Source organism: Necator americanus, chromosome I (genome assembly GCF_031761385.1).
Source record: "Necator americanus strain Aroian chromosome I, whole genome shotgun sequence".
NCBI lineage: Eukaryota > Metazoa > Nematoda > Chromadorea > Rhabditida > Ancylostomatidae > Necator > Necator americanus.
In genome coordinates this window covers 6068021-6192109 of record NC_087371.1, presented here as the reverse complement: position 1 = coordinate 6192109, position 124089 = coordinate 6068021, and the positions used below count along the sequence as shown (strand labels likewise).

At 39.3% G+C, this 124089-nt stretch overlaps 14 protein-coding genes across 23 annotated transcripts; 6 read left to right on the top strand and 8 right to left on the bottom strand.

Moving 5' to 3' along the window:
- Window positions 1–4931: 4931 nt before the first annotated feature.
- Window positions 4932–6809, top strand: RB195_004693 (uncharacterized protein; the record flags this gene model as incomplete). The annotated part of the gene is made up of 7 exons (XM_064182650.1): window positions 4932–4955; window positions 5021–5072; window positions 5135–5277; window positions 5423–5517; window positions 6384–6477; window positions 6537–6637; window positions 6698–6809. The coding sequence occupies 7 exons, from the start codon at window positions 4932–4934 to the stop codon at window positions 6807–6809; spliced, it is 621 nt and encodes a 206-aa protein (XP_064033917.1).
- A 10219-nt stretch (window positions 6810–17028) lies between these two features.
- RB195_004692 (uncharacterized protein) lies at window positions 17029–23892 on the top strand (the record flags this gene model as incomplete). Of its 2 annotated transcripts, XM_013434939.2 has the most annotated exons (10): window positions 17029–17154; window positions 18496–18646; window positions 18731–18828; window positions 18990–19103; window positions 19205–19251; window positions 20027–20208; window positions 20276–20457; window positions 21478–21648; window positions 22428–22519; window positions 23802–23892. In XM_013434939.2, 10 exons carry the CDS (start codon window positions 17029–17031, stop codon window positions 23890–23892), a joined length of 1254 nt encoding a protein of 417 aa, XP_013290393.1. The 2 variants fall into 2 exon arrangements, with proteins under 2 accessions (XP_013290393.1, XP_064033916.1); XM_064182649.1 differs by lacking the exons at window positions 18731–18828; window positions 18990–19103; window positions 19205–19251; ... (2 more) ...; window positions 21478–21648; window positions 22428–22519 and adding an exon at window positions 23178–23327 and having other exon boundaries at window positions 18496–18650.
- A 3592-nt stretch (window positions 23893–27484) lies between these two features.
- Window positions 27485–33566, bottom strand: RB195_004691 (uncharacterized protein; the record flags this gene model as incomplete). 2 transcript variants are annotated; one of them, XM_013434940.2, is made up of 11 exons in its annotated part: window positions 27485–27528; window positions 27765–27890; window positions 27978–28028; window positions 28085–28157; window positions 28347–28476; window positions 28945–29033; window positions 29105–29144; window positions 29202–29283; window positions 29333–29416; window positions 29632–29810; window positions 33538–33566. In XM_013434940.2, 11 exons carry the CDS (start codon window positions 33564–33566, stop codon window positions 27485–27487), a joined length of 927 nt encoding a protein of 308 aa, XP_013290394.2. The 2 variants fall into 2 exon arrangements, with proteins under 2 accessions (XP_013290394.2, XP_064033915.1); XM_064182648.1 differs by lacking the exons at window positions 27485–27528; window positions 33538–33566 and adding an exon at window positions 30862–30929 and having other exon boundaries at window positions 27742–27890.
- A 1953-nt stretch (window positions 33567–35519) lies between these two features.
- RB195_004690 (uncharacterized protein) lies at window positions 35520–47847 on the top strand (the record flags this gene model as incomplete). 2 transcript variants are annotated; one of them, XM_064182646.1, is made up of 12 exons in its annotated part: window positions 35520–35591; window positions 40982–41090; window positions 41998–42231; window positions 44326–44405; window positions 44910–44997; window positions 45092–45180; window positions 45269–45414; window positions 45518–45631; window positions 45722–45811; window positions 47060–47132; window positions 47524–47676; window positions 47749–47847. In XM_064182646.1, the coding sequence occupies 12 exons, from the start codon at window positions 35520–35522 to the stop codon at window positions 47845–47847; spliced, it is 1347 nt and encodes a 448-aa protein (XP_064033913.1). The 2 variants fall into 2 exon arrangements, with proteins under 2 accessions (XP_064033913.1, XP_064033914.1); XM_064182647.1 differs by lacking the exons at window positions 35520–35591; window positions 45722–45811 and adding an exon at window positions 38132–38155.
- Window positions 47848–49052: 1205 nt separating this feature from the next.
- RB195_004689 (uncharacterized protein) lies at window positions 49053–54046 on the bottom strand (the record flags this gene model as incomplete). Of its 2 annotated transcripts, XM_064182644.1 has the most annotated exons (13): window positions 49053–49190; window positions 49265–49339; window positions 49435–49491; window positions 49569–49647; window positions 50350–50526; window positions 50601–50692; window positions 50823–50894; window positions 50955–51072; window positions 51132–51269; window positions 51328–51413; window positions 53054–53169; window positions 53268–53405; window positions 54010–54046. In XM_064182644.1, 13 exons carry the CDS (start codon window positions 54044–54046, stop codon window positions 49053–49055), a joined length of 1323 nt encoding a protein of 440 aa, XP_064033911.1. The 2 variants fall into 2 exon arrangements, with proteins under 2 accessions (XP_064033911.1, XP_064033912.1); XM_064182645.1 differs by lacking the exon at window positions 54010–54046 and having other exon boundaries at window positions 53268–53403.
- Window positions 54047–57848: 3802 nt separating this feature from the next.
- On the top strand, window positions 57849–60805 carry RB195_004688 (uncharacterized protein; the record flags this gene model as incomplete). Of its 2 annotated transcripts, XM_064182643.1 has the most annotated exons (10): window positions 57849–57851; window positions 57921–57988; window positions 58098–58200; window positions 58279–58350; window positions 58405–58497; window positions 58737–58850; window positions 58907–58990; window positions 59054–59218; window positions 60588–60707; window positions 60767–60805. In XM_064182643.1, the coding sequence occupies 10 exons, from the start codon at window positions 57849–57851 to the stop codon at window positions 60803–60805; spliced, it is 861 nt and encodes a 286-aa protein (XP_064033909.1). The 2 variants fall into 2 exon arrangements, with proteins under 2 accessions (XP_064033909.1, XP_064033910.1); XM_064182642.1 differs by lacking the exons at window positions 60588–60707; window positions 60767–60805 and adding an exon at window positions 60119–60196.
- Window positions 60806–61432: 627 nt separating this feature from the next.
- RB195_004687 (uncharacterized protein) lies at window positions 61433–72270 on the bottom strand (the record flags this gene model as incomplete). Of its 2 annotated transcripts, XM_064182640.1 has the most annotated exons (8): window positions 61433–61525; window positions 61587–61744; window positions 61809–61913; window positions 61976–62119; window positions 63715–63898; window positions 68922–69050; window positions 69367–69707; window positions 72231–72270. In XM_064182640.1, the coding sequence occupies 8 exons, from the start codon at window positions 72268–72270 to the stop codon at window positions 61433–61435; spliced, it is 1194 nt and encodes a 397-aa protein (XP_064033907.1). The 2 variants fall into 2 exon arrangements, with proteins under 2 accessions (XP_064033907.1, XP_064033908.1); XM_064182641.1 differs by lacking the exon at window positions 72231–72270 and having other exon boundaries at window positions 63790–63898; window positions 69367–69453.
- Window positions 72271–74600: 2330 nt separating this feature from the next.
- Window positions 74601–85591, bottom strand: RB195_004686 (uncharacterized protein; the record flags this gene model as incomplete). 2 transcript variants are annotated; one of them, XM_064182638.1, is made up of 15 exons in its annotated part: window positions 74601–74761; window positions 77008–77043; window positions 77106–77229; window positions 78828–78900; window positions 79167–79270; window positions 79341–79462; window positions 79766–79850; window positions 81270–81366; window positions 81418–81514; window positions 81599–81655; window positions 82044–82140; window positions 83433–83518; window positions 85047–85134; window positions 85200–85314; window positions 85497–85591. In XM_064182638.1, 15 exons carry the CDS (start codon window positions 85589–85591, stop codon window positions 74601–74603), a joined length of 1437 nt encoding a protein of 478 aa, XP_064033905.1. The 2 variants fall into 2 exon arrangements, with proteins under 2 accessions (XP_064033905.1, XP_064033906.1); XM_064182639.1 differs by lacking the exons at window positions 79167–79270; window positions 79341–79462; window positions 79766–79850; ... (2 more) ...; window positions 83433–83518; window positions 85497–85591 and having other exon boundaries at window positions 85200–85313.
- Window positions 85592–95253: 9662 nt separating this feature from the next.
- RB195_004685 (uncharacterized protein) lies at window positions 95254–101254 on the bottom strand (the record flags this gene model as incomplete). 2 transcript variants are annotated; one of them, XM_064182636.1, is made up of 8 exons in its annotated part: window positions 95254–95355; window positions 95456–95604; window positions 99404–99522; window positions 99584–99652; window positions 99936–100056; window positions 100120–100229; window positions 100287–100351; window positions 101189–101254. In XM_064182636.1, 8 exons carry the CDS (start codon window positions 101252–101254, stop codon window positions 95254–95256), a joined length of 801 nt encoding a protein of 266 aa, XP_064033903.1. The 2 variants fall into 2 exon arrangements, with proteins under 2 accessions (XP_064033903.1, XP_064033904.1); XM_064182637.1 differs by lacking the exon at window positions 99584–99652.
- A 2847-nt stretch (window positions 101255–104101) lies between these two features.
- Window positions 104102–107614, bottom strand: RB195_004684 (uncharacterized protein; the record flags this gene model as incomplete). The annotated part of the gene is made up of 8 exons (XM_064182635.1): window positions 104102–104203; window positions 104308–104456; window positions 106162–106280; window positions 106344–106412; window positions 106695–106815; window positions 106879–106994; window positions 107052–107116; window positions 107561–107614. 8 exons carry the CDS (start codon window positions 107612–107614, stop codon window positions 104102–104104), a joined length of 795 nt encoding a protein of 264 aa, XP_064033902.1.
- A 63-nt stretch (window positions 107615–107677) lies between these two features.
- RB195_004683 (uncharacterized protein) lies at window positions 107678–110029 on the top strand (the record flags this gene model as incomplete). 2 transcript variants are annotated; one of them, XM_064182633.1, is made up of 4 exons in its annotated part: window positions 107678–107745; window positions 107827–107914; window positions 108071–109811; window positions 109906–109994. In XM_064182633.1, 4 exons carry the CDS (start codon window positions 107678–107680, stop codon window positions 109992–109994), a joined length of 1986 nt encoding a protein of 661 aa, XP_064033901.1. The 2 variants fall into 2 exon arrangements, with proteins under 2 accessions (XP_064033901.1, XP_064033900.1); XM_064182634.1 differs by having other exon boundaries at window positions 108071–110029.
- Window positions 110030–110041: 12 nt separating this feature from the next.
- On the top strand, window positions 110042–110737 carry RB195_004682 (uncharacterized protein; the record flags this gene model as incomplete). The annotated part of the gene is made up of 1 exon (XM_064182632.1): window positions 110042–110737. One exon carries the CDS (start codon window positions 110042–110044, stop codon window positions 110735–110737), a length of 696 nt encoding a protein of 231 aa, XP_064033899.1.
- A 47-nt stretch (window positions 110738–110784) lies between these two features.
- RB195_004681 (uncharacterized protein) lies at window positions 110785–111643 on the bottom strand (the record flags this gene model as incomplete). The annotated part of the gene is made up of 2 exons (XM_064182631.1): window positions 110785–111108; window positions 111578–111643. The coding sequence occupies 2 exons, from the start codon at window positions 111641–111643 to the stop codon at window positions 110785–110787; spliced, it is 390 nt and encodes a 129-aa protein (XP_064033898.1).
- Window positions 111644–115495: 3852 nt separating this feature from the next.
- On the bottom strand, window positions 115496–119638 carry RB195_004680 (uncharacterized protein; the record flags this gene model as incomplete). The annotated part of the gene is made up of 8 exons (XM_064182630.1): window positions 115496–115597; window positions 115705–115853; window positions 117590–117708; window positions 117771–117839; window positions 118120–118240; window positions 118304–118419; window positions 118478–118542; window positions 119573–119638. The coding sequence occupies 8 exons, from the start codon at window positions 119636–119638 to the stop codon at window positions 115496–115498; spliced, it is 807 nt and encodes a 268-aa protein (XP_064033897.1).
- Window positions 119639–124089: the final 4451 nt, after the last annotated feature.

The following is a 124089-nucleotide window of genomic DNA, read 5'->3' as shown; positions in this document are numbered from 1 at the left end:
TGGCTGTCCTTCTTGAAGAAAATCAATCAATTTGCCGAGCAATAAAAGGGGTTTTTTTTCCCCTTTTTTTATGAAAATTAAGCTCTGTGCCCACATCCCTGGGAAGACAAGATGGTGGAAACCTAACCCGTCGGCAACTTTTTCCAATCTTGTTGTTGAATATCATTTAGTCAGTTTACCGACGCAAACTCGGGCAGCGACACTTCGTTTTGGGAGCCAACCATTTGTTACAAAACATTTCAAGCGCTAAAACGACTGGAAACGTATTTCCGCAACTCGATGCTCTTGTGTGCGAGCTACTTTTTATTGGGTACCGGTATTTGACCAAGGCAACTGTTTCTGCTGGTAGGCATTTGTCCAACTGGAAGAATTTTACTGTATACGAGCCTTGTTCATTGCATCTTTTTATTGCAGTACGTCGTGAACATAAAACCACTCTTTGCACCTATTGCGAGTAATCTCGTTCGCATCCACAATATTTCGAAATAGTTGTTTTGGTGAAACATGTTCATTAGAGAAAGAGGTGCAGTGGATAATCCACTCCTAAAATTAACCACACGATAACTTGTTGTTTGATTTTATGGGCGAATAATCCTCGCACCATTCGTTCACAGTTCGTACTAGTTTGTTTGACTCTCGCTCTTAGCACCCAATAATGTGTAACAGCTGGCCCATCTCGTCGGAATCTCCCTAGAGGGCATTTAGAATCTTTTGGACCCACTCTAGCGTTTTTTTATACTCCATCTATCGTCGATCCTTCTCATGTGACCGGCCCATTCATGCTTTGCTTTCGATATGTATTCCGCTGGGTAGCGAAGACGGGATATTGCTCGTAAGTCGGAGCTGCAAAGACCGGCTAAATGTTGTGTGCGCCGGTTGAACTTCAGGGGACATCTCTCAAGGGTTCTGTTGGTAGTAAGTATCTTCCTAAACGTGGCAGAGGTGTCTGCTCACGTCTCGATGCGTATCAGTGCGGTGGAAGAACAGTCGACTCAAACAGATGGACACGGAGATATTGCTCCGTCGGTTGGTCCTTAGCTTCCGTGACGGGCATCGCATGCTGCCCACACGGCTTTCATCCTCTTCCTCAGTTCTCCTTTCAAGCCGTTTTCCATATTCATAGAACGTTCTAGGTATACATATGACCAAGTTTCCATAATTTGGGACCCTTCAAGTTGTACTCCTCCGTCCTCGCAGTGGGCGTTCTTCATGATCTGTGTCTTCCTTATGTTTATTCTCAGTTCTATTCTCTTCCCTGCTTCGTTCAATTACTTGAGCATCGTTCCTGTTTCATTGGTACTTCTCGAAAAGAAAACGATGTCGTCCACAAGACGAAGGATTAAGGGTAAAGTTTCTGGCGTTGATCAATCCGCTTGGGATGCGCCCCCACGTTCACTTCAATTCAGAATCGTTTGAGATTTACGAACGTGTATCTGGCCTATACAATGACTTGCGGTGGTTAGCCGATGTGTCAAGTCAGCGCTTTTACCCTCCCAGACAAGTCTGGTACCAATTTATGGACCCCGGAGGGATGAAAGGCTTGGCGAGCGCTAGGACGGATTCGAACCTCCGATCGATCGTGCAGGAAGCGGAACCTGTAACCGCTACACCACACCCGCCCCACGAGACTAAGGATGGAGAGAAATCTTCCATCAACACGTACGCCACTTTCTTCCCGAGAAAGTGATTTCATTATCCATTGCAGTGCAGCCGTAAACAGTTTCGGCGATATAGTATCGCCTTGTCGTACCTCCTTTTCAATGGTTATGGTGAGGGGGCGGTGGAAAATATATTCTACCCTAGGGGTGTATCGATCGCAGCAATTGCGTAATGTTCTCACATAAGACGCGTCCACACCTTGATCAAACAGCGCTGATAGTATTGGCTTCGTTTCTACGGTGTCGAGGGCTTTCTCATAGTCGACAAAGGTTAGAATGAGTGAAAGGCGGTATTCCCGGCAGACTTCTAAGACCCACGCCACGGTCTGGATGTGGCCCAAGCAAGTGAACCTCTAACGAGGTCCAGCTTTTCTTGTGGCTGGGCTTCATCCAGCGTCCTAGATATGCGCCTGAGGATTTTAGTAAATACTTTGTATAGCACACTCAGCAAGGATATCGGATGGTAGTTCCGAAGGTCCTTTAGGTCACCTTTCTTATGGATAAGAACGGTTCGTGGGGTCTTCCACTGGTCTGGGATCCTTTTTTTTCTGAAGGTGGGAGGTCATGTGCGCTGCTAAGATTACATGAAGTGGATGGCCACCTGCTCGAAGAAAGTCTGCTGATATAAAATCAGGTCCGGGGATTGTGTCAGGTTTCATGCACTTGATAGCGAGTCGTACTTCAGAAGGGAGAATCCGTGGGTGGAGCTTCACCAGAGGGAGTGAAGGAGGGACCAGAGGGAGGAGAAAGCAAAGCATGAATGGGCCGGTCACATGAGAAGGATCGACGATAGATGGAGTAAAAAAAACGCTAGAGTGGGTCCAAAAGATTCTAAATGCCCTCTAGGGAGATTCCGACGAGATGGGCCAGCTGTTACACATTATTGGGTGCTAAGAGCGAGAGTCAAACAAACTAGTACGAACTGTGAACGAATGGTGCGAGGATTATTCGCCCATAAAATCAAACAACAAGTTATCGTGTGGTTAATTTTAAGAGTGGATTATCCACTGCACCTCTTTCTCTAATGAACATGTTTCACCAAAACAACTATTTCGAAATATTGTGGAGGCGAACGAGATTACTCGCAATAGGTGCAAAGAGTGGTTTTATGTTCACGACGTACTGCAATAAAAAGATGCAATGAACAAGGCTCGTATACAGTAAAATTCTTCCAGTTGGACAAATGCCTACCAGCAGAAACAGTTGCCTTGGTCAAATACCGGTACCCAATAAAAAGTAGCTCGCACACAAGAGCATCGAGTTGCGGAAATACGTTTCCAGTCGTTTTAGCGCTTGAAATGTTTTGTAACAAATGGTTGGCTCCCAAAACGAAGTGTCGCTGCCCGAGTTTGCGTCGGTAAACTGATTGTTGCGGATAAGACGATGGAATGACGATGCAAGAAACGGATTCAATGTCTTTAAAAATGCATCTTTTCATGAAATATTCTCGATATATTTATTTTCTCTGCACACATATTTTACGTAATCTCGTCCGCCCCATCGACATTTCACAACGATTATTTTGGTGAAACATATTCATTATAGAAGGAACAGGTAGAGTGCGGTTATCCACCACCACAGTTCAAATTAACAACATTTGTCATTTCATTTTATGGTCGGATAATCCTATCCTCCTTTGTTAACAGATCAACTTTGTTTGCACTCGCCACATTCACTTATGGGTACTGCCAATAGAAGGACAAAGGATAAAGTTTCCCAAAATAGCCAGAATTTCCCAGAAATAAAAAAACCCAAAATGTCGAACAAATATAGAATTTAAAAGGATAAAAAAGGATAAAGTCACTGGCGTATCAATCCACTTGTTATGCGCCAACGCGTTTTACTGGAATTCGTAATCGTTGAGGTTCTGGAACGCGTGTTGGCCTATACAATGACCTGCAGGGGCCAGCCAATGATCAAGTCAGTGCATTTATCCTCCCAGACAAGTCTGGTACCAATTTATCGACCCCGGGGGGATGAAAGGCTTGGTGAGCACTAGGGCGGATTCGAACCCTCGACCGTGTGGCTACAACGGACCTCTAACCGACTGAGCCACGCCCGCCCATATAGAATTTAAGTCGTTTTCAACAACGATTTGGTAGTGTTAAACAACTATTTCTTGATGAAGAAATAGTTGTTTAACACTACCAAATCGTTGTTGAAAACGACTAGTGATTTATAGGTACGGTATTCATATCCTGAAAAGACCCAATAATTCGATCACCTCTCTGAATTGCTGTGGATTTTAAGGCTGAAGCACATCTATTGTTAAATCAGTGGGAAGATAACCACTTCATCAGAAAGCTTTCAAATGATCTGCTAAGATGCCTCATGCAAGGAAAATAATAAACAAGATGTTCACACCTGATTTATATTGCAACTGACGGAAAAATGAGTGCTAATATCCTACACAAAGGGTACACTCACTAGTTTTAAGAAATATTCATTTTTTTTCATTCTCATTTTTCCGTCAATTGCAATATAGATCAGGTGTGAACATCTTGTTTATTATTTCCTCTTCCCTCCTGCGAGACGGTTTCATTTTCCAGGTTACAGTACAGGTGTTTGAAATGAGTTGTGCAACTCACTGTGTACAACAGACTTGTAGACCCGTTCAATGCTATCGGAGGGGTCTGTTATCCATGTACAATTCCTCTTCGTTTCTCAACAAGACAGTGACAATATGCTTCGATTCGAAATGTGTTCAAAGCAATGCGGCGTTACCATGAACAAGATTAGCAGTTCCAGTGTTTCCGTTTCTAGTTGTACCGTGGTACGAAAGTTCGGAAATGATCGCTAATAATTCATGGAAATGAAAAACATATTTGAAATGGACCGAAATTTCGTGAACAGCTAGAAAACCGAGCCACTCGGTTATGATTTCATTGATATCATGCTGTGTGACTCATTGTTGAAATGCTTTCGCATGTTTTCTCAAAATTCTCGAGTCCTCCAATTCATAGCGAAATGAAAGTGCATAGGAAACGGATTTAGTTTGCAGCTCGTTGGAATGTGCAGTGCCACCAAAAAAAATGGTAAAGGACTAAACCAGCTCACACAGTAACTAGTCTTACACCATTATTTGTCATATCCTTTGTCGATTCACCTGGAAATTAGGGATATCGCCTAATATTGCGGATATTCTGTGCAGATTACGACAAACGACAAATTGAAACGGTTGGAGTGATACAGCTCGAAAAAAATGCAGTAATACCTCCGACAAATCGTATATAGGTTACGTCGAATCGATGGAATTCATTCGTCACCTTCGACATGAAAGCGCTACTCCTCGGCATCGTTAGTTACATTTCCAGTAATTTTGAGCGCCAGATTCCGTTTCTTCTCAGTTTTTCTTTTTATAGATAGCCAATCTGGCACTTCTAAACTCCGCTCAAGAAGCTTCCACCTCCAGTGGTCAGCAAGGAACAGCAGCAGAAAATTAGCTACGAATGACGATTTTTATGTGATTATTTTAGGAAAGTGTCGGATACCGGAATTCCCCGCCGAGCACATATCGGCGATAGATACATTCTTCTTACAAATTCGTACTTTGGCTGCGAAAGGTGAAAATTATTCGCCAGAAATATCGCTGGGCCCGGGAGGACAAATGTTCGGACTTGTAAGCCACTTCACTCCATTTTCTAAAGAGTAAAATAAATAAGCGCTGAAACGTACGTCTTGGGTTCGCAGCTCAGGGAGAGATCCGGCACCTCTGCAAGTTTCGTGGAATAATTTTTTTGGGGTAAATGTTAATTGTTTTTCAGAGGTTCAGTCATAATCTCTACCGCAAAGCTATGAGTGAGGTTGAAACTTTCGGCACCTTGAACCCAACCGATTACGGTCTGTTCAGAGTTAACCGGTATGCTGTTCTTACTTCTCATTTGAATAAATTTCCGTAGTCCTCTCATCTATAGGGCCCACATGAAGTGCGACGGAAAAAATTACTCATAACTTTCCATCAATCAGTCCAAATGGGAAGTATTTTTTTTTCTATTGAATAGCCACAACATTCTATTCTGAGTCCACACAACGCCCACAGAATAACTTTCGCTGCAAGCAACCAATCTCTTTCGGGAATTTTTGAGGATACGCCGCAATCATTTCCCTTGTCCCATCCCCAATTCAGGGCTCTTTTCAGCAAATCCACCGACTTATGCTCAAAAGAACGGGCTCTTTGCTCTAGAATCGACAATCAGAAATTAATATCCAAAGGATTGAGATCGTGTGAATTTGACGGGGGAAACACCTTCACCCAGAAATCCGAAAAATCAGTCCCACACCTCTCCAGTGTCCTCTTTCGCAGAGGACTGGCGCACATTCTCGCAGGAAGGTCCAGTCAGTGCCCTTACCGGTTTCTTTGGCCCAGAAAATCTCCGAATTTCCCATAGCTAGCCACACTTCATGTTCATGTGGACCACCCTATACTTGCATAGCGGTATTTTCGGGGCGTCGATAACAAAGAAAACAGTCAGACAGATAGTCTTTGAGCGAATATCTTTCCTTGTGCCGCTGGCTTTGTAGATGTGTTTGTTGGATGACAGATAATTTGTACGCAAAAGTTTTTGATCTCCTTAATCAATGAGATAATAAGGATTGTGCAAGTCAGCGCTACTACTCTATAGCTCAGCTTTCCTATTACTTAATTCTTTTCGTCCCTTCTCCTTTTACCACGTGAAAGAGAGAAATAAAGGGAAAAATTACATCAAACAAACTTTGAACATTCAGAACATTCAACTATGGCGATGCCTATGAAGGTAAATATACTGCTGTGGACGGCCTAGCAAACCTCTTGGAAACTATCGAGCCAGTCAAGAATCAGGTGGTGCTATTAATCACTTTTTCACTGCAAAATAGTAAATTCCGTCTAAATCCCTTCAGATGATATATCCAAATGCAACAGCATACGGATGTGGAATGACAGTTTTCCCGAAGGAAAATAACGAATGTGAAATGTATGTTGTATGCATCTTTGACAAAAGGTATGCGCTTCTGTTATGCAGGTCGTGGGTTTCATGTCGTAAATGGTTGGTATATTCCAGTGCTCCGGAAAATTATACAATGCAAGGCGACCCTTGTAAGGAGGACAAGGATTGCCCCCAAGGATCGACACCTGCGAAATGTATCGTTCCTTTGTGTCACAGTCAAGAGTGAAAAACGGTCATTCCATGCGAAGTTTCTCTGTTTCATTCCGTTCGTCATTGTGGAATTTTTACGAATGAAGAAATGCATGTTATTTGAATACGTTTTAAATCATCTAAGATTTCAAGCTCAACAACACAATTCATTTCAGGAGTTGGAAAAAATCGTCCGAAAAAAAATAAACAAATAAATTGCAAGAGTACTAAATACCACAATAAATGAATTAATGTAACAAGAAATTAGATTTTTACCTAATTCTCCAGGAAATTTGAGAAGAATCCCGAAGTTCTAGACCCGTATCGGGTCTACTGTAGCTACCATGGAAATTTTGAGACGAATTTAAATTTAGCGTAAGTTGTACTCACATTGAATATGTGTATATTGAATTGGAGCTAGAAAGACAGACAGCAAAGCAATTTTGAAAACCATCTGATTAAATGAGAATGGTAATTTTTGATTTGATGATTATTTCGTAGATGATCATCATTCATGGCTGTCCTCAACACTCTTCTTCGTGAAAATCCATGTTCGTGTGGTGTGTTCGTTGAAAAGCAAATTTGCACAAGTCCTCCCAGCGCCTATAGAATCCGTAGGGTACAACCATTATGCTCAATCCGGTCTGTCGGAGAAAAATGCGGGAGAATTTCATTTCATTCGTTTCAATTCCATTCATAAGATTTTTTCTTCTATACATTCAAATTACAATATTATTAGTCGTATAATTGTTTCATTTATATATTTCTATATTTATAATAAGTCTTCCTTTTTTCTTTTTATCCTTGGAATTTACTTGAATCTTACGACCGCTCATGAGTTTTTTCTTCTATACATTCAAATTAAGCTTTTCTGAAACTATGAAATTTACTTGAAATTTCGCTTATCTATAAAAATGATCTCTGTGGAATTTTGTGTGGGCTCATTGCACTCAACACATAGGATTGGAATCACCTCAGATCACTTTTTTGTTTGGCAAAATCAAGAGGTGGAGTTTAAAAGGAAGAAATGATGGAATAAAGGCAGTAAAGTAGTTCAGAAATTGTTCGCGTTCCATTTTGAGAGTCAGATTAGAGAAATTTTCAGTCTTTTTAGAATCAAACTCACTCTTTCTCTCTTCATCACTTCAGATAACCTCTTAAACACGTCGATGAAATAATTCATCCTTGCAGTTGTGCTGCTCATATCTTGCTAGTTTTTTTTTTAAATCGTACATCAGTTTTTTAACGTGAGAAAAAATATAAATTAAATAAATATAAATTAAAAATTCCTGGAATCATGGTGTCTATTATTACGAGTGCACATAAGTTGTATAATAAGTTTTGTTAAGTTATTTTGATAAGTTTAGGCGCACTATTGTTGCGCACTTTATTGCGGAACGAAAATTTAAAAGAAAGAAAAAGAAAATGTTCTGTCTTTAAAAGGAGGACAAAAAAAAACCAATCACAATCGCATACGCATTTTCTATGGAATCAGTTGAGTGTGGAAAAACTTATGGATAAGAAGTGGTGTAACATGGACTTTTTTTTACAAATTGCGATTCGTTTCAGAAAAAAAACTTAAAAACTGATTATATGGAAAGCACAAACGAGAAGTTGCTGATACAGAATCAGCTAAAATCGGCGGTGGTTATCACACTGATAACCGGAACAATCGTTGCAAAACTTTGGATTAGCTGCACTTGATTGCTACCAGACGACACCTGTGTTCTTTCACACCGTTCCGAAAAATTCCCCCATTTTTCACTTTGGAAATATTGTATCTATGTCATAAAACTACTTAAAAACTGCTTTCTTCATCGAAGTTGTTCGGCTACCATCGTCCGAATTAGATATCGATCACTTTACTTGCAAATTGATATGACCTTAACATCTGCTCTGACGGCCGTGACCTAGGATACTTGTGTAGTTCTATTATCCACACAGGAGCATCTCAGGTAAAAATCTCCACTAATGTATTTATGTGGTTTTTTTCTGTACTTGCCTTACAGATTTCTGCTCCCTTAGCTTTGGTTTTTGCTGTTCAGTTCCCCTGTCCTTATCAGTTCTCAATTTTATCACCTCTTAATCTACACAGTTCAACAATGCTTGTATCAAAAGTCTAAGTTTCACCGGATTTTTCCACCTTTTTATCTTTCTGAACACAGCACAAGATTCCTCCAGTTCTAAAAAAGTTATCTTAACCCGTCACTTAAGTAAAATCCATGTTTTCGAGTCTGAGTCTAGCGATTTTCACGTCTGCAGTAGGCGGAAGTAAACGATGAAGATTTTAGTGATTCAAAATTTCCATCAAATCTCAATTTCCAGATCAGAAAAATCAGTTAGCTCAACATTTCTCGAAAGGAAACTTTTTCCATGTCAAGTGAACCTGATCATGTTATTTTTAACAAGGTTTTCTTCGGATCTCTATATTGCAAGGTTCGAATGGCCAATAAAAAATCGTTTTTAGTTCAGCTGTTTTAGTTATGGGACTATTAACAAAATTTTGAAGCAGGAATTGATTAAATTTACGTAAAAACGTGATGAATTACATATCCAGGAAAGTGTTTTGAAGAAAAAAAATTCCACGTAACGAACTGCGTGACATACCGGAATTGTTATTTCATAATACCTTCGTACATTCTTTGAATTATTCGTCCTTTATTCTTTTAGAATTAAAAAAAAACATCTCACGTTTTTTCTAGCGCTACTTCTGTGTATTCCAAAATTTTGTCTTTGTCTTCGTCGAATATTTGTTCTTTGTTCTATTTTCTATGGAATAGAATTCAATTTAAACGTTAGTTCTTTCATTATTGTGATTATGACCATTCTTTGAATTTTCTTAATTTCAAAACACGAATGCAGCAGAATTTTCATAATGTATAAGACATCGCTATGAAAAGTTTAATTTTAATCATAACACCTTCGTACATTCTTTGAATTATTCGTCCTTTATTTCATTTTTTTTAAATCTATTTAATTTTTAGGATAATTGGACCACTCTAATTGTTTGTGTAATTAATTGCTTCTAAACCTTAAGTTTTTTAATCTTAAATCATTATTTAATGTGACTAGTTGTAACTAAAATATATTTAAAACTATGAAGCTATATTTTATTTTTTATTCTTTTAAATTTTTTAAATTCTATTTTCAATTTTAGAGCTATATTTGATAGGAAATACAATAAGAAAATTTTCTATCACTATCAAATCGTTCTTAGTTGATGTGATTATTAATTTAATTGATAGTATTTAATTTAGTCGATAATTTTAAATCTAATTTATGATTTTATAATTAATCTGATCATGTATGTGCGCGGTTTTTAGTTCGATTTTTTTGTGGATGTTTGGTTTTTTTTCACTGGTTCTCACGCTGTGTTATTAGTGTTTGTCTGAATACCACCATGGGTACACGAATGAATGAATGAATAAATGAATGCTATTTTGGAATCATTATTAATAATCAATTAATTAACTCCTATATATCCATTTTCGTCTTTTCGCTCTATTTTTTTTTCAAAAATAAATTGTTTGGTTCGTAATTGTTTAGTTTTGTAAAAGTTGCATAGTTTTTTGCTGCGTAATTCATTTATTACTAGAGATAACGACAAGATCGACTCATCACGATTTTTTCACTTTTTCTTTTCTGTCATTTATATTGAAGTGGTATTCTTTTGCGTACAAAATGCAAACGACGCTGCTCATAAATTTTACATTTATTTCATTCTTAGAATCCTTGGACCACTCTTGTTGTTTGTATAATTAATTGTTTCTAAATATTAATTTTTTTTAAAAATTTAATCTTAAATCATTTTTTAATGTAAATAGTTGTAAGTGAGATAAATTTAAAACTATGAAGCTATATTTTAATTTTTAATTTTTTTAGATTTTTAAATTCTTTGAATATTGCCCATGTTCGACTGTCTTTGAATGTTGAAACGTAGTTTTTAATTGATTTTTTTGAGCTGTATTAAACATTAAATTCTTTATAATTTTTAATTAATTTTTTAGCTTCTATGAGGAGAAAAAGCCTTCTATTTTTTGGAAAATGTAATTTCGAAGATTCTGATTCCATTCCGACGCAAAATTTTTCATTTTTTTACGATTACCTTATATATATACATATATATATATGAGTAAATATAGTAAATAAATATAATAAAGTGAAAATTTTGAGAGTTTCAAAAACGACTCTGACTCATCGCTGGCTTTGCATTCAATGTTATCTGCAGCAAATGTCATCTGATAAGCTTCTCACTTCCATAATCGATGCTACCACTGTTGCAATGTCTCATTCCAGGACAGCATAGCACAAAAACGATGATTTTAGGATCTCTACACTAGTAATAGCAATAGAATTAGGAGTGTACTGATACGAGAATTTCATTCACACGTTACCTTAGTCTACCACGAAATCCTTCAATTTCCCACATCATTTGTCGTTTCTAGAAGATCCTCGACTTTCTAGAAATTCTATGGAACTTTTTATTCGGAAAATCTTTCAAATATTGTTATTCGCTCTAATAATCTATAATTTTGCGCAGATCATTGAAAATCAATGTGGCATAATAGTTTATAGATATAATGTCAGGGAAAAACCTCAGCGCGTATTCAAGTTGTTTCAGAAATTTAAAAAAAATTCTGCGAAATTCCAGTAAACTCTATTCCATCTTGTTTTTGTTTCATTGCACTGTTTCATTGCAGTTGTATGTGTTTTTAAGTAAATAAATAAATGAATAAACACAATATCCTTCTTGTGAACAAGGAGCGCCATTGTCCGTAGAATGTAGTGAAATTTCGAAAAAAACTTGACATTCTCCTAATTTCTTCAATTTCTCCTAGAAATCCAGAAAGCGAGTGAATAGTAGCTGGGCGTGATTTCGCTTCTCTAACGATGCAACTCATTACGGGAAAGGGAACGAACCCCATCTTCAAGGCGCCAGCTGCGACTGTGCACCAGGGCAGTGTTTGCTGTTTATTTGAGTTGTATTAGGTGGATCGCGGGTTTTCGATGACGACTGGATGGGAAAAAATTGCGTTATTGGGAAGTTCAGATCAAAAAGTGCTGTTTCACACGCCTTTTCCTGGATTACTAAGAGGAACTAACCGTAATTATGGTCCAATTCTGCTTTCGTGATCTACTCAACCTTACCCGTATCCCTACCGATAAGAAGTGCTAACATCGTAAACTCCATGCTAGACTCCCTTCAACACAAGAAAAATTTTCACTTTTATTTGCTATTTTATGTTTTATTTATTATTAATATTTTATTTTACTTTTAAATTTTAACGGCATTAACCTAGTTGTTTTCCCTTGATAATGTTTCTGCCGTAAATGTTGTTAGTGGACACGCAGAATTCTTTTTTTTTTCTTCTGTTTAAGAACCATCACCAATCACGAGACATTAAAAACGATAGTACAGTTTATGATTGATTTCTTCCAATCTCATTCTTTTGCACGAAATCTCATTCTTTTGCACGTTTTCAACCGGTTTTCTCATATATCTGTGTTTTCGAAGTTTGAAATTTGTTGTAGTACACTATTCTTTAGCACCTAATACACTTTACTCGGTATTGTTCGGTACTATCTTATTTTTCATATTTTTACCGCGTTATGGATGGGTTTAATTCGCGAAATTGGATTTCTGTGTGCAAAGAATACTATTCGATGCTTCTTCACTGTTCCAAATATCTATCGTAGTTGCGTCTGTCTGGGACAAATCGGGTCTTTATCGCTCCGGAGTCCACAAGTGTGCAAAAAATTTATTTAAGAGCATAAAAAGACTTTCTTCACAGACTGATCTTGACTGCATACAATGCTGATTGAGCGTCTACTCTTCGGATTTGACGACGAACGCATTTTCGCATCCTGAAAAGACAACTCAACTCCAAAACACTCGATTTTTCTCTTACTAACCTACAGTTCGCACGGATTCACATTCCCCAAATCATAGAAATTCCTTCAAATTCTTTTCTATTTCGAATTAGTCACGGTCAGTTAGTCACCATTATGTTATCTCGTTTCTGTAGAGGAAGGAAAAGAGAGAAAAACTTGTCTTAGCTTGAAGTTACATATATGTAAGATTTATAAGCAATTTTATCCTGGAGCACATCATCTTTTGTAGATAATGTTCCAGGAAGCGATATTGGGATCTCTTTAGTACGAAATAGAGTTAGTTCACGAATATGGGCGTGAACACACTCAATTTCAATTAGTAATCAAGAAAACGGCGTGTGAAATAGCTTCATGTGATCCTTTTTCCCAACGATGCAACTCACAATGCGGGTTACTCCATTGTCGCTCAATCTCGCAATCCAACTGATATAACATAGTGCAAAAGAAAAACACCATGTGAAGCTGCACCATCCAGATGGACGCGTTGCAGAATGCTCTCGTTTTGTCACCCGTAATAAGGTGCATCGTTAGCGATATGAGATTCACTTCCTTTAAAAGAACTGAACATCATCTTTTCACTTTTCTGTTCACTCAAACTCAGAACTAGACGCTCTCTAGAAACTCATCTCTATAGAATAGTAACTTTTGTAATTTTGAATTTAAAAAATCCTATATGTATATTCCATAGGGATCCTTCCACCATAAAATCTGCGGTGGCAACATGAGTTAATGTTTTTTCTTGACCAGGTATTATCCCAAATTTCGATAAAAAAAATCCCAATAAACTATTGGACTGGAAGTTGTTGCTGTTGTGTTTGCCATCACGCATTTACCGCAAGTACATCTTTATTTTGGGTGGATGTAGTGTAGCGGCTAGAGGTTCCGCTGCCTGCACGATCGATCGGAGGTTCGAATCCGCCCTAGTGCTCACCAAGCCTTTCATCCCTCCGGGGTCGATAAATTGGTACCAGACTTGTCTGGGGGGATACAAGCACTGATTTGACACATCGGCTAGCCTCCGTAAGTCATTGCTAAGGCCAGTTACACATTCGTAAACCCTCAAACGATTCTGAATTGAGGTGAACGTGGTGACGGGTTCGAAGCGGATTCATTAACGCTAGAAACTTTATTATCCTTACATATTTTTGGTTACATATGTATATTCATTTGAATTGACTTAACTGTCATATTAATATTTATATTTCACAGTTAATTCTGCTTTTTTGTTGGAACGGCAGTAATGGTTTTCGAACAACCCAATATCATCGAAGAGAAGTTTATTGATCAGATTTATTGATTGAATAATAACTACATTGCAGCGATTGCTGGACGCTTTTTTGAGTCCAGGGAATATGATTTAGGACTAGTTACATCGTACACTTTATGGTTTATGGGTGTGTAATAGAGGTTGCCAAAACAGTGTTTTATTAGCGTTATGTGGCTACCACGTTACATTTCAGTTTATTAAGGTTACTGTAGTTGTAGGACGTCACTTCTTAATTTTTGTCAATAACTTTCAGAGAAAAAATTAGTTCATTTGTTAGAAACGAAGAATCTCTTTCCTAGAGGAAATAAATTTGTATTTATTTTTTGCTACAGTACTGCTCCTTGGTACAGTTTTTCCATCTGGCAAAAGATTATACGGTATCGAAAAAATGTTTCTACGGGTATCGCAGTAACATCGACTGGTTTCGAAAAATAATTTTGAAAGCAAATAAGATTGTAAAATGTAGCCTTTGCCATAGTTTTTTTTTTCTCGTTATTCGTAGTATTACACGTTTAAACGACTTAATTGTCATAGTTAATTAAAGTTGTTGTATTATAGTTAATTGCAGTTATAATCGTTTCATAGTTAATTAGTTATAGTAGGTGACCACGGTTCGCATCGTTTACTATCCCAATTCTTCCCATGGATCTGATCGAAAGAATTGCGCTGGTTACAGTGGCATCTTTTCTTGAGGAGAGATTACAACAAGACATTAATAAATCCTATTATATGCCATAGATCCTTCCAACATAATCGCGGATTCAAGTTACTTCACCAGAAGCAGAAGAACATGTGAAAGATTTGCCGGTCCTCACCTTCAGTGGAACCTCCACCGCAATTGTTTTGCGCTGGTTCTCCGGTCCTTTCGCAGCCATGCTCCTATTCTCCTGCTAGTCCCCCCCTCCATATTTTTTTTTTTTTTTTTTTACTTTTTTTTAAAAAAATTTTTTTTAAATGTTTTACTCTAAAATTTTTGGTTTTTTTTTTTTTTATTTGGTTTTTTTTTTTAGGGGTTGTTGATTAAGGACGGGTGATTCCGTCGATTTCTTCCTAATTGCCGTAAAAAACGGCCCGGAAGATACGGCTTCGACTGTGTTCCGGCGCGCTTTTTTCTACAACGAGTTCGATTGGAGCGCGCCGGCCGTGTGCACGCACCGCATCTTCCGGGCTGTTTTTTACGGCAATCAGCAAGAAATGGACGGAATCACCCACCTTTCCATAATCTACGATCCCGTATACGAATACTCCATCTGAAATCCGTACCACCTCAGATTCGTGAGGTGATGCCTTTAACACTGACATTATTTTTATGTAAGACCTCAATAGATAATATTTTATGGATCATTTGAAATCTTGTAATGAGTTCTGGAGGTTTACAACTTTTTAGTAAAATTTTAGCAACTACCGTACGTTAGGACAGTCTACTACATTTGCCCACCATATCTCACTCCTCGTTGCTTTTTCCTTCTTGCTCCTTTTATGCCTCTTCTTTTCCATTCCTCTCAACTCCGTTCTACCAACGCCTTTCGCATCCTGAGAAATGTCTGGACGTCTTTCTGCTCCCATCTTCTTGCGTTGATTTTTGTTCGAGAAACCGAAACCAAAACGTTGATGAATGGTAATTCGAAATCCTGAGAAGAAGAATGGAACGCTGCTTACTCACTTATCGCCATAATGAACGATGATGACCAAGAATGACTAAGAAGTTGTTCCTTGGAAAAAGTTCAATTTTCTTTTGTTTTGGTATCCAAACATTTGCGCCGCATCCACCACCGGAATCTGCCTAACAATCAGGTATAACTGCGCTCCAAGAGTATATTTAAGGAGTATCGTAGGTGTTTTTCCCTCATTAAGGTTCAGTAACAACAATTAATTCTACTTACTTCTAAAATAATGCATTTCAAAACTATATCAGAAAAATAGTAGGATTGATATACATATGTAAATCCGCTGTAGCCGTTTGAATGAGTTAAGGCTGTACTGGTACAAGTATAGTTTGATTTCTAAATTTAAACCAACAGTTAGTTTTAATTCAATTTTTTAAACTCTAATCGTTTAATTTAATTTAATTTAAAGTCGAGAATTGGTAGATTTCTACAATCTGCCGAAAAGAAGCTCCTTTTTCTAGGGTTATATCCAAGCCACCACTAACCTAATCTCTAAGGAACTCACTGTTATCTAAACTGGAATGGTCGGAAATTTTCGTGAACCGACTACGAATTTGTACTTAAGGGCAGCGTATCACAAAATTTCAAAAATTTTAACACGAGAAGATAGGAGTAGGAATGTGAGTAATTATGAGAGATCAATTCCAAATCCAGAAAATATGGCGACAGGACATGGTTTATCGCCATGTTTTCTGGAACTCTATTGTAGTCCGACTCTCATGATCCGAACAAACCAAATTATTACCCAAATATGTAGGCAGCAATAGATGTCTGACACGCACAGTAGCGGACATATTGCGAACTGCCTGCGTTCTATCACCCGTAAAAAGTTGCATCGTTGGAAAAGACAGTGAGCTGGTATACCTTTACTGATTTGATGGGGGGGGGGGGAGGGTAATTTGAACGTGATCATAATACCCGTAATCTAATCTACGTACCTACTTCTACCTATTTTTTTTGGAAAAATTCCAACATCGTCAATTCCCTGATATGCAGGTTTAAAATCATTTTCTTTCCTTACAGTTTCAGAAGCATCATTTCAAATACCTATCCCCTACCGTTCTAATTTTTTAAACAATTTTTCAAGCATATTTTACAAAATATCGAATAATTCTATATTTTCCGAAACCCACGATGTTTCCTTTTAACAATGTCAAGAATGCGGTCATCCGGGGCCTCATTTGACTTTTCTTAAATCGAGTGATCGTGGAAAGTGCTGCATTTTGCAGAGATTTCATCTCATGAATCTGCCTCTCCTAAGAGCAGTTTTCTTGTTTTCAAATCTAGCAGTGACCTCCCTTTTGAATCATTTTCTATGATCTTTTACATCCTCCCTTTTGAATCATTTTCTATGATCTTTTACGTACGTAGAAGTGCCTATCCCTTGTCTTCTTTCTCCTTATTTTCTAAAAACGTTTTTCACATTTCAGATGACCATCCTCATGATTGTATTGGCAATTATCCTGGTAGTTTTGTGTGCCATATATTATGCGTTACGACCGTGCAATCGAATCAAGAAACTTGGAGATCTTGGGTTGTTTCTTGGTGATCCTGAGGTTGGATTTTTGCATTTGTTAGATTTTTTGCAACATATATTTCTAGCTTTTTTTGCTCCGAATCAAAATTTTTGACATTCTAATCATATCACCCATTGATTCAAGATCGAGGTTGAGGTAGTAATCATTTTAAAGGTGTTCCCCCTTCTGAGATACCGACGAAATAATCGAGAAGTTGAGTGGAGCAGGCATTATTCCAGGATTTCTTTTTAGTGGAGCCAGCGTACCACGAAATAGACAAAATGTTAGGGTCTTTCCAGGATAATATATTATTAAAAATGTAGATCACGAGTATGCGCGTACTCACGCACAAATCCCCTTAATAGCATTGAAAGTGGTGGGAAACGACGCTACCTGTACGAATCTCCCTACGAGGCACCTTATAACACGCCACCCTCGTACACACGCCGCGTCTGCACAGACGATGATCGTTTCTTCAGTGACGTATTCAAGTAAAACTAAGAGAAAGATGGCTGAGGGAACCGGTTTTGTATAGAGAGGGCGTTATGACGTGTTTCGTACGAAAATTCGTTCAAGAAGATCATTTCTCACGCCGCTTCCCAGGAGCATTAGGGGGAACAGAACATGAACACACTCATATTCGTCATCTACCCTCCTAACCTCATGGATCTCCCTCACTAGAGGGATCACAGCCGGTTAGCCGCGAGGCTACGTGGCGCTTCCACGAGTGGCGGATAGGAGGCTAATCGCGGACCAAAAGCGACCTTGCCCTTGGCCAGAGACGCGGGTGGATTCAGTGAGTCATGAGTCAGTCCTGGCTCAGCAGAAACAGTATGGACTCCCTGTTTCTGCTGAGCCAGGACTGACTCATGACATCCTTGCATCCCGCACGTCGGTCCGGCCAAAAGTCTGCAATCAAGTGACTGGGAGGTGCAAGGGAGGCGGTTTGGAGTCGCCTCCAACAAATAAGCTCCACATGTTCACTCGCCAGAAACTTTATCCTTTTATCCTTTAACTTTATAAGACTGAACAGAGACTGACTTGCACAGTATGCCCTTCTCGTCCAGCAGCGTTTCTGTTTCGTTTCTGAACCGATGTGGTGCAGGCGAATGGCTTAAAAACGGCCTCAAATCCTGGCAATGAAATCCAGAAAATGAGTTTAAATTCAACGATTCCTTCTCCAATAGGAATGATACCTTCTTCAGTCCTCTAAGACAAATCACCATTTTTTGGCTTTCTGGATATTGAATGGACCGATTTTTTTGCCCTTAAGAAGCGTTTCTAAGCAAGAATTCTTACTGAAATGATATAATTGAAGAAATTTAGAATAGAGCAGATGTGTTGTTCAAAACCAAATTGTTTTAAATCCATTTTTTTAAGCTAAAAGGTGTGTATCGTGAGCGACAAATTACACGACTTGCAAAATTGCGACGAATCGGTGAATTACCTCCAGTATATCCAAACGGTTGGTATTGTATTGCTGAATCTGATGAGATAAAACCTAAATGCATTAAAGAAGTCACAATATTTGGTTAGTTAGTTACTTTATTACTCATTTCTTGTTGTTAAAACTTTTTCTGCAACAAAAAAAAATTAAAAAAAAAACAATTTTCAGGGCAGTTTCTGACTTTGGTCAGATCGGAGAATGGTCAAGTACATTTAATGGAATCATATTGCCCACATTTAGGGGCAAATTTCAATATAGGCGGAAAAGTACGTGTTTATCAGTCCCTTTACAATTTTTCCTTTTTTTGGTTCCATTCTTACAGTTCATATCTATATAACTCTAATAATTAATAATGATATTATAATAATATAAATAAACAATATAAATAATAATATGATGTAAATCCCTTAATCCCTTTCATGCTTAGGTTGTAGACGATAATTGTGTGCAGTGCCCTTTTCACGGTTGGGTGTTTTCTGCTGAAACGGGGAAATGCACACGAATACCGTATGAAAACGGTACAATTCCAGAACAGGCAAAGGTACATTCGCCACTATTGTGTTAGTTTTTGCCTTCCTTTTTTCCTTCTATTTCTTAAAAATTATACATGAAGAACATCTACGAACAGCATGGTCTATCTAGGTCACCGTATGGCCAGTTCTGGAAAGGAATCAGCATATCTATGTTTGGTGAGTTGTAGCGATTAGCAGTGGAGGAGATTTCGTTCCAGCTGCGCCGCTAAATCCAGGTTAACAACTGTCTGGAATGTGTAGAAATGTTTTCTTGCATGGAAATTACTTTTGAGCACAGATGATTAGTCGGTTTCCCGCAAAGAAACGTATTGGAATTATCAATCCTGCGAATTTTCAAAATTGTTTTCTGAGGAAAAAATGCCTCTAACATTAAAATCTATCCGTAGAAAAATTTATACAGTAAGAAAAAGTTGTTGTGTACATTATTCACGCTTTCTTCATTTCACGCAAGTTCTACGCGATGATATTTTATTGAACTCCTCCCGCTTCTAAAAAAAGGAGAATGCCACAACTATTGCGTAGGTCAAAAATTTCCAAAAAAAAAAGAAATAAGAATGAGTTTCAAAAAAATCTCATCCCCACTCGGGGACATATGAGTAGTCGGTTCTGCCTTCTTTTTTCTTTTATTTATGATGGATCTTTGGATGTGTTCAAAAAGGAAATGGTTAAATATCATTGCACTAAATAAAATAAGATACAATAAATCCTGCACGTTCCTTGTGAATCTGAGTCAAATCCTGAAATCATACATTTTCTGGAATGTAGTTCTTCCTAACTGAACGCTTTACACCAAACGCTACACTTTTCGAAATTTAAAGCACTCCAGGAATCCTTTCTTTACTAACAATATCTGAAATCCTTGAATTGGCAGTTTTCACTTAGTCTCCTTCATTGCTTGCCTCACATGCGCTCAAAAGAACGTAATCTTTAGGTATCACTGCGACGGTGTGGAACCAGAATGGGAAATTCCTGAACTGGACGAGATTAGTAACGGGGAATGGACTTACGGTGGTCGCACAGAACACGAAATTATGTGCCATTGCCAAGAAATCCCGGAAAACGGTGCCGACATCGCGCATCTGAACTATTTACATCTCGCTGGTCCGAACAGAGGTAGATCTTCTGAATTGATGCCCTTTTTTTATGATATTTTCTCTTCTAAATGTCTGGAATATCTCAGGGAATAATCTTTTCAATATTGATCTCGACAATACAAATCCACTCGTTCGTCATACTTGGAATGGTAAATGGGCACCACAGACAGGAGAGAATTCCCACTTATCCGTTATGCATTTGGATCAATTTATGACTATTGCTGGCTTTAGGATTCCGTTAACGGATAGCAGTCTTAGAGCTGAGCAGGTAATTCTCAGCTTTCACGCGATACACTACATAAAATGGGGAATTTTGTCGTCCTTGTCTGGAATCGAGTTCTGCATACGGGTAGTACTCGTAATTTTAGCACGTTAAAGGACAAAACGACAAAGTGCGGTTAATCAATCCGCTTGGGATCGGCCGCGACGTTTTAGTTGGCGTTAAGGCGGTTTCGAACCATCAATCGATCGCGCAGAAACAGCAGAGCTTACCCACTGCGCTACACCCTTTCGTATAGTATAATATGAGCAGTAATTTGCAGTTACTATTGTTTTTGTGCTATCATTTTGTTTACAAAAAAAATCGTGTAGTTATTGTAACGACTAGGATTTCAATACAGAAAAAAAAACCAGAGAAAGTGAAAACATTCTCTCACAGTAGTCCTGTGAACAACAATTCAAAAAGCCCACGTACCATTTTAGAAAATCGGAGAGAAGAAAAAATGAAAAAAAAGGAGAGGAATGCAGAGCAACAGAACAACACTAACTTGATAATAATGAAACGCACCGAAATTCTTCCAAACTTTCCAGTGGAACAATGCGCTCCCTTAGAACAGTGGCAACAGATAAATCGTTCGGGAATTCGGTAACTGGTAGCAGAATTTATATCTAAAGGCAGGGTACATCTTCGGATCTGTTAAGGCAGACTTAAGAAAGTATCGTTGAAAAAAAAATAATTCCATGCCAGAAATTTACAAGGAGTGGCGCCTGCTTCAAATTTTAATTCATAGCTGAAGGTGAGCGAAGACAGCACCGCTGGAAGTCTGACGTCCGAATTTAGCCGGGCGTTCACGCTAAGAACAAGTGACACAGTAATCAGCGGAGAATATCATGAAATAGGCCAACGAAATGTTTTTATCCTTTCCACATCCAAAGAACCGGGCTGAAATAACTGCTTCGAAAAATTTTCACGTTTTCTTCGATGCGCTCATTTTTTGGTTTTCTGCGTTTTTCCTCATAAATGGGATTTTTCCTGTTTTAGAAGTTATTCTCACCCATTTTTTTTCAGCATGGACCTGGAATAGTGCATATGTTGTTCGATTTTGGTATTCTTGGTCGTGGTGTTGTGCTTCAACATGTCACACCACAAGAACCGCTTCAACAACTTGTACGATTTAAAATGTATTCTACAGTACCACGATGGTTTGCGAAATTTTTCCTCATCAGCGAAGCAAACCAGGTAATTCACGGTTCTCATTTATTCTCTTTTTCTTCGGTCGTAATTATACGTAGACGATGTAGATAAAAGGTGTGTAAAAAAATTACGTCCTGAAATTTGTGAAGTATGAGATTTTTTGCATCTATGGACATGGATTCTGGGCATTTTCTTTCATCAAATCGTTCACATATAGTATAGTAGATTTATAAGTTAAACGCATATCTGGCAGTGCTATCTATAATATGTACTTCGTATATACTTTTTTCCTAATTTGCTTGATTATTGTTATTTATTTTTACATTTATTTATTCAACGAGTAAATTTACTTTCAATTGGAAAGTTTTCAAATTAAAAGGTCATTTTGTTCAAAAACACATTGGTTTCATAGAAAAACTGAAAAAAACTAAACTAAAAAAATTCACAAGCCGTAGAACATTTAGAACAGAATTTTTGGGCACCCTATGGTGGATCGTTTGAGATCTACATATGGACTGAACGTTTCTACGAGGTATATAGAATTAAAAAATAGTGTTGAGACAAAAATGAAAAAAAAAACAATATAATATAATGATAAATAAAAATGTAAATAAAATTTGTTTAAAAAATGTTAAGATATTCACTAATCCAAGGGCGACTACTTCGGTCAGCTCTTTGACGACGTTTTCCTTGAACTTTTATCCTCTTTTTTACTTGAATGAATTTCGTTTTGTTTTTACTGGAGTGGCGTAGTTAGTAGTCTTACGTTCAGCTGGCAAACGGTAAATTTCAATAAATTTTAACGAATAGGTTTGTGTTTTCAGTTCGAAAGAGATATATGGGTTTGGTCAAACAAAAAATATATCAAGAGTCCAATTCTTGTACGGAACGATGGACCAATTCAAAAACATCGGAGGTATCCTTATTTTTGTTTACTCTCTTCTACCTCTCTAACATTTTTACACGTCTTTACAAATGATAGCTGTTTAATGGCGTACCGTAAAAATGAACGCTGCGCCGTATCCGTTCACTGTGTACGGTATTCGTAGATGGTTTGCTCCCTGCAACATTGGTAATCAGTAACAATGAAGAAGATATTTTAGAAGCTCGTGAATAACTGTATATCATAATATATATAATATATTTATAATAATATCTTTTCTTGGATATCGAACGGCTTTTGAAATTCTGACCGCTTAAATCTCTCTTATTTCTGAGATGTAAGAAAATCCATTGTAATTGTGGAGCTTCGAGCAATAATTCTGTGTAGAAGAGCATTGAAAGAAACACAAAGCTCAGAAATTTCTACCCCAAGACTCTTTTTTAAATGAGAGGAACGCTTCAATGGAAAAGAAAATATATGTAGTCCATCATATGCGAAATTTAAGACAAGCGGTTGCCGAGCATGTCCTACCTCATAGGGTTCGGCATCGTTTTATTCCAAGCAATTTTTATCATCGTCCTGATGATCCTCTTCTCCGCGATCCTTGTCCATCAACGACCAAGTTGGCGGTGTCCTAATTTTACGATATAACTGGTACATACTCACTCCTTCCCTCTTGTTCAACTCCCAGTACACAGTTTTCATCGCTTCGACGGGACGCGAACGTCGCGCGCGGCATTTGTTCAAACACAAAAAGTGGGCGTGTTTTGGTGGTCTCAGGTAGCCATGGAGGGTTCCCAACTGGTGGAGCGGCGTTGGAGATGCCCAGTATTGCAGGGAGGTTAGCAGCGGACAGAAGCTTTCTACGGGTACCTCTTGTCTTGGACTCGTGCGTAGATACAGTAGTTGTGCTACTACTCGCCTGTGCTTCCTGCTGATAATTTTGTGCGCTCAATAATTGATTGATTGATCTCTTTTATCCTGTTGATTCATCCCCTTTATTTTCAAATAAAAATTGCAAATTACCCTTCGAAGCATTTAGCATATAGCACCGACAAATTTTAAGTTAGTTCAGTCTAAGCCTAAAGTTAAGGTTTAAGCTTTAGCTTAAGTTATCCAAAATCTTAATCGCAGACCTCTTAAACATAGAGTAGACTCGTCGGTTAGCCCGTAAACGCAGGTTAAGATGCTCTACCCATTACCCCTATCGCTTCGTTCTGAGCCCATCATACCTGCTGCTGTTTCGCTGAATTCCTTCTCGCGTTTAAAATCTGACATTCAAATTCGATCTTACAGTACACTTTTTATATTTCAGGTGGTACTCTCAATTCTACAAAGAAAACAGCCCACGATTGCTACCGAACGGTGAATTGTCAAATCGACCGAAATCGATCTATGATTGGTAGATATACATATGATTTATAGATTCATAGTCTGAAAATTAAATAATTATATATAGAAGAGTCATATATGATGAATAAGTTATTCGTTCAAATGTTTTCGTTGTTTACGCTTTGTGTACTATGTATATTCATATAAATCCCAAATGTATACATTTTCAGTTGATACAAGCAGTTGATAAATGAAGACAAATAAAAATAGATTTCATAGAAATGCTGGCTCAACTCAGTTCTGGGCCTCAGATTTGATGTTCAAAATTTTCAACAGGGGTGGCTAGAGGTCCACAGGTTGTAGGTACACGGTCGATGGTTCGAATCCGCCCCAGTGCTCACCAAGCTTTTCATCCCTCATCATCCCATTTCATCCCTGCGGGGTCGATAAACCGGTACCAGAATTGTCTGGGAGGATAAAAACATTGACCTGATCATCGACTTATCCCCGGTATAGGCCAACGCGCCTTCCAAAACCTCAACGATTCAATTTCAGTAAAAAAAGCGTCGGCGCATCCCAAGTGGATTGATACGCCAGTGACTTTGATTTTAATTTTTAACTGAAAAACTAGTAAAGTCAACGTCTGATGTGTTCAGCCGTGAAACCGCGACGCATGTAAAGCTGTAAACACTCTCCTTTTGACTGCTGACACTTAGCAATTCCTTATTTTGCTTTTCATCAACTCCAGACGCTAAATATTCACTCATAATTCCTTTTTCTGAGGGAAAAAAACTTCTTTTAATGCATTCGGTACAATCGACTCCTCTTGACGAAACAGCAATTCAGAAACCACTTTCTCGCAACTTTGCACGGAAATCACAATGCAGCGATCTTCTAATGCGTTGATACCAGTACTATGTAGTAGAAGATAGTGTTGACCAGGGACTTCTCAACACCTCCTCGCAGCGAGAGCTCGTTGCAAAAAGTACAGTACGCCGTGAATCTGCACACAGACGTAGCTGCACCCAAGTGACTGAATCCACTAGCGGATGCAGATGCATTTTGCTGTGGATCTCCTAGATTCCCTGTATTCCAGTTCCACGAAATGATACAGCTAAAATGAGGTCTCCTCGTCCATTCCAGAAGCTTCAAGCAACACATCAATCCGAAAAAAAAAGAACTTCCGTCGGGAATCCATACATAAATAACAAAGATGTGTGATTATCAATTAATAATCACTTTATTCCGTTCGTAACACCCTATGAGCCAGAAGATTGTTCCCCATGTAGTTGTTTAACACTATCCAGCCATGTAGTTGTTTAACTACTATCCAGAAAATCCTAGAAGATATTTTCGACAAGCGATTATCAATCCTTAAGAAACCAACAAAAAGAAGGTCTGAGTTTTTTTCAGAATGAAGCCAAAGACACGTCCTTAGCTGGAATTCCCTGTTTTTGAAAATGTTCTCGAAGTTTCGGCGCAGGCACGGCCGCCGAACTTTGCTCCGGTATCGATCCTTCGTCCTTAGCAGTGCAATGGTAGATGTTTTGTTCTTTTCGAAAACTGTAACATAACAGTTTTTTCTTTCTTTTCCGCTTCTTTATTTTTTCGTCTTTTCATATCATTTTCTAACTATTGTAGATATGCTTCGGTTTCTCGCAGAAATTAGGAGGTAGTTGTTGAGAAAGCGGTTTTTTTGTGGATGCATTCAAATTTATGGACGTTTTCAAATTGTAGAGTGCTAAAACAAGTAAGGCTAAATACATATTGTGTATTTTTCAACAGTACGCATATACCGCGTCAGAAAATCATGATAAGTTGAAGAATCATTGACTATGTGATCCCTGAGATCTAATCGTTTTCAATCGATATTGAGGCAGCTGAACATTAGCAACCGCACAGATCTTCCCTATGGTGCAAATTCACCTCATAACTCTTATAATTCAGTCGAACCGACGATTAACAGGGGAATGTGGTTCTTTAAGTTTTAAATTTGTTCTTCGGGACTCTAATCTCAAAAATCTGATCATCTCGTCCAAATGTTTTCTTTTTTTTTGTTGTTTTTTTAACATGCGTTGATTTCGTTAACATTATCATTCGCGAGTAGTACTGAGTTAAATTATGGTGCGTTTAGGGGATTTTTCTGGAGTGATTTGTGGTTAACGCAGATCTATAGTTGATCTTGCTGCTCTTTCGATCTTTTTTCCCAAGTTCTCGCAAGTTCTATGCATGTGTACATATTAAAGGAAAAAAAACCCCACTAATTTTTCCATTTGCAAATTTTACAACAAATTTGACGTGATGATGGATAAAAGGATAAAGTATAAACTGTCTGGCGCCAATCAATCCGCTTGGGATGCACGAATGCATTTACTTCAATTCAGAATTGTTTGAGGTTTATACCAATCTATTATATTAACCCTGGAGGCATGAAAGGCTCTGCTGCCACTAGGTCGGAATCGAACCTCCGGTCGATCATGCTGCAGCCAAAGCGGATAAAGTATAAACTGCCTTACCGACTGCGCTACATCAACCACAATTTGATGTGAAGGCTTGTAAAATTTTACTATCTTGGAGCTTGCCTCAGAATACTACGATATGGCGTACCCGAACGTGCCATTTATTGGCCCAAGGTTTGCGGCTACTTTGTTCCGAAAAAAATTATAAATATATCCAGATGTGATTTGATGTTTTCTACACAAATGCCAGAAAAAACCATAGTATTACCTTCTTCTGTAGAAAATTCCAAATTCAATTGAGTCAATCGGGGCGCGTGTACTTCAGTCAGCCCTCATCTCCTTCCGGAATCCATGAATTGGTAATAGACTTGTCTGGAATGATAAAACATCGACTTGACACATTGGATAACGACCGCAAATCATTTTAAGGCTGCACAAGCGTGCCATAAACATTAAAGAATTTTGAATTGAAGTCGGATGCATAGCCCAACGAGATCAACGCCGTATTCTTTGTACGATCATGCACAAATATTAACACATCCGACAACGTCTAGCAGGATATTGTGCACTCGTTGATGACCGATACGATTTCACTTCTCTGGGCGCACTTGTTTGAAAATTCACTCCCTGTTTTGAAGTCAGCTTGGAATTTGTCCCTTTTTCGTCATTTTAGTGATGGAGCAAATAATTCTCAAGTGGTCTTAGACAGACTCCCTTGACCCAATTTATTCGTTTTGTATTCAACGATTGCTTATGAGTCCATCAAGATAAAAATGACGAGATTAGTTCCCCTATAACTTTAACGGCCCAAATTTAAAAGAACCACAATTCGAATACGCTTTGCTCGGAAGAGGTGTCAATATTGTCCCAGATATGAATGGAACCGATCTTTTTTTTTAATAGAAAAACAGAATGCGGAAAGCTCAGAACGGTAGTAGGAGTGAAAAAAAAACATTTATCTTTGAAATAGCGCACAGTGGTAAACGAACTAATCGCTGTAGAAATTTCAACACAGTTGAACACAACAAATAAGCGAAAGTAAAGAAAACATCTAAGTTTCTCAAAAACAAAAAAAGAGAAGAAAAAGATATACAACAGATACAAGGAAATCTGGAAGATATCACAGAACATACGGCACTCAAATGCAATGAATTTATGAACAAACAAATAAAGCATTCAATAAATTACAGCTGGTGTTGCCCGAGATTTACTGCACCGGTTGTACATCATCGCCGACTCCTTTTTCTACGTCTACAAAATAAAAATAGAAATAAAACTCATCAAACGTTGATAAGGTGCTTCATAGATAGGATAAATATAATAAGATCAATTACATGAATAAGTTCTACTAACAGAGATCAATAAAGACTAGTACGACTAAAGAACAACTTCGCAAGTATACATTTGCCAATGAAATAATAGCTGTCGTAAACATGAAGGAGATGAAAATTTGACTATTTTCCTTCAGTAGACTTTCAACAACGAACCTAGCTTGTCTTCGTAATCTCCACCTTTCACAACAGGTTTCTCCTGACCATCATCATCATGTTCCGCAGCGGCAAGTCTCGATTTGACTTCCTGAGCATGATGTTGCGGTGGCGGCACTACTTGGGCTGAAAATTCCGAACTTTGTTTAGCAAACGGAGGTATTCAAGAAATACCGATCCTAAAAAGTGTTGAACACAAGAAAAGAAACTAACGAGCATCTTTCTTCTCATCTTCTGGAACCTTCGCAACCAAACCCATTTTTCCTGAACGAATACAATAGTGATACATTAAAGGATATGCAAGGATGAAGTGAACAGACCCGCTAAGTCGTTAGAAATACGAAATTCTTTGGTGTTGTTATCGTTTAACGTTTCACTTTTCTTTTCTTCCACCTGCAAAGTAATCATCAAATAAAGTTTTAAGTGAGGCGAACGATAAAACAAGGAGAATAACAACACTGCAAAGGAGATATGAACGACAAAATGCGAATAAAAAATACAAAAAGCCAAATCTAACGATAAAGACATATTATATTTTGAACGATAAACTCCACATTACATTATCCCGCCCTCTTTGCGTACCTCAAAGCTCCTCTGTTTCCTTTCAGTGCCACTGACACCATCATCTCGTGCAACTGGGACATTTTGATCAGCAGCAGGAGCAACGACATCCTTACCATGTGATTTTCGCTCATTGAGTTGGCTTTGCAGCCTAGTAAAATTCTGACTCGTATCACATAAAAGCGAATGCGAAGATACGGATGTGCAAGTGAGTTAAAAATTTTGTTCAAATGATGATTTAATTTCGAGGATAACAGTGCAGAAACATTTAACTCCTTAGCTCTCAAAGAGTTTTTTTTCACCAATTTTTAATTCCGCATCGACAAGATACTAACATAACACCTATGGAAAAGGTCCAAGAATAGAAACAACTTTAGACATATTCTACGTTGCAATTTCGATGAGCAAAACAGGGAAAACCTGTTTCAATGAGACTTTTAGTCTCTGATTGAAATTTAGACTCTGAACTATTTGAAACCACAGTTAAAAGTGGTGCAGTTAAAAGTGGTAGTTTTACGACTAGTTTGAAAAAAAGTCTAAAAGCTGTTGGCATGGCAATACCGATTTGAAGTAGAAATTGAAAGCTGATGACATTTGAGGCAACACAAAGAACACCTACTTCTCCAGCTCAGCCTTAAGCTGTTTTCTCTCTTCTTCTCGATCGGAAGCGTTCTTCCTCAAATCTTCATTTGCTTTTGTGAGTTCATCCTGAACCAAATAGGATCAATAACAGTGAGATTCAGAGGTGCTCTGCATGTAAAAGAAAAATTAAAGCTTACAATTTTAGCTTGAAGATCCTTGGTCTGCTGCTCTTTGAGACTGGAAATCAAACTGCATTTTCCTACTAAGAAGTAAGTGAACTGTTCAAACTATAACCTCGACGTTTCTTCCGCCTTTTTAACTTGCGCTTGAAGATTCTCAGTGTTTAGTTTACAACTACGAAGTGAATTCGAACACTCTGAAGTTAAATGGATAGGAACTTCAATGACACTATAAATTGATCTTACCTTCTTTTAATTTGCTAGATTTCTCGTTTTCAGATTTCAAGGAAGCTTCCGAAGACTTTAGGCGTTCGAGCTCTGCTTTTGCATCTTAAAAGCAACACTTAAAATATGTGTCATCTATTTAGAAGTGATATTAGTACTCAAAAATACTCGTACTACTTGATGTCCTCCCTAAACAAAGGATTCAAAAGGTTTAGAAAGAGATTAATTTGATAAATTGTTTGATTAGTTTCTTTCCAAACGAACCACAGTGTAAAAAAGGATAAATCAAGAAAGAAAACAGAGCTAAACATGTAACATACCGAAAAGTTCCCTTTTCAAGTTCCGAACTTTCTGCATCTGATCGTCCAGTTCACTTCGAGTCATGGCAAACTCAGTGCTTTGTGCTTGGTACACGTAAAACACATAGAAGAAGAAAACCAATCCTGCCAAGAATGCAAAAAGTGGCCAATTTCGCATGCTGGGAATGTCAGAACCGTTACTGAAAAACAAAGTTTATAGGAACGATATGGGTGAAGAATAGGGTCAGCTGACATGATTCGCGTGTAAATTGATTGATTTTCTAAAAAGTTAATCACTCCCAAGACGTTAAAACAAGCGAAAAAGGAGATGGTGGAAGGCTACCATCTCCTTTTTCGCTCAACCAGTGATATTGATGGCTAACTAAGCTGGTTTTTTCAAGTTCTTACCCACTAAACAGGGCTGCTTAATCTACTAATTACGCCAATTATCGTAATTACCCCACTTGACAATTATAATTTTTGTAAAAATTTGTAGTAATGATTTCATAAGCCTCTATCTGGATGTCTAAGAGCTGAAAAAAATCGTTCAAATTCCGTTGTGACCTCCCATTGGTTGGAGGTTGGATGCGAAATATTTTCCTATGAAAACATTGCAGGTAGATGTAAAAAAGGTGGTAAAATATATGGTTGTAGAGCAGTGCTGATGAGCGATCAACCAAAAATTAAACCGTGGATTATGGCCGCGTAAGCGGATTAAATCTTGGAAGGTGCAGAACATGTTCAATGACAGAAAATCTATAAGTCTGCGATTATAGTTGGGTCAAAAGGACCTAAGGCTCAGTACAGTTGCGTAAGCGGCTGCGCTCGAAGCAGCCTAAACTGGAGGTTGCGAACGACACCTACTGCAGCGATAAGTGGAGCCAGTAAGGATCCCGGTAGCCAGTAAGGAGATGATCAAAACTGTCAATGCACCGCGCCACTTCGAGCGCAGCCGCTTTTGCAAGTGCACCGGGCTTCAGGTCGTCTTAACCCGATTGCAATTTCTAGCTTATGTTGACCAACACTTATTCGTTCATTCCTTATGCGCGGCTTGCGACAACCGTGGCAAGGGAACAAGTGCTTGCAGTCCAATCGAGTCGTACGATTGCTGCAGGTTGCTTGCGCGCCAACATGCCAGATTTATGTTTATTTCCATGAATGTGTGTGTGTAGAATTTCATTGTTCATCGGCATGATATGGTGCAGAAATCTCTTCCCCGTTTTCGGACACAAAATATATCCAGTAACCTACCGAGGTTCATGAGGACAAAAGGCACGGTCGACGCTTCGAAACCGTCCTAGACTCACCAATAGATCCATTCCTCCAATGATAAATACTCGTCGATTAATTGGGCACAAGTTTGCGTGAGAGATAAGGACACTGATCTGATACATTGTTATTGTACAGTATTAGCTAGTTATCTTTTTGCACGCCCATAACCGTTACAATTTCATAGTTCCTTAATCACACGTTAATAATCATCTGTAGATCTATAGTCTATATGGTTCACTGCGAAGGTCTATCACAGTGTTCCATATTTCTGGAACGGATTCAATTCCCTGGTACAGATGCTGGAGGAGAGGGGCCTAAACTCAAACAACAACTCAGTTCAATTTCTAAATTCCTCAATTTGATGTCAGTGAAAAAAATTGAGCAGGTTTTCCTTTGGTGAAATTTTAAGGGCCTGGAACAAGTGGCAGCCTAGTAGAACGAGGTTTGGGGAGTAGGGTGGGTGGAAACCGTTCCTCAACGAAGGACATCAAGTTGGCAATGAGTTGCTAGGCAGAGTGTGACTGTCGTAGAGGAAGTGAACGGCGGCACGTCTCGGCTGCTTTTCTCAGATTGCGGCGGCGAACTCACGGAGCCGTAGTGTTTACACGTTGGCATCGGCCATCTGGATAGCAACTACAACCACAACATTTCCCGCGACCCAGAAGCAGGAGAGGAGAAGAGGCAAGTCCTCGGAACAAAAGCTTCCCTCAGCTAAGCGGCGGAAAAAGTAATGACAGTAGCATGAATAGTGGTACCCCGTCTAACGCTTCGTTGATGTTGACGGTCATCTGACGTACCGTATTATGTTGCTTTTACTCATAAAAAAAATCACTTAGAGATGACCTCAATCCATTTGCATTGCAGGGGAGGCACAACAGAGACACGGCACTCTTGTATCGGCTAAGAAGATTATAGAACCAGGAAGATGTTACATCACCCCTTGGAAAAGAGACGTAAACCAGCTTCCAAATGTCAATTTTTTCAAAGTGTAAAAAAATTAGTAGCCAGCCCAAAGCATTTGTTTGGCTTAAGGGCTCTTAAACAGTGCCACACTAATTCCATTAGGAATGAGCTGAAGTAGCTGAGTTTCTTTCCCATGTTACAGTCGCGACGATGAACCAGCGTATATCAATACGGTAGTCTACAAACTTGTGTGTGCTGAGCGTATTGTCACCTCTATCGCACGCACTGCATGAGTGTGTGTACATGAATGAGCGTGAATGACAATGTCTAGTAGCAATGATACGGAGAAGCTCCGGATATACTCCAAGTGTTCCTCTCGGAATTAGGCGAAGTCACATCAAAAAGAGATAGAAAAAACAGTTCTGCTCCGCCGCTCTCTCCTAGATATACTTTATAAATGACGCCTGCAATACCACATTCAATCGACAAGCCCATCATAAATTATAATAAAAAAACAGTGTAAAACACTACTTCTGGATAGCATATGAGAAAAAAATAGACCACCGAAGTTGGGAAGGAATTACGTTTCATCACTTTTACGAAGGACTGATATACCAGTAAGGTAGCACGCAGAGTTTACATCCGCGCGGGCGTTGAACTCTGCGGACAGCCTAACAGCTTCCTTCTTCCCTAAAACATAATGTTTCAACTATCGATCACTGCATCTGCATTGCTCTCCAGAAAAAAAAAGCCACAATCATTTTAAAAGATCGGCTACGAATTGCTAACAGACAACAGTTACAACAACAAGCATTTTCTCCATGAAAACTTCCAGCTTCCATGAAAGTTTGAATCATATTATGGGGACTTGGCCATACCGCCTATTCGAAGGCTACTTATAATAAGAGCGGGTCAATGAAGCCGACAGATCACACTGCTAAACTACGCTGCCTTAATGTAGTAGAAAAAAGCATCAATACGAGGGTGGAAAAGTTCCCGGAATCCATCAAAAAACGGGAACTGAAACTATTCGGAGAAACGAAAGCAAACCACGTTAGGACGACAACATTTCAGCATGTTTTACTGCTCTCTCTCTTTCTCTCTGGTAATAAAACAGTGACGTGGCTGTGTCGTTAACACAGACACGTTGCAGTGATTTTGATATTGAGATGATTGCGACACCTATGCGCATAAATTCCAGGCACAAAAAATAATCAACGGTAGTACAAATTTAGATCGAAACGACCTGCCCTAATGGTGTAAGGAATGTTTAGGCAGCTGTACTCGAAACTGCGATGAGACCTTGGTCAACACCATCGTCATCTGATTGGAGATAGCGGTGATCCCATAGCGAGCGGTTGCACCACAACTCAAGTTCGATTCGTCAGATCGTAACTATAGTATGCCTCACAGTTTCCGAAAAAGATTGTTCTAATCTCTAATGAAAAAAAATCTCCAGTAATTAAACAATTGTGCCTATTGTCCAAGTCATCCATGTCAAATGCCTTTTTTAAGAGATAGAGAGCATAATTTGCTAGAACAGTCAAGACAGAAAATGATTTTCTTTCTACAGTTGCTTATACGTTGCAACATTCAAAAAAGTACCCTTTTTGTTAAGGAAATCAAACTAATAATAACTTGGATTTACGATGGATTAGAACTCATAAAGTTCTGACTATAATAGGATTGGATATTATATTTTTCAAGAAAAAAAGCAAAAATTCAATGCGAATACTATAGAAAGTAACTTGCCGTAGGAGAGGTTTTCGATCAGAACTCATCTATGAAGAGCAACCAGCACGAAATTGTTGTGGCCTGGAAACAGAGCTGGTTAAGGGTAGCTGATAACAAAAGGGAAACGCCAATCGACAACTAAAATGAGCAGACGCAAAGATTATTGCTGAAATGAGACCATAGTGTGGACAACAATAGGCGAATAAGAGAAAGGACAGATATCAAAAATAATATGAGATTAGAATAGCAGATTCATCGGTTGCACTTTTATAATATGCTATTGATGTCATGATAGAATAGGTGAATAGAAAAGTACAAAGCACATAAACGATACATACTATGGCGATAAATGAACTTTTTGAACTCGTTTCGAATCACTTATTCCTACCCTATAAAACAAAAGCTACTGGCCTCTCGAAGAAAAAAGAGTTATGCATCTCGCTCTCCAGCTAAAATTCCAGACCGTCGATCCCGCATTGGTTTGACAAAAAGTATTTTTTCTTGTATATACGTATTGCAGTACAAACTACTTTGTTTTGTATTGATAGCTCAAAAACAATTTTGCTATTAAAATCGGTGTAAACATATCTTTTTGGAGGCTAGTATGCAAATTGTTAACTTTCGCGTACTATTTGCTACTTGCTTTCTTGTATACTACTTCGTTCTTTTTCTTGTGACAGCGTAAACAAAAAGAAATAAATTCGACAAAGGCGTGGTTTTCTCAGAGACGAAAAAAACATTCAATTATGTGAAATATGAACATTAAATATATAACTGAGTATTAAATGTCCAGAAATTCAACAGAAATTTAAAAAGTGAAAAAAAAATACAGACGGCAATGTTCATCAATGATACTTGGGAATCATGAAAAACAAGTTTTCGCTTCAGCTCTTTGATGATGCCTCAAAATCTTCTCTCGTTATTTGTTGTATGTGAATAACTGCGTTCCTACCGCTTTTTCACTTATTCTCCAAATTTTTCAGTCACACAATTTCACGAAATACTACACTGTATGATGAAGCACGCAGTGAAACAAATACACAAAAGTATAATTTCTCCAAAAGTTAAGTCAATTCATAGAGAAGGAACATATTCTGAAGAAAAAAAAGACTGCGGCACAAACTGGTGGAAGAATGGATGGAGATAATGAACAGATGTTTGCAACCGATAACAGTGTGCAAAAACGCGTCGACAACACGTCAAGAACGGAATCTTGCACAACTATGATTGATGTCTCTACATTTTGCACCGCTAATTACTGTAGAAAAAAAGAAAACAAATTATCGTTCAGTTTTCTCGAAATGTTAAGAGAACTGTGAAATCACCTCCAGTGACTGCGTACTTATCATCACAGCGATAGTTGGCTGGCTTTCAGCATGAAGACTTGGCGATGGTCCTACCGCGCAGACATTTACTGTAGGTTTGTCGGAAGCACAATGCTATGTAGAACGAATATCACGAGTTTTTGATTGGATCGGTTGCTAAGACGTACAGTACGGTTCTGCGGTAAAGCTCAGCTACGGTGTCGGAGGTTGATGTTTTCCTTCTAGGAATTAACGGATGGAATTCCTTTACTTTACGTACGTACGAGAAAGAGCGAAGACGGCAACGACGAAACGAACAAAAATTTTGAGCAGATGTTTAGTTCGAGTTCGACCAGTTTCCTACAATAAAAAGGACAAAGTGCCTGGTGTATCAATCCGCGTGGGATGCGCCAACGCTTTTCATTGCAATTCGTAATCGCTGAGGTTTTGGAACACATGTTGGCCTATAAAATGACTTGCGGGGGCCAGCTGATGATGAAGTCAGTGTTTTTATCCTCCCAGACAAGTCTGGTATCAACTTGTCGACCACGGCGGGATGAAAGGCTTGGTTGGCACCAGGGCGGTTTCGAACCATCGACCTTGCGACCACAGCGGCCCTTTTCTTTCAATAAAATATTCGATATTCCCACAATAAGCCTCGCCAAAACCACTCCAATTCACTTTTTTCTCGGAAGGATGTTGTTAAAGACAGTATGCCACGAAATTGACGATGTTATGATCTCTATGGGACAATATAGGGCTCAAGTAGTACGTTAACGAGTACGTGCTTAGCTACGCTCAATTCTCTCTAATCAATCTCCTAGTCCTCTCATCTTGAAATCTCGGCATTTGGGAGTGTATCTATGTTTTCTTCTTACGACAGCGAGGTTTAGGTGGAACTTTTTTTATTGGACTGACGTTTCGATAAATTCGCCCTTATAAAAAGGCCTGAAAATGGTTCGAGGTCTTTGGTGCCATCAAACTCCTCCTCTCATCTTGCCAATTCACGATATTGTTCTAAGTACACCACGCAAGATCTTTAAAAGGAAAACAAACTGACCAGTCTCACTGACTGGCGGGGCTGGTGAACTACCGAGTTCTTAAAGGCATCACCCCATAAATCTGAGGTGGTACGGATTTCAGGTGGAGTATTCGTATACGGGATCGTAGATTATGGAGAGGAGGGTGATTCCATCCATTTCTTCCTAGTTGCCGTAAAAAACGGCCCGGAAAATACGGCTTCGATCGCTCAGCTGCGCCATTTTCTCCGCTTTTAAAGACTGTCATCAAGGCGAATGAGAGCTACGCACTGTGCAGTATCCTTAAAAACAGGTCAATTTAGGTGGAGTATTCGTATAGGGATGAAACACAAAGGATCTCCATTTCTCAATACCGTAAAAAATGGCCCGAAATCGCCCCACAAGACTGGTGCCACCTCTGGTACAAAATGGTGCGCCAAAACAAATGTTAAGGGAAAAATGAAACCCCCCCCCCTACCCCCATCCTGTATACGAATACTGCAAAACAACCTCAGAATGTTTAAGGTGGTGTCGTGATAACGCTAATGAACTGCATGCGGGGCAATCTTATAGCTCACAGAGTGTTATGAACGGTAAGAAGTCATTTGTAATTGATAAGCATTCATTTTTGTGAATGGAAAAGAGTGAAGAAAGTGGAAAAGAAAAAAAAAAAAAAGAAGCGCAAAATAGGTACTGTATAACCCTCACAGGTGACTGTAAGCGCATCACTGTACGTGGCCCTGATTTCGGACCCGACGGCGCATAGGAGCGAAGATCCCGCCTCGTCCACGTTTGCTGTAGATCCCTTGTGAACACTGAATGGTGCAGCACGGAAACCGTAGATTTTTGGTCAGTCTGTAGTAGCTGGGTTATTCCCGGAGTGATCGATCGGTTTAATAGATTGTAAATATTTTGAAGTGGTTAAACAGTGTGTAATCGGTAGAGATCTAAGATAATCGTTGGAAAGGAGAAGATCTTGTGGTATGGTTACATACGGTCTCTTACGGTCACTGTAAGCGGTTCTTTCCTAAAATTTGTATGTTTTGTGTGTAGTTTCTCTATTAACAAATTGTCTCAATAGAAACTACTCTTTCAGGGAAATAAGAAATGCCAGAAAGAAGGCGTAGATCGAAATCAAGAACAAAACGTAAGCACAGACGTAAGAGGAGCAGAGATAAGAGGAATAGGAAAAGATCGAGCAGGAAAGATAGAAGAAGACGATCGAAGCATCATAGAAAAGAAAAAAGAGAAAAACGAGAAAAAAGAAGGAGAAAGGTGGGTTGGTGGATGGAAGGAAAAGTGAAGCTGTTTTAAGAAATTTGTCGTTTATTTCGATTAAAAAATGCAAAGGTTGAAAATCACATGCAGAAGAGTAGATTGTGATTACCAAATGTAAGCGCATGATTTGTGAGGGATTATGATTTCCGGAAGATGCTGTTCTTCTGTCGAGATACATAGTTATCCTAAAACAACTGCACTAATTTGTAGTGAATTAAAAATTACGAGTTCGCTAATGTAGACTTCAAAATTTCCTGATTGTACCCTGAGCGTAATCCTTTCTTCAGCTCAGCTTACTATTTCGAATGTTCTTAGAATTATAGTAAGGTCAAAACGACATGAAGCACGTACGCAATTGCGTACGCTGCTTCTCTCGAGACGCTTCGGTGGAGCGTAGCGGCTAGCGGCGTGGTGAAATCCTTGCTGGCACCACTCATCGCTGCAGTTTGCGACGGTCCCAACTCGGTCCCAACTGCTACCTGCACCGCGCCGTTCCGAGCGAGTACGTAAATGCACCGCAACTACATTCGTCATTGCCTCGATGATAATCCCTAAGCAAGGCTTCCTGAAAAAAGATTTGGAGACAAAAAATGCCAAAGCCAGCCGCTTCATTATTCAAAATCAAAGAAATGTTTTTTTTCTCTCGATCTAGATGAAACTGTAGTTGACACTCTAACGGCGCGATCGTGACGCATCCGCAAAGATACGCACATACTCTCCCTTTCCGTCCACCTACGCATACGCAGACTCCCTCTGTTCCCTGCTCTCGAGTGCCTACAGCAGTCGTTACAGTAATATCATAAAGAAAAGATAGTAGCGAAAGGTTAAAAAAGGAGGTTAAGGTAGGTGGACATAGGTTTCAGTAAACATATTTTCCATGAAAAATAAGCTAATTGAAGTTCCAATACCAAGAACTGTTAATTTGAGCGCTCCAAGAGTAAAAGTGGATCAAAAAACAAATCTCCTCGTTCACCGCCTCGACATCGCCCCCCACCACGTCGACATCCAGAAATGACTGCTGCCGCCATGAATGAGGTAATCTTCATCTTTTATCTTTTTATTAGCTGACTGCTGATATGTTCAATTGTGTGTACACAATAACTATGGGCAGTCATCAAAAACTAACCTCACCGGGACATTTGTAAGTCAGGGGAATCGAGGAGAATTTGCTGAAGCCTCATAAATAATGTCAGAAAGTTCTCACAAAGAAAATGATAGCAGGATGTAAGCTTTATGTAAAACCAAAGAAGTTATGTGAACGAATATTTTCCACTTGCTGAGCACTCTCAAAATATCCCTGGAGGGATCACTACAGTGGAAACAAAAAACACTATAAATTTTAATCCACATGAAGTATGACGCAAAAAACTACCCACAACTTTGCACCAATTAATCCAAATAAGGATTTTTTCAGTTCATTAGTCAAAAAATTCTACGCAAGTTCTCACAAATCACATACAGAATGACCGCCTTTAGCTTCAATGCAAGCAGCCAATCTCTTCCGGGAATTTTTGAGGACGTTCGCGATTAGTTTCCATGTCCAGGGCCTCCTTTCAGCGAGTCCATTGACTTGTGCTTAAAACAGCAGGCTTTTTGCTCTAGAATCCACCAGATCGCAAAATCCAAATTATTGAGATCAGGCGAATTTGACAGGGAAACACCTTCATCCAGAAATCCATAAGATCAGTCTCACATCACTCCAGGGTCGTCTTGCGCAGTAAGTTGGTGCCTAATCTTGCAGGAAAATCCATCCAGTCAGTGTCCTTACCGGTTTCTTTGGCCCAGGGAATCTCCGGATTTCCCATGGCCCGTCACACTTCATGTGGACCACCCTATCTATCCAGGGAACAGATGGTCCAAAAAAGTATCAGACTAATCAGTTCACTCAAAGCAACTTGCTACATTCGTACCAACGAAGAAATCGAAGAATTTTAAAAGTGGTGGCGGAGAGAATTTCTGATAACGGAGTTTTCTTCCAGTAATAAGTGAAGATAAGGACATTTAGTTTGTAGCTATCACGGCAAAAACGCGAAAGAAACAATTCTTACTGGGCCAGGAATTAGGTAGATCATGAGCTGATGCTGAATGATCAGGTTACCCTATGAGGGACTTTCTGCTCCCATACTAAATAACTTCGTTACGCGTCCTCTTTCGGTTTTGACTCATACAGGGTGTGTCCTCAATGTGATAGGACTGATTTTCTGTAGTCCTGCCAAGCGAAGCGAACCGAAGCGTGCACAAATCATATGGGAGTGGAGGTGGGGAGCCTTATGGATAATGTGGAACTTGGCTCAGTCGCCTCCGTGCTTCTGGGAAGGTCAGGAACCCACGCGAGCTAAATGGTCTTTTTACGTCGCGTCACCAAGATTCAAAATCTAGGGGAGTTTGGGGCAACGTTACGTCATCAAGTTTTGTTTTAAACTCCACTACGGACACATTCAAAATGTCGGCTGATGTTTATGGAGGTCAAAACCGTGCCCATTGTCTTTTTCTCCTCGGAAAGAAATGTCCATAAAGAGTTTATAGTGAACAGGACGACCGTCAACGCTATTCTCTACAAACCAGAGCTCGAACGATTGGCAAAAAGGGTCGCCGGAGTCCATCCTGACATTCTCTATCACTGACTATGCGTTACGTTACCTCGTAGAGTGCGATATCGTGACTCCAATGTTGGAAAGAAAAAATACGATATTTCAGAACCTTGGCAACATAGTGCTGGTGAAAAACCGTCACAAGGCACCAGAAAGTGGAAGTTCTGGACCAATAGGTACCGCCCCACAGACAAGTACGTTTGACACGTATTTAAAGATAACTTCGTGTGATCCATTAACTCAATTAATTAGAGCTAATTAATTAATAATAGTTAATATCAATAAGTAATTAATTAAGTAGTTCATCCTCACTAAAAGTACTATCGAGGATGAACTTGTGACGAGAAGGCGTGCGGAATAGTTGCACTATACACAGAAAAATTCATTATTTTTTTCGAATCGGATTTTGAAGTCACTAGTGGTTGTGCTCTTTTCACTAACCGAATCTCCAAGTTTACTCGAATACCCGATTTCTCGATAAACGAACATTCGAATGAATTCGACAGGAGAACTTTCCTTCCGACTAAATCTTCATCTCTCAACAATCTCGACAATCATCTTCGTTTAGTAACTGCCCCTTCAACTTATACAGTCACCACCGGACGTATTGTGTCGGTCAGACGTACACGACGTACGTTCATACATCTTCGTGCAGCGGTGCTCCGCCTCTATGTGCCAGCCAATCGATGGGACCGTTGGTCGATAAGACGCTGGTGCTAAAAAGGAAAAACTTTACTACTACGTTAATTACGATGTCACTCGAAACATACCCAAGTGCAAAGACTACGGACGAAGGCCGGTAAAAAAAAAGGAAAAAATGACTCGGGAAGATCATCGGCGCCGTCGCCTTCCGTCGAGGTTGTAGCGCGTCAATCCAATACGATATGAAAGGTGGCGACTATGTAATTTCATTCGTGGAAGAAAAGAAAAAAAGAAATTAAGAAATTGAAAAAAGAAATTAAGTTGCTTGGTAGATGTAGAAGTAGATCACCTCATTCGTTCTCATTTTTTAGCGAAAGCTTGATCGATTGCGACTGCTCGCTATTTTTATCGTCTATCATAGAAACAGAAAGTATTAAATTCAATTCTGGTAGATTTTTTCTCACGAGTTTATATCAATTTCCTGTGTTTATCAAAAAAAAAATCAAGAAAAAAAGAAAAAAAAATCCTCTTCTTTCAGCTTCGGGCCGAAGTTATCCAAGTACTGTAAGTGTTTTCATTTCTGCGCAGTTACGTAAGTGAAATTATTGCATCCAACTTGTATCTTCAGACGCCATCGACTACAGCGACGACAACACCGACAACTACAAACCTACAGCAGGGCGTCCAACAAGATCATCCACCTCAAGCGGCTCCTCAACATCGTCCACCAGCACCCGGTACGCACATATAGTCGCACATATATTCCTATCCAGAAGAACGCGATGAGCGTTCCATTGCTCGATAAAGAGCAAAGAAGAGGAGCGCGCGAAGCGCATGCGCCGCGGCAGGCGCGTCGCGGTCCGGCGGACGAGGATAACTGCGAGTAACTGTGTCTGACGTCTTCATGCTGACATTCCCTCAAATTCGTCCCCAACTCCTTGTGGTAAAGTGAACTTGAGAAGTTTAAACTGCACTTCTTATTTGCCATGGGTCTAGATACGCCCAATGACACATATGGAGTACTTATGTCTGACCATACGACCGCGACGCTTCCGCAGCAGCTCATGGACACTACGCGGCTGGTCCATGTTCTTCCTTTTCTCTCTGTCGTACCGCGATCGAATTATGTTAGTCAGTACGGCCTTAACACGCCATCCAAGTGAACTTAAGTCACGGCTATTTTTTTTCTTTAACCTTATACATCGTCAGCACTTTTGTTTACCAATGATCAATTTCTAGCCGGCATTGTTTGACTTCCCAAATTCCAGGAGTTCCTAGACGTTGTATAATTTCGTACGTTTGTTTTGCTAGTACGGGTAAAGCCCCGAAATTCTTAACTCTTCTTCACCCAGAGCAATATATTAGTTTACTGTATAGGTAACATTTCGGATGCTCCTCTAAATCTGTAATTAATCGCTTGTAGTATCATATACGAAGTAAATTGAGGCAGGTAGGAAAAGTTCCATTCTTTAGGAAAAGTTAGGAAAGGCTATTTTTTTTTTCGGTTACCGTTACCTTTATCACTAACAGTTCTCTTCAGATGTGAAAATGTTATTTCTTTAAGAATACTTTTTTCGCTTAACGCTAATTTTCTATCAATACGGTTTATAATTTATGGCAATTCAGAATTAATTTATTATTTAGTGGATAGTGGTGGTCCTCCAGCGCAACAACAAGAGATCGTAATCCCACCTTCTACGGCAACAACCACTACAACGTCGGGGACTACTGCACCTGGAACAACTACAATGGGTCCAACTGGTTCCACTACAACTGGAGCCACTACAACAACCACTACTATGCCAACCACAACGATAAGTCCAACCCCGGGTACTACAGAAAAAACTGACGAAGTCACCAAGAAGGAGGGACGTGATGGTTAGTTGTCAGAGCGATTAAAATTCAACCGTTCGGTTTTTAATTGATTTTCTTGAGCTGTAGCCAAGATTGGTATTGATCGTCTTTATTAGACAATAGCTAACGTTTCGGCGTTATTGCCTTCGTCAGAGCCTGGAAAAATCAAAACCATTAGTTATTTTTCCTCTCAAGCGCCTCTTCACCCTACAGAAAGCATCCAAACGGTAGACAAACTCAAACAGCAATACGCTGGCCAGTGCTTACCTCATTAGCTAGACTTGGTAACGCAACAGACCACCACGTAACACAACTATGAGTCACAAGGGTTTTATATAGGGACCTCACGGCCCGCCCCGTAGATCAAAACCCGCATAGGTCTTGATATGGGGATAGCTCGTTTGTGATAGCAATACACTCATCCTTCTTGTTCATTTTTCGACTTTTGGCGGTTATCCAAAATCTCTCTAGTGTTCTGCGCGCTATGGTCTCAGACTCGAACGATAGTTTGGTAACCTCTACCTCTACTTCGGAGTTTGGATGACATATTCTACGGTGTGCTCCGAGTGGGGTGAAGATTTTAGATTTTGCGAGTCCATCTAGATGCTCCTTGACCCTATTACGCAGTGAACGTCCCGTTTCTCTCTCATGATATATAATAACGAGCTTATTCTGCCATGTGTGTGTGTGTGTCAGTCAGTCACGAAGTTCAAAAAGGGAGGGGAGGCGACGGGTCCACCGGCGCCCGATACTTATAGAAGCGTGTGCGACGGGGTCCACCGGCGCCAAATACCTATAGAAGGGGGTTCGACGGGTCCACCGGCGCCACATACCTATAGAAGGGGGTGCGACGGGTCCACCGGCGTCGAGTTGTTGCCTCGAAGCCAGAAAGCTATAAAATGGGGTGCTACGGGTCCCACGGCGTCGAATTGGTGCACTGGCGCCAGATACCCATAGAAGGGGTTGCGACGGGTCCACCGACATCGAATTCCTGTGTCGTGGTGTAGAAATATCGCACAGTAACTTCGTGTGCATGTGGCGAAAGGTGAATTTGACGTTGCAAACGTTTCATAGTCGTATCCACTTTCCGCGTTGCTTTTCACCTCTACGACTCCTCTGTTCTTCAGAAAATGGAAACATGCTGCTTATATAGTAGCCAACTGTTTACATGATCTGATGTGGAAGGCTATCTTTATCAGTACGATGATGTCATTCACTTCATTTTATGTGAAACATCATTCTGTGATAACTGTTGGGGGAAACAAGAGGGAATCCTATACTTTGAGTAATGATTCCAAGTCGTGTCTATATTACATTCGTATCGAAGTAGTGCTTAGAGGTGAAGTTTGAATGTTCTCCTGTAGAACTGACGCGTTTACAAAGAAAACTATGGATCTTTAGCATAAATTTCCTTTTAAAAAAAGAAGAAAACGTTGTTAGAAAATCACAATTCTAATTTTATAGAAAATGTCACTATTATTAATTTATTTTCATTAACCAGTGATGGCGAGCGGACCGAACACCACAGAAAGTCTGAAGTCAGGCTTTAGCCGGACATTCAGACTGGTACAATTAATTGATTTTTCCAGGCTCTAACGAAGGCGATAACGCCGATACGTTAGCTGTTGTTTAAAGGCATCACCCCAGGAATCTGAGGTGGTGCAGATTTCAAGTGGAGTATTCGTATACGAGATGGGAAACTACGGAGAAGGAGGTGATTCCGTCCATTTCTTTCTAATTGCCGTAAAAAACGGCACGGAAGATGCGGCGCCGCACAAGATTGGCGCGGTCCAATCGAACCTCTTGTACAAAATGGTGCGCCAAAACAAATGAAGCCGTATCTTCCGGGTCGTTTTTTACGGCAATTAAGAAGAAATGGACGGAATCACCCCCCTCTCCGTAGTCTCCCATCCCGTATACGAATACTCCGCCTGAAATCTGCACCACCTCAGATTCATGGGGTGATGCCTTTAACAAAGACGATCAATACCAATCTTTGCTACAGCTCAAGAAAAGAAATTAAAAACTACGTTTCAACATGCCGAGATTTAAAGACAGTCTAACATGGCAATAATGAACCGTTTGGTTTTTTTTTTTCATTGCCCCTAATGATTAAAGAAAGAGGTGGATGTGACAAAGCTCAGAAATGGAGGACATATATGGAAAAAGCGTTGGAATGTGGCGCTGAAGGAATGTTGGTAGGTGTTGAAGCAGAAAATTAATTAGAAACTTATCAGTAAATACAGTCAACAGTGAAACCTTTTATCTGAGTGTATTTGACGCATCCGTCGAAATTCGTTACTTTTCTCTGCTCTCTCTCTCACGCATACACTCTCTTCTCTTCTCTCTACTCTATCTGCGCACATCACTACGGTCCGGCGGACGAGAATTTGGGCGCCGACTATAAATGAATAAGATGGAGTGATAATTACTAATTAATTAGTGTTAATTAAATGCTAAATTAGCTTAATTAACCCGAATTAAAGCCTTGTTGAGTTCTTATACACACAAAAAAATAACGTTGGAAATGAGTGCAAAGCGAAGATTACGCAATTCTAAAGCGCAAATTATGTTCACAGTGAAGGACGCGACGCAACCGCAACTCATCCTCTTCCCTTGGCAAAATAGTTTTACAATGAATTGACGTTGTAAATTGGAATATTATGTTTTTTTTTTGATGCTATGCATTTGTATTTTTTTAGACGGAATTTCGTCTAATTCGTGGACACATCCCACCTTTTTGTACACGTCAAGGATTTGATGCAAATTTTGAGAAGAACAGATTTGAAGGTGAGTATCTGAACGCTGCACGTGCTTCCCAGATTTTTTTTTTGTTGGAAAATCCGCGTCAGATCCCCATCAGTTACAAATTTCATCATTTCAGATGTAGTTTGTGTCGATCAAAGCCGAGTTCAACTCAATTCTGGCAGCTATATACATGCGAGTTGGGTGAATATTACAGCTAACAGAAAGGTGAGTGTTACAAGCACTTTTCAGGCTTAGAAGGAGCACTTCATCTGTTTTTTTTTCTGTACATCCGTCTAAAATGAAACAAATTCAGGATATTCTAACTCAGCTTCCGCTTCCTGAAAGTGGCTCAGAATTCTGGCAAATGATACTGGATACAGATATTCAAGCGATCCTACTTATACTCACACATGCAGAATTCAATATGTTCCATGCTAATAGCGTATTTCCCGGCGAACAGTACTGTTTCTATCGTATTTTATTATATTTATCTATTTGTACTATTCTATCGTATCTTTTTATGTATTTTATCTATTAAAAATGTAAAAAAGAGTTTATTCAGGGATTTCCTTCATTTCAAGGATAGTCATATCCGTGTAGGAGAATTCAAACGAGTAATCATCGACAGGGATTGGTCTTTGCATGTAATTTCCGTACGAAACTCTGAGAAGAGAAGGTTCGAATCGCTTTTGAACCAGAAGAATTTTGATAAGAATTCATGTATTTTCTCTGAAATTTTTAAAATTTGCATATTTTCTATATGAAGGTTTATACACATGCATCACTATACTGGATGGACACATGGCAAACAACCAGTCCGTATTCTCGACCTATGGCAGATTCAATCTGTTTTCAGGTGTGCTTAAATACCCATCTTATTTAGTTCTTAAAGGCAGCATACCACGAACATGGGGTGGTGCGGATTTCAGGTGGAGTATCCGTATACGGGGTCGTGGATTATGGAGACGGGGGTAGTTCATCTCTCCCTGCATCACTCCAAAAAACCGCCTCCAGAATGCTGTTTTGTACGACGCCATCTATTGCAACGCTCCACCCCTTGCGCCGCCTCCGCCCTGCGTTTCGTCGAAAATCAATTCGGACTGCCCCGATAGGCAGTAAGGGACGTTATGCGTGTAAAGGTGGCGCACTGCAATAGAAGGCATCGTACAGAACAGAATTCGTGGGCCGGCTGCTTGCAGTGATTCAGGGAGAGATCAGCGGAACCACCCCGGTCTCTATAATCTACGACCCCGTATACGGGTACTCCACCTGAAATCCGCACCACCTCAGATTCGTGGTATGCTGCCTTTAAAGAAACTGACGATTGTGGTGTCTAATCACAAGGAGACGGGGTAGGGAGTGGATTTCACGAGTGATCACGCTCAATTCTCCTTAGTAATCCGGTAAAAGGAGTATGAAATGTGTGATCCCGTCTCCCCAACGATGCAACTTACTACGGATTATAGATCGCTGGCTAACAACAGGCTACCACCATTTTCTGTCTTTCTTTTTCTTTTTTGCGTTATTTCTCCCTAGTAATCTGGAAAGAAAATAATAGAAATATTCGTGAACTACATCCCTACTACTATTCCATCTATTCCTGGTAAGATACCAACCAAGACAATTTCAGAATACGCTGTCTTTTAGAAATAAAAATCATGTCAAGAAAGAAAACAATCAATAATCTATATTCTTATAAGGAATTAATTAGCGTTGTTGTGAGAGTTTTGTTCCAATATTTGCCAACATTTTTTGTTGTTAATCAAGAAGAAACACCCTCAACACCCGCTGAGTACGCAGAATCGAATCGGTTCAGACGACACATAGACTCATACTAGCTATTCTTTGGGTCCATTACTTGCTGATCGTAGGGTACCCTCGAACGAACATGTTTACTTCGTTTACTGTTTTCAGATGTGTTTGAGTCAAAATTTATTCCCTTTTTCAATAATTATTGGGATTAAATCAATCAAAACCCTTGAGCCGGTTTAAAGCAGAAAATCACGGTTTGAAAGAGCAGTGAGAAAGAATCTCAGTAATTTTCGATCGCAGGAAGAGGTGTGGTCTTTTCATTGCATTTTCATAGCTATACTATTTCTTTTAGGAGGTACCATCATCCGCATGTGTACATGAGCTTATCTGGATGTGGACGTGCCGGTACCTACGCCGCTTTTGAGGTAAATGCTCTAGTATGGATATCCCGTTGTGATCCAGGTCACTAGGAAATGATCGATAAATAAAATGGATAAAATGTCAGGTGCTAATCATTCCACCTGGAATGCGCCACCACGTTCACTTCAATTTAGAATCGTTTGAGGTTCACGAACGTATAACTGGCCTATAAAATGACTTGCGGGGGCTAGCCGATATATCAAGTTAGTGTTTTTATCCTCCCAGACAAGTCTGGTACCAATCTATCAGTCCCGGAGGGATGTAAGGCTTGATTGGCACCAGGCCGGTTTCGAAACATACCAGATCGATCGTACGGACACAGCGGAACCTCTTACCGACTGCGCTATACCCGCCCTGAAAATGATCGAAACCGCTGGATAATATAGCTGATTTCAGATCGCTCATGAACGTCTACATTCGGATAATTTCCAAAAATTGAACATTATGGACTGTGTTTGTCGTGCACGTAATGGACGTATGCATTCCGTACAACGTACGATACAAATGCAAACAATACATGCGGCCATCATGGAACACATCATGGGAAATGTAATGTTTTTCTTCTTTTGAAATGTATATTACCTGTAGATCAACGTTGTTCTTTATCTTGACACGTTCCAGAAATTCGCCACCACTCTGCCACCAAATTTGGTGCAAAAATACGAAGAATTCAGTTCACGATTTAATAGATGTGCTGAACTTCAGCAAGATCTACTATAATATCATAAAATCACTAAACTTGAAATAGTTCTTTTTTTTTGTCTAATCTTTCATTTCTGTCTTGTCCCTGATTTTATTTGCAATTTATCTGAGAGGGAAAGAGAGAATGAAAAGTATGTAATTCCCTTGTATTTTATTTCATAGTTCAACTGAATGATAACAAAACGGACATAGTCAGGTCAAAACGACATGAATCACGAGTGTAGTTGTGGTGCGTTTGCCTACGCGTTCGAAACGGCGAGGTGGGAGCAGCAGTTGGAATCCAGCTGGGACCGTCACAAACTGCAACGATGAGTGATGGCAGCAAGGGTTTCACTACGCTGCTAGCCGCTACGGTCCACCGAAGCGCCTCGAGAGAACGCGAGTACGCAATTGCGTACGTGGTCCATGTCGTTTTGGCCCTACTATAGATCACCACATCCACATTGCTAACGTGGGACCTTAGAACTTTCCATTGTTTGCGAAGAGAAACCGAGCATTACTCTTACTATTAGAAATAAATATAAGTAATAAAGAGTTCTTATCCACCAAAAAAAAAAGTCTGGTACCTATTCATTGAAATCAAAAGGATGGAGGGCTTGGTTGGCACTAGGATAGTCTCGAACCATCCATCGTGCAGTCATAGCCGACCATCTTACTGACTGCGCTACGCCCCTTGCAGAAATAAAAAAGGAATATGTGTGCAAAATAGAAAAAAAAGATAGTTGAATGTTTATGTATAATAACTTTACATGATAATAAGGTATGCGTGTAGTCTGTTCTTGTGGTGTATGTAGAGAAGCAACAGGACTGAAAATCCTCCAAAAATTGCATGGCAGCCAATTGGCAGGAAAAAAATAGGCCGATGATCAGTTGTTCTCGATCCCCCAAGTCGAGCTAGTAGCATTTAGGGCAGCTGTTAACTGGTAGATCAACGGATAGGTTATACAGCCATCGACACATATGTTTAGCCGAAGGATCGCAATGTATCTTCAACTAGGGCAGGGATGATGGCAGAGGCAGTGAGTGTTAGGCAGAGAAAGCGTGCGAATTGCTGCAAACGCGTCGCAGTCGCTCGGATAAACATGCGTATCGATGACTATATACATTTTCTCAGCACTCTACCGCGGAGACTGACTCCAGCACATAAATGAGTTCATAATTCTTCCCATAAAGAGAAATTGCCGCTCGATCCACTTACACTACAAGAACATAGCACACAGGTATCAGTTTCTGTTGAAAAGACCCAACGTTCCACTTTTCTTCTTGATTTTGTCCGTCGGTGAACTTTTGCCCGAATTCTCATTTGTCATGGATAACGATGTCTTAGAGTCACCGATGCTGCCACGTCGAAGGTCGTCCACCTTAAATTGCATCAAATCGATTTTACCGGTCTTTAGGCACCACTCTGAAATTCTCGTGCAAGGAATTAATATACCTCTTGTTTGAGTCTGTCGAGTTCAGCCTTCCTTAGTTCAATTTCCTGTTTCAAATCGCGCTCGCGAATGTCCAACTAGAATTGTTTTTCGTGGGATAAACCGGTTGAAATGACATTAAAGAAAGAAGAAAAGCAACAAAGCAAAGTGAATTCAATCTATATCCACTCACTCTAGCGACCCTTTCGTTAATCTTGATTTCTCTGTCGTTGACTCGATCAGCAAAGGTCTGAACAAGGTCAATTCATTAACACAGAAACGTTGAAAAAAATCACTCGAAATAAAACGATAATTGAGATGTAATACCTTTTCAAAGCTCTTAGCCTTTTCCGCAAGCTCATTTTCTTTCTTTTTGCGGTCTTCTTCCAATTGCGTAAAGGGATCTCTAAAAAAGGCAGGCATTGTTTACAGGTGAGACTTTTGACCAAACAGGATAAAATTCGAATACTTATTCGAACACTTACAATTAAAAAAAAAAGAAAACTAAACATTGGAAAACTCGAAAAAAAAGAAGAAAGCGCAAGAAAATTTGTTGTTGTTTATAAAAAAAAGAAACTAAACTATCTAATTTCATACTACTCGGTTGAAAAAAAAAATAAACGCCATGTTCATTCCTCTGTTTGTAATGATCTGCGTTTTGCAATTATGGGTTAGACTGGCAGTTAAGGAAAATCGAGAAAGATATACTTCTCCGACCATAGATGCGATAGTCGGAGCAGCTGAATCGACCGCCTTCAATTTTGTCCGGTTGGTGAAGGGACCCGGTTCACTTTTGGACAGTTGGAGAAAAAATCATCACTTCAGCTGCACCCCATGAACTAGACCCCCTTCACCTGAGGAGTCCGGCTCCTCCCTATCGCATCTATGTCTCCGGTAGAGATAGCGGTTAATGGGCCCAAATGTACGAGATGAGCAAAAAATAAACTATTCTTCAATGACGAACTACTCGAATAGTGACTGGCCAATTTCGTTATCTCTGAATTTTGCTATCATCAGGGTAGAAGACAAATATATTATAGGTCGCCTTTTGTCATAGATCTTTTGGGAAAAAAAAAACTTCACAGGGAGAAATGAGAAAAACACATACCTATCGAGAGCATGTTTTGGTAGTTTATCCATCTGACGAAGTCGGAAATTTTCATAATGAACAGATCGAGTTACGTCTATCATATCAATCAGATTTGTCCGAACGATCATATCTCTCAGGGGAATAAAATCGTTGTGTGCCATGTTCTCAACTTCTACGATTCCCCACGGATACTCTCTATAAGATAAAAATAATAATAATGAATAAAACAAGCATATTAGAATTTGAAAACTGTTTGATAAAAATAATACCTGTATCTAATTCTTTTTCCACCTTCTTCTTTTAACACATTACTGCCGACAACAGCAAACGGTAGACAGTTTCTGAGCTTCTCACTAGCAACCTTAAATTAAGGCGTCGTTAAAAATAGAAAACGATAGCAGCAGAGTATGTCCTGTACAAGGAGTCTTAGTTCTAATCAAGAGCTTGAGAATTTTTTAATTTGTATCCGAAGAATTCTTTTGCGGCAATACCTTATCTTTTTCATCCTCAATTTCGGGGAACTTATATAATTTGATGTCATTTGAGGTGATATCTTTGTTGATCTGAAACAACAAAAAAAAAAAATAAAAGAAGGAAAAAGGCTTATAAGCATCATATCAAACCTGAGCTTTAAATTTCTTCAGTTCTTCTCTCGTAAGGCAGTCAGCTTTTGCGATCACAGGAACAATATTAACACGACTGTGCAGCTGCTTCATAAATTCTATATCCAACGGCTTCAATCTGAAGGAAACATTCATGTAAAACCACAAAGTCTGGATTTACTGATAAAGTAAGCATACCCATGTCCACTTGGTTCGATGAAGTAAAGACAAAGATGAACACATTTATCAGCCGGCCGTTCTTTTCTTTCGATTTTTGTCTCTTCACAGAAATATTCCAAAAATTTACCATCAACATAACTGATTATGGGTTCCCAACTAAAAGTGGCACTCAAATAAATGCAAATGATGCACACATATAGCGCAACGAACTTACCAGCGAGTATTATTAACAGCGTCACCAAATCCTGGAGTATCAACCAAAGTGAGATTTAATTTCACCGTATTTTCCACCAATTTTACCTGAAAACATGCAGTTCATTGATAATATGTTGAATTGACTTGGATTAACCTCATTTCTATCATGTAGACTCCAAAAACTTCCCTTCTTTTGATAGTTTAGCTAGTGGAGTTACAATTTGAGATATTTTTAAAGTGAGAGCCGTAAAAAATTATATGGTATATTTCTACAAAGCAATCCTCATCAAAGATATCGATTTGTTAAACAGATCCTATCCGATATTCAGCCTTCCTGACTTACTAGATTATTATTACCTCCATTAAGCTTTACCTTTCTCGCCGAAATTATGAAACTTCATTTAATTTATGTTAAAAAGGAGTTATGGCACAAATTAATGCTTCAATCGTCTTTATTTCCACTAATTTTTTTTTCTTATGAAGCGAAACCAGAACATTTAAAAAAAAAACAACAACTCAGTTTTGATTTCTTTGAACGACATTCTATAGGAACTTACACTTCCAAACGAGGTTTCGAGAATGTGCCTCACCGTCAGCTGATTTCTTTATAGATTTTCTATAACTTGATGTTCTAGATGAAACATGGTTTTATTTCACTTTTTTGAAGATCCACGTAATGGAATGGAAGCATATACGTAAAGAGAATATTTTACGTCTCAAATAATTTAAAAATTCCCAAAATCCTAACGAACAAAAAAGACGCTAACGATCGGGTCAAATATAGCGAAAAAACGAAAAAGTTTGGAGAAAACCACTGTGTGAAACAGATCACATAAAATGAGCATAATAAAATTGGAAACATAATCAAACAAACATATCAGAAGACAGAAGATTCCTATTAACGGAAGTTGTTTCGATATCGAATTACACGCTTTAAAATGTGCGAATGATTATGAAGTGAACTCATAGAGAGTATACTGCTCTTCTCTTTCTTCACCTATTTTCCTCTTCCCGACTTATTTAAATAAATCGGCTTTGTTGGCGTCTCACGCGGACGAATCTCTATTCACGCAACTGCTAAAGGCGTATTTCACAGTTTTCCTTTCTACGTGGCGCGAAGCTGCGTGAGAGGTCACCCGCAGAGAGTCGATTTATGTGGAGGCAATGCATTGCGACCAGAATTCTTGGCTACAGTTTGCAAAAAAAAAATGCTGGCATAAAATTCCTGTCGTTCTCCGCTTCATTAAATATTTTCTTGCTGCTGTTTTCTGTTCTTCATTAAGGGCCACGGGAAAAAAACTATGAAAACAGCCAGATCGGAATAAACTGGAAGTTCAGAACAAGCCAGAACATTTCTAATAATTTGTTTTGTCAAACCTTGTGATACAGGAAAAGAAATGGTTCACTTTTTAAACAATCACTATGGAGAATATTTGGGTAACGACTTCATTCGGGAGATCAACTTGCAGAACATTCACAATCCTCACTAGGCGAATCCATGACACAGTGAGTGACGTCTACGAGGATATGCTCTCTACACTAAATAGCTCCAAATTTTCAAATTTTGCTAATCTGAGAATAGTCGCGATAACGTATCGCTTGCAGAACATTTACTAACAATTTGTTTTCCCATGCGGTGGTGAAGAAAGGACATAGACAGCATTTCAAACAATCACTAAGGGGAATATTTGGGCGACGACAGGAGCAGAAAGGTGGAGTATTGCAGCTGAATCGTGAAAACTCACTTGCTTTTCCTCGATTCTTACAGTAGATCCTGTTGGTGGTGGCTTTTCCTTCAAGTCATGGATTTCTGCCATAAATAAAGTGTTGATAAACGTTGACTTCCCAAGCCCACTACGCCCTGAAAGGTGTACAACGAAGTGAACATGAACAACAAATATGGGCCAAACTAGAGTTGTATTGAAAAGAAGCTTCACAAATAAAGCAGTGAAATCTTACCGACTACCATTAAGGTGAAGTTGAAACCATCTTTGATTGCTCTACGGAAAACTTGGTTGGGAAAGTTGGCGAAGCCCCAATAGTTCTGAGGTTCAGTTAATGATGAGCGTGATTCATCGAGCTTAGCTCGACTCATGGCTGAACATAGGAAGTGAGATAAAGACGTATCCTTAAGCAAATCCGAGAAAGCGATCAGTAGACCAGTTATGTTTCAGAATGAGCTAGAACAAATTTCAAAAAACGGTGTTTCTCCATGAGATGATTTTCAGATGAACTCACGCTCAAATGGAAGATATAGGCAATAATTCAAATCAAGGAATACATAATTAATTGTTAAGTGCAACTAAAGTAGCAGGAAAAGACCACGAAACAAAAATAGGGAATTATTTGACTCATAAACGTTGATAAGTTTTTTAGACGTTAAGTTGGTTCCCGAGGCATGGTTGTTTACAACCAGCATTACGGATACATCAAACAAGAAAATAGAAATGAATACGCAACAAATCACATTTGTATAAGACGCTCTAACCATAAGCTGATGAAGAGGAAGTACGAGGAGAAACTGGAATATTAGAAAGTCAATGAAATGTGCTGATGTCACCTTGAAGTCAGAATTTTGCTGTAAATCGATAGACCTAACATTTTTTTTTCAATCGATCAAACACATAGTGAACGGAAAAATGGCACTTTGAAACCTTTGGCCTCTCTGAGCCAAAAAGAAATGCAATAATGCAGTACTTACATTCTCTTCCAGCAGTTCTGTCCGTTGGTTGTCGCATTATGTCAATTCTGCTCGGTGACGCCCTGTTGTTCAGCTAGTGTTTGGCGCTGTTCTACGCTATCGATAGGCAGTCATGAAAACGTGATGGTCGAAGTATGAGACCAATCAAACAAAGTGCTGGTAGAGACTGTATGTATGAGAAACACAGGATTGTTCAAAAATATCATGAAAAGTGAAGTAGCACCACACATATAAAATAATGAGCACTTATTGGAGTGTGCAGTGCATGTCTCGGCCACAAAACCTCATATAACGGTGCTTGACATTGCTCTACCGAAGGTCCCACGTTTATCAAGACTATATTGTCAGTCAATCTTTGAAAAATAAAAATTTCTGACTACCATCTCTCTCTTTACCAAGTTATCGAGCCCTGCGGAGGAAACCTCCTCTAGCTACGTAGTTCTGTGTGAACCTATTCGTTTTTTGAGATCATTTTTTAGATTATGGCCATGTCTTTGTACATAAAGTCCACACCAGGTCTTTTATAAATGTTATTTTCATGTTTTTGCTATTTTTTTTTAAATAAATGCTCGTCAACATGCTGTCGTTCCCGAGGAAATTCTTCAGGACCTCTAAAGTTTCAAACAATGCCATAATCCATGTTCATCAGCAAAACATAGGACAATAAAAAAAGCCAAAAGTAAGACAACTTCTTAAGGAACTCATTAACAAAAAATTAATGTTGAAGAAAAACAAGCCTTAGCAAACTCATTGCTTACCCGTTACATACTACAAAATAACTCACATATAGACAACGTTTCATCCCTACTGTAACCCCGTATCAACGATGACGTTGACGCCAAGCGATGGCGACGCGTACATAGCATCGTCAACCCTCGTCGCTGCACATGCCCACAACCAATGAATGAAAATTGGTTTCAGAAACAAGTTTCGGAAAAAAACCTACACATGTGTTTTTTCTTTGCGATTTCTCTAGTAAAGATTTCATTACGGAGATCTGAAGATAGCATCTGAACATGCTCGGGAAAACTATCGATTTTTGTCCTTTCGTAAAAGAGCAAAACATAAATTTGAATTCAAGGGGATCTTGGGTAGAATCGATCATATCAATACGCTTTTATTTTAAAAAAAAGTAAAAAATGTATGAAGTAACTTGTATTGCTACTGGTACCCTAGAAATCCTCAATAAAAGAACCTTTAAATTGAAGTGAAGGAGTATAAAATAAGTGAAAAAGTGAAGAACAAAAAAAAGGCGCAACCAAAGCAAATTGTGAACAGCAAAAGAAAAAACAGTAATTTCAAGCAAAGCTTTCATAACCATGGCGAGCAATCTCAATTATTTTCCGCATAAAAATTTCTAAAAGGAAAATTCCCATATTTACCAACTGCTGAGTGAGATCGATGACGTACACAAATACCAAGTGAATCATTTTCCAAGGATCTGCTTCTACGAACGTGTTCGTTCATTTTATGAGTTCTACAGCGCTGAACAGCTGTTTGCTTCTGTCCTCGAATCTCCGTAATGGAAAAGAAGGGAGAGTAGTGAGGTTAAAGGGAAATCAGAGGACAGCGAGTTTCGAAGAGCATATCACTTGTTACGACATATGTAATAATGTGTTTAGTAAATAAAAACGAAAGAAATATTCCCTACAAGCGTATTCCACACTTTTAATGAGAAAGGCAAAGGAAGCTTCTTGTCCTCAGCATCCGTAAATCGATAGGACTACTAACGTCGCGCAGCTGCCAAAGAGGCTGACATCTGCACGTGAAGATTGAGGGCGGTATCGGGCCCGTTCGACCTCCTCGATTTACATAATGGGCTGTCAGCGGACGAAGAAACGTAATTTCGGAAGAAAAAAAAACAACAAAAATTCGCTACAAACGGTCAGATTGCCTGATTCTCCATAAAATGAAAACATAAGTTCTGAAAGTTAGAAAAAAAACAACGAATTTACAAAATACGAATGTAATGATCTCGCGTCAATAACACAGCGCTTGCTTTGGTTTTGCATTTATTTATTGATAATATTTATATTTCGTTATATTATCGTTATATATCAAAGACATTTGCATTCCTCAGTATTTGTATAATATAACTGATCTCGACGCCTTAGAAACCTTATTGATGTGCGACTTTAAGGAATTCAGCAGAGTACAGCTAAGGAACTTAATAAAATGAGGCAAATTTTGCAGAGCAAAGCTAAAGAACTTAATAAAATTACGTAGTAAATGTTTTTCCCTTCGACATAGATGAATACTTAGCACTTTCATTGATCGAAAACGTCGTTCGCTGTGCCCGAACCAAAAAGTCACTCTGTATACGTTTATTGGCACCACTTGACGCCACCCTCTCCCCCTTCCCAAACGACTCGAAGTGTTTCGATCCATATCGAGTACACTGGGACGACGAGGTTGACTACGATAGCCGTCGACGTTGATATGGATCGGAACGTGTCTAACTCTAAACAAGTTTTCTTACTGTAATAGAACAGTTCAGTTCTGATTGCTCCAATTTCTATTCTACCTCTTTTTTTTTAAAAGAGAGGATGGTGATTTGGAGGAGGAAAATATAGCTGGGGAAGGGGGTACTCAGTGGCGCACTTATTTTTCGACGCTCTAACTTACTTTTCTCTCTTAGTAACTTTAGTTTACATGTCATAGATCCTCTAAGACCAATGCCCCGATTGACTTAACTATTTTACTCCGAAGAATAAGGCCGCCACTGAGTCCCGCTCCCCTTTCCCCAAATACATTTGACCCATTTGAAGTTGTAAACATTTGAAAACATCTATTGAGCAGTTATCCTTGACCGCTACAAATAAAAGAAATAGCACACGCTCTTGTAACGGATTTGTAGCAGTATGGGTGAAATGGAAAGAGTCCCCCCTCTCCAAGGAAGAGCAAAATAAAAGAGCACACAAATATCAGATAATTTTGGCTCAAATAAGGTATCGAAAGAATTGACAGAGGAACTAATATGAATGGAAATTCTGGATGAGTTTAGAAAGCCCTGAAAAAGTGCACTATCACATTAAAAACGACGGATGAAGAAGAATGATGGATGAAAAAGAAGTGAATCCCACTGTAGGAAAAAAAGAAATGAAGAGGAGACTTCAACTATGGAAATATAGCTTATTAATTGAAAAAACGTCCCAGACCAGATAGAAAACGAAACGTTCTGACATAATTTAGAGACTGCGCTTATAACGGATTCCATCACCGTTTATAGAATATCTCCAAGCGGACCCGTACAGCAACATTCATGGCGATTAGGACAAAATCGCACTGCTACCGCTATATGCGGAATTGTTTAAAAACTGCACCTATAGAAGCAATAAAACCAAACTGACATCTCTTCGTAGAAGAAGGAGAAACTGCGCACGAAAATTCATGAATATTCAATTCGTCATTCAAACAAAATATTCTCGCGCCATTCGAACAGGCGCTCGGAGACCAAATCGTGAACCACTGGCCGGTCCTTTAATAAGGCACATATTTCGTTTGGCCTTCCAGTCCTTACGTTTTTTAGCTTGGAATTATTTCAGGGTTCTGTGGTTTTATTTCGCCCCTTATATCCACGGAGCAAATTTTGTTTCCGAATTCAACCTCTAAGCTGAAAAAGGGCTTTTCCCTGCAAAACTGCAAAGGAACAAATATTTGAGATTTGCTGACGTCTTTCTACTCCTTTTACCTTGAAATTCTAGCGACAACTAACTAATACTTTTGAGGAGCATACGCTTTTAATTTTCCCAGATCTAATATTTTATTTCCTTCCGTATTTCTAGATATTTAAGCTTCGTATTTTCAGGAGTGAGCTCCTTACGGCTGCGTAATCCAAGATGGTGAGTTTATTTTTCCTGCTAACGTTCGCCAGCATAATTTCTGTCTGCTTCATGAAGTTCCTGTTCTAGCCGCAGAACGACCACATCGAACTTCATCGAAAGAGGTACGGAAGACGCCTCGACTATGAAGAAAGACAGTAAGTAGACACTTTTTCCTTTTTTTCCAACGTTTTATCTTTACTGTTTCAATTCTTTCATTATTTGTCTTACTTTGTGAGCTGGTAATGTAATTTTACAAATATTAAGGCGAAAGAAATTAGCCAGAGCTAGCCATGAGAGGTCACAGATGGCAAAGAAACTGCGTGGTCAAAAGGCTAAGCTTTATCATAAGAAGAGATATTCTGAGAAGGTTCGTTCCCTAAAGTGTCGAACGTCCTCTTTCTACGTATTTTTGCCGTTCAGCCTTGACTTCTTAAAATTTTTGTAGGTGGAAATGCGAAAGTTGATCAAACAGCATGAAGAGAAGCAACAGAAGAGTACCGTGGAAACACCTGATCAGGTATGTGGACGTTCCTCAAGCGCTAAGATTACCTTCTATGATTTGTTTATCCAGGGTGCTGTCCCGGCTTATCTTTTGGATCGTCAGCAGCAATCTACTGGTACTGTGCTATCTAACATGATCAAGCAGAAAAGGAAAGAAAAAGCTGTACGTTGCAAGTTGTTTACGTTTGTTTACCGTAAATTGTGTAGGTGTGCATTTTGAGTTCTGCGCATTTTGCCCCTTCGACTGCAAAACTTCGTGCAACAAATGCTCAGATACTAAGATATAGGAAGTATGTTGCAGTAGTAGTGAATATTTTCTTCATTGTATCATTCAGTTCTAGGATGAGTGAATATTTCAATTGAAGGTGTAAAACCGGTTCTTTTCTATATGGTACTGTTTAGGGAAAATACCAAGTGCCTATTCCGCAAGTAAAAGCTGTCAGTGATGCTGAAGCGTTCAAAGTTGTGAAATCTGGCAAGACTAATAGGAAAGGTTGGAAACGAATGGTCACCAAGGTAGGACTGGACTTGTTCAAGAGCTTAACACAGAATTCAATGAAAGCTCATTCCAGGTTACCTTTGTGGGGGAGTCTTTTACTCGAAAACCCGCCAAATTCGAACGTTTTATACGACCTATGGGATTGCGGTTTACGAAGGTATTTCACTTGTTATCAATTCTAACCTTATACTGAATATATAGGTAGATACTTGTGTTTTAGGCTCATGTCACTCATCCAGAGCTGCAGACTACATTTTGTCTCCCTATTGTGGGTGTGAAAAAGAACCCATCAAGTCAGATGTATACGTCATTGGGTGTGATCACAAAGGGTACCATCATTGAAGTAAATGTCTCAGAATTGGGTATGGTTACGCAAGGAGGAAAGGTGCGTTTAGAGAACATGGAACTATTCATTCATCCATAGATGCGATATGGAGGAGCCGGATCCTCCTCAGGTGAAGGGGTTCTGGCTCATGAGGTGCAGCTCAAGAGATGAGGTTCCCTTCGCCAGCCGTCCAAAAGTGGATGGGTCGGAGTACCGGGTCCAACTATCGCATGTATGCATTCATCTTTTAAGTGCTTATTCGCTGCTAGTAATTCGATTATTATTTATTTATGTGTGGAGTGATAGAGGGAAGCAGTACACCTAGCTTAGGTGAAAACATGCCTGAACAACTGCTGGTTGGAACGAAACTTGACAAAAGTTCTATCCACGTGAAATTAATGCGAATTTACTAATAGCAGCAATCATCAGCCGATCGTGAAGTTTTTTTAAATTGTTTTCCCCGCCAATCTCCAATTTTTAGTGCAATATTCTTCTTCATTAGAGTGCTCTTTCCATTTCGTTATAGCAGTAAGCTGTTCTTCTATGTCCATGCGGTTTTTATGCTAACGAGAGGCTTTTTTACCCGTCTATTCATCATTGCGGCGGATGAATCAGGGAATATTAGATTGTCACGACACGTAAACTCTAACTAACTTAACACACCTAATACACTCGAGAATCGAACTCAATGCGAAGATTTCGGCACCCGGAGACAAATTTCATGCGAAATTTCCAGTTTCTTGTCTCGTTGCGCTCATTAAGTTCATCTCTATTTCTCAGTGCAGAAGATCTCCTTCCGGTAAAGTGTTTTATTCTGAAGGAAAACACAGTATTACTGTTGTTTCAATCGAATGAATTTTATTTTCTATCCATCCACAGTATTTTTCACTGCTGCTGCTTTCACTGCTTAAGTTAACAAACGGCTTAAGTGAGGATTCACTCTGATCTATCGGATTGCAGGTGGTATGGGGAAAGTTTGCGCAAGTGACGAACAACCCTGAGAACGACGGCTGTATTAATTCGGTTTTGTTGATATAAGTCCAGCGATGAAGTTCGTTCTTTGTTGTTGATGTTTATGAATCTTATTGTTGAGAATTATTGTTTTCCAAGACACCACCTTGTACATATCCAATAAAGATATATCTCACGCAGTGGTTTAAGCTGTTGAAGACCATCACACTTGTTGTTAATCCCTTGTGGATACAGTAATAATGAATATCATGTGTCGGTTCTGCGACGATGGCGCCGAATCCTCACGGGAGTGCTTGCCACAGACCTATTGATGCTGCGTGATGTGTTTTGCGTGGCTTTGCTGCCGGCGCTTTTCTATTATCCGTCATCAAACCTTCAGAGAGTTGTTGATGAATCATTGCAGCGAATTATGGAATTCTTTCGCCGTCAAGCATACGGTAGTTGAAAGCGATTGCAGATTACGGTGAATGCTGAAGGAGGACTCCTCGAGATTATCGAAAGTCGCCATACTGAAGTATGTGATCTTCTACTCGCTCTCGATCTTTCATTGGAGGGACTTTTTGGATTTACGTTTGGGGTTCCTTTTGGAGGTAATTACAAAGAAAAAGAATTAAAATGCAACGAAACATGCTATAGGCAGGTGAAACTGACGTGAAGTCCGGTACCACTGCGTAAGCGGCTGCGCCCGAAGTGGCGAGGTGGAGCTAGCTCTTGCGAGTGAAGCGGGAACAACGATTGCGGACTACAGAGGTCACTAAGGTTCCTTTTCAGTCGCTGCCGTTATTTCAACCGCGTCAGTTCAGTCAGACACGACCAGTTCAATCAGACAGTGTAAACATACGTATTGGGATCCCAGCCGTATGCATAGAGAAGGATTGAATTAATTCTTAATCCAAACTCTCAGCGCGTCATTTATTTAGCTTCGTAGTTATGAGGGGATTTGATGCTACAATTGTCAACACGGGAGTGACTTCTTCATAATGTTTTCGATTCGATTTCGATGTAACGGTGGTAAATTTTGCAAACATTTCTTGCTCCTAAATTTCAACCTAATATAGTTAGAAGAACACTGCTAGAATTTTCCAGCATTCCATTCATATTCTTCTACTTCACGCAAAAGAACAATTCTTCTCTGAATGGCACCGAAGAGATAGTGGACCCCTTGTTTTTATCCTTATCGTTATGTTTGCTATGTTTTTGTTCTTGTTGTCAGCTATACGTAAATAAAATATGCGTGAATCCAAATTCAAATCACCTTCAGAAAATTTATTGTTAATTGTAAAAGGATTTTCATTTGATATACTAAACATTCGACGTCTCCGACATTTGTGGATTGGTACCAGGAATTTGGCATCGTTTGTTTTTCATACGACGATTTTGAAACCAAATTTTTACCTGCAATACATCGAATAATTCTTGCTAATTCACATTTCAACTTGGTCGTCGTTGTAATCACCTGAGTCTCAGTGAGGCATAGCTCCTGAGCGAGCTGATATCGTCTTGGTCGGCTGAGATACTTGTTCTCACCAAACTGACGCTCCAATTCGATTAATTGCTCGCTTGTGAAAGCTGTACGTGGTCGACGCATTTTTCCCCATGTTTGCCATGCTCCCACTAGAAATACTTCGTATCTGTTAAGGTACAGTACCTATTAGTGCCGCATGAGTGCTATTCTTACGTGTTAGAGCCAGCTGATCACAAAGTAACGGCATTGATGGTGCAAGGACAGGGTACTGTAAGCGATCGAGTGAAAAGTTTGGCGGAATGGCAAATAGTGATGAGGCTGAACGTGAATTAATTCGAATTCTGGTTCAGTACAAATCATTTGAGGCATTTAAAGCCTACCTGTTGCCGTCGATGGCGTATGGGTTACGATTGATTCCAGTTTCGTTGTGGTGGTTTGTGTCATTAATGGATGGCATGCTTGGATAACATGAGGTGTCGTGGGAAATGATTCTGGACAATGCGGTTGTGATGTTGATGTTTTTTCTGGAAAATTCGGTGATCATTGAATATTAGCGAACGATGAGGAGAGGGAAGAGGGGTGCATTGTGACGAAAATTCAGCAGAGTTCATAGTTCGGGGATGAACTTTAGTATATTTCTTACAGTTTCAGGTACAGTCTCTATTACGGTCATTGTTCGCATTTCTGTTTTCCATCAGTTGCAGGAATACGATGCCGATGAGCATTTTCCAGCTAAGATTATTTTTCGCTAACCGCATGAGTATTTTCGACGGGATTTGACCAAAATTGTCAAATATGTGCAATTTTCAATCAATTTCCAATCAAGAAATGCTAGAACCATAGCTTCACTGCGATAAGGATGATCACTATTATTCCATAACCGAACCTTGAGGGGCTCAGGATCAACCGGTATCGAAAACAAACAAACAAACAAACAAACAAAGTAGGCACATAGTGCACATTCAGGACCTATTGGATTCAACCAGGTGATCGCGATGCGCTTTCGATTGAGGACGGAGGGAAGTGAGAGTGAATCTCAAGCAGAGGAGGCGGCAAACGCGTCGCAGTCACCCGGTAGAACAAATCTGACGACGTTTGCGTTTGCATACATTCTTAATTTTACAAGAATCTGCAGTCATATAAGAACCAGTTCGCCTACTTTGCTAAAATCACCTCTTTCAATATGACTTATGTTAGCTAGTTGTCGTTGAAAAAAAAATGAAATTGGTTGTCGTTGAAAATCAAAAAAAAATTGTCGTTGAAAATCTATTGTCGTTGAAAATCCTAGTAAAAACATCTTCTCATGTTTTCTTTTCACGCTACTGAACCCTTATGCATTTTACATGACGTCACGCAGCTTCAGCGAATGTTTAACAGTGATCAGAATAATAATAAATAATAAATAAGTGAAATAATCAAACTAGGTCAAAATAAATGGTGTTTGGTGTTTCTCAATGGTAATCTACAGTAGTTAAAGATACTGCACAGAGTGTAGATCTCATTCGCCTTGGGCGACAATCAGTAAGAACGCAGTGGTTCAGCGGCCCCGCTAGTCGGTGAGACTGTGGTCAGTTTGTTTTTCTTTTGGAGTTCTCGCGTGGTGTACTTAGAACAATATCCAGGATTGGCAAGGAAAGAGGAGGAGTTTGATGGGATACGCATGGAATCAAAGACATCGAACAATTTTCAGGCCTTTGGTAAAGACGAGTTTGTCGAAACGTCAGCCCAATAATAAAGTTTCACCAAAAACCTCTTTGGCCGAACAAGAAAGTATAAGTACTTCTTAATAGCAAAAATTTTGTTGCCTTTTTTAGAATATACCTCTATTGTTGTGATTACTATCGTCGGTTCGTCGAAAAAACGTAGAATTTCCACCCTTTTTAACCACTAAAGCAGAAATTCCGAAAAGAGTGTCTTGCCGATCATTCCTTGTCGATCTCACGCGTTAGAGACAGGCTGAAAACTGTCCAAGACCCTACCTTTCTGCATTCACTGATCGATGTGACGATAATCGATAAGTTGATTGCGGTGACAGTTGCACTGGAGCTCATCTTGGTTCTTTTTCTTTTCAAAATTGTTCTTAATCTTTTTTCCTCTCATTTTTTATGACTAGGGATACTTGATAGATCGTAGCGAACTTCCTTTTCGTTGTCATCGAAAAGCGCGTGGATTGCCGCGGATGCGTCGCGGTCACCCGGATGAACATAGGAACTGGGTGCTGCATTTGTCGCTGGTTTGATGTGATCATCTTCTCCGAGTCCAAAAGTATCAATCCATGGAGTTGGGTGATAAGGTACTGGTGCCTGTCATTTATATCATATTAACATAAACTACTGCCTGATTCATGTTTCAATAGGCTAAAAACAGAAATATCCAGGAAAACACTCCCTAAGATATTACTGTAGTCTCTGTAAGATAATTTGGTCATCAGTAGATCCTCGCCAAACACTATTCAACCTTTTTCGTTACGGCAGGGTACCAGAGTCATCTTAAAAGAAGAGAGAGTTCACAGTTCAACTGAAATTAATTAACTTTTTTCATTCTATTAAAATGCATTTTTATAACCGACAAGTTGCAGCTGCTATGTCATGGGTCAGCAAAGTTCGAACTTCCACGTTTCCGATAACAAACTGTTCCGTAGAGGACCGGATTAGAACGAATTAGGACATTTGGGCTTCTCCTTACATGGGAATATTTGGATTTTTTTTTACAATTTTGCGAAGCTCATCCATCCTGGATGGTTGAAATGCGTTTTTCAAGAGAATTGTTGTCAAAACGAAGCATTGCAATCCATTAATACAAAATGTTTTCAGATTACACTTCTTTTCCACGTTTTTACGGAGGGAAGTAGATGAGGATGTCAAAAAAAGTGTCGGATATATGCGGCAAACCATACACACTAAATTAGAGGCAAAAATAGGTGGTGAGTACCGTAATCGAACTGCAAATCCTCGTGCTCAATAAAACAGAAGCTGAAAGGGATGTGGGTATTTATTATTTTGTTCTCTAGCAGCTGTTAATGTTGTACGGGTGACGTTATTTTAGAAACGCTTTTGTTTTCTGCGAAAAAATCACATGACGATCTAAAAAATGTGTAAAAAAGACGTAAATACAGCTAATTATATTCACAAATATTCAGCTGTCTAGCTCCACTCCTGGAATGGAATAAAAATGTATATTTTTCCTGAAAAAAAAAACAACAAAATTTCTCACCTTTTTCTGTGCAGGTATTCTTCTGATTATCCGCTGTTGCTACGGGATTTCTACACAGTAAAGCATCAATAGAGGTGAACATTTCAGTTGAGAAACCTACCATAAAAAAATATAATAGTAATAGAAGAATGTATTCAGGGAAAAAAAAGAGAAATAGAAATGATTAAAACATTACTGTGGAATTGTTAAGTCCTTCCTGACGATGCTCTTGATGAAGAATGAACGAAGATGAGCAGCACATAGCGCGTAATCCCCTGAGGGTGGTGGGGAAATTTCGGGAGGCGTACATCCTGTTCTCAATGGCTGACTACGGTAGCGGTCTTTCATTGTAGCTGTTCGTTATTGAAGAGATAAATAATAATTGGTTTTTTCTTTATTGTTTTCGATTTTTTTTTTCGAATAAAATGCTTTTTTGGTTGAGATTTAGAGGAATCTACTCTAAAAAAAAACAGAAACGTTGTCAATTTAAGCCCCATTTTTTCAAACAAACTAAAAATCAAACTGGGACCAGCTTCATGGATCCAACCATCTTCCTTTTTTACGTACCGTTACGGCGCTTTTTTAATATTTGAAATGTATTGTGTTTCAAGTTGAAATTCCCTACTGTTTTTATTTGTAATTTTTACAAATCAAGTCAACAATTATTGTTTTCGACATGCATTTGCAATTTCTTCATTCTTGCCCTTCGAAAAGTTCCCAAAAGAGAGAGTTTCCAGAAGTTTCATCGTATAGGAAAGAAATTCGTTTGCTTTTGAATTTTTATGTGTGTGAATTCTGTGAATTTTTATTCCAAATTTTCTATTCTTCCCTTTTTTACATAAATAAGTTATGTTTCTGGTATATTCATTGGCGATGACCTCAAACTTTGAGCAGAACGATTTCGTTGGAGGTGGACTTGGTGATCAGTAGTATTCGATCTACCTTCGCGATCAATACGTATCAATCAGCCATCACTGTTGTTTTGTAGATCCACATCGTCACGCCAACGCATCCCCTTTCGCACTAAGCTGTTATATCATCACGCAGTCTTGTTGTTGTTATTGTTTACTTTGTGCCTTATGCTCAGTGATGTTATATCCTAACAATATTTAATATTTTAAACATAGTACCAGATTTTTTTGGTGATTTCTTTAGGGTACTAGTTTAAATCGTGTTGATCCTATCGCTGTTATAGTCTGACCAAGTTCCATTTAAATTTTGGTAGAAATTCTGATAATTTCAATATTAGTTGTACAAGAAGACTCAATTTTCCCTTTAAAAATCAAGCCAAGTGTAACTTGTGATTTTTTTTGCTTAGGTTAGAAGTCATCGAGATATTTTTTTTTATTCAATTACCGTTTTTTTCTGACAATATTGAGTAAATCGTCTCTGTTATTTATCCAGAAATTAGTTTGTTACGAGTCCGTACAAACTTTCGACACCTTCTCATTATCGATCCTATGAACTTCTTTTTTATCGTAGTTCTAGGGAAAAATGTTTAAAATGATTGACAATTTTTCCAATAATTGTTAATAATAATAATTTTGAAGTTAAAAGCATGTTATGACAATGCTTTTCTTGAAAATTCTAGTAAATTTGCCGTTTTCCATGATTAATTCTCTTCTAGCACATTGTTGTGGTTCTATCTTATCCTATCTTATCTTATCTGAAATAAACTTTTGATATTTCGAGCCTCTTTTTCCAAACTTTTTCTAGAAAATTTTTCAAAAAAAGTCTGGAAACCACAATCTCTCTGACAAGTACTAAATTCATTGAAAATTTGCTAAATGCGCAGTTATGATGATTGACAATGGTGTTAATATGTAAGCAAACCAAGAATCTCTGGATATGTACCAATAATAAAATAAAAAATTGTAGTAATACAATATCTATAGTAATCAGAAATTTCCGAACTTTCGAGAAGTCATATACATTTTTTTCTATATATGCACTCCTTCAAAGGAAAATTTTTGAGGATGAAAAAAACTAGGAGTGACGCGATATTATTGAAAGTACTAAAGAAGAACTGTGAGAGCAATTGTACTGTAGAGATGAGGGAGGATAAATGATAAAAAATAAACAAAAACATGGTTGAAATTAAATTTCTGAAACTTAAAATGAATATTAGGGGCGGATGTGGCGCAGTCGGTTAGAGGTGCGTTGTAGCCACGGGGTCGAGGGTTCGAAACCGCCCTAGTGCAAACCATGCCTTTCATCCCTCCGGGGTCGATAAATTGGTACCAGACTTGTCTGGGAGGATAAAAACACTGACTTGACCATCGGCTGGCCCCCGCAAGTCATTGCTTGGGCCAACACGCGTTCCAAAACCTCAACGATTACGAATTCCAGTAAAACGCGTTGGCGCATCCCAAGTGGATTGACACGCCAGAGACTTTATCCTTTTTTTAAATGAATATTTTGAAATTCTGAGTTTTTTTTTATATCCAATGAAACAAAATAAATCCTTTTAGATGATGTTTTGATGCGAAAAATTGGTTGCTTGGTAGGAATATAAAGGAATAGTTCCCTTAGAAGGTTCTGGTTGTGTTTTTTTTTTCAAATCCACTACTTCCTTTACAATTTAAAATTAGTTTATCTGTAATTGAACAGCAAAGCTACAGTATATCAAAAAATTTCCTTCGTGAAATGAATATGGTAATTATTGCAACGAATTACATAGTCTCCTTTTAGCCTACCGCTTTTTGCATAAATGTAACCCACAGACAGCTCATGGAAGCTTGAAGCTTGAAGTGACAAATTGAATTGAATGACAAACTCATATGCAAATTTCCCCGTTTCCCTTTCATCGCCGCGATTTGGACGTCTTCAAAGAGAGAGAGAGAGAGCGAGCGAGCGAGCGAGAGAGATGGAGATCGCGCACGCGCATCATCGCGATCTCTCAAGGGAGAACAATCTGATTAGGATATTTCGTCGGAGAAAAGCACCGACGAATCAGTCAGTTAACGGAATTCTCTTGTGACGCCGATTGAGATAAACAGGAAAAACTTGAAGAGATTAAAAATAAGTATAATTTATTGATGATGACTGGTTTGTATGGGAGTTGTAAATCTGCTTTTGGAAATTTTGATAATTTAAATATTAGTTCTACAGGGAATTCCAAGTTAATCTTTAAATATCAGGTTGAAAGTACTTTTTGATATTTTATATATTTGATATATTTGATATTATATATTTGATATATTTGATATTCTTTCTTTTGCACAAGTTATTTATTTGCTTTTATTTGTTATTTTTATTTATTTTGTCTATTTTTTTACTTTATTTATTTGGAATTTTATCTCATTCTATATTTTCTTAAAATATTGAGTAAATTGTCTCTGTAATTTACCCAGAAATTAGTTCGCTACGAGTCCGTTTGAATATTTTTGACAGATTGACATAAGGAAGAGAAAATTGAAGATTGACATAAGGAAGAGAAAATTTAAGTGGATTAAGAACTTAGTATAGAGCTTTGTCGATTGGTTTATACTAAAACAAGAAAAGGATTTTTTTCTGCAAATTTGTATACAAACATCACTAAAGGTGCTACTATTATAGTTATTCTACATAGCATTATTAATTTTTCTTCTAGAAAATGTTTTCCATGAAAATTTGCAAGTGATCCTTTTTTCTTGGACTTTTAAACTCTAATGGTTTGGTTTTTTTTTCAAACCTTTCATCATTAAGTTGTGAATTTCCTTTTATTTCTCGAGTCCCTGGACTTAGGTCTAAATATTACGGAACACAAATTCCGAATCTTTGAGAGAAGAAAAGCTGGATAATGTGGATACTTCAATGATTCTCTCTTCAGAAGGATATTCCGGAAATTTGAGAAAATTTCCGCATCAATTTCTATGGTGACAAATTCATAGTGATTCAATAAAGTGATTCATGTTGCACATTTTTTACAACAGATAAAATCGATACATATTTATTACAAACATTGTAAACATCACCGTACATCAAATTGATTAACTTGACTAGATTAGTAAATGAATCAGTGAATAACGAGCAGAAAAAAGAATTCTGAAAAATTTCAAGTGCACAGTTGAAATTAATGAAATATTTACACGTGCATAGTAATATTGTTAGTTTTCATTTTCGACACATTTTCGAATTATTATTAAAACGTACATGTTTCGGAATCGCACAAAAAACTGGCTCCTCTTCTTCGGGAATTCGTGTCATCGGTTGTGTGTCATTAGATGATTGATGTTTTCTTTGCGGTACACGTGACAATTTTTTTCGACTTTGACGAGGTTCCTGTAATGTAATGAAGTATTGTAGTGACTATAGTTACCCGCCCAACCGGGTTCAACCAGGTGAACGCGACGCGCGCGTCGCGTCGCTTGAAATTTTTCCGCTTCGTATGCTTCCTGTCTCTTTGCTCTCGGTGCTGCCCTGATTAAAAGTGCATTGCGCTGGCTCCAGTTGATAATTTCTACCTTTATTTTCAGGGAGAAAAAAAATCCCCGGAGGAGGAGCTGCGTGTGACAGAAGGAGTCACATGGTCATCAGTGCCCTAACAGAATTTTCTAGATGAATCACGATTCAGTGCACTTTAAGCAAACAAACGAACCTTTGTAGCTGGTGACACGCCAATTTCCATAAATACCCGGATTCCGGATTTGGTGTCATCAGGACAAATCTTTTGTGCTTCGTTCATTTTCTTCGCGGATTCGTTGTTGTTGTGTAAATCCGAACAACAAACTCGTACCACCTGCCATCGTGGAGTTGTGGACAAATAGCCGTTTCTCAGTGTTACGAATTTTTCATCGAAATGGAGGGGTGGATGAGTTCCATGCGGAAGATTTGCACTTGGAATGGCTACCAGTGGATAGATTCTTGGGATTTTTTGCCGGCGTACTCCTTTGTTGAGTACGATGTCGTCGTATGGCCTCAAAGGCACATAGCGTGTAGCTGAAAAATTAGCTTTGAACAGATATAGAAATATTGAAAAAAAACTTTTTGGTTGAAAATTGCAACATTAACTGATCACTTGTCCTTCTACACATGAAATTACATCTCTAAAATCTCTCCTAAGGTATTACAGTCAAGAAATACGGTATTAATTAGTCCATAGTCGGGTGAAAGCGACCTCAAGGCTGACTCGGACTATAGAGATGAGTGGAACGGGCGAGGGTCCCAGCTGGATCGCAACCGCCGGCTCCACCGCGCGCCTCGCCGAGCGCAGCCGCTTGCGCCACCAAATGCACTAGGCTTTGGGTCGTTTCTGGGTTCAAATTTCTTTCGAAATTCCACGAAAAAATCGAAACTGTTGGATAATATGGTCTCATTGCTGGATTGTACGTACATACGTGACCTGTGTGGAGTGAAAGGCGACAGATCAGAAAACACCTGTCCAGGTATGCAATAGAAGCGCGATGATTTATTCATTCATTTATTTTTGAGAACAATCAAGATCACGTGACCAGCTATTTTTGATCTACGTAAACGTTCAATAGGAAATCAATAGGAAGTCGTTGCTGTTCCTTGGCCAAGACACGATCCACGACGATCGGATCATTTCTTCGTTAGTCCAAGGCGCTTTCCTTTTTTCATTCCTTCTTATTTCTTCTTACTTACTTCCTTATTTGTTATTTTTACTGTGTCTATCGGGAACGACCGTACCATAATCGTGAAATGTTGTTGTTAATGGGGTTGTATTCAGAATATTTGAATGATCATATCAAAAATATCTCCAAGAATGAAACGTAGAGTTATGTGGAAACACAGACACGGAAGAATTTTTTTCCAGACTGATGCTATCTTCTACCTCTCAGGAAGGAAATGAGTATGGGACCGTTGGTCATCCTAGCATAAACGACAATTTAACACTAACTGGAATGAAAGTGAAGCTGATTCCATGTGAAAACGCTTCTGTTTAGGAGGTACGACGCAGTTAATCTCATCATATATTCATTATTTACCTGGAAGGCAGTATTTTATGATTTTTAAAGTTTTATACTAGCTACTTAAGTACTAAGTATAGTTCTAGGAATAATTCTTTGTTTTTTGGACTATCTCAATAGTTGTATAGTTGCGTCAAAACGGCATAAAGCATGGTGCAGTTACGCAGTCGGTTGAGCTTTCGATGCGGTGCGGTGGAGCATAGCTATTAGAATCGAGGTGGGACCCTCACCGCTCAGCGTTGCGGTTCGTGCTGGTCCCACCTGGATCCCACCTCTGACCGTACCGCACCGTCTGGAGCGCAGTCGCTTACGTAACTGCACTTAGCTTTATTTGAATGTAACTAGACCTAGCTTTACTTTACGTCCTTCTTTCGGCCGACTTCATATGTATATGACTTTTGCGGAAAACTCAAGACCGTTACGGTAGACGTGGATGTTCATGTGAACACTGATGTGTAGAAGAATCCTTAATTTTCAACTAGCTGGATTTTTAAGGTAACTACAGTAACTGTACAGTACAACAACTATGACACATAGTTGAAGTACGGTCACATGTCCTAGAAGTACCCAGAATAACCTTGCTTCTTGGATGATTAACTTCTTTTGCAAAAATAGCCGTGTAATAAGAGTTTATGTAAGAAAGTTGGAGGAGCAATGATAAATACCGTTAAAATGAAAAGTAGAGGTGATTATTTTCTCGGTCACTGAAGAAAATCAAGAAAACTGTGAAAACTTACAGTTGCTGCTCATGGACGGATGTGGAAGGGGGAATTGACGAAAGATTAAAGCGCCGACGACAACGACGCACCTTACGCAAACAGCATGTGCTCTTGACTCATGCTTCTCCATATCAAAAAACGACCAACTTGGCTTCGATGACGAGAATCGATGGAAGGTTAGCCGATGTTGTGCGGTTCGGTTACGAAAAAAGTGTTGTACGAATGGATATTCTGGTATTCAAGGTTAAATCATAGTAGATGAGGTCACCTTCTATTTCATATGTATAATCTGTTCTTTTTCTTGGTCGAAAATAGTCCTTCTCTCATTTTTTAAAACTTCATGTTTATTTTTCTATTAAAAAGGATAAAGTCACTGTCGTATCAGTCCACTTGAGTCGCACCAACGTTTTACTGCAATACAGATTATTTCCAGCAAACTTGTAGGACTCTCCCTAATTATCCGAAAAAAGGTCAACCGACAAAAATATGAGGTGACCTCATTTCATCCCATCATGCGACGCTTTCAACGAAAAAGTCCTGGAACAAGAAAAGGATAAAGGATAAAGTCACTGGCGTATCAATCCACTTGGGATGCGCCAACGCGTTTTACTGGACTTCGTAATCGCTGAGGTTTTTTGGAACGCGTATTGGCCTATGCAATGACTTGCGGGGGCCTGCTGATGATCAAGTCAGTGTTTTTATCCTCCCAGACAAGTCTGCTACCAATGTATGGACCCCGGAAGGGCGAAAGGTTTGGTTCGCACCAGTGCGGTTTCGAACCATTGACCGTGTGGCTGCAATGGACCTCTTACCGAGTGCGCCACATCCGCCCCATTTTCTATCTACCTGCATAAATCTGAGAAAAATTGACAGCCATAGTGTGATCGGATAACCTGGACGTTTTTTTTTCATTTTGTGTCTTACATTTTTCTAGCAAGGTGGTGTGTGATTAATACGGCTTCTTTTTAAACAATATAAAAATTGATCTTATGAAGCGGACAATTTGAAAGTGGGACGTTGCGAAAGATTTTCCACTTAAGGTATCGAACGTGAGCACACCCGGCTTGTTCAACCGCGCTGACGCGACGCGTTCGTCACATCGCGAAAGCGGTCGTCATCCGCACTGACTGCCCGACGAATCCGCCGATCAATAATTTGCTCAGTTGATGGGTTACTCGAAACGTTGCTAGGGGGGCCTCCGCGGGAGGGCGCGTTGCGTTTGCTAGGTTGAAAATGTCTGGTTCCGACTGTGTGCATCTAAAATTGTAGAGGTTTCTGCGTATTAGCATTCTGTCTGTTTATCTGGAATACTGACAGATATGTTTAAAAATTTTATTTTTGCATACTTTTCACGAATAAACTTTAAAACCATCTTGATAAATCATCGTAAAAGCAACAAATAAAGGCAAAACACAGTGGGAAAAACACCTGAATCCTCAACGCCTAAGGCACAAATAGCTGAACGAATCAGGTTAACAAAAAGCCGTAAAAATAGCGGCCGGTGCCATGCGGTGCAACGGTGGGGTCACTATTGAATGATAATGATCACTACGTTTACAACAACACGAACGATGAACACGTGAGGAAAGAAGGTGATTTTGGCGGAAATGAATAAATGAATCCATTCCACGTATGATCCGGAACAGATTTAGAGAGTGTTGTATGGCTATATCGGAAAAAAATTCCATTCAACTTGTTTCTACTATGATATATTAAGGCGGATGAACTACTGCCAATGAGGCAGCCAGATGGCAGAAAGTTAAGGCAACGAAAGAAGGATATCCAGTAGCATAGAATGAGCAACGAGAACGAATTCAAACGACAAGGAAAGATAGCTGAGGATAGAGCTCTCACCACAATATTGATTAGCAAAAATGATCTGCTGCTAGGGCAGTGCAATGCGAAACGAGGTAATTAACCCCATTTCAGATCCGTTAAAAATCATTTGGGATTAACGAATTGTAGAGTATGACAAGTGTATAGGCAATGAGTGAAGTTCTAAGCGACATAAAAACAGATAATTTCGTTTTTTTCTTTCTGAAAATAACGGAAATCGTTGATATTTTACTTCTATCGAAACTGTGGAATCACTACGAAATCTTCTGATAGCTATTGGTCACAATAGAAAGGCTCTGGAAAAGATTATACTGCCAGAAATGATGGATTAATGGTTATAAAATGAATATTCGAAATCAATACGAATAGCTTTGTTAGGGTTCATCAGCTGTTTTCTTGGAAAATAGAGGAATCATGAAAACGTATGTTTATTTTTGGGCAACTGCCAGAGTTTTGCTAACTCCTAGTTTTGGATATATGGACTTTCTCGCCGGAACCTTCCACAGGATCAAGGACGGAGAAGAAAATTCTGCTCCGAAAACTGTTTTCATATCTCATTACTTTGGTTGTGTTCATTCTTACATCGTAATTTTAATATAGTGTTTATGCTAGCTAATGCTTACTCCTTTGCTGTTATTCCAGAGATGCAATTGGTAAGAAAAGTCACTAGGCGCTTTTGTTTACTCGGACGACCGCAACGCGCACGCAGCCGATCGTACGCGCTCTCGGCAACTGGCACACCTTCTTGGGTCCCGTCCTCATTCAATGTGATTCATATGGTGGTCACCCGGGAAAGCAGAACTACCGTGGTCCAATTCTCCTCAGTCCACTGCTGTTAAACAATTAGAAAGTGAAATAATATTTTTAAAAAAATCGCTTTCCATGAATGAGGTTGACAGGCTTTCGATACTACCATAAAAAAATATTATTCTAAAGTTAGAAGTAACGTTATTTTAGAGCTAACATGTTAGGGTATTTAGAAAAGCAAAGAAAGGAAATAGTAGGATTTCAAGCACCCACGTTATCCATTAACCGTTATTTGGTGAAGGTGAATCAGATGGTTCAGTAAGTATTCCTAATGTCCCTGGAGACGTCACTCTAATTTAACGAAAGTGAAGTATTTCTTTCTTTTCCTACACAACTCTTCAATTCTCTGTTTAGGATTACGTCTATACACTTCTCAGTCACCGAAGAAAATCTTTCCTTCTTTCTCTCTCTCTCTCTCGCCCTCTCTTTCTTTTTTTCTTTCTTTGTCCTAAAAAAAAATGACCTCTAATATTACGTTTGGTGTAATCAATGACAACAAAAACGATGTATGCGCATTGGTGCAGAAAAACAAAACAACATCACATTCCACTAGGCGGCCGAAGCATGTGATCTGTAATCTGTGTGAGATCCTCTCGTGACATCAACGGGACCAGCACCGATGTTTTTCGTCGAGTTGGAATCTCCATTGATTGACCACCGGCAGAAGGTGAACGCTCGTCCTTGTATTCCTCTTTGACTGCTGAAATGAGCATTTTTAAAGGAAAAAGTATACAAAGAGCACAGTATTACATGTGACTGAACTCTCTCTGGATTCAGTTATCTGAGAGTTTTTCTTGTTTCTTGCCCTTTTTTGAAGTGATCTCATGGAAAAGGAACTCTAAGGGGCTATCGTAAAATTCCTGAAAAAAAAAACCGTCTTCTCGACTTCACTATCCGCCTGATTTGATAGCTTCATTTGACATCCACAATTCGCGCAATTCATTTCCCTGACAAATTATCCCTCTGCCTCCTTCCTGTCGCAGTCGAGTACGCATCGCGATCGATCGTAGGAGCGTGACTCCTCGGTGGACGAAGGAACATATGATTTCTCCGTTAAAAAAATTCTCCTATCCTTTTTTTCTTATTTCCCATTAGTCCCTTACACTTTTTCTCGTAAATAGTCAATGTTTTAAGTTACATAGTCTTTGCAAAGCATTTTTTTAAAATGCATTTTTTCGTTTGTTTTGCTGTTAGGTCGCCTATAAGGTTTTTATGGGAGTTGAATTCTTCCTTAATTTCTTTGTGTAACTGTGAGCGGTTAGCGTCCTTGTGGTAAAATTTCTCGAAATACATTTTGAAGAAAAACAACTATGCAAAATTGCGCAAGAAATGGAACAGAACTCTAATTTCTGCGAACTCTCATTAATAAGTCTTTGAGGAGATGCGAAAATATCAGAAAAACTGTAAACTAATGGAAAAAAGTGTCTCAGGATTTCTTATTGTTACGAATATGAGGGATGGAACAGGATCAAGTGAAAGATGACGAATCTGGCAATTTATATCGAGAAGAGGAAGACACGATCGGAAAAGCAAGAGATCAGCTTGATCATATATATGTTTCGCATTGTTATGTTTGTATACAATACCTTATCTGTAAATTTTACATATAGTCAACCTTTTCTATAGGAAATCACGTTAAAGGCATCACCCCACGAATCTGGAGTGGTACGAATTTCAGGTGGAGTATTCGTAAACGGGGTCGTAGATTATGGGGAGGAGGATGATTCCGTCCATTTCTTCCTAATTACCGTAAAAAAACGGCCCGGAAGAGACGGCTTCAAGTGTTCCGGCGCGCTATTTTCTACAACGGGTTCGATTGGAGCGCGTTTGTCTTGTGCACGCGCCGCATCTTCCGGGCCGTTTTTTACGGCAATTAGGAGAATGACGGAATCACCCCAACTTTTACCCACAGTTGGGTGTTTGTTGGAAAATTGTGGTTATAAGCGCATCTGCGGCTTCGATTATATGGAGACGTTTCGATGCTTGCATCTTCTAATATTTTTGCACACATATTTTATATTCTTTTATGTTCCATTTGAATTTTGATTTCTTTTATTGTGCTTCCAGTCTCTGTGTTCTATTCCTGTTTGCGCTTACGAGGTGCCATTTTTGCCTCCAGTGTTTGTGTTTCACTGTTCATCTAGACCATTACTATCTATGGAGGTTTGGTTCCAAGTTTTAGGACATAAATATTGCATTCGTGTGTACAGCAATTATCGATAAAAAATGACCTATAGAATATAAAGGGAAAAATATCTGTTGAGGGCAGCCAGCGCACGCCCTCAGCATTGAAACGATGCATCACAGTGATGCAACATTTTATACGACGACTATACTTAATATTATTGGCCTATGATTCTTGTAAATCGGTTTTTACCATTTTATTTAAAGGCAGCTTACCACGAATCTGGGGTGGTACGGATTTCAGGTGGAGTATCTGTATACGGGGTCGTAGATTATAGAAACTTGGGTGGTTCCGCTCATCTCTCCCTGAATCACTGCAAACAGCCGCCTCCAGAATGCTGTTTTGTACATCGCCATCTATTGCAACGCTCCGCCCCTTGCGCCGCCTCCTCCCTGCGATTCGTCGAAGATCAATTCGGAGTGCCCCGATAGGCAGTAAGGGACGAGGTCCTCAGCGAGGCGAGGGTGTCGTCGAGACCCGTTGCAAAAAGTCACGCGCAACAAAGCAGCTCTGCGTTTAAATCGCCGCACGGCAACGAATTGTGTCTGTCGTCTGTTCCCGTATTGAGGTTGCGCGCGCGACAAAAAGTTTGAAAGCTTCTTGTGTCGTTTGCTTTGTCGCTTCTCTACTCTTTATTATATGGGAGGGCGCAACGCGGGAAACTGTAGGAACTGCTGTTTTCCAAATATTCCATTGCGCTTGAGTGGATGGTATGTCTTCTTCTACTCGCGGATCTAGTTTCTCTATCATGAAGCACTTACGATGTTCGCCCAACAATGCGGTGATCACTTTGTGTCCTAAAAGTCCTTATCTACATTCACTTTAGGTGTGCTAGCGAGACAACATGTGAAAAGCTCACCTTGTTCAGCTAGGAATTGATCCCACATTGTGTCAACTACTTCCGTACAAATCAATACTCCAGAATGAATGGTGATCATTCGCAGTACAAACACGCCATCCATCTTCACGTAATCGCGTACGAACTGCAAAAGTAAATTTCTTAGAGAAAATGCGAATGCGAAGTTCCATTATTTCGTGGATTGTGAGGGTTAGTCAAAACTAATCGGATCCTCTGACAACATCGACTTTCTCTGATTCCACTTCAATCATATCTAAATGACCTATATATCATTCAAAAGATATTTTATAGTTATGTTTGTACGTCATTAAGGCTTTCCAGAATTGCAACCGCTAACGGTTACTTTGTGCTGGTAGTACAGAAGCCGAAAACTCCCATTAGAATTGTTCCACGTTATTTATCTGAAACAAATGAGAAATGCAGGAAGGACGTTGGAACAATCAGTATTCTTTAAGGCTCTAAGGTTTAGGTTGGTTTTTTTGTTTTTTTTTTTTGTTTTTCTGTTTTTTTTTGGGGGGGGGAGGCCTTAAAGTAGTTTTCAAGGCACACGTTTGAAAATAACGGTAGAACAGAATTTCTGAACCATGTCGCCGGTTCAGAACTTCCGCTAATAGAGACACCATACGCTAAGACTGGCTCCTTTAGATCATTTAATGTGAATTCTGAATCTCTTCGTTAAAGGCATCACCTCACGAATCTGGAGTGGTGCGGGTTTCAGGTGGGTTATGCGTACACGGAGTCGTAGTATATGAAGAGAAGGGTGATTCTGTCCATTCATTTCTAATTACCGTAAAAAACGGCCCGGAAGATACGGCTTCAGGCGTTCCGGCGCGCTATTTTCTACAAGTTCGATTGGAGCGCGCCAGCCTTGTGCACGCGCCGCATCTTCCAGACCGTTTTTTACGGCGATTAGAAAGAAATGGACGGAATCACTCTCCTCTTCATAATCTACGACCCTGTATAGGAACTCTCCACCTAAAATCCGTACCACCCGATATTCGTGGGATGATGCCTTTAAGTTGTCGAGATGACCACACGTTGTTAAGCGGAAATGATTTGGTTGGGTAAACAGGAATCTGAAGCTGCTCAGAAGATCAGTGCAATCGGATGCTCGAAACGGTGCGGTGGAGCCAACGGCTGGGATATCGGTGGAACCGTTGCTGGCACCACTAATTGCTGTTCATCGAATAAAGTTAGTGACGGGTCCCACGTCGATCGCAACATCGCTAGCTCCACTGCGCCGTTTATGCAACGGCGCTGTGCTTCAGGGTCGTTTTGACTGAACTCCGTAGGTGAATGCATCAGTTTTTGGGTTTTTTTTTCTAAAATTTCAACTCACACATAGAAAAGAAGAGTTTAGCACTATTCAACATGTTATTTGAGACAGCATTTCTTTCCTATTAAAAAGGTTTTTAGGTTTTTTTATGCTGATTTAATTTCTGTTTATATTTAGACCAATAAACATCACAATTCTCCATTGTTTGCCATTTATACAACTTTTCTTTGGTGAAATAGAAAAAAAATTGGAAAAAAATTCCCTCATAGATTGTTCCTCGTGTTAGCGTAGTGACGGATTCATTTTTTTCTGTCAACTGCTAAATCAGCCCATGTTGGACTAACGCAGTCGAAATTATCCTTATCTACTGGGAAAAATTTCTCTTTCTAGGCACATGTACAATGTTACTGTAATTGTCCGTAAATTGAAATATGAAAGAAACTTACTTCATCCAATTCAAGAGTAAAATTACGTTGTTTGAAGGATATATCGGCAAGTTCTAATCGACGTGCAATAAACCTAAAAATTTACCAATTTTCGGGCAGAAGGAGAACCTCCTCTATGTAGTCAAATCGTGGGAGATGAAAAGGAAAGTATTTATTTTTCTCTCAAAATTGTTTATTCGATGGATCATTCTAAGTGAAAAGCTGGTCGTTATTTTTAATTTAATCCAAAGAAATCTTATTTTTTTTAACGACCCGCTAACTTGTAAATAGGTACGTATGTGCACTGTTCCTTGATCAACAACCTAGAGATTTCCTCTCACTGGTCGCCAAAGAACCGACCTTCTCCGTTGCTCGAATGGTAATGACGAGAATATCCAAGACATTATGCTACCAAAAGATATTAACGCTAATAATGTGTACCAGAGCCAAAGTAGAAGAAAAATCTGAAAGTATACGTTCGTTTCTCAGTTCTGCAGGGAGGAAAAAAACTCCCTATGGGTTCCTCTCAACTACCTTTTCGGTGAAAATATTAATCACGAGCACACATTGCACGGTATGCCGCTGGATATTCCCGAGAATCCGTATTTCCATGTCGCAGTAGGTGACCACAGGGAAATTTGGAGACTCTGTCCAGCCTCAAAAAAAATCATGTTTCTCAGAAATTCAAATTTATGCCACAAAAGTCGCCGAGTCTTGGAATTATGCTGAGTATGGGAAGTAATATTTCTTCTCTTACTCTACGATAGAGTCAATTACGGATATGTTCAACCTAGTAGGCCCAGAGATGCGTCGCGGTGGGTGCGGCGCGGTAGGTGCGTCGCGGTCGCCCGGTTGAACACAGTAGGCGGCGACTATATTTGTTAGGAGAATTTTCATTTCCTTGTTAAGAAAAGCCCTTCCGTTTCTGTAGTATTTTGAAAACATTTGTATTCACCAACCTTGACCTGTGACTAAGTCCCAAAGGATACCGTATCCATAGAAGCCTTGTGAGTTCGTTTGCAGAAAACGGCTTAGAAGAATCATCTAGGAAAGCGTATAAAATCATTATTATAGCGTAGATTTTACAATTTAGTGTCATATATCATATATACCTAGATCTTATTTTGTTATTTTCTTTCTGAATTTTTAAAAAGTTTTGATTTTATTATGATCCTATGTTGTCAGGTCTCTATCGTTGTCGAAATAAGTTACCTGTTTTAAATTCGTCTAAGAGGATTTCATGAAATATGACATTGTCAATGCCGCATCTGTGGATTTAGCGCAGTTCGCAAGAGATTACGCTATGAATGTTAGGTCGGTGGTTCGAAATTGCCCCAGAGCCGATCATGTTTTTCATTTCTATCGGATCGACAAATTGGTACTAGATTTGTCTGGGTGGTTAAAAACAGTGACTTAAAGGCAGTGTATCACAAAATTGATACGCATACTAGTACGAAAACCCTAAAGGGAAAACGTAGTGTTTGGTTTGTGGATTACAGAATTGAACGTAGTCCTGTTCAATTCTCTGTAGTCATCCAAAAGAAACGTACGTGGGAACTGCTTCCGTTCCTACGTTCCTACGATACGTTAGAATGCACACCATTGTGCACGCTCCCTGACCCTTAGCAGACCATCCATTGATTTTACTTAAATACGCTGCTGAGGAGACATAATCGATCTTTGACCGCTCGTTCGTAGACGCGGCGCGTGCGCAAAGGGGATGCGTTTCAGCTGATTTTGTAGGAAAGGATACCATCTTTCACGACGATTGGGGAGGTTCAGCGCTTGTTTCCGTAATCTATTATACAACCCAAACTCTACATTTACCCTTAAAGTTCCTACCCACGTCAGTTTGGTGACGCACTGCCTTTAATACACCGGCAAACCCCCGTGAGTGAACGATTCTGAATCGAAGTGGACGCATTGGGGCATCTCAAAGCTATAGATTAAAGCCAGTTACTTTATCATTTACCTTTTTGTCTCCCATCTAAAGAGAAACAAGATTTTTTTTGCTAGAATATCTTATACTGCATGAAAGTATTCTTTATTAACGACCTAAATCCTGAGTCCTAAATCCTTTGGAAAAACCGAGTTGATCCAGGCTTGAAAAACCACATAAGAAAAAAGCTTAGTTTGTCCTATGTCTTTAGCTGATATTAAACCTTGAAAGCGATTTCTTAAAGGCATCATTCCACGAATCTGGCCTGGTGTGGGTTTCAGGTGGGTTATGAGGGGCGCGTGCACAAGGCTGGCGCGCTCCAATCAAACTCGTTGTAGAACATAGCGCCCCGAAACGCTGGAATCCGTATCTTCCGGGCCTTTTTTACGGCAGTTAGGAAGAAATCTCCTTCTATCTACAATACACGACTCCGTATAGGCATAGCCCACCTGAAACCCGCATCACCTCAGATTCGTGGGCTGATGCCGTTAACGACAGAATTTTTTTACGAGGGAAAAAAGTACCTGTACAAGCACATTAATTAAAAAGAGCAACTTGATCCCTAGATAGAGAAAGGTGAGGTAGGCTTCGTAGAAACGTAGGTTGAGAAATTTGAAGATTCTAAACATTTAGTGAGGATTTTCCTTTGTGCCCTCAGATCTATTATCCTACCTATGGTGATACGGATGAGTTGATCCGAATCGGAATCGATGCTTGAACACTGACGATAAATGCATTGCCAATCCGTTGATATTCGCTCGACGAGATGCTTTGATGGAAAAAATATTAGGAGGGATTTTTTTAAACTGTATGGCTTGTTTTATTTATTATAATTTGAGGTTTTTGATCTAACCTGGTTGAACATTCGATTTGTCGTTGGCAAAACTCATAATGTCCTTAAGTCGAATACCTGAAAGAAATAATTTTTTTTTGAGAAACGGAACTTTTCCTAACTAAATTTCAAACTGTAATTAATCATTTCAGGCTCTGAAGAAGGCGAAACGTTAGATAATAAATTTATTTAACAACCTCGTGTACAACTTATCAAACTCGATACTTCCTAATTAATCATTGAACTAAAAAACTATCTACACATAATAATAATTCGCTCCAACAAGGCTATAAACCTTATAAACCAGTATATGAGTGAGTTTGCGACTGTCCTAGGGATAATATCAGAATTACATCTTCCTAGGTCTTAGATCACCAATCCTTTTGTGACAAATGAAAGACTTACCACCATTTACTCTACGAAAACCCAATGATTTGAATAGAATCTTCGGGAAAAAATGCCTTACCAGATTTATCGTAGAGTATTCGCCATAAAAGACATGGTGAATAGAACATAAAAGCTACAACGACCAAAAAGAAAGGGACCCATTGATAGTAGGAGACCTGTAAAAAAATTCCATTTTATAAAATAAAAGTCATTAAATAGTGTTATCAGCTAATGTATCATTGAAAATAGTACGCATGCCCAAGACCGGGAGCTGATGTGACTCGTACAGGAGTTTTGACTGGGTGGGATTGGGCGAAATGTGCGGCTCAGCGTTTTATTCTTACTGTACGTGATTTCCAGTGAAAGCGATGGCGATTTTTGAAGTAATATTTTGCTGATTATTCATTCGTTTATTTGTTTCTTTACACACTATGCTCAATGTTCTGTCAAGAAGAACAAAAAAAAAACGAAAGAGAGCGCATAAGCAAAAAAAAAAAAAAACAGAAAAAACGAGAAGATCAAGGCTTAAAGGCATCAGTCCACGAATCTGAGGTGGTACGGATCTCAGGTGGAGTACTCCTATACGGGATCGTAGATTATAGAGAGGGTGGTGATTCCGTTAATTCTTCATAATTGCTGTAAAAAACGGCTTGGAAGATGCGGCGCGTGCACAAGGCTTGCGCGCTCCAATCGAACTCGTTGTAGAAAATAGCGCGCGGGATCGCTTGAAGTCGTTTTTACGGCAATTAGGAAGAATTAACGGAATCACCTCCCTCTCCATAATCTACGATCCCCGTATAGGAATTCTCCACCTGAGATCCGTACTACCTCAGATCCGTGGGGTGATGCCTTTAATTCCGTGTGCCGATTCTACTCTAAGTTATATGACATCGTGGTTAGATATTACAGTTGTAGTATTTACAATAACTTTGCTTACAAATACAATTGCTTATGGTTTTTCTTTATTTTTTCTCTTACTACAAATACTTTTGGTTTTTCTTCTTCATTTCCAGAAATTAATTTTCATTCTTTCATGATAAATCCATCAATTATGAAAGAAGACGGAGTGCTCTTTCTCTTCAGAAAGAATATGACCACATTAACTCTAATCATAAGAGGGTGTAGCGCAGTCGGTAGGAGGTTCCGCTCTACACGATCGATCGATCGGAGGCTCGAATCCGTCCTACTGCCAACCAAGGGTTTCACCCATTCGTGGTACCCGAATTTTTTGGAGGGTAAAAACAGTGACCTGACACATCGGTTTGCCCCTGCTGGTGACTGTATTGGCTAGTTACACGTTCGTAAACCTCAAACTATCCGGAATCGAAGTGAAAGTGGTGGTGCATCCCAAGCGGATTAATCAACGCCAGACACTTTATCTTTTATACTTATACATATATTTATTTATTTGTTTATTTTATGCCAATCACAATCTCCCCACAAATAATGTCAAAGAAAATCAGCTAACCATAGTTTTTCCTCTGTCTTGAACCTCCGGTAAAAATTCATCGTCAAATGGTGCAAAATAGGTGTTTCGGGCCCAGCAGTACATTTCTGGAAATGGTTGAAATAAAACATTAAATAAACATGAGTTAGTAAAGAAAGTATGGAAATTCTAGCTATTTTTCAAATGGAAAAAGAAAAGAATTCAACTGCCCAAAAAGTAGTCTGATTTATGTTTGCTCAGTTTATATTTCATGCGAAAAAATGTGTTTCACGATCGTAATTGGACGAAAAAAATTTGGAAATTTGGAAAGGAAATGCAATTATCGCTACTGTACTGTGCTCAGTAGCAATGGCATTTGATCTCAGGAAGGCAGAGACAGGAAAGTTCCCATTCTAAAATTTTATTCCCCAATTAGAAATGTAAATTTCATTCAATCATTTGGAAGAAATTCCAGATGTTCTTCTTCATAAACAATGAGAGGGAGAGTGTCTGCAAACGTCCGGATTTGTAGCACTTGGATGAGAGCGAACATTAATAAATACAATAACTATTGTACTAATTTCTTAAAGGCATCACCCCACGAATCTGAGGTGGTAAGGATTTCAGGTGGAGTATTCGTGTACGGGATCGTAGATTATGGAGAGAGGGATGATCCCGTCCATTTCTTCCTAATTCCCGTAAAAAACAGCCCGGACGATACGGCTTCGGGTGTTTCGGCGCGCTACTTTCTACAACGAGTTTGATTGGAGCGCGCCAGCCTCGTGCACGTGCCGCATCTTCTGGGTCGTTTTTTTATTGCAATTAGAAAGAAATGAACGGAATCACCTCCTCTCCATAATCTACTATGTCGTATACGAATACTCCACCTGAAATCCGTACCACCTCAGATTCGTGGGGTGATGCCTTTAACTGTTAGTCGAATCTCATACAAAGCTAATGAGTCGAACTTATGACTTGTGTTTTTTCTCCGGTCCAGATTTCCTGGACCTGATTTACAATTTTGAGGTTATAATCAACTTTACAATAAATATACTAGTGTTCTGGGAGATCGTCTGATCGTCTTGTCCAAGCCATCCTCGGGATGCTCCTAGACTCAACCTGGAAAAGGCCTCCTGATCACAAGAGAAAGCTCTGGACGGAGGCGCTAAAAGAAGATCTGAGGATACTTCGCGTTAGCATGCAGTTCAGTCGAGACGTAAAGTTCCGTTGCCGTTTATGGAATAGCGACGGATGGGTAGATTCTATGCGACCTCTGAAGCTGAAGATCGAACAGGATGAGCTCGGATATTTGTTGCTGTTTGAGGACGACCCCCTCCCCTCCCGGCGAAGACGCAGATAGCCGCGTTATACCGTAACCGTCGCTCCCCGATTGAGTCAAATTATACTAGTGTTCAGGGTGTTCAGATTATACTGAGGTATTCCAGAAGTTTTTCGTTGAAAGCGTCGCTTGGGATGACATGAGGTCACCTCATATTTTTGTCGGTCGACCTTTTTTCGGATAACAAGGCGGAGTCCTACAAGTTTTCTGGAAGAAATCTCCTCTCCATCTGTGGAATTAATGATATATGAAGACATTATACTACAAAAGATACTATAATATACTTTGACCTACGAATATATCAAAGCTCATCATACCTGTGTAATCTTCCCAGCTACTCTTATATTCAGCCGGTAACCAACACTCAATTGGTCGTCCTCCAAACATTTTAATACTTATAAGCACCTAAAATCATTTGCAATCCGCTTCAATCAAATCATTCAATTGAAAAGCTTTAATCGAATATTTACCGCCGTTAGAAGTAGAAATGTCGTGGTGTAATAGTAATGCAGGCGATCCGAGATGTCATCGTCTGCTTGTGGATGCAGAAACGATAATGTGCCCACGATTTCAGCGAAAACCATCCTTAAGAAGTATTTTTGAGGTGGGAGGAACCAGAAACGGTGCTCAACAACACGAAAATGAGGAATTCAGGCATAGAACGTAACAAAGATGAAATTCTAAGCTCAAGTTTCTCAAGTAACTCGTGGAAATGAGGTCACGGTGCTAGGATGGTGAACACAGGTCAGATATGAACACTAAATTACCTTGGTATCCTGGACGCGGTAGAAATACGATGCGTTCCACCGCTTCTATGCCCCTCTTTCACTTCGCCCCGAAATTGTGGTTGAGCATGATCCATGCGCACGAAGCGGGAAACGAAGCGGACGGGTATTGTGGGATTTTTTCTCTGTGGATCCCACCTCGATTCTCACGATACGAGAACACTTGGAGGAGATGTTGTGCGCTTTCCGGATATCTCGCTTCGCCTGCGAAAAAATTGTAATCGCTGCGGACGCCATTACAGTACCACAGATGTTTATCACTCGTAGCTTGTTTTAAAATATTTTCTTGGGAGGGGGGAGGGGAGGAGGGAGAGTCTTGTGTGTCTTCTTCTGTGTTTCTGGTTTTCCACAGACATAACCTAACAATTCCCGAATCTACTGCTTAACATTTTGAAGCTATTCAATAAGCACAGAGAGCCTCATCAAACAAAAAATTAACATTATTTAACCTACATCTGAGCAGATACCAGATAGAAATCTGAGAATTTAAAGTATTTTAATTTCCAGCTTCCAATAGTGGAAGTTGGTGGATGAGGACAGCTTCCAAGCAGCAATGAGTTTTCCTGGATTATTTCAGAAAAACAATAGAAAGAAAAATTTGGAAAAACTACACTACTATATTGTTATGGATGTTAGTCAACTTTTGCTTCTTCCCAGTGATTTTACCAGGTTTTTATAGATTTTCTTAGCAGTAGTGTTTGTTTGTTTTATAAAAGCGCTTTAATACGCTCAAGGACCACCCGACCACGAAAATTAATATTATTTAACCGATTAGTCCAGGTACGTTTGGTATGCTACGGTAATACAGAAATTTCCAGAAGACGAAGTTAGTGGATGAGGATGAAACGGGGCCAAAAAAGGTGCATGAAGATTTACTTGATCGTTGCAAAAAAAAAAAAAAACAAGAGGGATGTGTTTCGAATTTGGCGAAATTCGACTTCGATGTTTCTGGGGATCAATAAAAAAGATCCATAGGGGAACATCAGTGAAAAACAAACAGAAAACATCGACGGATGCTTGGATACGATTTCAGTGAAGCCCTATGTGAAATCAATTCTTACCCGAACATTTGTGACCGTCCGTACCCCTGTCTCATGCATTTTGGAAGGAATTAGACGCTCATATACACGGCTTAATGTGCGATCGGTGAGTAAAGTTCTCTCTTTACGGTAGTTACCGTACTAAAATTGCTTGCAGTGGGAAAATGTGGAAGGAACATCATGCGCCAGTTGTCAAATAACAGATTGACGGAAAATACCATGGGTACAGTTCATACCATGTTCTATTGGTCGTTTCTGTTTTACCTAAATAAATTTCTGTCAAGTTAGGATCAGTTGTTACGATTTCCGATGACAACAACACCATTTAAAAGCATCAACCCACGAATCTAGGGTGGTGTGAGTTTCAAGTGGGCTATGCCTGTACATAGTCGTAGGTTATGGAGAGAAGAGAAGAGAGTAAAAAAAAACGACTCAGACGATACGGCTTTGAGTGGGCCGGCGCGCTACTTCCTACAACGAGTTCGATTGGAGCGCGCCAGCCCTGTGCACGCGCCGCATCTTACGGGCCGTTTTCTACGGGAATTAGGAAGAAATGGAGGAATCACTCCCTCTTCATAATCTACGACCAAGTATAGGCATACCCACCTGAAACCCGCACTGCCCCAGATTCGTGGGGTGATGCCTTTAAGGTCCTTGCTCAGAATTATGAGGTGGATGAGGGTGGAGTCGGTTAGAGGAGGTCCGTTGTAATCACACGGTCAATGGCTCGAAACCGTCCTACTGCCATCCAAGCCTGTCATCCCTCCGGAGTCGATCAGTTGGGTACCAGACCTGTCTAGGAGGTTAAAAATCCTGACTCGATCATCGGATGGCCCTCGTAAGTCAATGTATAGGCCATTTTCTCCATTCCAAAATCTCAACGATTACAAATTGCAGTAAAAAAAAACTGTTTTGGCGCATCCAAGTGATGACTTTACTTTATTTATCATTTTACTTACTCAGAAATTTCTATCGAATTTTCACCGGAAGGCGTCTACTACCTTTATCATTCAAGTATAACCACATACATTTATAAAACAAAGTGTGGATAAAATCAGCAAGAGTTATTTTTTTGCTATAAACGATGCGAAGAAAGGGAAAGAAAAAATAACCGGATCAAGGTCCGGTTGAGGTTAAATGAAAATGAAAATGATGGGGATGAAAATTCTTCGAAAAAAGTCTTTTTGTAATAATTTAAGAGCAAGTAGAACCCAAGTATTGATTAATGGAGGGTAGGATTTTTGAAATAAACGAAAATCGAAACATGACATTTGAAGCATTAGGATCGCCGCTAAAATCAATGTTTCGTGGAATCTTGCCCTAACCGAGGCTCATCGCTATCTGTGCAAATAAAGTCCTATGCGGATATCTACTGTAAAATTCATGAAGCATACAAAGTACAGAAGAAATTTTTCTTTAAACACTTTAAAAAAGGTTCTAGAATAACCTAAACATCGTCGTAGCGGTCATAAAATAAGGAAAAGAACGTTCAATTCTAGATAAATAATCACGATTTTGGATTATGAACAATTCAAAACAAAATTAATTCAAATACTTTTATTCAGAAAGATCAACTCGAAAAAAAAGAAGAGAGGAAAAGTTAAGGGTACGAGTCTTTGCAGGACACTATGGAGGATGGTTATAAATTCCCGGAATGGGTAAACATATATAGCAGATGTTGTTCCAACGGAGTTTCCACTTCAAAACAGTTTGATGGCGGGGAAAAAAAAGCCATAAAAAAAACGTGCCATATTACGATCTACCATCTCCATCAACAACAACGACAATAGTGCGTAGCGAAAAAAAATCCTTCGGAAATGGAAAATTACCATAAATGTAAGTGTTGATTGTAAGGAGACCTAAAATCGAGTGGTTGAGTCCAAATCAAACAACGTGATCTCTCGATGACAATTCAATGTGGGAACTTGAAGCGGACAGAATGAGCGCGCGATTACGCGCTCCAGCGAGAGGATCACGCTGGTGATTCTTCTCGTTCCTGGACGATTTTCAAGGAATTCAGGACAAATAACGAAGGTGACGACGAATTCCTTCGAAACGTATGTACATATCTTGAATGTTCTCGGAACATACATATAAGCTATAAAATAAACAAAGGAACGATCCGTTGGTCGATGATCTCGAATGGAGATCATTGTCGAATGACCTACAGTAACCTTGCGGGGAGATTCACGTATTTTTCCTATATTTGAAAACTCCTAAGAACAAAATAAAAAAAATCGTCATTGGTTTTTTCCCCACGTTTTTTTCTTGGACGATAGTTTAAAGTATGGAAATTAGATGGAGATGAAATCAAAATCACAAATATCGCTGTAAATGTCCCTGGGATATATTCCCGTATCCGTTTGACTGAAAACTAATATAAAATTATAAAAGTGTAAAATTATGGTGATTAAAAACATTTTCTCTCGTACTGTAGGGATTAATGTACCCCTAAGTCTTTCATTAATAAGCAAAATTGTTTTATTTTGTCCCTTCTGTTAATCTTAGAAACACCGTAATCAAAGCAGCGATCGATTGAAGCAGGATTCAAATGCAAATCCCTTCAGTAGAATAAATTCAAATAAATGCGTAATATATGTAAAATCAAAATATTCAAAATAAATTTAAAAAATCGTATCCTCGGAGAAGGTAAAGAATGTTCATCTAATTCATTTCATGGTCACCACAATAAAAATTACTGAACTGATCAAAGAAGAAAAAATTGTAGAATTCTCACGAGCTTTAACCTGACTACACAGTTTAGACCTCGTTTAGGAATGATTGCGTGACTTTTTTTTCAAAGTTTCTCAAAATAGATCAGTTAATTCCAATCTTTTCGCTCAATTCCGAGCGATATAAGCATTTCCATTTTAGTTTTCTTCCATAATTCTTCAGAATTCCTCCGAGAATTTTTTATCTCTCACCGATGTTTTCACAATTTTTTTCGTGGTAAATTATCACCAATTGTCATGAATTAAACATCATCACATGGAAATCTTCACCGAAACATTCTCAGTGGATCTTTGCGCTTTTCTGTGTGTATGAGTGAACGTGATGATATGTTTGCCGATATGAATATATTGTGTTTATTTGATCACCTTCTTCGTCATCTTCTTAGTCACACGGAAATGACAACAAACATATGTGTTAAGAATAAATAGTATTGTAGTGGAAAACCTCTCTTAATTAGTTTTTCTCTTTGTTTAAAAAAAAGTTCTTTCGCACCTCTATTTAGCTCTCAAATTTTAGGACTTTTAGGTTGTTTAGGTCTTTGTTTAGCGTCTACTACATCTCGTTTAAAGGGATCACTCCACGAATCTGAGGTGGTACGGATTTCAGATGGAGTATTCGCATACGGGATCGTAGATTATGGAGAGGGGGGTGATTCCGTCCATTTCTTCCCAATTGCCGTAAAAAAACGGCCCGCAAAATGCTGCGCGTGCACACGGGTGGCGCGCTCCAATCGAACTCGTGCAGAAAATAGCGCGCCGGAACGCTCAAAGCCATATCTTCCGGGCCGTTTTTTACGGCAATTAAGAAGAAATGGGCGGAATCACCCATCTCTTCTTAATCTATGATCCCGTATACGAATACTCCAGCTGAAATCCGTACCACCTCAGATTCGTGGGACGATGCCTTTAACGAATTCTTACTTTCAAAATTTAGAAATCCATGAAAAATGGGTCCATTTGGAAAAAAATAGGAAAAAATATTGATCAATTCAAATTAAAAAATTGACGTAGGAGGTTGTAATGCGTTAGATACCATAGAAAAATGAGACGTGAATCGATAAAGGTAACATTGAATTATTCACTGGGAAACAAACGGATGATGGTCACCTTTGAATAATTTGGTGATCACCGTGACATGATCACTAAAGGCGTTTCGGAATAGAATGTAGCAAGTGAATGAATGAATGAATGAATGAATGGACAAATGAATGAACGAATTGGTCAGTGAATAAAACTCTTTTTGAAGGAATTTTGAAGAAAATAAAACAAGTTGCAAGACACTACGTACTCGGATTCGTTGGTCAATATCATGGATAAGTGGATAGGTGGTCAAACGTAGCCACACATTCACATCCAACAGCACTGCGCGCTTCCCAAAATCCCTTATTTAGTTGATATTGGATTTTGTAATAAAATAGGATCTTTTTCTTGGAGAAAGAAGATTTTTTCTAACGCCAATTTCACATCATTCAATATCACCTTTTTAACCGATTGGTTTGTGGTTTCTCCATGTCTTACAATACTTAATCGCCCCTGGAATGCATAGATCTATTGCGTAATTTTCTGGTGCATGATTATCGATCACCAGATTATTCGTCCTCTTCGATATATAGGAATATTGCCCTGATTTCACCACCTACAAAAATAAATGGCTCAAATGTTCACACAGAAAATCCGTCCATTCTTTTTCATTCATTCATTCATTCATTCATTCATTCATTCATTCATTCATTCACTCATCCATTCATCCATTCATTCATTCATTCATTCAGCATTCATTCATTCATTCATTCACTACCAATTCATTCATTCATTCATCCATTCATTCATTCAATTCATTCATTCATTCATTCATTCATCAACATTCATTCATTCATTCATTCATTCATTCATTCATTCATTCATTCATTCATTCATTCATTCATTCATTCATCCATTCATTCTTTCATTCATTCATTCATTCATTCATTCATTCATTCATTCATTCATTCCATTCATTCATTCATTCATTCATTCATTCATTCATTCATTCATTCATTCATTCATTCATTCATTCATTCATTCATTCATTCATTATTCATTCATTCATTCCATTCATTCATTCATTCATTCATTCACATTCATTCAATTCATTCTATTCATTCATTCATTCATCAATTCATCATTCATTCATTCATCATTCATTCATCCATTCATTCATTCATTCATTCCATCATCCATTCATTCATTCATTCATCCATCCATTCATTCATTCATTCATTCATTCATTCATTCCATCATCCATTCATTCATTCATTCATCCATCCATTCATTCATTCATTCATTCATTCCATCATCCATTCATTCATTCATTCATTCATTCATTCACTCATTCATTCATTTATTCATTCATTCATTCATTCATTCCATCATTCATTCATTCATTCCATCATCCATTCATTCATCCATTCATCCATTCATTCCATCATCCATTCATTCATTCATTCATTCATTCATTCATTCATTCCATCATCCATTCATCCATTCATTCATTCATTCATTCATTCATTCATTCATTCCATCATCCATTCATTCATTCATTCATCCATCCATTCATTCATTCATTCATTCATTCCATCATCCATTCATTCATTCATTCATTCATGCATTCATTCATTCATTCATTCATTCATTTATTCATTCATTCATTCATTCATTCCATCATTCATTCATTCATTCCATCATCCATTCATTCATCCATTCATCCATTCATTCCATCATCCATTCATTCATTCATTCATCCATTCATTCATTCATTCATTCATTCATTCACTCACTCATTCATTCATTCATTCATTCATTCATTCATTCATTCATTCATTCATTCATTCATTCATTCATTCATTCCATCATCCATTCATCCATTCATTCATTCTAATGATTCAGATGATGGTATGATTTTTCGTGTACCGAAATCGACAGTCTAAATCCTACATAATAAAATCCATAGTTCATTATCTCTTAAGGCAAAGGATGCGAATGACAGTCATATCGACCTAGGTAGGTCAATTCCGATCTAAGAAGAACCGATGATTTTTTTTTGTTTTAACACCTGATTCGTTGATTTTCAGTCCAAAACGTTGACGAAATTCATGACGTTTTTTGCTTGTTCAAATCCTTTTTGAGTAATATTGGTGAAGCGAATAGGTTTGCTTGATTCTTGAATTTTTAGGGTCAGAGCAGGAAAATCACAAAAGGATTACTATTTTAACTAAGAGTAAATTCAGCTGTGATTTATTTACAATGGAAAAAGTTGGTCCTTTTTCAAAGTGTCTGAGAATATTCTTTCGAATTAGATATGAAATCCGACAGCCAGTCCTAAGCTTTAAAAAAAAAGTAGAGTAGAGAGTCTAAACGATATGAAAAACAGTGCAGCGCGTAAGGGGCCGCTAAGAATCCAGGTGAGAATCCTTGCTAACACTATTCCTCGGCGTGGTTCACGACGGTTCCACCTCGATTCCATGTTTCGTGAGCGTAGCCAATTACGCACAACTGCAACGTTCTTCTTGTCGTTTTGACCCTATTACGCTTTTTTTAAGCTTTGCACTGATAGTTTGATTTATTATCTAATATATATATATATATATATTATATAGAATGAGGCCGAAAAGGCAGGGACTACCGTTTGACACAACAGCGACCACGTTGTATTGAACGGATAAGTCATAAGGTTAAAGGTATCATCCTAGGAATCTGAGGCTGTACGGATTTCAGGTGGAGTAATCGTATACAGGTGGAGAGGGGGGAGGGGGTGGGCTCCGTCCATTTCTTCCTAATTGCAGTAAAAAACCGCGGGGTCGATACACCTTCGAGCGATGCGCTTAGAGCCACAATTTCCTGTCACTGTTTAATTACTGTAAAAAAACGGCCCGAAAGATGCGACGCGTGCACAAGGCAAGCGCGCTCCAATCGAACTCTTTGTAAAAAAAAATAGCGCGCCGGAACGCTTGAAGCTGTATCTTCCGAGCCCTTTTTTACGGCAGTTAGGAAGAAATGGACGGAATCATCCCACTCTCCATAATCTACTATCCCTTTTAAGAATACTCCACCTAAAATCCGTACCACCTCAGATTAGTGGGGTGATGCCTTTACGGTTGAACTGTACTGCTATTCTTCAACATACAGTTATTATACTGCAGATTGCACGCCGTTTTCAGTTTGATACATCCAGAAAAATTCTCGAAAACTCTATTGAAAAAAAAGAACGCTGCCAACGTTGAGGTGCATTTCCTAGCACTTTGAAAAAAAAAGAAAACGAGGCAAAAGAAAATTGTATTAAAATGTGTGGCGAGAAGAGTCAACTGTTTTAAAAATAAGGCTAATTGTGTGAATAAACAAGCTTTCGCTCTGGATAAGAATTAGAATCTAAAGTGTTAAAACACGCTACACATTATCTCTTTGATTTCAAAGCATGGATGCGAGAGGTATTACCCATCTAATTTTAAGGTGAACAGGAGTTATTGATGAGAAAATATTCTTGAGGTAGTGTGCTTTCTGTACATAACGTTACATCTGGGACCAGATGTTATTTTTACGGGAGTCAAATCACTATGAGAAAAAGTGAATTAGAGTAAATAAGATGTCTATGATATTGTTTTTAGAAAGTCTTTACCCTTTATAATCGTTTTCATTCGTCAAAATGATCCTTTATGAATATTAGCGGGGAAAAAAGTTACAAATGGTGCAGTAAGGTGGTAAATATGAAAATTCCCATAAAAAGTGGTTTGTCATCAATGCCACTAAGTCACATACTCCCAAAAATAGTGATATCTTATTTTTAGAATAATAAAGAATACAATAGTATGTACAAAGTGTACTGGGATTACATGGAATCATGCATCATGAAAAGGTTTGTGTGTGTGTGGATGTGGAGTGCGAGAGTGATTCGTCTGAGCAAATATCAATGAAGCATCGAATCGGCATAACAAGTCCACAACGATCTCACACCGTACAACATCGATGCCAACGGCTCCGATGGTTTTACTTCTAGATAATTTTAAACAAAATTTGAAGGGGAAATTTAGTCCTGGTGTTTATTTTTGATGAATGGGGAATGGAGATAATGGGGAACTATGTATTTGGAAATGAATGGTTAGGAATAATCTGGAGGAATTAAGTTGTTGTTGGTTACGAAGCCCGGGTAACGATTTTGTTTGACTAACCAGGTCATATTAGGATTGAAACACCATCCTCTTGTTTTTTTCACTTTTTTCACATTCTTTTAACCTTTTTTCAAACATAACATTTAACATTTTTAAAGGCATCGTCCACGAATCTGAGGTGGTGCGGATTGTAGGTGAAGTATTCGTATACGGGGATCGTAGAATATGGAGAGAAGGGTGATTCCGTCCATTTCTCCCTAATTTCCGGAAAAAAAGGCCCGAAAAATACAGCTTTGAGCGTTCCGGCTCGCTATTTTCTAAATCGAGTTCGACTGGAGCGCGTCAACCTTCGGCACGCGCTGCATCTTCGGGGCCGTTTTTTACGGCAATTAGGAAGTAATGGACGGAATCACCTCCCTCTCCATAATCTATTATCCCGTATACCAATACTCCATCTGAAATCCGTACCACCTCAGATTCGTGGAGTGCCTTTAACATAAAAATATGTCATATTTTCAACGTTCCAGGGTAGTTTTGAACCGCTGATGAGTGCAGTCATGCAGTCGCAATGGAACCTCTATCCAGCTGCGCTACACCCGCTACCCATTTCATTACATGCAACCACGCCACGGGAACCTTTCACGCACTCGTCATTTTCTAAATATATACATATATATCAAGCTATTTGAAGATGGCGTTGAAGAACGATAGGAGAAAAATCGAAAAATTTGAGAGATTGATGTTTTAGAGTGAGTAAGTGCCTTAAACAAATGGCTTTCAGATTTATTGTAAACGATTCCACAAGTAGAAGCGTAGTTGCATATATTCAGTGCTTCATCTTTTTCCCATTGCAGTATTTGCACTTGTATATGCGGCAGATCTTCTTGTAGTCGTTTTTCGAAGGACGCTTTGCTTTTCCAATGAGATCCTGTAAAGTTCCACATAGTTCTTGAGCTCAAACGGAGTAAAAAATAAAACCATCTGAATATCGCAATGTTCTTGGAAGAAGCTGTGTTGTTATTTCGCACCTGATAATCGGGATCTAATGTTTCCAGAGTAATTGTTCCTGGTTTTGCAAATGCGCGCTTCCCATAGTGCATAACGGACATGTAGTCATACGGCACTCCGTAGATGTCAGCGAAAGGTTTTACAATCTTTCTAAACTGGCTGTGGGAACCTTAATGAGCCACAATTTTGTTGAACCACATAATTGGAAATGTAGAATAAGTGCAGAAGAAAAATGCATAAGTATGTGGGTAAGTAGGTGGATTAAAGGATTCAGGACAGAATATTTCTAATTAAAGAGGGCCTATATGAAGCAAATTTAAGGCAGAAGATTTGCTCGACGTAAGCTTATAAAAGTTATGTCTATAGCCTTAGCGATTTCGAAAATATAAAATTACACCACTAAAAATGCTAACAGGTTGCAGTACAAACAGTTCATAGATTCTAAGAATTGGGGACCTAAACAAAAAAGAAATTGAAGGAATATTTGCAAGAAGTGCTCTTGTCTCGATTCTAAATTACTAACGTTCGTTAGAATAAATGAATAATTTACCTTAAAAGCAGCGTATCACGATTCTGATGTGATTTGGGAGCGACAGCGAAAGGGTAGGGTAGAGGTTGTCGATAACTGAAACCACAATGGTTTCGCCCACATTTGCTAATCGTCATAAGAAAACGGCGTGGGAACGGCTTTAGTTCCTATGAGGTATTAGGTTGGTCCGTAAATTCCACACTTTTTTCGAACAATTATACTTCATTGTCCATAGATATCAATCAGCAAAATAATGACCATCATGATCCACTACGGGGGTGGGTGTAGTGTTGCGCTGCCTGCACGGTCGATGGGAGGTTCGAATCCGCCCTAGCTGTAACGCTTCACCAGACTATCGATGCCAAAAATTCAGAGCTCTGGCGGCTGCAAGTCGAAGAAGCGCGAAAACTCCTTTTCCATGTCTACCTGATAATCGAATTTTCTATCTCGTCGATGCATCCTCAGTGCCGAAACAAATCGTAGTTATATGGGGCCAAGTAAGGAGAGTAAGCAAGATACAGTAGAAGTCCCAAGCGAGTTCGGCAATTTCCTGACTAGGTAAGCTTTGCCACGTGAGATCGGGCATTGTCACGAAGCTCACTTGCCAGAAACTTCGGTTGGGAAGTTCTACTGCACCCTGCTTATTCTTCTGAACTGATCTCGTCTAACTACCATTTCCTTCGGGTACTGGAGGCACTGCCTCTATGAGAGAAAAAACTCGATCATTAGGAAGATCTGGAAAGTGAGATTTCGCGCTTTTTTGACTCGCAGCCTCCAGAGTTTTGGATTTCTGGAGTTGATAATCTAATGAAGCACATACGTACTGGATCATATCATACCGTATTATTGATGGATCAGGTTTTTTCATGACGATTAAGAAAAGATGAGCGGAACCACGCAGGTTTCTACAATCTACAATCCGAACTCTAGGTTTCCGCTGTAATTTCAACACCACATCAAAATCGTGATACGCTGCCTTTTATTATTGTCTACCAGTCTGAGCGTCCGGCTAATGCTTCAGGTGTTCGTTCTGCTCGCCATCACTGATTAATGAAAATAAGTTAGTAACATTTTCTGTGAAATTAGAATTGTGTTTTTCAAAGAACGTTTTCTTCTTTTTCTGAAAGGAAATTTAGGCTGAAGATTTAGGCGAGCGAAGCAAACACTACAGAAAGTCTGAAGTCCGGCTTTAGCCGCTTGCTTCGCTCGCCTTCACTGATCAACGAGGACTAATATTAGTGTTATTAGTTTTACGAAACTGGGCTTGTGTATCTCCAACAATCTATCTTCCTTTTTCATATTATTACTAAATGCGGAAGATTTCATAATCTTATTTCCAAACACGTCAGTTCTACATTTGGAGAACATTCGAACTTCAGCTTCAAACACTCCTTATCAATATATTATAGACAAAATTTAAAAGTATCACGCGAAATATGGGTTTTCGTCCTGTTTATTATTTAACAATAATAAACGGGACGAAAACCTTACTTTAAACATTTATCAAAGAATGATGTTTTGGCATAAAATGATGTGAAAGTCATCATCTTACTGATAAAGACAACGTTGTCAGATCACATAAACATCTTGCTACTATTTAAGCAGCCGCTTGCATGCGTGTTTCCACTTTCTGAGAACAGCATGGTACAAACTTGAGGCGAACGAAGGAGGAAATGAACACACGGAGGAGTCATAAAGGCGAAAAGCAACTCGCCTAGTGGGCACGGCTCTGAAACGGCTGCAACCATCTATCTTTTGCGACATACACATAAAGTTATTGCGCACCAATCCGACGGGACCCGTTGCACCCTCTTCTATACCTATCTGGTGCCGGCGCGCCAACCCGACGCCGATGGACGCGTCGCACCCCCTTCTATAGGTATCTGGCGCCGGGGCACCAATCCGACACCGCAGGACCCGTCGGAACCCATTTTATAGCTATCTGAACATAGCGCACCAATCCGACGCCGGGTGGACCCGTCTCACTCCCTTTTTCGAATTTCGTGACACACAGACAAACACACACACACACACGGACTAAGTTCGTTATTATATACCAGTTTGAACGTCCGGCTAAAGCCGGACTTCAGACTTTCTCTGCTGTTTGCTTCGCTCGCTTTCACTGATCAACGAAAATTAATATTAGTGCCGTTTTCTATGAAATTGGACTTGTGTATCTCCAACAATCCTTCTTCCTTTTTTATATTGTAAATAAAAGCGAAAGATTTCACAGTTTTCTTTCTAAACTCGTCAGTTCCACATTTGGAGAACATTCGAACTTTAGCTTCAAACACTCCTTACCAATACATTATAGACAAAATTTAAAAGTATCACTCGAAATATGGGTTTTCCACACGAAGTTATTGCGCACCAATCCGACGCCGGTGGACCCGTCTCAGCCCCTTCTATAGGTATTTGGCGCCGGTGGATCCGTCGCACTCCCTTCTATAGGTATCTGACGCCGGTGGACCCGTCGCACCCCCTTCGATAGGTATCTGGCGCCGGTGGAGCCGTCGCACCCCCCTTTTTGATTTTCGTGATTGACACACACACAGACACACGTGACAGAATAAGCCCGTTAATATATACATGATCATGATCATGAATGTGAAATGAGACTTTCCTTATGAAATGAGGCGAAAGATGGAAAGTCTTCACTTAATCCTTTTCACATTTGCTGAAGTAGAAATAGTGGTAGTAACCTGGCTGAATTATTTTGAAGAAAATCCCCAATATACAAGAAATTTCCAGTTTTATCGAAGTGGAATTAGGGACCGATTTTACGAACCTGAGCCACACATTAGTTAGCTATATGTGATTATTTATTCCCTTTAAAGATCACTTTTTATAGCATTTCTGTTGTTTTTCTTGAGCATTGAACTGATAATTGGTAGCATTTCATGGATTACAATTTCCAACTGCTGTTTAGAAGTTTGGCTGACAAAGCGTAGTTTATAATCGGGTCAAAACGACATGAATCACGGGCATAATTACGGTGCATTTGCGTACGCACTCGAAAAGGCGCGGTTGAGGCAGCAGTTGGAACCGAGTTGGGACCGTCGCAAGCTGCTGCAATGAATGGTGTCAGCAAGGGTTTCACCACGGCGCTAGCCGCTACGCTCCACCGAAGAGTCTCGAGGGAAGCCGCGTACGCAATTGCGTACGTGCTTCGTGTCTTTTTGATCCCACTATAGGTCATTCTTTTAGCATAAATAGTAAATCAAATAGTGCCTAACTATCCATATATAATCGCAACATTTTGAGGATATCGCCAATGGATATATATATATATATCCATCAGCGATGTCCTCAAAATGTTGCGAAGAAAATTCAAATCAAAAACTCATTTCGTGAGGAAAGAGAGGAACGAGAAGAGAATGAGTGCTTGGGGAGAAAACTTTGCAAAATGTTGGTCGTGTGTTGTGACAGAAGCACCTACCTTCTTCAATGTTTTCTACATGTACTTTGACGTATTTATCTCTATCCTCACGCATGTGTTCATGCCATAAACCGAGGGTGTGCAGTAATTCATGAGTAACTGTTCTCATCACCATACAACTGAAAAATTGAGATTTTTTTCTCTTAGTAATATGCTGCACCGCTGATAATTCTAACTCACGTTCCTGCTCCGCTTGCCTGTAAATTTAAAATATTTTTCCCTTTATACCGCCCAACGCGAGTATAACATCTAAAATAGTTTGAATTTTTTTTCCAAATCAAATCTTTGTATAGGGGCATGATAGTTGAAACGCTGTGTAATAGTGCAAAATGCTTTTTTCATTAACGCAGTGTTTTACTTTCTTTTAGAGGCGAATAGTTGAAATGCACTTTGACATTGTTAAGAAACAACTGAAGTAAAATCCTAGATATTGTAACCTTGAATATCTTTGAGAATCAAATTTTTTTCTAATGAACAAAGGATAATGTTTTCATATATGTATGGGAACATTTGAATATGTTTGAAAAGTTACCCGTCCTCTTCACTTCGAATTTCGAGATAATCTTCTTCACCGCGCCTTCTTTTGAATCGTACGCACGTATTCTTTTCAATCATTCTCATCGCATCGCTAATCATTTTCCTCTCGTCGGAAGCTAAAATAGGCCATCAATTAAATTCTTTTTTTTCATGGCGATCCAATTTTAGCATAAACGCACTATAGGAGCCTTCTATTGTGTAAGGAACCAGGTATTTTCCCATCTCATCTCGCGTTGTGTTCCACTTAAGTGTGGAATTCGGTGGGAGTGCGTTACGCATTTCATCCTCACTGTAGATAGCAATTCTATGATTAGTAAAAAATTTTCCAACTGACTCGATAACTCACCCGTAAAGATCTCGAAGTTGTGCTATATCTCCTCCCTCCTCTTTCTCGATATCAATAGGAGGGCCCTTAATGATGATTCGTAATTTGATACAGCGCTACTACTTTCACTTTCATTTAGCTTCCTTTTGTTTCCTACAAACTCTAGAGTACTCTTTTCTTTGAAATTAATTTGTACGCTTTCACGAAATGTTATTTTACATATCTATATTAAAGAATTTAATCTATATTAAAGACATCACGCCATGAATCTGAGGTGGTACGGATTTCTGATGGAGTATTCGTATACGGGATCGTAGATTATGGAGAGGGGGTGATTCCGTTCATTTCTTCCTAATTGCCGTAAAAAACGGCCCGGAAGTCACCGCCTCGTGCGTTCCGGCGCGCTATTTTCTAAAACGAGTTCGATTAGAGCGCGCCAGCCGTGTGCACGCACCTCATCTTCTGGGCCGTTTTTACGCCAGTTAGGAAGGAATGGACGGAATCAACCTTCTCTTCATAATCTACGATCCCGTATACGAATACTCCACTTGGAATTCGTACCACCTCAGATTTGCGGGGTGATGCTTTTAATCAAGTATTACTATACTCCATTGATTCATATTTTTTAGGGGTGTCAAATAAAGCTGTGGTGTCAAATAGACAGAAAAGGGAAATTTTTGGCATTTGTTCTTTTTTTTGCATTTAATGGGACGATAGGGCCACTGATGGTGCGATTGACATTGTGTGTAGAGAATATCTTTAGTTGGCCTGGGAATACTTCATGGAAATGAGCGATGGAAGAGCCGACTGGCATTGCTACGCAATGCACCGTATTTATTTCACGAGTAGACTGTAACTTTTGATATCAAGGATGCTAACAACTAATCAAATAAGAGTTTTCACTTGAGATGAGCATCACTTACCCTTTTTATAGCGATGATGAGATGAAGAACAGCAAAACTCTGCAGCACGATAGAGAGAGTACCCATGCTGCAAGGTACAGTTATGAAATCTTGCAAAAATTATATCCGGATGTACATAAACGAAACATCCACAGCATTGGAACAAGCAGTTTCTTCGGACGTGCAAAAAATCATTTTCAATGGAGAAAATAAATCTTGGAAAGAAACTGCTCGAAATAACAACTCATACTGGAGGGAAATTTTCCATCTTCGATAGCATGGCTGCATAGTTTTAGATCATTTGTGGCCGTGTTTTCGTGACTTCAGTGAGAGAAAACCGAAATTGAGCTAAGATACTGTATCCATGACACGAGAACGTTGAAGCTTTTGAAAACGACAGTTTGACCAAAATTCTCCAATCTTTATACCGGATCTGATTTGCGTCAGAGGCAAGCTGAGAAGAGCTTTTTGAAGCATATATTGATATTGACTCACTCAAAAAAACTTGCTTAAAAGTTTAATATTCTCTGTGATTGATGTCTGATTCATGTAATAATCACTTCGGAATTTCTTGATATTTAATGACAGTAGATGTTAATGAGTTTTTTGACTTGAAGTGTTTGAAGAAATCACTGCCCTTCCATGTCAGCGAAGTGTTAAGCGTTATACGTTGACATTCTTTTGATGTGTCCAATTTCAAATTTCTTTGTCCTCGTTGTTGTTTTGTTCACTTTCTTTCACACTTTATTTTTATGAAATTAATCGATTTTTCCACTGACAGTTTCATTCTTTAGCATGGGCAAGGACGTCTAAGTACAATGCAGATCAAGGATGTGCTACCACAAGACATCATCCTATTTTTAAATATAAATCATTATATTATGTATGTATGTGTTTGTATTATGTAGATACCATGTCAATTGCGTTGAAAGATAATTTGCCATCGACACCCGTCAAATACTCGAATATTCTCTATTGATTTTTACATGATTCAGATTGTAATAACAGAGAATATTAAAATTAAAAGTAAGTCCTCAAATGAATCACTACCAATATCTTCTGTGATAATAGTCACTATATTTTTTTCTAATTGTGGCTGACAAAAATCAATATAGAAATACAAAAATCCTAAACAGTTAATTGTTCTCAATTGAAAAAAAAATCCATGAAGTTTTACCTAGGCTAACAGTTTTGTCATTGCAACTACTTGATTACTTCACCCCGGTTTTCTGAGTGGATCCGGCAGATGTACCGAAATTTAATCTTAATGACATCAATCAATAAAAATTTCCTTATAACGGTATTTCATAATTCAAGCAAACGACTACAATAGCGACTCGCAATAGATTCTACGATAAGCAATGTCAGAATGTTGCGTGGTTAGTCCATTCGGTAAGGCCAGTGATTGCACGAAAATCGGAGTTATTTATTAAATAGAATGCTTAACGTGCAACGCCATTTATATTGGAGAAACTGGAAGGATGCTGAACGTGCGTATCAAAGACTGGTAAAAAGGCGAAGGAGTTCGATGACACCGTTAGGGCGCCACAAAAATGTACGATATTAGCGTACGAGAAAGAAACATTTGTTAGGAAGGCATTGGAAGCATTCTGGATTTCCGTCAGGAATCTGTCCATGAATAACAAAAATGAGTGCTTATCAATTACCAATGACTTCTTGCCGTTCGTAATACTCTGTGATCTATAAGATTGCCCCACATGCAGTTCCTTAACATTATCCAGATACCAGCACTTAAGGATGCTGCACAGTGCGTAGATCTCATTCGCCTTGGTGACAATATTTAAGAATGCGGTGGTTTACCAACCCCGCGAGTCGGTGGTCAGTTGTTTTCCTTTCGATGGTCTTGTGTGGTATACTTGGAACAATATCGAGGCTTAGCGAGGAGAGAGGAGGAGTTTGGTGGGATATACATGGAATCAAAGACCTCGAACCATTTTCAGGCTTTTGAAAAAGAGAAGCTTGTCGAAACGTCAGGCCAATAAAAAAATTCCACCTAAACCTCGTTGGCATAGCAAGAAAACATAAAGTCCACAACGATCTCACACCGTACAACATCGATGCCAACGGCCCCATTGGTTTCACTTCTAGACAAAATTTGAAGGGGGAATTTAGTTCTTGTGTTTATTTTTGCGGGTAATGGGGAATGGAGATAATGGAGAACCATGTATGTGGAAATGGATGATTGGGAAAAATCTGGAGGAATTAAGTTGTTGTTCGTTACGAGGCCCGGTTAATGATCTTGTTTGACTGATCAGGTCATATGAAAACACCATCCTCTTGTTTCTTCCACCTTTTTTTACATTCTTTTAGTCTTTCTTAACATAACGTAAAAGTACGTCATATTTTTAACGCTCACATGTAGTAACCCTGTTGTGCTCGGTTTAGATTTTCAACTTTGATGTTTACCCAATGGTTTTGCGGTGAGATTTAGAAGTGACCGACCGCCATATTTTCAGGCCTCTCCAGGCAAGTCTTGAAGAAATTTAACGACGTCACAAGGATGAACGGTTCGGCTGGCTCCAGGATAGTTTTGAACCGTTGACGGTGCAGGGCAGCGTTGACGGGGCGGAACCTCTCACCAGTTGCGCCACACCACCTGCATTTCATTACATGCTTCCACGCAAATGGGAGAAGCCTTCACGCCACTCGCACTTTTCTAAAGAAATTATCTAAAACTATTTGAATTAGGCGCTCAGGAACAACAAGAAAAATCGGAAATTTGAAAGATAGACCTAGAGCTAGTAAGTGCCTTAAGCAACTGGCTTGTAGTGGATGATTACGCTGCTGCATAATTCAGATTTATTGCAAATGAACGAATATGATGCGAGAGGTGTGACAATAAATTTCAATGCATCTGAAGGCAAAATGGAGGAGATTTCCTTTTTCCACAAGTGGAAGCGTAGTTGCATAACATTAGGGCCTCATCCTTTTACCATTGCAGCAGTCGCACTCGTATAGGAGACAGATCTTCTTGTAGTCGTTCTTCGAAGGACGTTTTGTTATTCCAATGATATCCTGTAAAATTCCACACAGTTCTTCTGTTCAAACGAAGTGAAAATAAAATCAGCCCTCCGAATATCGCAATTTTTTATAAGGGTAGGTGTGTTGCTGTTTCTTACCTGATAATCGGTATCTAATGTCTCCAGAGTGATTGTCCCTGGTTTCGCGAATGCATCCTGGCTATAATGCATGACAGACAGGTAGTCGTAAGGCATTCCGTAGGTGTCAGCGTAGGGCAATCCAATTTTTGCAAAATAGATGTTCTTACCTTAATGAGCCACGATTTTATTGAACTTCAAAATTAGAAATGTCAATTAAAGGCACCACTCCACGAATCTGAGCTGGTACGGATTTCAGGTGGAGTATTCTTATACGGGGTAGTATATTATGGAGAGGGGGTGATTCCGTCCATTTCTTCCTAATTGCCGTAAAAAAACGGCCCGGAAGATGCAGCGCGCGCTCAAAGCTGGCGCTCTCCGGTCGAAGCCCTTGTAGAAAATAGTGCGCCGGAACGCCCGAAGCCGTATCTTCCGGGCCGTTTTTTACGGTAATTAGGAAGAAATGGATTAAATCACCCCCCCCCCCCCCCTCTCAATAAAAAGCGCACACGTAGGTAAGTGTTTAGTTGGAAAGATTCAGTGCAGAATATTCGTAATTCAAGAGTATCAGTACGAATGGAAATTGGAATGTGGTAGATTTCTTTGGCGTGGCTTTACAAAAATTATGTTTCAGCTTTAACAATTTTGATCATATTAAATTCCATCACTAAAAAGCTAACTAAGTGTAGCTAATAGATTGAAAGGATTCTAGATTCGAAGCAGGTGAACTTGTCTCGATTCTAAGCTAATAACGCTTTTGTTAGAATGAAGTGCAAATCAAACTTGATTAATTAATCTTAATTGATCTTAACTGTGAATTTTCCAGATTGGAAAATCTAATGTTTTTTGCCATTTACCGATTTTTTTCTAAACGTAAACGTTTTTGAACAACGTAAAGTCTGAATTAAATTAAAAACGCATTTCAGACTTTCTGTGTAGTTGACATCTAGCTTTTTATTTTATGAAAGGATTCTAGATGCGAAAAAAGATAAGAAATTTTCTCGACCTTCTCAAATTTGCAAAGTAATAGATATCAGGTTTTCTTGTTAGAACGACGTGGTAAGGGAGTGACAACTTGAGATTTAATTAATCTTATACCAACTCCTCAAAACTACTGAGATTTTCCAGATCACCTGGAAGGAATGTGCAAAAGCATTTCCTTTCTCAATTCCGAATCGCAATTATGTTTCTGAAAACGTCAACGTTTTTGAACATCAGTAAAGATTTTCAGAAGATTTTTCCAGCCCAGAACCGCATTATCAGACTTTTTGTTACGAATAAAATCTACTTTTTCGATAAAGAATTCTAATTTTTAACTGCGTGAGATCAGAGACTGATTTTATTGTATAAAAAAATAACAACAATTTTGCCAAATAAGATTAATAAACAAAAAAACCATTATGCTGAGATAAACAGCTACTGACTGGGCTAATTTGTTTCGAGATCACCCTTTTCAAATTGTTTGTGTAATTTTCGTTGACCATTAAACCGATGATTGGTAACATCTCATGGATTCTTTACAATTTTCAGCTACTGTTTAGAAGATTAGCTGACCAAACCCAGTATTGAAATTGTATATTTTATTATATACAATTTCAATACTGGGCTTGGTCAGCTATTATATATATATATATATATATATATATATATTTTCGCTAAAATGAGCAGTCAATTTGATAGCATATAACATTAATGATTTTCACAAGGCATTACGAAGAATTCCATCTCCAAAAAAATCAAAACTCAAATCACAAATTGGTTTTTGTGTTCGCAGAGAGAGAGAGATAGAGATTAAAAAAAAGAGAGGAGGTTGAGGATTTGGCAAAGAAAGTTTGTAAGTCTCTACGTATGCGTTAGGACGTAGCACCTGTGTACCTTCCACAATGTTCTCTTCATGTAGTTTGACGTATTCATCTCTATCCATACGCGTGTGTTCATGCCATAAACCGATGCTGTGCAATAATTCTTGAAAAATTGTCCCCATCTCTACACAACTGGAAAAAATTGGGATTTTTTTCTCTTAGTAATATGCTGCACCACTGACAATTCAAACTCACTTTGCTCTTTTGCTTGTCTCTAAATTCAAAACACTTCTTCCATTATTACGACCTACGTGAGCATAACATCTAAACATAGGATAAAAGTTTTGTTGACCGAATCCTTGTAAAGTGTGGACGTTGGCTGCACTGTACTTGTCATAGTGCGCAATACTTTCTTACTAACGTGGTGTCTTAGTTCTAACCAGTGGGAATCGTTGAATTTGACTTTGACATTGTTACGAAACAAATAAAGAAAAACCCTTAATTCTGTAACGTTAAATATCTCTTGAGACCAATTTTATTTAAAAATAAATTAGAAATGAAGTGTATTAAGCATTGAAACATTTGAGTATGTTTGAAATCTCCTACCCTTCCCCATCGCTTCGAATTTCAAGATAATCTCTTTCACATCTTCGTTCTCTGAATCGTACACAGGTGTTCTTTTCAATTATTCTCATCGCATCAGTAATCATTTTTCTTTGGTCGCAAGCTAAAATAGACAAACAATGTAATTCTTGTATTCATGGTGATCTAAGTTCAGGATACAACGCACTATAGGAGCCTTCTATTGTGTAAGGAATCAATGCAACATGATTTCCCATCTCATCTCGCGTTGTATTCCACTTAAGTGAAGAATTCGGTGGGAGTACGTTACGCATTTCATCCTCACTGTAGATAGAAATCCTATGGTTAGTAAAAAATTTTCCATCTGACTCGATAACTCACCCGTAAAGATCTCGAAGTTGTGCTATATCCCCTCCTTCCTGTTTTTCGAGATCAACTGGGGGTCCCTTAATGATATGGTTCGCGTTTTACACAGAAAATAAGAGAAATAATATGAAAATATTTAAAATAATACAACAATAGTGCAAAGAAATATAAAAAATAAGATAAAAGAAAAACACTAAGTACATGATTCTATATATTGTTCAGGTGACATTTTCTTGGTTTCCTAAGAACTGTGTGAGACTATTTGAAAACTACGTCGGACAGGTGAGAGAATAAACGGAGAAGTGGCGTATTAGTATTCGTATATGGGATCGTAGATTAAGGAGAGGAAGTGATTCCGTCCATTTCTTCCTAATTGCTCTAAAAAACAGCCCGAAAGATGCGATGCGTGCACACGGCTAGCGTGCTCCAGTCGAACTCGTTGTAGAAAATAGCGCGCGGGAACTCTCGATCCCGTATTTTCCGTTTTTTACAGCAATTAGGAGGAAATGGACGGAATCACCCACCTCTCCATAATCTAGGATCTCGTAATCGAATACTCCACCTGAAATCTGTACCATCTCAGATTCGTGGGATGATGCTTTTAACGATGAGGCGTGATTCGATACAACAACTCTACTTCCATGTTCTTTTGGCAATACTTCCTTATTTCTTATGAGCCCTACAGAGCTCTTTGCGTTGAAACTAACTTGTATGCTTTCACATAATGTTATTTTACATATCACCCTATATTAATCAACTATTACTTTGATCTATTGATTCTTATTTTTAGGCCACTAAGGCCACTTCTCCACAACGGTTTACCGCCTCATAGTGGCATGGAGGTGACACTGGGCGTCGAACTGCGATGCACAGCGGAGGTTCGTCCTCCGGCAGGGTCTCCCAAGCTGAGAAGGAGTTCGACACATCCGACATTCCGACTTCTCGGAATCGGAAGCCTAGCTAAGAGTAAACCACTGCTAAGATTCACCACCGTCTTGGCAAAATGTCGCAAGGTGGTTCCCTGATCCATATAGGTTGGGCGACGACCTGTGGTGAAAGCTAAGCTCGCCGTGGCATGGCTGCTTAGTTTGGGGGAAAGTCTCTTTGCCACTCCAGCATATTCACTGCCTCAGTACCCTGCACACTGGGCCCTGCTGTCTCAGACGTCGGATGGTAAGGCGACCGGTGAGAAGCGATCAAATCTCAGGTTGCTCAGGACATCATTAATTTTGGACCAAGGCGACACACGCACGACTCGCCATGGAGACTGTCTCAAACTGTGTATTTACAACGCGAGAACAGTTTCCACAGACGCTGACCTGCATGCCCTTCTCGGAGCTGCAGAGCGTATCAAATTTCACGTGATTGCTCTGCAGGAGACTAAGTGCAGAAGGAGCGACGTACGACAGATGAATGACGGTGCACTCGTCATTCGTGGAGAGAAGGTTCCGTCGCAAAATGTAGGCGGTGTTGGTTTTGTTGTGCACCCATCTGTCGTCCATCTCGTCGATTCTCACGAGATCCTGTCACCTCGTCTGGCCATTCTTCGCCTCCGCCCTCTGCGCCAAAAACCCATCAGTATCATCAACTGCTACTCACCATCAGCAGCTGATGATTCCGAATTGGACGCGTTTTACGAGGAGCTTAAGGAAGTAGTCCGCGACGAGAAGTCCTTCTACAAATTCGTTGTCGGAGACTTCAACGCAAAACTAGGAAAGGCCACAGAAGAGGAATACAGGATTGGAAGATTTGGACTAGGGGACCGGAATGAAAATGGCAATCGTCTCGCCGGGATGTTGTCCGCCGCTCGCCTCTTTCATGGGAACTCTCTTTTCATGAAAAAAGATCATCGTCGGTGGACATGGGAATCGCCCAATGGCGCGACTCGTGCGGAGATCGACCACATACTCACCAAGCGGAGGTGGTGTCTACTTGACGTCTCAGTAGTACCATCCTTTTGTAGTGGTTCTGATCACCGTCTCCTTCGTGCGAAAATACGACTTAGCCACACGATGGAAAAGAACATCTGCTATCGGCAACGAAGGAGAAAAGAAGTTGTCTACGACGATTGCGTACTCGAGGACTCCTTGTCCCAAGGTGACTGGCACATCGAGGAGGACCCAAACGTAGACTACGAGATGCTGCTCAGAGGATTACGAGCCTGTGCTGAACGTGCCTCGAAGCCGCGCACGACAAACTTGGATCGAATTTCGAAGACCACCAAGGAATTGTTGGAAAGAAGAAGGGCTTTGAGGCTTGATCCGAATGCATCGCACATTGAGCGGTTAGTAGCAAACACTAGCTGCAGAAAAGCGTTGCAGGAGGATCTTTTGAAGTACAGGCAGAAGAAGATTCTAGAAGCAGCACAAAGAAGAACGAGTCTAAAGAAGTGCCGCAGGGATCTCCGCGAATATAATATTCCGCTAGCAGCCTTGCTGAGCGAAGACGGGACTCGCACGTCTTATCGTCGTGAGATGGAAATCATTACGGAAAGGTTCTACTCGAACCTTTTCCGTTCATCAACTCCTGTGTCAAGCCCAATCATCCCCACTGGCGAAGCTCCACCACGGATTCTCCCTTCGGAAGTACGAGTCGCTATCAAGAGCATGAAGCCTGGCACAGCCCCCGGACCTGATTTTATATCAGCAGACTTTCTTCGGGCTGGCGGCCATCCGCTTCATGTAATCTTAGCAGCGCACATGACATCCTATCTTCAGAAAGAAAGGATCCCAGACCAGTGGAAGACCTCGCGAACCGTTCTTATCCATAAGAAAGGTGACCGAGAGGACCTTCGGAACTACCGTCCGATATGCTTGCTGAGCGTGTTGTACAAAATATTTACCAAGATCATCCTCACACGCATATCTAGGACGCTGGATGAAGCCCAGCCTCAAGAACAACTGGATTCCGCCAGGGGTTCAGCTGCTTGGACCATCCAGACCGTGTCGAGGGTCATAGAGGTTTGCGGGAATACCGCCTGCCCCTTGTTCTAACCTTCGTCGACTATGAAAAGCCTTGACAGCGTAGAAACGAAGCAATACTGTCAGCGCTGGTCGACAAGGTGTGGACGCGTCGTATATGAGGACATTAGCCAATTGCTACGACGATACGCACTAGATAAAGCTTTTCCACCGCCCTGTCACCATACCAATTGGAAAGGGGTACGACAAGGCGATACTATATCGCCGAAGCTGTTCACGGCTGCATTGCAATGGATAATGAAATCACTATCGTGGGAAGAAAGGGGCGTACGTGTTGATGGAAGATTTCTCTCGAACCTTCGTTTCGCGGACGACATCGTTCTCTTTTCAAGCAGTACCAATGAAGCAGAAACGATGCTCAACGAATTGAACGAAGCAGGACTACGAATAAACAGAAAGAAGACACAGTTCATGAAGAACGCCCACTGCGAAGATGGAGGAGTACAACTTGAAGGCTCCCAAATCGTGGAAACTCCGTCATACGTATATCTCGGACGTTCTATGAACATGGAAAACGACTTGAAGGAAGAACTGAATAGAAGAATGAGAGCAGCATGGGCAGCATTCGCAGCCGTCAAGGAAGCTACGGACCAACTGACGGACCAAGATCTTCGTGCCCATCTGTTCGACTCGACAGTCCTTCCAGCGCTCTGTTACGCAGCGGAGACGTGGCAGACACCGCGGCCGCCACCCACAGAGCCCTTGAGAGATGTCTCCTGAAGTTTAACCGGCGCACACAACACCTTGCCGGTCTTCGTAGCTCCAACTTAAGAGGAATGTTCCGTCTTCGCGACACAGCGGAATATGTATCGAAAGCAAAACATAGATGGGCCGGTTACATCATGAGAAGAATCGACGATAGATGGACAAAAACCCAGGTGGATCCCAAAGGACGCAAACGCCCCGAGAGAGACCCCAACGAGATGGGTACGTTTCGCTGCAGGATGACCAGCTGAGAGCTCAGGCTCAAGGACCTCGTCAACGTCACTCACGAAGCTTGAGAACATCTTGGATGACAATGGCGAGGGAACGAAACGAGTGGAAGAGATGCTGGGTCCCGCACGTCCAGTGAAGACGGGCCATCTAAGTATCTAAGTAAGTAAGTAAGGTGTAGTTCCAAATGGACGAAAAAGGAGCGTTTTCAGCATTTGTTTTTTTTGCATTTGATCAGACCACAGGGACACCGAAGCTGAGACTAGGACTGTGCATGGAGAACATCCTTCGATGGTCTGGGAAATACTTCAAACACAAACAAACGGACAAACACACGGACAAATGAACGGTGTAGCCGCCAACTGATACAACTACGCCCTATTTCTCGCAGAATGGTTTATATCATAACAATGCTTTCGACTACTTCCGTGGTAAATTGCCACCAAGTTGTCACAAATTAAACAATCATAAAATAAAAATGTGGTCGAAGACGTTTTCCCTATTTTTCCATGACTCCATTTTTTTCCTCACGACCCTATTCATTTCACGAACAGATTGTAAGTTTTTATTGAAGAATACTAACAACTAATCAAGCAAGAGTTTTCATTTGAGACAAGCATCACTTACTCTTTTTACAGCGATGATGGGTTGAAGAATAGCAAAAATCTGCAGCACGATAGAGAGAGTACCCATGCTGCAAGGTACAGTTATGAAGTCTTGCAAAAATTATATCCAGATGTACATAAATGAAACATTCAGAGCATGAGGCAATGGAACAAGCAGTTTCTTCGGACGTGCAAAAAATCATTTTCAGTGGAGAAAATAAATTTTGGAAAGAAAATGCACGAAATAACAAATCGCACTGTGGGGAAATTTTCCACCTTCGATAGCAAGACTGCATAGTTTAAGACCATTTGTGGCCGTGTTTTCGTGGCTTCAGTGAGAGAAAACCGAAATTGAGCTAAGATACTGTAGCCATGATACGAAAACGTCGAAGAGTTTGAAAACGATAATTTGACCAAAATTCCCCAGTCTTTATACTGGATCTGATTTGCGTCAGAGGCAAGCTGAGAAGAGCTTTTTGAGGCATATATTGATATTGACTCACTCAATAAAAAAAACTTTGCTCAAAAGTTTAATATTCTCTGTGATTGATGCCTGATTCATGAAAAATCACTTCGGAATTCCTCGATGTTTTATGAAAGTAGATGCTAATGAGTTTTTTTGACTTGAAATGTCAGCGAAGTGTTAAGCGTTATACGTTGACATTCTCTTGATGTGTCCTATTTCAAATTTCTTTGTCCTCGTTGTTGTTTTGTTCATTTTCTTCCACACTTTATTTTTATGAAGTTATTCGATTTTTCTACTCACAGTTTAATTTAATAATTTTAACAGTTTAATTCTTTAGCATGGGCAAGGACGTCTGAGTATAATCCAGATCAAAGATAGAAGACATCATCCTATTTTCAAATATAAATCTTTATGTTATGTTAGACGCCATGTCAATTACCTTGAAGTATAATTAGGCATCTACACCCGTCAAATACTAGAATATTCTCTATTGACTTTTACGATATGATTCAGATCCTAATAACAGAGAATATTAAAATTTAAAGTAAATTGAAGTAATTTAAAGTCCTCAAATGAATCACTACCAATACCTTCTGTGATAATAGTCATTATATTTTCTTCTAATTGCGCCTGACGAAAATCAATATAGAAATACAAAACTTCTAAACAGTTAATTGTTTTGAATTGAAAAAAAATCCATGAAGTTTTACCTACGACAACAGTTTTGTCATTGCAACTACTTCATTACCTCATCCCGGTTTTCTGAGTGGATCCGACAGATGTCCCGAAATTTGGTCTTAATGACATCAATCAATAAAAATTTCCTTATAACGCTATTTTATAATTCAAGCAAGCGATTACAGTATGCAATCTTCCAGTTTTTGCTGAATTTGGCCAGACTTTACCTCAATATCCTTCGAAAAAGTAGGTATACTGCTTGGTTTAAGTGAAAACCTTACTTAATTCATCCGCAATATTTGTCGAAAAATCGTCTAGTGGATACAGTAACCGATGATAAGTAATTGAATGTGTTCTCATGCTGCTTTCGCTTGTACCTTTTTCTTCCATGTTGTCCAGGTCTGTGGTTCATAATAATTTTGGCTTGATCCAAACATATCTGAGCAGCATTCCATATAAGAAAGGGAAGGAAATCAGGATCTTCTAGCACAGTTCATCGGACACTTATTATAACTTGTCAGGTAAAAAGCTATCATCTGAAATGGTTTTTTCACAAGTGAAGAAAACGCAACGTAGCAACGTGATCATCGATCCGTCACCACAATGTTGATTATTAATATTACAAATGGTAGCTCGCTGCGAATATGTAAAGGCAACTAGTAGGAAGGTGCTTGGAGTTCATCAATCCCACTTGAATACACCATTGGCGTTCGCTACTAATACACCTAACCTGTCATAATGATTTTATGCAGAGAATTGATAGAAATGAAGCGATAAAATGCTGTTGAAAGTTTGAAGAACCATACAAAGTTTTATTATATAAAATTGTATAAAACGTAGAGGGAAGTATTGAAATATTTAATATGCGCTCTGTATAAACATTATATCTATGTAAAATTTTGAAAAAGTAAAATATAGAAAGAAGTTTAAAGAATGTATTCAAAGTAACAAGCGCATAAAGTTGCTGTTATTAATGCTGCTGCAGTTGAAAGTTGAACACGAATTCGTTGAATGGCATCGTGACAAACATATACATATGCACTGCTAGTTTATATAGAAGACTTAGGGCATGAAATGAGTTAAATTATGAGATGTGTGAAAATATATGTATGCTATTCTTTTCCCTGGAGCATCTTTTTGAGATAATTTTTACCTATATAAAGTTACATTAGATAGAAGGATCTACTTCTTCTTTTTATTCCCAATAATATGAGCTTAGTTCACTATATTCGTACATCAGAATTTGCTGCGACAATTCAAATTGCACTCCCCCTCTCTTCAAAATTCGCACTATCCACCGCTTCGTCGCGGCGAGAACGTCGCGCGCAGAGATCGCGATCAGAGAGCAATAGGGAGGCAGGGTGTAGGTGATCTTAGGCGGTCGTGGAGGATGTCTAGCTGGTGGAGCGGCAGCCGTAATTACGCGGAGGAGCGCGGTGCTGAAGGAAGGACATTAGCGGTAAGCCAGTTTTCACTGGCACCTTTTGTCCCGCACCCATCAGGTTACTACGCTGGATTTTCTTCACTTGTGAAAACACCAGTTCAGATCACAGCTTCTTACCTGACAACTTATAATAAGTGTCGAATGAACTGTGCTAGAAGATCCCGGAGGCAGTTAGTAGGGAACTGCTTAGAGTTCATCCATCCCACTTGGATACACCATTGACGAAACAGTGCGGTGACGTCTTTTTGTTCGTATTAAAGTACATCTAGATGAGATGAAACATTCAAACGCAACAACCCCTCTCGGAGCTCATCGTTGAAAATGGCGATAGTATGTACAAAGTGTGCCGGGAATCATCCATCATGGAAAGGTTTGTGGATGGATGTGGAATGCGAGGGTGATTTGTCTGAGCAAATATCAATGAGGCATCGAATCAGCATAACAAGTCCACAAAAATCTCACAATCTCACCGTACAACATCGATGCCAACGGCTCCATTGGTTTCACTTCTGGATACTTTTGAGCAAATTTTGAGGAGGAATTTAGTTCTGGTGTTTATTTTTGCGAGTAATGGGGAAGTGTGTATGTGGAAATGGATGATTGGAAAAATCTGGAGGAATTAAGTTGTTGTTGGTTATGAAGCCCGGTTAATGATATTGTTTGACTGATGAGGTCATATGAAAACTGAAACATCATCCTCTTGTTTTATCACCTTTTTTTACATTCTTTTGACCTTTTTTTACATAACCTAAAAATATGCCATATATTGAACGCTCACATGTAGTAACCCTGTTGTACTCGGTTTAGATTTTCACCTTTGGTGTTTATGCTATGCACGGCGAGGTTCAGAGGTGACACCGATCGCCACATTTTCATGCCTCTCTAGGCAAGTCTGGAACCAGTTTATCGACATCGCAAAGATGAACAGTTCGGCTGGCTCCAGGATAGTTTTGAACCGTTGACGGTGCAGTGCAGTGTTGACGGTGCGGAACCTCTTACCAGCTGCGCTACACCACCTGCATTTCCTTACATGCTTCCACACAAATGGCAGAGGCCTTCACGCCACTCGCACTTTTCTAAAGAAGTGAAGATCTTTTTCTTTTCTTTTCTAAAACTATTCGAAGTAGGCGCTGAGGAACAACAAGAAAAATCGGAAATTTTAAAGATAGACCTAGATCCAGTAAGTGCCTTAAGCAAATGGCTTGTAGTGGATGATTACGCTACTGCACAATTCAGATTTATTGCAGAAGAAGGAATATGATGCGAAAGGTGTGGCAATAAATTTTAATGCATCTGAAGGCGAAATAGAGGAGATCTCCTTTTTCCACAAGTGGAAGCGTAGTTGCATAACATTAGGTCTTCATCCTTTTACCATTGCAGTAGGTGCACTTGTATATGTGGCAGATCTTCTCGTAATCGTTCTTCGAAGGACGTCTTGCTATTCCAATGATATCCTGTAAAATTCCACACAGTTCTCGTGCTCAAGCGAAGTGAAAATAAAATCAGTCCTCCGAATATCGCAATTTTTTTTATAAGGGTAGGCGTGTTGCTGTTTTTTTACCTGATAATCGGGATCTAATGTTTCCATAGTGATTGTTCCTGGTTTCGCGAATGCATCCTGGCTATAATGCATGACAGACAGGTAGTCGTAAGGCACTCCGTAGGTGTCAGCGTAGGGCAATCCACTTTTTGCAAAATTGAAGTTCTTACCTTAATGAGTCACGATTTTATTGAACTTCACAATTAGAAATATCAATTAAAGGCATCACCCCACGAATCTGAGGTGGTACGGATTTCAGGTGGAGTATTCGTGTACGGGATAGTATATCATTGAGGGGGGAGGGGGAGGGTGATTCCGTCCATTTCTTCCTAATTGCCGTAAAAAAAAACGGCCCGGAAGATGCGGCGCGCGCACAAAGCTGGCGCGCCCGGGTCCTTGTAGAAAACAGTGCGCCGGGACGCCCGAAGCCGTATCTTCCGGGCCGTTTTTTACGGTAATTAGGAAGAAATGGACGGAATCACCCCCCTCCGCTCTCAATAATCTACTATGTCGTTATACGAATACTCCACCTGAAATCCGTACCACTACCAGATTCGTGGAGTGATGCCTTTAAGTGCACAAGAAAAGCGCACAAGTAGGTAAGTGTGTAGTTGGAAAGATTTAATGCAGAATATTCGTAATATCAGTACGAATGGAAATTGGAATGTGGTAGATTTCTTTGACGTGATTTTACAAAAATTATGTTTTTAGCCTCAACGATTTTGATCATATTAAATATAAAAAAAATTAAATTAAATTAAAAAGCTAACTAGGTGTAGTTAATAGATTGAAAGGATTCCAAATTCGAATCATGTGAACTTGTCTCGATTCTAAGCTAATAACGCTTTTGTTAGAATGAAGTGCAAATCAAACTTGATTAATTAATCTTAATTGATCTTAACTGTGAATTTTCCAGATTGGAAAATCTAACACTATTTTTTCTCATTTACCCACTTATTTTCTAAACGTCAACGTTTTTGAACAACGTAAAGTCTGAAGACCGCCCAGAACCGCATTTCAGACTTTCTGTGGTGTTCACATCTACCTTTTTATTTTATGAACGCCTAAGATGAGAGAAAAGATAAGAAATTTTCTCTACCTTTTCAAATTTGCAAAGTAATAGTAATCAGGTCGATATCTTCTTGTTACTCCCTGTGGTAAGGGAGTGACGAATTAAGTGAGATTTGAGAAATGATACCAACTCCTCAAAACTACTGAGATATACTGATCAGCCTGGTGGGAATGTGCAAAAGCAATTCCTGTTTCAATTCCGAATCGCAAACGTTTATGAAAACGTAGAGATTTTGCGCATCAGTCATGATTTTCAGGATTTTTCCAGTATATAATATTAGGTAAGTGTTTTTCTTACGAATAAAATTATTTTCGATAAAGAATTCTAATTTTTAACTGTGTGAGATCAGAGACTGATTTCATTGTAAAAAAAAATAACAACAATCTTGCCAAATAAAGATTAGAATAAACAATAAAACCATTATGCTGAGATGAACACGCTTCTGACTTGGTGCTGATTTGTTTCTACAAACCACCACTTTTCAAATTGTTCGTGTAATTTTCGTTGACCATTAAACCGATGATTGGTAACATCTCATGGATTATGTGCAATTTTTAACTACTGTTTAGAAGACTAACTGACCAAACCCAGTATTGAAATTGTTATATTTTCGCTAAAATGAGCAGTCAATTTGATAGTATATAACATTAGTGATTTTCACAAGGCATTACGAAAAATTCCATCTCCAAAAAAAATCAAAGCTCAAATCACAAATTGGTTTTTGTGTTCGCAGAGAGAGAGAGATAGAGACAAAAAAAAAGAGAGGAGGTTGAGGATTTGGCAAAGAAATTTTGTAAGTCGCTACGTATGCGTTAGGACGTAGCACCTGTGTACCTTCCACAATGTTCTCTTCATGTAGTTTGACGTATTCATCTCTATCCTCACGCGTGTGTTCATGCCATAAACCGATGGTGTGCAGTAATTCATGAAAAACTGTCCCCATCTCCATACAACTGGAAAAAATTGAGATTTTTTCTCTTGGTAATATGCTGCACCACTGACAATTCAAACTCACTTCGCTCTTTCGCTTGCCTCTAAATTCAAAACACTTCTTCCATTATTACGACCTACGTGAGCATAACATCTAAACATAGGGTAAATTTTTTGTTGACCAAATCCTTGTAAAGTGTGGACGTTGGCTGCACTACACTTGTAATAGTGCGCAATACTTTCTTACAAATGTAGTGTCTAAGTTCTAACCAGTGGTGAATCGTTGAATTTCACTTTGACATTGCTACGGAACAAATAAAGAAAACCCTTAATTCTGTAAGGTTAAATATCCCTTGAACCAGTTTTATTTAAAATAAATTAGAAATAAAGTATATGAAGCATTGAAACATTTGAATATGTTTGAAATCTCCTACCCTTCCCCATCGCTTCGAATTTCGAGATAATCTCTTTCACCGCTCCGTCTTTTGAATAGTACGCAAGTGTTCTTTTCAATCATTCTCATCGCATCGCTAATCATTTTCCTCTCGTCGGAAGCTAAAATAGGCCATCATTGTAATTCTTTTACTCATGGTGATCTAAGTTCAGGACACAACGCACTATAGGAGCCTTCTATTGTGTAAGGAATCAATGCAACATGATTTCCCATCTCATCTCGCGTTGTGTTCCACTTAAGTGGGGAATCCGGTGGGAGTGCGTTTCGAATTTCATCCTCACTGTAGATAGTAATCCTATGGTTAGTAGAAAAATTTTCCATCTGACTCGATAACTCACCCGTAAAGATCTCGAAGTTGTGCTATATCCCCTCCTTCCTGTTTTTCGAGATTAACTAGGGGTCCCTCAATGATATGGTTCAGGTTTTACACAGAAAATAAGAGAAATAATATGAAAATATTTAAAATAATACAACAGTAGTGCGAAGAACTATAAAAAAAATATAATAAAAGAAAAACACTAAGTACATGATTCTATATATTGTACAGGGGACATTTTCTTGGTTTCCTAAGAACTGTGTGAGACTATTTGAGAACTACGTCGGACAGGTGAGAGGGTAAACGAACAGGTTGCGCTACCACAGAGCGCATCCTATTTTTTGATATCAATTGGAGGGACCTTAAAGGCATCACCCCACGAATCTGAGGTGGTACGGATTTCAGGTGGAGTATTCGTATACGGGATCGTAGATTATGGAGAGAGGTATGAATCCGTCTATCTCTTCCTAATTTCCGAAAATATTTCATAATAAATATAATGAACATAATAAATAATTAATTACATACTTAATTACATAAATAATTCAAATCTACTTCCATGTTCTTTTAGCAATATTCCTATTTTCTTATGAACTCCACAGAAACCTTTGCGTTGGAACTAACTTGTCTGCTTTCACATAATGTTATTTCACATATCACCCTATATTAATCAACTATTACCTTGATCTATTGATTTTTATTTTTAGGCCACTATAGTGTAGTTCCAAATGGACAAAAAAAGAACATTTTCAGCATTTTGGGTGGTCTGGGAAATACTTCAAACACAAACAAACGAACAAACCCACGCACAAATGAGCGGTGTAACCGCCAACTGGTACAACTGCGCCCTATTTCTCACAGAATGGTTTATATCATAACAATCCTTTCGACTTCTTCCGTGATAAATTGCCACAAAGTTGTCACAAATTAAACATCATACAAAAATCTTAACCGAGACATTTTCCCTTTTCTTTCCCCACGACCCCATCTTTTTCCTCACGACCCTATTTTTTATTTTCATTATTATTTCTTATCACGAATAGATCGCAAGTTTTTATTGCAAGAATACTAGCAGCTAGTGAAGTAGGAGTTTTCATTTGAGACAAGCATCACTTACCCTTTTTACAGCGATGATGGGTTGAAGAATAGCAAAAATCTGCAGCACGATAGAGAGAGTACCCATGCTGCAAGGTACAGTTATGACGTCTTGCAAAAATTGCGAAGGTGCATAAATCAACCATTCTGTGCATGAGGCATTGGAACAAGCAGTTTCTTCAGACGTTTGAAAAATCATTTTCAACGGGAAAAATAAATTTTGGAAAGGAAATGCTCGAAATAACAAATCGCACTGTAGGGAAATTTTCCGCCTTCGATAGCATGACTGCGTAGTTTAAAGGCATCTTCCCACGAATCTGAGGTGGTGCAGATTTCAGGTGGAGTATTCGTATACGGGATGGGAGACTATGGAGAGGGGGGGGGGGGGGTGATTCCGTCAATTTCTTCCTAATTGCCGTAAAAAACGGCCCGGAAGATGCAGCGCCGCACAAGGCTGGCGCGCTCCAATCGAACTCGTTGTAGAAAATAGCGTGCCGGATCGCCGTATCATCCGGGCCGTTTTTCACGGCAAGTAGGAAGAAATGGTTGGAATCAACCTTCTCTCCATAATCTACGATTCCGTATACGAATACTCCACCTGAAATCAGTACCACCTCAGATTCGTGGGGTGATGCCTTTAAGACCATTTGTGGCCGTGCTTTCGTGACTTCAGTGAGAGAAAACCGAAATTGAGCTAAGATACTGTAGCCATGACAAGAGAACGTCAAAGCGTTTGAAAACGACAATTTGACCAAAATTCCCCAATCTTTATACCGGATCTGATTTGCGTCAGAGGCCAGCTTAAAAGAGCGCTTTAAGGCATGTATTGATGTTGACTCACTCAAAAAAACTTGCTTAAAAGTTTAATATTCTCTGTGATTGATGCCTGATTCATGTAAAAATCACTTCGGAATTTCTTGATGTTTTATGACAGTAGGTGTTAATGACTTTTCTGAGTTGAAGTGTTTGAAGAAATCATTGCCTTTCAATGTCAGCGAAGTGCTAAGCGTTATACGTTGACATTCCCTTATGTGTCCTATTTCAAATCCCTTTGTTCTCGTTGTTGTTTTATTCACTTTCTTTCACATTTTATTTTTATAAAGTTAGCCAATTTTCCCACTTATAGTTTCATTCCTTAGCAAGAATGTCTGAGTATAGTGCAGATCACAAGTAATTTGGCAGAGGACACTGTCACATTTTCAAATAAAAGTCATCGTAGTATCCTGGATACCATGCTTATACGCAAAGAATGTGACTCTTCAGAAAAGAATACATTAAGAGGTAGTTCAGCATCTATTGCCATAAAAGGTTAGAAAATACCGAATCGATAATGAAATGAGTCAGATTTTAATAACAGAGAATATTAAAGTTTAAAGTAAGTCCTCACATGAATCATGTACCAACACTTCTTCAAAAGTTGTCTATGTATTTTCATTTGATTGCGCCTGATGTGAATCGCGTTTGACTTGAAAATAAGAAAACTCTGAGCAGTTAATCGTTCTCAAGAGAAAAAAAAAACTTATACATAGTCTCCATTACCACCGTTTTGTCATTACATCACTGGTATAAAACTCACCTTTGTAGTGACTGAATAATTAAGGGGATAGAATTCTGGATTTCGTCGTGTTTGCCACAATAAGTTAATGTTATCGATCTGATGTTTAACCATTTAGTCCTCTGTAGAGGCTCTAAGATCTGTGTTTGCTGGTTTCCAGGAGATTTGCAGTTGAAGTCATCCCAGTTCAAGTATGATATTACGCGGAGGAAACAGTAAGTTTCTGCGTAGGTGTTTCTGTGGATTTCATAATTAAAAAGGTGCTACTAAAATAATGTAAAGTTCTTTACCGAGGTTGTATCAACTAAGCTTTACCGTGAAGAGACTACCAGTAAGTATCCAATAATGATATGATATGATGATATAACACGTCTTCAAAATGTAAGGTTATCAGTGAGGGCGGATGTAGCGCAGTCGCTCAGAGGTCCACTGTGGTCGCGCGGTCCATGGTTTGAAACCGCCCCAGTGCCTACCAAGCCTTTTTTATCCTTCCGAGATCGAAAAATTGGTGCCAGTCCTGCCGGGAAGGAGAACTTTGACCTGATCATAACCACAAGCCATTGCCTAGGCCAACCGACGTTGGAAAGCTCCAACGATCACGCACAGTAGAACGCAAGACTCTTAAGGTAAGCAGTGCAAGCAGAATTCTCATAATAGACGAAAACTTTCGAATATAGTGATGTTACATTAATGTCTTATTTCAGGTGCTAGAGAAAAGGTGTGTTTTGATGTAGTGTAAAGGACTGACGGACACACCCGCGGCCGATTCAAAATTCGATCCTCAGAAGAAGACCATGTTGACTTGAGACGGATGTGAAGTTTTGTTCCTGGTTATTCTAACATTCTTGTTTTATCTTGGACATGCTTTTAATTCAACGTAAAGAGTCGCGTCGCTGAACTAATTCGATGTTGCGAAGAGAGAAATTTCTTATGTATAGCTTCATATTATTCTAGGGAAACAAGAAAACACCATACAACTCACAACTCTGGAAAGAGACACTTTTTAGCGGTATTATCGTTGTTTTTTTTTTTTTGATGACTTTTATGATTCTGCTCTTTCATTCATCTCATTCTAACGTTATATGCATCCATGAGGATTGTCTTTTTTTTCTGCACTGTTCTATAGGGCAGGACGTCCATATAGAATGAAAGCTCTCAGCAAGTACCTAAAGGAAATGAGATATGACAGTGTTTTTTGTTATCTTTGTATATTGGCTTGAATAAACAGCTTTCCGCACAAAACGTTTTCTATCCGGGTTCGGATTGCGCGCTTCCCGGACAACACTGGTGGAGAAATTTGGCTCATCTTTGTCTGGACAGTAACTCATTGCCGAAATTGTTGGGATACAAAGACGGGACTTTAGCAAACCCGGTGTGTTTGGAAAGTTAAATAACCTGGCAAACGTCTGACAACGGTAATTCCCTGACCTATCTTTCCGATCAAAAGAACCTCATCGTTACCAAAACGTTTAAGAGAAATCATCGACTCCATTAGTCCATAAACCAGGAAATAGAGCATGGACTAACTCGAAGTTTACCTGAAGATCGAATAGCATGCGATCAGATCTACTAATGTACGACACACATCGACGAAGAAGCGCATTAACTCTCTAACCAAGTTCACTCTTCGCATCCATCTGTCGTTTAAACCAAGCAGTCCAGAGCAGTAAAATTGAGTCACGTGTTTTGGCACTCGTGCTGGTCATGTATTGCAAAGACAACATAGGCTGCACGTCTTGATATTGCACAATATCTTCTCACTTCTGCGCTGGATGTTAATAGCTAGCCATTTAATGGTAGAATGGGAAGATAAAGTACAGTCGTGTTCAACCAGCCGGGTGGGACCGTACAAAGACCTTCGCAGGTTTTGTTTAACTAATTTTGCAAAGCAACCACAGTTTAGATCTTCTGAAAGAACATCTGATAACTGTTTATATATTCGGTGATAAGCCACGATATTGCATTCCCAGACAAACTTAGGTACGCGTGAACGGTATTCGTGAATTACACTCCCATTGCTCTCCTTTCATCTAGAGATCCCAACATCGTCCGCCTAAAGCTGGACTTCAGACTTTCTGTGGTGTTTGCTTCGCTTCTCTTCACTGATCAACGAAAATCAATATTAGTGCCCTTTTTTGTGAAATTAGACTTGTGTACCTCTAGCAATCTTTCATCATCTTTTTTATTATTAATAAGGGCGAAAGATTCCATAGTTTTCCTACTAGACGCGTCACTTCTACATTTTAAGAATATTCAAAGTTTCAGCTTCAAACAATACCTCTCCTTCGAAACCAATATAATATAAACAAAATTTGAAAGTATTACTCGAAATATAAGTTTTCCTCCTGTTTCCACCAAGAATTACCAAAAAAAGTTACCTATCCTTTCGCTTAGAGACCCCAACATCGTCAATTAAAAGTGTATATTCTCGTCAGATTTTTTAAAGTCAAACCCTAATGTTCTCTGTCTGGATGCTTTCTCCTCTATCGATTCACTCAACAATCTTTCCGTGAAGCAACATTAAATCAAAAAATCCTGAGAACTACGGCACTCTACAACATCCGTAAACTATCGAAAGAAAATTTGCAAAACTTTTCGAAGCAGACGTTGAAAATTGTAGGAAAAATCCAAGAATTTCAAACCTTTGAAAAAGAGCCTTAAAGGCATGGTAAGGTGGAGTAGAGTTTATTCTCCTGCTCATTTCAGATTTATTACAGACGAGAAAACATGATGTGAGATGTGTGGTCCGTACCACCTCAGTTTCGTGGAGTGCCTTTAATATAAAAATATGTCATATTTTCAACGCTCCAGGGTAGTTTTGTACCGCTGACGAGTGCAGTCATGAAGTCGCAACGGAACTTCTTTCCAGCTGCGCTACACCCGCTGACCATTTCATTGCATGCAACCACGCCACGGGAACTTTTCACGCACACGTCATTTTCTTTAAAAAAAAAGAATATATCAAACTATTTGAAGTTGGCGTT